Raw genomic sequence first — 132,408 nt, 5'->3', positions numbered from 1 at the left:
GGGGGACACGCGTGGCCCGCCGTGCGCCATGGTGGCTCTCCGGCGTGGCAGTGACAGGCGGGGAGGTGGCGGGCAGGGAGACACCGCCGCGGAGGGCGGGGGCGGGGGAGGGTTGTAACCGGAGCGGGGCTCGCGCGGCAGCGGCGTGCGCGGGGCTGCGCGCCCAGCCGGGGCGGCGCCGCCATCTGCTGGCCCGCGCCGAAACGCCGCGCGGCGGGGATTCTCGGAGCGGGGCGCCGCGGCACCGGGACGCGGCGGGTCGGACCGCGGGTCGCCGTCCGGCGTACGGCGGGTTGTACGGGGGATCGCGCGCTGCGTTGTACGGCGGGGCGCGCAGCGGATCGGGCGCTGGGACGCACGCCGGGACACACGCGCCGTCCCCGCAGTGAGCCACGCGTTGTGCTGTACAGCAGGTCGCACGCCGTGACGCTGGCCGTATTATGCGCCGAGTCACACATCGTGTTGCACATCGCGTTATAAATTGGGTTACAGACGGGGGGACGCGCTGTCACACATCGGGTCACACCGCAGGTCACGCATCAGACCACACCGTGTCTGGTACTGCTGGGACCTCACCTGGAGCACTGCGTCATGATGTGGAGTCCTCGGTGCAGAAGAGACGTGGAGCTGTTGGAGAGCATCCAGTGGAGGAACACAAGAATGATCGACAGGATGGAACATCTCTCCAACAAGGACAGACTGAGAGAACTGGGGCAGTTCAGTCCGGAGAAGGCTCCAAGGTGACCTGAGAGCGGCCTTTCAATGTCTAAATGGGGGCTGTAAGAAAGAAGAGGACAGACTCTTTAGTGGGGTTTGTGGTGACAAAGGGGACATGGTTTCAAACTAAAAGAGGAGAGATTTAGACTGGATATAATGGGGAAAAAAAATCATAATGGTGGTGAGGCACTGGCACAGGTTGCCCAGGAAGGTGGATGCCCCATCCCTGGAGACAGTCAAGGTCAGGCTGGACAGGGCTATGAGCAATCTGATCAAGCTGTAGGTGTCCCTTTTCATTGCCAGGAGAGCTGGACTAAATGGCATTTAAGGATCCCTTCCAAATCAAATGATTCTGAGTCTATGGTTCTGTGTCACCCACCATGTTGCACACCAGGCTACACATGGTGTCACACACCAGGTCACAGGCAGGGGCACACATGGGGCTGCACACCAAGCTACAGCCATGCTGCCCACACCCTGTATTCCAGCTGCCAATGTGCAGGCATCATCAGCCCACATGTGAACACTCCCACTGGGCAGGTCTGCAGCACTTCCAGCCATCCCCACTACCTGCCTGTCACTGTAGGCCATCTGGCAAGCAGGCATGCCCAGCCAGGGCGGAGTTTGGCTGTGAGTCCTGAGAAGGTGCAGCAGGAGAGTCAGGAGGGAGCTGTGTTAGGGGCCAGAAAAGAAAACAAAACCTGTATCTACTCTTTTACCCATACCATTTACAGGCCTGGGATGCCTAGCATCACCTGGCCCCACTCACCAAAAGCTGCCACTGGGGCTCCTTAGGGGGCTGCACGCTAAACTCATTTCTGAAATATTTTATGTCTTATATATGAAGCAAGTATATTGTATATATACTATATATAAATATATGTCTTGATTTCTGGAGACAATATTGAAAGCTTAAAGGGCCTATATTGCTGTACAAAGCCACCTAACGGAATTTAAACACAAGCGTGAGGTGAGAATGATCCTGGCATGCAGATTCCTCACAGCATGTTATCCCTCTAAAGCACTACTCTTGCAGTGAAACACCTGGCTCCAGAGGGCAGAAAGGGAGTTTTCCAGACACAACCCCTTGACTGGCAAACTGGTATCAGCAAGAGATGCTGATAAAACACTCGTTTGAGTCGTAAGTGTTCAGATATCTTCTTCAGGGGTGCAGAAGTCAGGAAGTGACTCAACAACTCACAGAACAGAAAGCCATTCCTGCCGGGGTAGCATCTGCACATGGAGTGTGCCACCTTCCATCTTTTGCACCTCTGCACAGAGGGAATAAGGGAAAAATGCAGTGCTGAGTTTCAGAAAGCCTGGACTAACCACAGTCATACCAACCGATAGAAGGGTGATCTGTACATTACTAGGAAGTGAGCAATTTGGGTTCTGGCATCATCTCCCACGAAACCGTGAAGATTACTCAACATTTGTATAATAATCTCAAAATGCTCAGAATAGAAGGAAATCCCTACAGATTTAAACTGGCATACCACAGCTAATACGTCATCTGACAGTCAGATGGTCCTATGCTTATCAATTTTGCGTTCACACCACCGTGTTCAACAGGTGGGGAGAGCAGAGATGATAACATCCAGGTTGCCAAGGGTCGAGTTCCTTGCACCTGTCAATTACTGACATTTCCTCCAATGAAACTGAAAAACAAAACCAAGAAGCAATCAGTCAATCTAGAGCTAATTGAACTCAATTTCTTACAGCCTTGCATCCTATGGATGCAAGGCCTGCTTGAGTATTTTCAGAATGTCTTTCCCATATATCTCAGTAGACCTAACAAATCCACTTGTCTGTCACCAGCTTGTGCAACCACAACACTTCCTATTTTTTCTGTGGCCTCCTCATTTGCCAGTTTAGCTGAAATTGTCTTACAGGTTGAGAAGATGTTGACCGAGGTGAAGGGAGAGAGACATTGATTGCCCACTGACAAAGAGAAACTAGGCAGGCCTTTTTCTTGCCGAATAAATTAAAAATCTCACCCGAAGGATGCTGAATCAGGGACAAATGGATGTAACTCCTATCTCTCTGCATGAACTGTGAGATTTGAGTACATGGGCATGAACCATTCAACTTACCACAGTGCTTGTCACTAACTGAATCCCTCTGTACCATGCTCTTCAGAGGTCAAGGAATAAATGGAAATGAAGGTAACCTCCCTTTTCTGTGCTTTAGAGAATCATATATATGACCAATGTATGGGCAATGTTAAGAAAATATTTACACCATCTGTGTTTATGCAGCAGAGATTCTTAGGACACAGAGAACTGCAGCAACTAGTTAATGAGCTCTTACCTGGCTGCCTGCTCAATGGTTTTTTGAGCTGTTTTGACATCAGACAGATCAATCCAATAAATAATGCATATTTAGTATACCAGTAATTCACAATGATAAAGTGTTGTAACTCTAGACTAGGGACATGGCACCAACAGCACCTGTTGCCCTGTATCACTACTGTGTAGCTTATTAAGTACAGCTCAAAGTACCAGAATGGAGCCTGTTGGAAGAGAAGGCTGAGGTCTGCAAAACTGAAAAGGGAATTTCATGGTATAAATCCCATTCCTTTCATTCCAAGTCCAGTAGGTAAATCCCCTCTTAACATTTATTTGTTTTGTTCAAGTTTAAGGATTCCTAAAACAAAAATCTTTCCAACATTTCTGCCACCTTTTATCTCTCCTATAAACCCTGACCCAGCAAATAGGCTCAGACAAACAGAAAGACAAATAGCCTTGTATCAGACACCTCTGAGCTCTTCTAATCCCAGAATGGAAATAGAAAAAGCTTGAAAAAGAATTAGTGCCTTGTAAATCTAAGACAAATTTCTTCCTGTTAATGGCAGAATTATTAGTGCTATGCTAATAAAGTCTGCTCAAATTTTTATTGACTGTCAGATTAGATTAAGATTAAGAGGACTTCATTTAACCGCTTTATTTTTGCCAAGTTCATTTGTGATCAAACACTGAAAAGTATTACAAAAAGTCACAAGTCTTCTTGAGCAGAAACCAAGACACCATGCTAATCTTCCTGTCATTACTGGATGTAGGAAGTACTCGTGCAAATAAAAATATCAATAAATTTGTTGTATGTTTAAGGCAGCCTTTTAAACACAGTAGAGCAAGATGGCCTTGTAGGAACAACACAGTAGGAAATCACAGAATTACTCATGCAATCATGAGTATCATACATCAGATAGAAAATGACTGCCTGTTACAGTGACCTGCAGGGTTTTCAACAAAATGCTCATGCACAAAAAGAACTTTGTCTCACGTCTTATCAAAATGCCTGACTCCAGCACAGCCTTTTGGCTCAGTCTGACCATGTTTTAAGCTATTAAATTAATAAATGGCAAAACTTTACTGCAGTATTACCCAACTATCAAAAAACCAAAAGCTTTCCTCTCTGTTAAATGGATATTAATATGTATGATGCCATACCCTCACTTCCTTTATGCCAAACAGCAAACTTTTTATTTAGCAAGGCCTCTCAAGGTCCAAAATGATTTCTGTTTGTATTACTAAAATTACAGAAAAAAAAAATCTTTCTATTGTAAAAAATACATATATATAAATACAGAAAAAATCCAGGTGTCTCTTTTAACACCTTCCTAAGCAACCGTTCCATTTGACAGAATGAAAAAATCAAGCCAGTAACAGACTGATTTTTTTCTCATTAATTCATTGCTTTGTCACTATCAGCTGCTATCTCAGATGCCCTCAGAAGAAAACCACCTTAGTAGCAATAAATGTTTGTTGATAGAAGGACAAAACTTTATGGGTATTTCTGAAGTTGAAAAAAAAAAATTAAAAATAAGAAACAAAAAAGTGAGTAGATGTGTTTGTTCTATGAAAGCCTGCCTGAGCTATAAAGTACACTTTCAATTATCCTATTCAAATTTGAACAATATAAGCAAGGATTTCAATAATAATCAGAGATAATGCAATATACTGAGTGCTGTGTTCAAGTGTGAGTACACTGACACACACATATGAGGAAAAAAAATGGAAGAACTGTAAGTGATTTGGGAGAAAGCTAAAGAGCTTATTATTTTAGCATTATTAAACTATCAAGCAGCACATATGCAGAAAACTAACACAGCCAGCTGTCTTTAGATAGGCCAGTAGCCCTAAACAAGAAGTTGCTAGGGTAGGCCACAAACCTGATCTTTTGAGCATCTTCAGCTCTCCATTAACTCAGTGAAAGTGCTGGTGCTTATTACAAACCTCAGCACCTTGCAGGATTTTTCCTGGGAAGCAGGTAAATGTATACTACAATTTTCTCAAGCTCCAGCTTATAAACTGAAAGAAAAATGTTGTGGCTCACAAAACAGGTTGACAATTATTACAGGCTGTTTGAACCTCTAACATTTTATCTTCTGTTGGTTAAAAAACCTGACCTGAATAAATCTGCTCTGTATCTGGATCCTGAAATGGTGGTTTAATCTGAAATTAAAGCATATGGTGAAAAATGTTTTATGGTAGCTACCACAAGTCTGCAGCCTTCATAATTTCTCACTGACAATTAATGAGGTCTGAAAACATGAGAGAGTTGGATTAACTGTCTTCACCTTAAGAGCTCACAACAGAACAAGTAGAGCTTTTCCTTTCATGTGGCTAGCTAGACTGTGGGAATTGTTTTCATGGGATAGCTTTGCAATCATTGTGCTCCTTCAATCTCAAAATTTCATGAAGCTAACTTGAGAAAATATTGAAAGCTACAAAAGATTTGAGCATTTAGGTAAATAAGATATGGTGCTGAAGGAGGTAACTTTCAGGTTTACATTCAGCTTTGTGTATGTATGGGCATGCAGTTCCTTTCATCTTGGAAATACTGTTGATGTCTTACCAAACATTTACTTTCTTGTCTAATCTACAGTACTTTTACCTGTGTCATTAATCAGTTCCCTAATATGGTTGCATTTTCGAGAAAATGACATCAGAAATAAACAGGAAAAGAAATATTAAACTCAACTAAAGCCATTCTAAATCAGTCTCATAGTCTTTTGGAAAGGATCCTGGAAGACATCATTTTTCTTATAGGAGATCTTCTCATCTGGTAAATGCTCAGTGGAAAGTCAGGGAGACTTTCCCTGTATATACAGGCTATGTATGTGTGCACTGTATGTACAGTACATACAGGCTGTGTACTGGGGCTACAGTACAATCCACTCAAACTCCTCATGGAAGGGGCTTAACTAAGAGTGCAAATAAGAGTAGGATCCAATTAATAGGGTTTGATCACCAGAGCCAATCCGTCATACTGCAAGCAATCAAGCTGTACTTGGTGCAGGACTGGCTGCTGCCCGTGTGCCTGTTTGAAGGGATGAGAAAGGGTTTCACTGTGCATTTTCAAGAAGTATGCTAAATTTTGTCTCCTGTCTGAGGTCTCCCAGTTATAGTAGAGGTTGGTTCAAAGCCAAACCATCAAAAAATGAGAGGTTTTTGTGTAAGACATTTTCTGAAATCATAGAAGATCCCACTACTTTCAGTCTGCAAAACAGATTCACCTGTAGTAGTACCAAGCTTCAGGAGCAGCTGGTTTAAATAATTAACAGATCAGCACATTAATTTTGCTTAGGTGATACTTTTTTTTCTATGCTGGCTTATTCCACTTTGTATCTTTTTTCTTCCCCCTTTTTTCTGATCTAGATTTGTGTGGTTTAGAGGAATGCATAAAGATGAATCTTTCTCCTCCATGAAAAGCAAGTTACTGGCAGCATTGCAACACTGTGAAAATGTGTATTATTAGATGCCAGAGACCCTGAGGATCACACATTATAGAGTAGACCATTTTCCAAAAAAGCCATATGGGTAACAGTAAAAATTAAAGTAATAGAAACATAAAAGACAACTGGCGTCTCTCCTACAGGCTGTTTTTCCTGAAAAATGGAACAGCTGAAGGCAGATGTTTTGGATAAGTAAAAGGTTTTAGAATCAAAAGATGAAGAAATACAAAGAACTTCATGCTTTCCAAGACTCCCCTTATCAATTACATTTCTACATTTAAACATTGCTTTCCTTTAAATCGCTCTTGTTCTGCTTTTGAGTTGGGAAAACAACAATAACAAAAAATATTTCACAGCGTCTTAAAATCTCATTTTCTGCACCAAGTGAGATAGCTTATATGAAGACAGCATACTTGTTTTCCCAAAGAATAGGTACCTTTTAGTATCATTCTATTAATATAAGATTACCTATCCTGACAAAAACAAATTAGTGCATAAATATCATGCTGTTTTGAATAGCACTATAGAAATTACACTATCAGTATCCCTTATAATCACACAAAATGAAAAAATATCCATTAAAATATTTATCTGTCTTTTTTCTTCCCAGTGCAGTTATTTCCCCCCACCCCAAACAATTGCAGCCTACCCTGAAGTTCCCATTGACGTAGAATTTTGAAACAGCTGACGTCTATGAAGATGCAGGTAGGCGTTTTCAATGCACTTGGCTCCTAACTTCCACAAACACCAATGGGCAGCTAAGAGCCCAAATGTTTAAAAAAAAATGAATTTGCCTTTAGAAATCTAGCATAAGATGCTGTTTTATTTTTGTTTATCAAAGAGCAAGGAAGTTTGGGAAACACGTGTTTCCCAATGATATTCTTGCTGTATCATTCACCTAAAAACTGTGAATAAGTACCATATGAGAGGTAAATAAGAGCAAACGTCTATCTATAGGAAGCAGTAAAGCTTTCTGCTTACAGAACAGCTGGAAGAGCTGTAAGATGTTTGCTAGTCTTCATGCTTCTAAAGAAAGACAGAAAACAAAGAATAAATAAGTAAAGAAAAAAATCCTCTGGCATCAAGAAAGAAGAATACAAAGAAGGTGAAGTCAAGAATTTCACTTCAGTGTTAGAATCTTTAAGGCAATCTCATGACCTTTTTCCTTCAGTTTCTCTCTGGCGGTGCTACAGCAGAAAGGTCTTGCACAGTTTTCTCATCGTCTTCTTCCTTCTCCTGTCTGACTGAGCTTCTGAGAGCTTTTGGTGGTTATTGCACTACAGGATCTGAGCTGACTTCCAGATTTGAAATTATATTGTGGAAATATATTTAAGAATGAAAAGAGACCTTAACTAGAATATTTGTTCTTCCATCCTTATTTGGCAACACAGTAACCTAATCTATAGAATGTTGGACCACAAGTGTGGGGAATATGGGCATTAAAACTAACAAAACAAATCTGCTTTGAGGTCACAAGAAACCATTCTAAAACTGAATTTGTATCCCCAGAACTGTAACATCTGACAAAAAAAAAAAACCCAAAAAAACGAAAACCAACTACTTCAATCTATATTTTAATGAGGAATCTACTTCTAAATTACCGTTTTTCAATCCTATTTCATGTATGATTCTGAGTCCAACCCCATAAAAGCAGTACATTTATTTACCTACTAACATACATAAAACAAACAAAATAATAATAATAAATAAATCTAAGCAAATAGAATTTTCTCCCAGAAAAACTTTCTTAAGAAAAATACAGCAAGGCCACAGATTTCCTTCTGCTATTGTAAAGATTCTGCAGTTTTAGTCTGCTGTAATTACATAAATTCATCCATCAATACACATAACTATGCTAAGTCTTACTCAAGAAAAGCCATTAAAAATACCTGAATGGCACAGCAAAGATAGCACTCCCTGACAAACAAACATTCCTTCCATAGCTATTTTTATAAGCACTAAAACACCTATACCATACTGTCAAAAATTACTTTTTCCCATGAATTTTAAAACAGTTTCATGTGGCAAAAATAATCACCCTTTGTGCCTATAGTGCAGTGTTTATGTGTTTTCCCTTGTTCAGCTTTCAACCCAGGAATAAATCACTGCTTCTGCAATTTTCCAGCAGTGCTCTTGTAGCTCTAGCCTGCGTGGAACTGCATTACAGGACACAAATCTTCTGTTTTGGGGAGAAAAAAAAATAAAAGACTTCTCATGGGGTCTCTGTTGTCAACAGAAAAAATAGGAGTGAAGACACGCAGTTGTAGTTGGCTTGATGCAACATTTTTCTCATCCTTACGTTATTCCTATTAGTCTATCCTCAAGGCACCTTCATTTCCTAGGTTCTCCACTTTAGCTGTATTAGTAGCTCTTCCTAAGGATGCGAGTATTGTTATGAATGGGGTGCATACCTCATCTTTTTTTATACTGGTTAACTGAGTCACCTTCCATCTCCAAAATGCTAATTCTTTGTGAATCTCTGCAATATTGCACATGGCCCCTGGACTTCATTAGTTCAATCAGTCAGTAGTCAGCAGAGCAGCATTCGATACAGTGCTTATCTCTGCGGGGTTATAAATTATGGAAAATATGTTGAATACATTACTGACTTCACAGTGACAAAGAAGAGCAACATAGGAGGGTCCTCGGCCATGGCTCACAAATCAGCAGAGCCCGCATGCAGACATTTAATTTAAATCATGACGATGGAGTCCCTGACTCCACGGGGAATCTTCTGTATCCCTTGAAACAAAATATTTTGGCAAATTTTTAAAAAGAGTTAAGATAGAAAACATCCTGACTTCACGTCCATCGCATTCACTAAGCATTAGCATTTCAAAAGAGAATGATTAACTGTAGTATTATTTCCCACATGAATGATATTCCAATACAGGCTGTCATATTTGTCATTTGGGATGTATATTTCCAGCTTACTCTAAAGGCTTATCCATGCTCTCACTGCTAACCTAGGTTGGAAACCAATTTCCAGCGCAGTTAAATCAAACGGCTACTTAGTAATCTGAGGGCTGGAACTTTTTGGTCTTTAGGTTTTGCAGGGCTGGAGCCTTGGAAAGACCTGGATTCCAGGAATGTCATCAGGCCAACAGACCAACTAAATTAAAAGGCATTGCTGCAGAGGCTATACAGAGTATGCTGATCTATGGCATGTCATGCAACGTCACAGAGCTAAAGCTGCTCCTTCTGGTCACCAAACAGTCACCAGAGAATAAAAGTAGCCTGTGGCCATTCAGAATTTAACTACAAGTTAAGTACCTTTGACATACACCAAATTTAATGATGTCTTAACAGCAGCTGCCATTCACTTATTTCTCCTCTACTATAAATATTTGTTTCCGAACCCACGATGTTCTTATAACAAAGCTGAGGAAGTGTGGGATAGATGAGTGGACAGTGAGGTGGGTTGAAAACTGGCTGACTGGCAGAGCGCAGAGGGTCGTTGTTGGCGGTGCAGAGTCCGGTTGGAGGCCTGTAACTAGCGGTGTTCCTCAGGGGTCGGTGTTGGGTCTGGTCTTGTTCAACATCTTCATCAATGACCTTGATGAGGGGATAATGGCCACCCTCAGCAAGTTTGCTGATGATACGAAGTTGGGAGGATTGGCTGACATGCCTGAAGGCCGTGCTGCCATTCAGCGAGACCTGGACAGGCTGGAGAGCTGGGCAGAAAAAAACCGGATGAGGTTTAACAAAAGCAAGTGTAGAGTCTTGCATCTGGGGAGGAATAATTGCATGCACCGGTACAGGATGGGGGATGAGCTGCTGGAGGGGAGCTCTGCAGAGAGGGACCTGGGTGTCCTGGTGGACAACAGGTTGGCCGTGAGCCAGCAGTGTGCCCTTGTTGCCAAGAGGGCCAATGGCATCCTGGGGTGCATTAAAAAGAACGTGGCCAGCAGGTCGAGGGAGGTGATCCTCCCCCTCTACTCTGCCCTGGTGAGGCCTCATCTGGAGTACTGCGTCCAGTTCTGGGCTCCCCAGTACAAAAAAGACAGGGATCTCTTGGAAAGAGTCCAGCGGAGGGCCACAAAGATGGTGAAGGGCCTGGAGCATCTCTCCTATGAAGAAAGGCTGAGTGAACTGGGTCTGTTCAGCCTTGAGAAAAGGAGACTGAGAGGGGACCTGATCCAGGTCTATAAATATCTAAGGTGTGGGGGGCAGAATGGCGAGGACAGACTCTTTTCAGTGGTGAGTGGAGACAGGACAAGGGGAAACGGCCGGAAACTGCAGCATAGGAAGTTCTGCACAAACATGCGCAAGAACTTCTTTACAGTGAGGTGACGGAGCACTGGAACAGGCTGCCCAGGGAGGTGGTGGAGTCTCCTTCTCTGGAGATGTTCAAGACCTGCCTGGATGCCGACCTGTGCGACCTGGTGTAGGGAACCTGCTTTGGCAGGGGGGTTGGACTCGATGATCTCTGGAGGTCCCTTCCAACCCCTACAATTCTGTCATTCTGTGTAATCTTCAATACACTTACTACCATTTAGACAAGCCATGACAACAGTGTTCTTTTTAGGTGGATGTATGCCTTAAATGAGCTTAAGTCTTAGAAAATGGGACCCAGTTAGAGTCATACTGCAAGTTGCATTTCCTAATTGAGTTTTAGTTTGGTTCCATTATTTCCAGATCCAAATAGACTACAAATAGGTTCATTCTTTCTCTCCATTATGTTCATTACATTACATATCTGCCCATGTTCCTCCTCATCATCTTGTAGCTGTGATTTCTCCAGAATTTACACATTAAGCCAGACTCACTGCTACTGTTAAAACAGATAACCAAATCAACTTTGAAAAATTTCAGCCCTGCCTTCCCCAGATATGTCTCTGCAGTGCTGGGATCACAGCATTGTCTCCTTCCTGAATCCCTTGTCTTTGAATCCCTGACTTTTCTTCACACAGGATTTATCAGTTATGAATGTTCTGGACCACTTCTGATCTCTTTGACCTCTGGAAGTCACGTATTAAGTATCTGTGTATCATCATACGTTATAAGAAGACCCTGCTGCTTGGCAAAGAGCTATTTTATTCTTGACTATTATATTCAAAAATGCAGTGCAGCAATCAGTGTTCCAAGGTTTTCCTACAAAAAGTGAGATTATTGCATCTAGATTTTTCATCTGAAGAAACAAAGCCATGCAGATTATAAATGATGCATCTATAACAACACTGGAATCAGTAGAGTAACACCACCTGTTCTTCTGAGTGCTAAGCAAAAATTCTGAACCTACTACACTATAAAAACAGTGCAGAAGGAAAGCAGGTGGAAATATTTAAATCTTTCTCTTAAACAAGAATGGAGATATTTGCAAAGATTTTAAATGGAAGTTAATGTCTGTGAAAAACAATATAATGAAATATTGCCAACAGACAACCATTAAGAATGAGATAAGAACATCATCATTAACTCCATACCAGTCTACTGAGACAAGACCAAAATTTGCAGGTAGTCAAATGCCTCCTACAAGCTAATGTTCTGATGAGCATGAGAAAATCACATCAACTCCTGCACAGTACATATGCTTTAAACTTTTTGGAATAGCATCTGCTTCTTTTATGTATGTATGCATGTCTCAGCAGTGTTTGGGCAGGGAGTACTTTGACAATAATAGTACTATAGAAAAGCTTTTGTTGGCTATATTTATTTGCCAAATATGTGCAGGTGTGAGAAGCAGAAAAGTTTGGCTCTTAATATCAAAACATTTCTCATTTGCACACCTGCACTTCTGGCTGCAGACCAGAATGCTGAGAGCCTGGAAGTGGCATTGCTGCACAATTAATATTAATGTTTTAACATTTACTAGCACTGTGCATTGACTGAGCTAATCATAACCAAATAATGTGTAGCACTGTCCAACCAGCTAAAAATATAGCCAATTCCATCAATTTTTTATCCCTTTGAAGTCAACAGAGTTAGCTGTTCCAAATACCACATGTGTTGAGAAGCTTAGGCTTTGGTCACAGACCAAGCACAGCTGTAGCGCTGACCAGGACAGAAAAGGCATTCATCTGCCGTGCTGTCTGAACATCCTTCCTTCCAAATCCTCAAGGAACCACATTGGAAGAGATTCTTAAAAACAGTCTTCTCCTCAATCATCATTTCAACAGAGCATCTGCTGTTTCATTGTATTCAACGGCAGCCAGATCATCCACACACAAAACCTATAATCCCCCCAAGGATTCCCTTGTGGTGCACACATGATGTACGGATTCAGTCGGGATGCTTTGTCGTATGGATCAACCGTTGTAGCAGGCTTTCTTTTTGAGCATTTGTGTTATCAGTAAAGAAACCTGTGAGCACACATCTACTTCTAGGAAAGCACTGCAAACAGCATACTTGCTGAGCGTTCCATACAAGAACTGAAATTGCCTCTCTGCTACCTTATAAAGAATTTCTCAAAGAACTGTCATTAGGTGTGCCATTTTAAGAACTCTTTAAACACAGACTAGAATTCAACAGCTAAAAATTAAATATTCTCCTCCAAGTTGTATTTTCATTAATTTTGATAGGATGTGCTATCTTTTTCAAGATAGGATTTCCTTCCATGCTTATTATGGAGGATTCACACATTTGTGAATGGCTCCTAGATAACCAGGACACCAGCCAAAATAGTCCCTACTAGTAGCTGTCAGACCAATATGCAATTTTTTTTTTTTAAAGTAAACAACCATAGACAGAAGAATGGCAGCTACACCATTTTGCCACTGACCCAAGTTCCCTGATCACAGAGGCGAGTAGGTCACCACAGGCTGCAGCCCAAGCGTGACACACAAATATTAGGGATGGCTGTGGGAACGGGGAAAGGAACCTCAAAATGGAAGCTAATACAGCAGCAAGATCTCATTTTCACCAACTGAGAATGTGGCTAGAAGTAGAAGGTCCAAGTGCAGAAAGAAATACAAGGGTGAGGTACCATGGTAACTTCCCTAAGCTGAAGTGATGACACATAGAAAGAACACCTCTGGTGACTGCAAATACTTGTGCAAGTTTTAAGGATAAGCAGAACAACACTCTGTTGAGAATGGTTTAGGAGCAGTTGCTTGTGGTTTGAAGCCACGAGGTTCACCAGATGACTGTTACCAGACAGACCTTGTGTGATCTTATCTCATATCAAAACTGCACAAATGGGAATTCAGCCCTCGGCTGCATAGATTCCATGCATCCAGAGCAACAACACTTAGTAAAATCTTAGTTCTCTTCCTGGATCCCTTTTAACCAGGCATTCATTTTATCCCTTTCAAGTTACAACCCTTTATGTATACATTAGTTTTCTGGTCAATTTACATAGAATTTTTTTTCCAAAGGTCTTCTATGGGGTAAGCTTATGTTATCACTTAGTTTTCCAGTCACTCTGCTTGCCAGCTTCTTTACCCTCCATTACCTTGTCTGATAGAATTTAGATTGCTGTTACAGTATCTACTTCACTGAACCATTTAAAATTCATTCTTAAGCACTCCTGTAGTATTTCTATAGCAATTTTCATTTATTATTCTCCAAAACCCTCATGTGTTGTACTTACAGGTCTAAGATAAAACTTCATCTTAAGATGCTAAAATAATAATAATGATGATAATAATTAAAGAAAAAATGGATAAAAGAATATCTCAGGTAGAAGTTTGTTAGCAGTAGAATATCTTGTACCTTTCTTTTAATGCAATTCATTGATCTATCCATAATAACTTTCTCTCATGTCATAGGTACAGAAGACTTCCTCTGCATAAAACCATGAATACAACACAGTGACCAAGAGCACTTGTTATTAACCTTACAGCATATTTAGTTTTCTTATTGGTATTTGTATTTAAAAAAAAAAGAATTGCAACTACAGTAAAGTCTTTACATAAACGTGGGGTTGAAACACAAGAACATCACTTCTATATTCTTGCTCATATGGCATATCACAGGTTTGGTTCTGCCTAATACAAACACAAGGACTACTCTTCCCACACCAGATTTCAGTAGTGCAGATCTCAGGAACAGACTCAGATCTATGTCTACTTTTAGCGCCATTGTGACTGCCTCCAGGTTTCACAGCTCACTGCTCTGCTCCATTTCCCTTGTCAGAGTCCCTTATTACTTTTAACTGATACAGTAATCTCTTGGGAACTGAGATTACCTTTTCTGCCATGTTTGTATGCCACTTGACAAAATGAGCACCCATCACATTGCACACTTTAATGATGATTTCTAGAAAAAAAAGAATTCTAGAAAAATAATAAAAGTGAAAATAATGTATAAGTGGAAGATCCGGAATGAGGAGCAGGGACTGAAAGAAGAATATTGTGCTCTAGGAATGCAAAAGGAGTTGGAGAAGCTAGATAAAAGCGTGGAGAAGGAGAGCCTATATAAGCTGGGAATGGCCTATATGAGCTGGGAGCATCTCTGCATATGAAACATGGGGAGCAGTAGTTTCATCATGCAAGCCAACTGTTCGTGAGACAAGGAAGTGAAAGGACTAAAAGAAGTACTGATTAAAGAGTTTATCTGCTCCAGAGCCTATCACCCACTGGAGAGAATTTGGCCCTTTAGGAGCACTGAAACACATTAAGATCAAGAAAGGGTGATAACAACAAAGTGGTAAGGTCTCATGTTCCTGGACAAATTGCACCATTGATTAAAGCCATTGCAGCAGAGGCTTTTGGTCTTGCAAATGGCATGTAAAGGTACTCAAACATTCTCTTTCCCCCAGAATCTCATTTACAAAAATTGGAAACAGATGCAAAGACAGTTTTCATTATTGCATAAAATGAAGGTGTCTTGAGATTTTGAGATTACCATTCAGAGTACTGATCTTCCCAGCTCAGAAAAGATGTGAGAGACTCAGAAGGAAATTAGCAACAGTAATGATTGGACATATGACGATACCTGCATGAGAAGAAGCTAGTCAGATACTTGGGCTTGAGATGACTGAAGAGTATTACAGTATATTTAAATTGGTAGGGACAAAGTAGCTCATGAATTCAGGATGCAGATGATCTAAAACTTAGAAACTGAAACACTTCTTCGCATGATTAAATTCCATGTGAGATGCTGTGGAAATCAGAACTGTAAAGAGACACTAGAGAGAGGTAATGGTGCATCAAGGCTTTTAAGCATTGTGGCACGAATGAAATATCCAGGTCTGAAGTCCCTAAGTTCCCATTTATAGAAAGGTTGGATGGTACCAGGGAAAGATTATTCTGTACTTTCTCTGTTTCTTTTACTTTTCCCTAAACATCTGCCACCGGATATCAAGACTACTCATTTCTATCTCCTTGCTCTGTTTGTAACACCATTTTAACATCTTTAAGACAAAGTAGTTCAATTATAAAAGGAGACAGCAACTATAAAAGGCAGCAAGAACACTCTTCTATTTCTACAAACCTACACTCAGATAGGGAGCAACATTGACAGTACAGCAACACAGGCATGTGATATTCAATTATTTACTACTATTGCCACTTTCCACTGCTTTCAGATGGCATTCTCAAACTAGCTGGAGAAGTAACAGAACTATGCCCTATTCCCATTAATTTCATGAAACAGAATTTGCTTGCATTAAGCAAGTCAGCCACATAAATATATGGGCCTCAAAAATTCAATGCAAAAGCATTAAGCTTAGTTTAAACCTCCCCCCTAGTGAATATGTTATGTCAGTGAAGGAAATGATGCAAGATTACTGAGTTGAAAGAATTCATCATGTACTCCAGATTTAAGGAAATGAAATGATTTAGAGTCTCATAAATTGCAAGAATAGATTCAAGTATGTATTTTGAATAAATAGAATTACAGACTTGATGGCATAAACAGAACTGCTGAAGAAAGCAGCTATCTCTGTTGGATACATTATTGTTAGTTACTCAATATTTTCAGCAACGATTTCGGCTAAAATGTATTAAATAATAAAGCAAATCATGCTTCTTCTTTTTTTTTTTTTTTTTTTTTTTCTTTTAAAGAAAGAGATGAAGAGGATGCGCAGTCAAGTTTCATGAATTCTTGTTCTGGTGATCTGAAGTTTAGTCAGGTCATTAAGCAGAAATAGAAGGAAAAGTCCCAAACCCACCCAGGACAGCTTTCAAATTTCAGTCAGACAAAGACTGAAGTTGTAAAGATTAAGAACACAGGATCAATATGGCTCTATCTCCTGGAAGGAGACTGTATTAAATATTTACAGTCTGAAAGCATCCTGATGTACCTGATTTCTGAAAAATGGATCAAACATTGGACCTTAGTGTTCTTGGAGTACATGAGAGGTGATAAGCACATGACTCCTAGGGAGTCTGAAAAACCTGTCTTGAGCTCCTGCAATAGAAACATATATATAAGTACATACGTTACTTAGAATTTTCAACTACTGTTTAGTGAGTCCCTCTATTTAAAAGCAAGTTCTTCTATGACTACTAGAATTAAATAAACCCCATATTCAGTATGGATTGACACTGATGCAAAACTGTTCCAAAACCAGCAGCTTACACTCCTGTCACTAACCAACTTGTTCTTGCAAAACTGCCGTTCAAGTAATGTAAACACGACTACTGTATGTGTTTAAATCTGGCTGTGTTGTTTCCATAGGAGAGCATGTTGTTATTATTCACTGTTATTACATTGTCACTCCAACAAAATTCTTCATGTTGCTCTGAGATCAAAGAAAGCTTAAAGCTCATTGGTACACATACCTGCATAAACACATCATTGTTTGGATAAACAGAATAGATAACAGCTGCAGAAAGATTGAATGAGAGGAAGAAAAAGGTGTTCCTAACAGCTCAGTGTCTGACTCTAAAGGAAGGAGCTCCTTGTCACTGACAGACTGGTTGTGGTAGGGCAGAGTACAGCACGTGCCTCTTTTCTTTCTCCTTACACTTCACAAAGGCAGATAGATCCATTACTGTGGGTGTGGGAGAGCAGTGAGTCCACTAGGAGTAGCACTGACAACTGTCAGATGATACAGAAGCAGTCATTCATTAACACCTCTTCTTGCATTTCAAGACTGAATCTGGTACTGACTTTCTTTTTATGTCTGTAGCATTCCCTTGTCCTTTCACATCACAGAATAAAATCTAATTATTTTCAGCAGTTTTAAAATCAAAAAGGCAATTTTTGTCTCAAGGGTAGCTACCGAAATCAAAAGCAATGTTATTGGAGGTACACTAGATCCATGTAGGAAAGAGAGTGGAAATAAAGCTCTGTTAACACCTTAGGAACAAAAGGATAATCTTTGCCTCACATTCCAAGATATAGAGAAGAAAAAAGTAATAAATAACATACACAACAGGAAAACTGCTAATCCACTGAAACGGAAGAAAACATTTAGAAGTTTTTCTATAAAGTTCAGAAGGACATTATTTTAAAATCCTTGTTCTTCAACTAAAGGAAGAGTAAATTCTTTATTTTATAATCACAATAGAAGACTTAGTAGACAAAAATAATTTCCTCATGTGATTCTGTTTTGTGCTTGTAAAAATACTGATAAATCCTGAGTTCCAAGCACAATATATAAGCAGAGGCAAGTAGTCTGAAAAGATGAAAGCTACTCAAGTGCTGCAACTTGTTGGTCTTGCACAGAAATCCATAGAGCAATGAGAACACTATGATCAGTTAGACAGGATGAGGACATATTGAACAGTAACAAGACTGAATTAGGATTTTTAAGTCTACTGCTGGAAACTCTGGCTGCTTCATGTACAGGACAGCGAGCCAATCTAAAGATGAACTTGTAGCTATCAAGTCAAACAAAGCCATAATAGCTGGCTGATATTACACCAGCTGCATAAACCATGCAAGGAATAAGAAACGTTGAAAAAGGGCTGCATTTTGCTTATTTAGTATTTTTGGGCACTTAGCTTTGCATAATTAAGATGAACGGAATACATGAAGTTAAGAAAAATCAAGGACCAGATCTCAGTCTGCATGAGGGCTGCCAACAAAGCCAGGTTCCTCTATACATTCAAAGCAGAAGACTGGGACAAAAGAATGAAACCAGCACTTCCAGAATTGAACTCCAGCCACATTGGAGCAGAAGCAACTGCTTCATCTATTTTATTTATTTATTTATTTATTTATTATCACTACCCACCTGTGCCACAATATCTAGAAGAACAGAGCTAACCTTTAACTGGTAGATTTCTATACCTACGCTGGCAAAAAACACGCTCTGATATATGCATGTGCATATTCTACAGATATGATGGACATACAATATGATGGACATTATTTTGGAAATGTAAATGCTTCTCCAATTCTTCCTTGTCAACTTCAGCCTTAGGCTGTCTAGGCCTTCCTGTCTGTGTTATGCAGCATTAAACTCAAAATTCCTGGTTTTTCTTCAGGTGCTCTGAACAAGAAAGCTGTTGTTAATAACAGTGATCAGTGACAAGTTTTACACAGCTCCAGGACCAAGACAGAGTAATGTCCATGTAGTGTCATAAGCCTACAGTGAGTCTTGCATGGACCTTAAGGATTAATGCTGAGCTTGTAATATCTGATGATCCCTAGCAAGAACTGTCACAATAGGTTGACTCTGCCATAGGTGAAGATTTTTTTTTATTTTTATTTTTTTATTAATTACATAAAATAAGTAGAAAACTCACAAATCTGTCACTGCTCTGCTCTTGATATTTCTGGAGGAATAAATACTTTTTCCACTACGCAAAGTGCTGTTTAGATAAAAATCTGTGCAATTAATAGGATTTCAGATATATTCTAGGCAAATACATTTTTGTCTTGTTCCAGCATCTAATACAAATGCACATATACTAGATAAATCAATCTACCATGCCTGCAATTAATATAATTTAAAATTATAGGTACAATCTATTACTTTACCGCTTCATGTTTAATTTCAGCTTGTATATTCATGCTAATTGCAGTTGATGAAGCTATAACCCTCGGGCATAGGTGCCTCCTAATTAGGATGCATTATTAATGTTGGATGCTTTGGCCGCGGCACAAGACACCAGCACATCTTTTGACCGAGCTTGGTTAGGTGATTGAAGGAATACTATAACATGGTTGAGTCCCTGACCTAAGGAGCAAATGACGCTTTGGAGAATGCTGCTGACTGGTGTAAAACAAAATTATTTCCCTGCCTTTCCCCAGCACTTATTTAGAATGGATAACACAGAACGAGCAGCAGCAGCAGCAGCAGCTTTTTTACTCTGCCCCACTCAGAGATACCAGCACAGGTGTCTCTTCATGCCAGTCTTCACCTTTTGGTGAAGATTTCCTACGAACACACCAACTGTGAAAAAAATGTCTTTTCACATAAGAGCCGAGATGCTCCATAAACTCCATTCAGTGAAGAGACACTTTTTGGTCCCCACTGTATCAAATAACTGTCCTGGAACAGAAAGACACTGCATGCTTTCACCGGTCCTCTCTGCAGTCTCAACACATAAGGATTTTAATCCAAACAGAGCTCATTTTACATTAATCCAGTCTGAATTGCTCAGTCACTGATAAATTCTAAATTAATTTGTGAAAGAGACAGGAGCACTGGTGTAAACAGATGAAATACAAAAGCTTTGGATCAACACACAACTGCAAATAAAGAGGCAAACAATACATTAGGATTACAAGAAAAGGAGGGAAAAAGATATCTTGAGATGCTCAGCCTTTTTTTCTGTAAAGGCATGATACAGAAAAGAATAAAAATGATGTTAGTATGCCATTTTATTACAACTGTTAGTATGTCTTCAGCTGAAATAGTGCATTTAGTTCTGCACATCCTGCTGTGAGTACTAATGGAGGAAAGTAAGTGCCTCAGTAAGATGCCAACAAGGAGACATGGGATAGAGGTATGTATAAAATTTTCAGTGCTATAGCTGCAAATGGTCATGGTTCTGGTATACTTAATGAAGTAGGGAAGGTGACAGAAATATGTGAAGTAATCAAATTGTCACATTAACATCTGAAATGTGCCACTATAAGGCATTAAAAACAGGACTTAAAAGTTTACGTAAACAGGAAGAACAATCAAGTTATATAGCAGGAATACAAACATTTCTTCCAGGTGAGACACTAAATGTCGTATTAGGGTGGGTTACTCACAGACAGCCATTACAAAAATGCCAGCCCCAGAGAAAGGCCACTGTGTGACGATCCAGCAAAAAAAAAAATGATCTTAAACCTTACTTTGCAACAGGACATTGTCAAACCCAGCATTCAGGGCCAGATATGCAGTGTTTTGACCTAACTCACAATTCTCATGTTCATTTGCTGCATTGTTCACTAATCAGATACTTCATTTTACTTCACTTAGCTCAGGGCATTATTCATCTTCAGTTATGTGGCAGAAGATAACATGCAGTATCAGCAATTTTATCTTTTTCTACCCACTGTTAAGCAGTAGGAGGTACAGAATTGCATCGTTCTCTTAAAGGGATTATATGATTAAACCACCTGCAAGGGCAGGGGATGAGATTTGCTGGTGAACTAGGAACCTTCTGGCCCTAAATTACTGAATACATATGAATACATATCGTACTGCAAAAGGAAAGTATGTCTAGACTTTTACATTAGAACTAGAATTGCAATTCAAGCAAATTAACATCAGTTCTGCCTGAATACCAATCAATTTGATTCTGCATGCAAAGCATCAGTACAGAGGGAACTCTCTACCTTCGTGTCTGAGCCCAGAAAAAACGATGCAGTGATGCTTGACAGAGTCTGAGCCACTGGCAAGACATCTGTGCTTATTAAAAGCAACAAAATATGAAATTCATATTAATTTTTTGTTTGATCAGAATTTGAATTTCATATTAGTTATGTTTGTTCAGATTTAGAAGCATCTGTCATCTGAAACCACCAATCAATATTTTATTCATCACAAACTATTCAAATCTATGGGGAAACAACCTGAGGAAACAACACAGAATTTAAAAGAGTTACAGATACAAACAGAGCTCAGCCTTTTCAGCCTCAATTAACGGGCTTCTGAGGGGTTTTGTTGTTTCTGCATTAAGTTCATATCCAAAGGTAAACTGCTTTTGTTGGCTCAATTTCCTCATGGCGGTCATTTTGCTGTTATTCACTCATAGCTACAAATACAGAGAACAGCATTACCCACTGTCAGAATGAAGAACCTGAAAGTACCAACGACATTCCTAGCCAGAGACGCCGCACTGCTGAACAAGGCATTGAAATAAAAGTGAGCTGCAGAGTAAGCCAGCATTTCAACTGCTGAATAAGTGTCAGCACTGAGCAATTAAAGAAAACATCATCAGTTTCCTTCTACAGAATATTCCTATTTCCCAACTTATCACAGAAATTTTTATTTTGAATATTGAGACTGTAAAAAAAAAAAAAAAGTACATAATGTTAAGCCATGGGATTAAATCACTGATAACCCATTTTCAGCTTCTGGAAACTCCAAAGATTTTAGTGATAATATGAGTTACCAAGAAAAGAACTTTAAGCAATGATTAACTTTGTTTTGTAATTGATTAATTCATAAATTTTCATTAGTTGTGTACACTGTCATTTTCTCTTTTCTAACCAAAGTAAATTTAATTTTTTTTTTTAATTTGAGTTATTTCTCTCAAATTAGGCTTAAAATCCTAATTAACCTCAAATACATAACGAAGCATTTGAAGCTATTTCATAAGTTAAATAAAAACCCTCAATCTGCTCCACACAAGGGGAAAAACATTTGTCACCTCAAATTCTCTGATCAAAAATATGTATTTCATAAAGAAGGCTACACTCAGCCACTTAGCAAACAAATCTGATCATCTCTTTTAGCTGTTGGCTCCAAGTTTTTAATTACTAGATCTGTTCCTTCTATTCTACCAACAATTAGAGAGAGAAAAGCAAGATTTTCTGCCTTTTCAGTACAGGTCAGTTTCTCAGCTTGTAATCAAATAAATACTGAGCTGAACTGTTTGAAAAGGCCCAGGTAAGGGAGCATGTTTTCTGACTACAGAGAAAGACTCATCCTAGATTAGAGCCTCAGCAACCTATCATTTCAAACAAAGTTAATGCAGTGGTTTGACCCATGAAAATACTGACAACAAATTAATGAACTCTCAGTGTATAAAAATGACTAAAAGTATTTTTTTTTTTTTACTAAGGGTTTAGGATATACTCATATTCTAAAGTATTTTGAAAATACACATTTTTATAAGAGTAAAGAATGGTTAATTTCAATTTTTAAAATAATTTTTAATCACCTGCTTTTTACTCTACTTTAACATTACAATTAATTTTAATAAATACATCATCAGAATTATTTGTTCATTTTCACAGGGGCCAAGAAAGAGGAAGAAACAAATACAAAAACCCCAAGTCTTAGTTATGAGTAGTCACATAAAATCCACACAAAGGTTTATGTACTGACATTAAGATCAATACTGATCTCATCATTTTAACTTCATTCCAATGAAGTCAATTTAAGCGTGAAGACCTAACGGAGACAGAAAGCTTTGTATTTTTCAAATGTATCAGCAGCTCCTGATAAACCCTTGGTCTGATTTTCAAAATACCAGCTTTTTCTCATCCGTATTGCTTCTAGGGGGTGGAGGTGGGCTCCTTAGTACTGCTGTGCAAATGTATTCTTATCTAGTATGAAAACACTAACTCAAAAAAAGTGTTCCTTGATGTTTTTTTTTGCAGGAGTGATCTTAGTGAATTATCCAGATGCCCCAGGGCCCAGAGTGCACAGATCCAGGTGGATGGCAGCCTCAGAAATGTATTTCCCCTGAAAAGCAGTACAGATTTAATTCACCAGAGGGTGGTTTGGCACTGAAAAGGGCTCCCCAGGAAAGTGGTCACGGCACTGAGCCTTCTAGTTCAAGAAGCATCTGTACAATGCTCAGACATAAGGTCTGATTTTTGGATGGTTCTGTGTGGAGCCAGGAGCTGGACTCGATGATCCTCATGGGTCCCTTTGTCCTTAGGACTTTCTATGATTCTGTGATGAACAAGTGTGCATCCATTGTGCCTTCCCAAAATGCAGCTGTTATCAAGAGAACCTTCCTCTTCCTGCACTTTGTGCAACGCTGACTTGCACTAAGAAGCACCAGCCCTCTGGCACTTAGAAGCAATCCTGACATCAGCAAGCTCCTGGGATAGCCACTGGGTTATTCTGCCATCTGAGGAGCTTTCACCTTTCTCACAGCACACGATAATAAACATAAATTTAGGTTGGATGTTAGGGGGAAGTTCTTTACTAGGAGAGTGGTTAGGCCCTGGAACGGGCTGCCCAGGGAGGTTGTGGATGCCCCGTCCTTGGACGTGTTTAAGGCCAGGTTGGACGGGGTCCTGGGCAACCTGATCTGAATGTGTATGTTTGGTGGCCCTGCTAGGCAGGGGGGTTGGAACTACATGATCCTTGGGGTCCCTTCCAACCCGGGTGATTCTGTGATTCTGTGATTCTGTGATTCTGTGAAATACATTTCTGGGGCTGCACAATGTCCACTGTTGGATCTTCTGGGAGGCAGAAACAGAAGATACTCCATTCAGAAAGAAAGCAATGAGCTGTGTGTAAATTAGTAAGAGGAGAAAAAAAAAAAAAAAGAGAGAACTGTCTGAACCAGGTTCAGCAAACAGAGATTGCACCACATTCAGCACTGATAAATACAGAGTTCTGAGGTGTGAGCTGTCCCAGAAAAGAAGAAAGGAACAAGTTTCAAGGAGTTGAGGAGTGGTCAGCAACAGGAAATGTCACACATAAATGCCCTGTAGGCCTTTGTATAGCACTAGGAACACTTTCTGCGTGCTTCACAAACTGTCAGAAGTTTATAAGCCTTTTCTTGGCACCTGATTCATGCATGGGAACTTCATGGTGCTGAGGGTAATTTATGGTTTCAGTCCTCAGGATTACAGACTAGGGCAAGTTTGGTACATACTTGCAGTGGATCTCCTGGTTTAGCTACCTCTTAAAGCAATTGTAGCTCATCCAAACTGCAAGTGCTTGGTGCAAATAAATATGCAGCAAGTGGTACTAGCTGAGAGATCTGCCTCAGAAAGAGTAACCGGCTTCAAAATGGGCCACCGCTGTATCCACCAAATGACACATCTCTGGGCCTTCCTCCACCCACACTACCAGGTGGGAGGATGTCACAGCACAGGAGGAAGAGGATGAGCACTGCTTTATGTGTGACATCACACAGTCTCAATTTCACAAGCTGAGAGATGGGAGCCCCAAACATTGGGGTACACGTGCCTCATTCAGGGCAGGTAACATCCATTCTGGCACTTCCCAAACAGATTTTTTCTGGAAGGCATTAGTAGTGTTTGTGTGCAACAGAATGCATTTTCATATTTCCACAGTAGCATGAGCATAGTAATCTAAGGAAAATTCTCTTTTCTTAGATATATAGGCAGATGGGGGAGTACAAGGAAGCAGTAAGACAATATTGATTGGCACAGTAAGGTGAATGCTGCAGAGCGTAAACCAAAAACACAAAATATAGGCTACACTTGCAGTAAAGTTCCATTTATAAATATTTTATAAAGGTTAAATGACAACATATTAGAAAGATTGTATAAGATTTATGTATTACAGTTGACAGTATCATTAGGTTTAATGGACAGTTAAAAGCAGTGATTATAAGCAACCTATTGGACTGTAATTGCTGATCTGCCTTCTAATCAAATATCTATTAAGACTTTTATTAACCCTCTGTATGACCCTCGCTATAAATTCCCATCATGGTAAATATTCCTGGATTTTGGTCTATCCACTTGATAATTTCCCTAGATTAGAAAACTCATTTTAGTCAGTGTTTGTAATTAAGAGTAGTCAATACACTATGTTATGCCACCAGAGGAAAACTTCAGTTTACCACAGTTCTCTGCAATAGTTAAGCTCTTGGCCACGTGGGAAGACAGCACTGCTTAAAGAAAGCATGTTTCAAAGCAGTTCAAAATTAATTCCTTCTTTCTGCTATTATGGGTTATAATGGCCTCTTCCTTTTGGTTTGTTCCTCATGGGATAAACGGAGTCAGTACCAGCAAATGAAATGCTACAATTAAACTAAATGCAGTAAGCTTCAGCAGGCACAACTCCTGATCCTGCAAGATGCCAAGTACTCTCAAGTCAAGATCAAGTACTTAGAGCTCTACTACAAAAGAAACAAGCATAAAAAACAGAGTACTAAACTCATTATACACAACAGGCATCTCTTCCCTTACCTACACGATACTACCAAATCACTTAAATGGTCAATTACCCAGGACATCACTGCAATATCAATTTCCATCTTTGACTCCCATTGTCCTACAAAAATCAATGACTATGCCATCGGTGCGTATTGGCTTTCCTATAAGTACTTTGGCACTCCCATTTCCCAAAACCGCTGAAGCCAGTAATTGATATTACAGTCTGTTCTTTATAGGATGCTTAATAACAAAATATGTTTTTAACAAGCCTAGTCATACTCCATTGTTTTAGTTATTTTTTCATAAAATCTAGTAATAAGGGAACTACTGAAGATAACTCCATGGTTCGCATTCAAAGCAATGTCTGTTTTACCTGGCATTGCCAAAGAACAGCTTTTCACTTTTATGACACATGGATTTCAAAGCATTTTACAAACACCAATAAAATCCTGTTGGAGTGTGCCCAGACGAGGACCACAAAAATGATCCAAGGCATGGAACACCCCTGTGAACACTGTGAACACCCCTGCTATGAAGACGGGCTGAAAGAGCTGGGGCTGTTCAGCCTGGAGAAGAGAAAGGTCTGAGGTGATCTGAGGGTGGCCTTTAAATGTCTACAGTGGAGCTACAGGAAAGAAGGAGACAAACACCTTAGCCAAGGTCAGTTGTGACAGAACAAGGGGAAATGGTTTCAAGCTTAAAGAGGATAGACGTAGGTTAGATATAAAGAAAAAGTCCTTTACAGTGAAGGTGTTGAGGCACTGGCACATCACATGGGCTGCCCAGAGATATGGTGAACACCTCATCCCTGGAAACTTTCAAGGTGAGGATGGATCAGACCCTGAGCAACCTGATGGAGCTGCATGTGTTGCTGTTCATTGCAGGGGAGTTGGACTAGAAGATCTTTAAAGATCCCTTCCAACTCTAAGGATTCTATGATTCTGTCATCCCCTATTTGTTAATCTAATGCTGGAGATACAGAAATCTCAAGTTAAAATATGGAATGAGATACTGGTTAACAGAATCAATCTAAAAGCCCCTGAACCCACAAAGTGTTTAGCCTTGTGATAAGTCCTATTGAAATTAGACCATTTGTAAGAACCAGGAGTAGGGAGTTATCCTTGTACAGTGTGCGTACACCAAGGACACTAAGGTTAGTGTCTGTTCTCAAATCCAATCTTCATCATTGTAAACATCACTGAACTAGAAAGATAGAGATGTAAAGTACCAGAATTATAATTTTATGGGGAAAAAATTACTCAGCCTTTTCTGTGCTACAAGGCAATTAATTAGTCCTATACCCTCCCAGGAAAACTACAGAATCCTTAAGGACACAGAAATGTTAAAGTCTTATACAGCTTGAAATCACTGTACATTGAGGAATCTTTCTGGCTTTTAACATTTTCATAGAATTTCATCATTCTGGATCACTGTTGTTGTTCTGAACTTATAAAAAAGGACAGAATATTGCACAGAATTCTCTTCCAAATTTACTTCATCATGTTTCACTGTAATGTGCTTTCTGTGGGAAAAAAAAAAAAACCCAGAGGAAGGATACAACTGTGACCTCTCTTCTATCACATAATAACACCACTCACAAAAGTCCAAAAAAATGTTCCAGAATTACGTGCATAGGTATTTCTTTTTCAGCTAACATCATATTTAGCTATGTTATTGTAACATAACACATATATGTGCTCCAAAAAAGGAAGAAAAAAAAAGAAAAGAAAAATGATAATTACATTTCACAGTCATCTTTTTACTTAATTATTTCCCAGGTGTCACCTGTATAGCAGTTATGTTCTGTAACGGACACCAAACCAACCAAAACAATCATTCAACATATAAATGTTGGCTTTGATAAAGAAGTCAAGTTATTCTGTCCATTCTGTGCATAGCATCAAGCTGTAGATCAGTTTTTCTGGGATTGTCATAGGTCGGAATTTTCAGTCACAAATTTTGGTGTTGCAACAGACTTCTTCTTAACTACTTAGTCAGGGCTAAATTATATGCCTTTAATTTCTAAAGTATTTTAAGTTCTTCTGAAGCTAGGTTGTAATACTGACCATTGCAAAACCAGCTACTGTTACGATAGGTAGCAACTTTGTCATAGCATTAAGTCAGGAGCTGCAATACTCTGTTTTCATAGACTTGAAGCAGCCTTGCTGTTTTCCACTCTCGCGTGCACTCTAGTTTTAGAAGAACAGAACTAAAGGCAGCAGTGATGTTTTTAACAGAAATACGCTACATGGGTGATCTCAGCTTGTGACTCACAGAATCGTATCATTAACTTTTACACAATAGTCCATTAAAAGTTCTCACATACACAGAAATGCTTACTCCCTGCTGCATTTTTCAGGGTTTTTGAGCCCTCTTAAGATAGGCACCCTGAGACCCCAAAACCTAGCAACTTGCTGGAAATCACAAAGGTAATGAAGCAGAAAGAACCTACTCCTACTGCCATCAAGCCCTATGATTTATCTTCAAGACCAATGCTACCTTTCTAGGTGCATATAATTACAACTTACACCTAGATCACATCTTGGAACATCATTATCAGATAAGCAGGGGCAGAAATACAATTCAAAGCCTTCTGAGTCATCTAAAATATGTTCATAGTTAGCTCTACCAGAGCCAAGGTGAGCAAATGACAAGTTAATATAAACTTACAACCAGCATTTACTTTATAAGTATTGTTTCCAGAATAACTGAAATCATGGCTCTACACCCTCAGTAGGTGAGAATCTTTTCTGTCCAAAAAAGAAAAATATAAAGATTGTGACACACACTTGTATTTCTAAAAGCTTCAGCCCCATCCTGATCCGACTCAAATCTGTGGGCTCTACGCACTCTATGAAAGACAAGGAAATCACAGTTCCTTCAGCCAACCACCAGAATTAGCTCAGCAGCCACTGTGTGTAGGAGCACAGTGGGATTATTCCAGCCCCTAATGCTGCTGAAGCACCCACATCACATCTCAGGCATACCCACAGTTACAACACTCAGGAGAAAGGAATAACAAAGTCACCCATGGGAGATTCTCTTCCAGAAGAGAGTGAATATGCCCTAGTGGCGGACTGGAAAGAAATCAAGTTGCAATAGTTTGCCAGAAGTAATTTTAGTGGCAGTACATTTGGCTAAAAGAGAATCTCCCAAGCTGTGGCAACAGTCCACATTGGTATTTTTCTTAATTCTAGCTCATAAATCCTGTAAGCACTTTACATCAATGTTAATTGGAAGTCGAGTTCACACTACCCTGCAGGAATTAACACCACAGAATGAACGCAAAGCCTTCCACCAAGCTGCATAAGGATTTTAGCCCCATGTAAAGTCTCGAAGCTTTGTTTTTATTTGGTGACAAGCAGAATCTTATGAGCAAATACAGATCTTTTCCCTCATCTTGCTCCATTAACTGTAACAAGGCTCTTCAGCTTCTCTCCTCGCAGATTACTCTAATTCAATCCCAGCTCCAGTCACTACTGCTAACATTTCAACACACAGTGTAAGTTTATTTAAGCCTCTTACAGGGCGCAGTACAGCATGGAAGACTTTAATTTTCTCTCAGTATTGCACAACAAACGTAGTCTGAGGGAAATTCCAGCTATAATACCTTGTATTTTGTGCACTGTTAATCTCAGATGGCATTTTCAAAATAAATAAATAAAATAAAAAACTGTTTACAGCCATACTCAATATGAGGCCAGGGCATGCTGTATGTAAAACAACTAGTGACAAACAGTTTGCAGTCTAAATACAGAAGGAACGGGAGGGCGAAACAAACCACAGAGACCTATAGAGCAGCAGAACAACAGCATGGTCAAGTCAGGAATCCAACTCAGAGAGTCAGTTTGTGTCTGGTATGCTGGGCCCTTGCTGCTGCATTAACAGAGCTCTGTGACACTCGTAAAGGACCAGTACACCCCTGCAAACCTGGAGATCTAACTCAGGAACTAATCAAGATCTAAAGAATCTTCCACAAAAGCCCGCAGATCAACTTCCAAACCTCATGCTTCTTCCCTATTTCCTCTTTACCTCTTTCCTCCATCTCAGAAGGATGCCGTGTCTGCAGGTGAAGGCTTATTATAGAATGGGTTAATTAGATAATAGTTTGGCTTGAGAGAGACCTCTGGAGGTCATCAAGCCCAACCTTCTCCACAAAAAGGGGCAAGTTTCAAGTGTCTAACTTAGCAACAGTACCTGCAAGGATGGAGACTCGACAGCCTCTTTGAGCAACCTGTTACAGTTTTTAAGCACCCTCACAGTAAAATAAAATTACATAACGTCTAAGAAATTTTCCTAATACCTCTGGATTTCCATACAGCAACTTGTGTTCATTGCATTTTGTCCTTTTGCTCTGAAGTTCTTGTTCCATCTTCCATATATCCTTCCTTGAGGTAGTGGAAGACCACCTCTGAGATCCTCCCTTAGCTTTCATTTGTCCAGGATAAACAAGCACAGATCTCTCAACTTTTCCTTATGTTTCCTTAACTTTCCAATGCCACAGCTCCCTAACCATGTTACTCACTCCCTGTTGGATTTCCTCCAGCTTCTTCATTCCTCTCTTGCACAGAAGGTCAAAAATGGATACACTGCTCCACATGAGGTCTTGTAAGTAATGGATAGAGGAGAATAACCACTTGATCTGTTGACTACAGTCTTGATAAGGCAGACTGGTAAACAATTTGCCTTCGCTGCTCTAAGCATGTTCCTGCTGACCCACCATCTTGTTGTCCACCAGGACTCTCAAGTCTTTCTGCAGAGCTGTTTTCTAGTCAGTTGGCTTGCAGCCTGTGCTAATTTGTCTTGGCAGAATCACAGTTCTGCCTTGTGAACATTTGCCTCATAAACACCGTGAGGCTCATGCCAGCCCACTCCTCCTGAAGATGTTTAGCAGTATCAGTCCCAGCACTGACCACTTGCTGCTACCTGCCAGTTTTATTCCAAATCATTCATCGCTCCTATTTGAACAAATGGCCAAGTTTTTCAATCACTGTCCAATTCATGTCTCCCCCATGTGTAAGCAGCAATTCATTAGTTACAAGACCCCATGTAGAGCATTGTGTCCAGTTTTGACCTCTCGTGCAAGAGAGAAGTGAAGCAGCTTTGAACATAGCATAGGAGGCTGTGTCAGAAGCTGTTTCAACATAAACAACATCCACTGCTATTAATTCATCCTCAGAGAAGTGATTTCTTTCTAGACAGTGACTAATTAGTCAGAATTACTGGTGCTGTTCTAAGTTACCTTCTTGCTCTCTGTATACCTAGAAAGATTTCCAGCAGGACTTGCTCCATGAGGTTTCCAGGGACTGAGGTGATGCTGCTCTACATGTAGCACCCCGAGTCCTTCTCCTCACCTTTTTGTAGACCATCATTCACTCAAGAAACTTGTGCAAGGCTATGTGGGAAGGAAATTATGAGTAACAAGAACAAAAAGCCCAGTGGAACATGAAACCACAAAATCCTTACAAGGTTTCCTTTGCTTTATTTGGTAGCAGGAGGAGGAAGCATTCTAAGTATCCTGAGCTGACACCTGCTGTGCCAATTTTCCACCTGGAATGTTATCTACAGCCAAAGTACACAGCATTGGAAACAGACTTATTAACTGTCAGATCTTTTCAATGGCATTATTCAGGAGAACTCTATAATCAAGCAGCTATCTGGTTAGAATTGAAGCAAGAAAAAATATTTCAACTTCTGTTGTAGACTGAAAGATGTTTCTCTGTAAAATATCTCTTATATTCACAAAGAAAATTAGGAAAAATACTTGAAATTCAAGAAAGGAAACTGAACACTGGATTCTGATCTCAGGTAACTATTTTTATTTTTTATTTTTTGAGAAGTACAGATTTTGTTAGTTAATAGAGTCTGACCTAGTGCTTTCAGTATGTTAGGCTGAGTACAAGACTAACGTGAAAGAAGAGTCAAGACAACAGCAGATAAAATTATCACCACAATCTGATGCTGTTGGTTCTGACTGAACCAGAAAACCAACTTTCATGAAGAAAACATCCTGAAACTCAAAGTTAACAACTAAATATTTGACCAACAAAACCATCTGCATTACTTCAGAAACACTTACGCAGAGTCTGGAGAGAGAAAAACTGGAAAACACTATAAGCATTCTGCCCCTCAACATGAAACAATGTTTATTTTAACATAAATACAACTTCAGTGGAATATTTCTTGGAAAATCCTAAGTACTTCTCAGCTGAACTACATTTAAGAGCCATGGAGGTATCTGCCTCTATGTAACATTCCCTTCTCAGAGTCAAACAGCATCTGACAACCCCATTTTCTTTGACATGTACCTTTACTAGGTCACCTTTAGTTTACCAGCTGTTTTGTCTTTTAGACCCCTTCCTGGGATGCCAATATTTAAAGCATAATAATAATAAAAAAACTCCAGACATTGATGGCTTGGGAGTAGCTTCTACTTTCACAGACATTAGCTTAAACCTCTATCATTTCCCAGGAAGATTCAGTAACATGTACAAGATGAGTCACTTTTTTGTACAGAGCATGACATTTAAAATAACATGAGTTACCCAGGAGCCAAGCCTTATTGACTTTCCATGACATTTATTCTTCCTAATACCTCAGTTGATTTAGAAAGCAGAACTTGGTAATTTCTGTAATGTAGAGTGCTTTCTTCTCTTCCGATCTCTGTGCCTTGCGTGGACTTAAGAAATGATATATTGAAATACTGTGCATTAATATTCAGGCAGTTTTGCATTACTTTAATCTGGCTTTGACCTATGTGGTCTGCATCTGCATCCTTAAGTCTATGAGATTTTACATGTATATAGTGTACAAAAGTTAAAAATACAAATTTGCTTTTTAGCAGCTTTTTGAAGCAGTTAAAGGCGTTACTCCCCTAAAAGCTGCTTCATGCCATCAACTGGATGAAAGATGTCCCCTTCCATCACAGCCATCAGGCCAGAAAGTTTGAGTCCTCCTCATTTACTTTACTTCAGTATAGGAGCAAGGCTCACCTTGAACCACGCCAGCTGTGGCTGGAGATAAACAAGCTGATTTTGCACTGCACTGCACCAGTCTGACACCTGGCAGCATGTGTGCTAGCTTCCTGCTGAAGAGTGTATTCATCACTTTACCCACCCCATGGATAGATGGCTGTCCACGTTTCCTCAGCATCTATACAGATTCTAGCACTGATTTAAATACACCGGTTTAGCGGTACCTTTTCAAGACAAACCAAAATTGGTGAAGCAGGCAGACCAGTTCCTGTGCAGAAGCTGGCATCTCAGAAAGAGCTATGATAATTACTTGTAAGTGCTGCCTTAAAAACAAACAAAAGGATGAATATAATAGAAAAAACAGACTGTGTACACCACATATAACCATTAGGCTGTTATATGATAGTTATGACACGGCTAGCATTAATCCCTTCACCTCCTCAGAAAGACTCCAAAGGCTCTAACACATAGCCCTGCAATTCAGCAATTTAAAATAAGGCAGCAGTCTCACTATTAGCTCACTATTAATAACTCATGACAAAAATCTTTCACATTCACACCACATTGTGGGCAATGTGCACCACAACCCAGATCTCAAAGGTAAAAAAAAAGAAAAAGAAAAAAAAAGAAAAAGAGCATATTCTTAACGTTAGAAGTTGTTTTTCTATTACAAAGTAAGATTCAAGCATCCTTGAACAAGTGAAATACAAGTTCAGGCCATGATTCACATTCATGGTGCAAGAAAGTGTGCTAACATCACTATTATTAATTTACAGTGGCTTGTCACCAACCCTTGCCACAGACTGCTGCTCCCAAAACTTTGCAAAGAGAGGAAACAAGTCAATGTTTCTGCTTTCCTTGGATGTAAACCGAGCTGCCTCTGTTGACTCTGATAAGATGACGTTCAAGAGCACCTATACAATGCAGACTATTTTATGAAGGAAAGCCATGAAGCCAAGTCACATAAGGAGGCATAAGTCATTATGCAGGAAAAAAAAAAAAAAAAAAAGAATGTTGTGGATTCTTATCAAATGCATCCTATAGAAACAGAAGGAAATTCCTGGGTTTTTTTTGTTTGTTTTAAATCAACCAGCATCAAATAACCAAAATGAACTTCACTTCTAGATACACAGTTAGTGAAAACACACAAAAAGTGAGTCTGCAATATTGACTATGTCCATTTGGAAGGTACAGAACAACAGAAGGGCCTGGGCTTTCAGGAGCCACTACAAATGCACAGGACACTAATGGAAGACGTTGCACTTCAGAAGATTGCAAATCAGCAAAATCTAAGTAGATGTTCATGAGAGCAACAGAGATAAGAAGCCTTCAGAATCACTTCTGAAATGCTTCAAGGAGAAAAGCATTCAGCACAGTGAAAGAAGCATGGAGGGGTGACAGGCACCCAAATACAGATGTCCTAACTCTTCTTGTGAATGGATTACAAGAGTTGAGTCTATACTAAGAATCTGAGAGGACTTTATAAAGGATCAGCTGAAAGATCCAGAGACACTGAACTACTTGAAGTATTTCTCTGTATTCATAAAAGAAAAATAAAACAACACAGCAACATGACCTAAACCAAGGAATTAGCAATCTGAAAGTGCCAAAACTAGTGCTGCCATCAGTAAGGTGTTCTCTATGGCAAGGTTTGCAGCACTTCTGGAGTCAATAGTGTTTGAGGTCCTAATGAGTTGAGGGTGCTTTTATTTCCACAATATAAAGCAATTCCAAAGTTTTATTTCCTTTTAATATATTGGACTTTGGTCCTTTAAACAGAAGGGATCAAAAAGCTCTCCTTGAAAGTATGATGCTTTCGTAGCCTCTCGTCATTCTTCCAGCAGCACTGTTCTAGCAAAGGGTGAATAGAGCTGTTAAATCAGTGCATGTACACGTGACCTTCAGTATGGAGTGGTTTTTCCAGCAACCATGAAGTGTCTACTGTGGTGACAAGTTATTTTCTGAGTAATCTTGGGTGTATATATATCACAAGATGATAAAAGATTTCGTGTAGTAATCTTACTCTGCTCAGTGGAGTTAGTGTGACATATGCTGCTTTGTGATATAGAACGGAGTAAAATTGAGTTTTATAATGTAAGCCCTGACAAAAATTGTAAGTGAAATACCAGCAACACAATGAATACAGGGCAAACACAGCCACCATTATGGGCTCAGTAATATTTCATACACAGTCCTTGATTTTCAGAATTAATTTCACTGTGAAATGGAATGTTTGACAAGACACAGAGGTGATTTTTAAGAGGGCCATTGGCAGAAGTGACCTCAATTTAATGTATCAGCTGAAGGATGGTACTTCTTATCATGCAGAATCTTCTAAAATCACTCTTCAGTGACAGCACCAAAAAAAAAAAAAGGCCATCCTGGGGCAGGACTACAACCAATCTCTTAACCTCCTGCTACAAAACTGACTGCAGAGTGACAATTAACAAACTGTCAAAAGCAGTGACTTGACAGATGAATAAAAATACACCAAGAATGGCAAGTTATGCAGAGAAATTTATTCCACTGGGCAGAACTACCTCCTCCCCAACAATACTTCTGTGTAGGTCTTTTCCAGCCTACATGGTTCTATGATTCTTCATCTCCCGAGAAAGAAAGAGGCTATTAGTCTTTGTTCCACAATCTAAATATCCTATATTTCTACGTCCTATCTCTGCTATATTATCATTACAGCACACGACAGAATCATAGAATGGCCTGGGTTGAAAAGGACCATAATGATCATCCAGTTTCAACCCCTCTGCTACAGGCAGGGTCACCAAGCACTAAATCAGGCTGCCCAGAGCCACATCCAGCCTGGCCTTGAATGCATTCAGGGACGGGGCATCCACGTCCTCCCCACAGCACATCGCTGTTCATGTTCTTAACCCCATACGTAATTTTTATCACCTCTGAAGCAGGAAGACCTCCAAAGCTGCATTAACATCTCAGTCATTGGCTTCTCATATTTTAAGTTAATATTTACAATGTTCATAAAAAATTCATACTTCCTACAGCAATCCATATCATTCACGTGCTACTGATGAGAGTAAGACAATTTGTTAAATAAAAATAAATAAACAGAAAAAAGGAATCTCATACATTTCTAGACAGGAGCAAAAAGTGAAGCAGCTTTACTAAAAAGTCAGATTTTCATATCAATACAAGGAAGATTTGAACAAGAAGCATTGGGAGTGAAATTTTCAGTTAATAGAAATTGTTCAATTGCAGTTTGTTAGGCCTAATAGGTCGAAATGTGATAATTTCAAAATAAAGACTGGGTATTAAAGCACAATGCAGTCCTAACTCCTACATAAATCTTATTCTCCACTATTTCTTTCCGACACACGTTTCATGAAATCAGAACTGCTGGAAAAATTCCCGTCATCCTATTTTCTTTCTTTCTTTCTTTCTTTCTTTTTTTTAAGTAGCCACAACATATGCTGATACAACAATAAAAAAAATTGATTCCTTAAAGAAGTCAAAGCCTCTCCCCCGCCCTCTTCACTGTGATTTCCAGATACTGCATAGATGATATCAAACTTGAACATCTCCTAGGTTCTAATCCTGATTTGTTTCTATAGAAGGCTTCTGCCTAATCAGGGATGCAATAATGAATTTCAAACTAAGCTACAGGATGTAGAACAGCATCCTCCTCTGAGGCAAAAAAAAAACCAAAAACAACTCATCTCATCCAACTGAAAGCCAGAAAATTAAGTTGCTGTGCTCCCCTGTCTGTGCTGCCTCTAATCATATAAAAGACTGCAGAAGTAAACAATTTTTACCTGTATGTTTGCATTCAACTGAAAGGAAGAAACCTGCTGGAGTGCAGCATGTCCTGGAACAGCAGGTCCATTGGAGCAGGTCACTCTCACACCTAGCAGAAGAATACCACTGATTTCAGAAAAATTACAGCAAGGATAATTTTAGCTCTGCGTAATGAAAATGAGAAAATGTACTGCAGCTGAAAAATTGTCTGTACCCAATCTTCTCTAAGTTGGAATAAAATATAAGAGGATGAATTCTCAGTACGGCTTATGTTTATTTATTTTTGTTCTTGATATCAGCCAATTTTCTCATTAAACCTAATGAATTTTATTTTCAATATGGTCCAAGTAGCAGATAAACACTTATGGTTAAATCATATGAATCAACCTTATCTTCTTTTTAATAAACAGGGAGAAATACACCAAGTTTGACATGACTAAAAGGAGATAAAAACTCGGACACGGGGATCTTTGTAATTCATTACTAGCACTGCATGTTTCCGAACATGAAATACATTTCAAGTGTTCCATTCAGTCTGAGACACACATCAGTACATTTGTCAGGCATGCTAATATCAGGGCACCGAGTTAGCCTGACCACTATACATTTGTACATGTATTATACTTATGCTTTGTCCTTGATACCACCAAGCAGTTTTTCATGATGAATGTGACTTAACACTGGGGCAGGCTGCCCCAAGAGTCTGCACAGCCTCTCTTCTTGGAGATATTCAGAGCCACCTGGACATGCTCTTGGACAACCAGCTTCAGGTGGCCTGCCTCAGAATGGATGGTGGACAAGAAGACCTTCAGAAGTCCAATATAAATCCATCTGTGGCCTTTGGCTCCAGCCTCTCAAGGAGCACCCCAAGCTTTCTTAGGCCACTGTTCTAAGATCTGTGTCCTGAGGTTGTCTTAGGGTTCAAAGCAAGAAGAACGTCCTGGTCCACTGTTAAGAATTCAACAGTAGACACAGGAATGCACTCAGATAACTCAAATTGAGGTCATCTCATCCACACTTCTGGCCAGCTCAGCAAACAAAGCCCAGAACAAGGCAGGACATCTCCTGAAAGAGGAGTCTAAACTAACAGACAAGAATCACAGTCATGAGTGAGGCAGATGAGAGCACGGCCATTGAGAACAGACTGAACACCAGCCAAGAAAAGGCTTAAGGATCAGTCTGGAAGGCAGATGGAAAGGGTATAAATAACTTCACCAAGAGCCAAGCATCGCTGATGGAACAAAATGAAGCCTGACACTTCACTTACACCTTGATCCTTTGTAGGTCAGAACATTGCTAGGTTTAATAAAGGTATTACTATTTCCAGGCTAACATATTGCATGTCATCTCAACTCTTCTCTTCCAAGCGATCTCCTCTTCCAGAAAGAAATGTAATAAATTTCACAGAAATACAGGAGTTCAAATAAAGGGCACTTACAGGGCAAATGGAGGAATGCTAGAAATGATAATCCAGAAAGTCCCTAAGCAGAATAAGATTTCACCATAAAGCACAAAATTTTCTGGAAGAAAATTCAAATGGTTCTACAGGAGCAAGTTTCTCTGAAACAGAGATTGTATTTATGTAGGGTACAAATTTCACTAATCCAGAACTTCACATAAACAGACAAATGAAAATACATCATGAATAGCAAGCAAAATATGATGACATGCAACTCCTGCAAAATGCCATCTTAGACTGCTACAAATTTTCTGGAACTGCAAGTGAAAAACATATGTAAGGCCTAAAATATGTATGTGCACACATAGTGATCAGAGGCAGAACTTCAGTCAGTTTTTTGTTGTTCATAAGTCACATAAAATTTATTTGGAACTGAGTACAGGAAGATGCAGATGCAGTCAGAGTGAATTTACAGCTTGCACAGTGATTACCCCACCCTAGGGCCAAACCCATCTATTAAGGCATGCACTCTGTCCAGCCAGGATGGAGTTATTTTTTTAACAGCAATCTGCATGCTGCCGTGTTTTAGATTTATAACTAAAACAGCACTGCTAACACACCAGTGCTTTAGCTGTCACTGAACAGTACTTGCACAGCATCAAAACCATCTCCATTTTTCACTCTGCTCCCCAGGCTGGTAGGCTGAAGATAAGGAGGGGAATGGGAAAAAGACTTGACTGGAACAGTCTACCTGGCGTGCCATGTAATTCTATGTTTAGGAATAAAATGAGGAGGGGCTCTTCCCACAGTAGTCTCTTGTCAGAAATCAACTCGGCACCAGTCTGCTCACGAGAGCTGGTGATTGCCCTTCCATCACTTGTGGTTTTATTTTTTCCTTCACTTTACCTGTCTTTTTCTCCACCATGAGCTTTGCTTGCTTCCTGCCCTTCTGATTCTCTGCCCCATCCCACTGCAGGAGGGAAGCGAGCAGGCTGGTGGTGGCCGCTCAGGTGCTTGCCAGGGTCAACCCACCCACAACACTGTGCAAACAGAGGAAGACAAACATATGCTGTCTCCCCTGTTTAGTGACTCTGTCTGGAAAGGTGATACTGCCTTAAGTCATCACCTAACCTCTATCAGCACTCTGCACTTAGTGATCTGCAGAGCCCTTAACAAAAGCAAGCAAAGTCTGAAAAGCATAAAGCTGGGTAAACCTGTTTGCTGCTTTAGAATTGCTCCCAATTGGAAATGTATTTCTTACAGAACAGGAGCAGTAATAAGGATATTGCCATTAATGCCTAACTATTTCCTGTGCTATGCTCTTGCTTGACCTTGCTTGGAGCTGTGCTGGCCAATTGCTTGCGTGATCTACATATTATAGCTGTAGTTTATGGAAATGTTGGCACTTACACAATTATTTGCAATGCAGACAAGTAGAACAGAGCCTCTGAGTCTGTCGCACAGTCTTCTGTCAGAAGAGTACAGCATCAACTTCACAGCTCTGCTATCTATCTCAGAAGCCTCAAGCTGTTGTTTGTACACATTTACTCACTTGGTATTGCAGCAAGGTATTAACAATTGTTATTGAAAGACAACAACCAACACTTCAAAACATCTTCTGTTGAAAACAAAAAGAAAAGCTGTTGAGTCAACGTGCAGACAGTCACTAACGTGCCTGCAGAGCAGTGTACAGCTCCATGAGACACAAAGCCTCATACTAGTTGCTTTCCAGCACAACCAGCTCAGTCATTAGCATGACTTACTGGATCACGGCTTGCAGGCAGGTTTTCTAGTAATATGGAATTGTTTGGTACTTCCAGGCTAGTGTCAGGGCTCAACTCTCACAAAGTTAGTCAGTGGATATGTTCTACACTGCACACATCACTGCAATATTGTACAGATACACACTTTGGTTCATTTGCACAGTGAAGAACGAGGAAGTTTAATACATCAACAGTTTGTAACTGCAACGGAATTCTACAAACATTTTTCCTAAGTATTTATCCCATTTTACTTCAAATAATTCCACTCCTGCACTCCTTCAAACTTGTCTGCTTCATTCCAGGGAAGGAATGAATTTTTATAGCTATAACATGACAGCAATTTTATTCATCAAGACTTTGCCAGCCAATACACTTGGGAGTCACAGAAGAGTAATAAACACATATTTTAAAAGACACAATAGAAATATCATTTTAAAAATAGACTAAAACCACAAATTAAGCAAGCAGAAAAGTACAAGATAAGTCAGAGAAAAGTCATAAGCTCTTTGAAATGGAGGAGTCTGTTTCATCCAGTAATAAAGATGAATTAAAAGAGAAGTCACAGGGGTCCTCCACCTTAATGCTTTTTCTGCAGCACAAGCATAATTATCAGCCAGCACTACTATCATAAACATAAGAATCTCTAGAAATGGACACAATGTAGATGAAGCAGGGTTTAATGTCAGAAAGGTGAAGGTGTCCTCAATCACAAGTAACAGAAAACATTAAGTAATTAGCAAAACCTGAGAACGAGTGAGCGGAGATGGAAGTGGTGTGGTAAGGAGGCTTCTCCACTCCAAATTGAGCAGATGTGGTGATGGCAAGTATACAGCAGGAGGGAGAGAGGAAGGAAAAAGGAGAGAAAAATCTGAAAATGAAAGGACCAGCAACAGGTTTTATGTAAATGAGAAGTAGCATCTCCACTCAGGTCAGAGAATGACAGCTCTGAGACCAGCAGCAGGAGCTGGTGATGGAGTAAGAGGGAAAGACCTCGTGGTTTAAGTGACAGCAGCAGAACTCCTATTTAACTCCTAGCATAGAAGCACAGACTCTCTTCTTTATATTTTATTTTACAAACATCTAACAGGAGCTGAACCAATAATTTTCAGCTGGTCTCTGACTGATTAATAACACATTAACCTGCAGTGATTCATGAATCCGAGGTGACCTTTAAAGCAGTGGTGAAAGTCCTTCGTGTGATGATTATCACAGAACTTAAAGTAGCCACACGAGCTTCAAGTACTGCGGATGTAAAACAAGGACTTTCATTCAGTTCTACCTGCACAGCACAGCTTTTATATCTACGTAAATTCCAATCTACTGTAGATTCCACAGTTAGAGAGGCATGCCACAGATATCAGTGACACAACTCAAGAGATTCTGAGAAAAATCTAATGCCACTCCCCATGAATGTCACCAGTCTAACGTTAATGATGATGAGAGCTCTTCTAACAAGGTTGAAGTTGTATGTTCACAGATGCCTGTGGGAAGGAAGCAAAGAGTAAAGCCCTCATCTGGAGACAGATTTAAATCCAAGTTCAGAAATTGTGGCCTCTACCAAAATAAATAAATAAATAAATAAAATAATTTAAAAAAAGCAAGTGGGTATTCGGTAGATTTCATTTACATGGAAAATCTGGGGGGTTTGGAAGCCTCTTATTCTTTCCCCCTCCAGGTATTTTTAGCTGGACTCTTTCTCTCCTGTCTGGCCAGACCTGCCCTGCTAGGTTAGTTAGAATGGAGAATAATAATTGTTCAACAGGAACATTCATGCACTCATTAATTACTCATAGAAACACAATCAAAAATTCTTGCTCGCTTTCTAAAGGAGCTGGAGAAAAGCAGGAGACAACCTCTTTAAATTTTGCTTTGTGCTTCTTGTCTTCTCAGCTCTCCAACACACTTGCACAGCATCAGCAGAATGAGCATTCCCCTTTTGATGCAGGAAGAACAGCCCGCCAACGAGACTGAATAACAGCACTGAAACACCGTGTCTAAACAGAGCTCCATCCACAGGCATGCACCACGCAGCTTAACCTCTCGTCAGTTATCTGAAAAAATACGTAAAAAGCAAGGGAGAAACATTTGCACAAGTCCAACTCGAGCAACAAGCAGCCAGGCCTCGGGCTCTTACAGCACTGCTGGCAGCCTGTGTGCTGAGCACCTGGCTTGGCAGCCCTTCCCCACACCACACTCCCTTTGACTAATACAAATCACTTGCACGCTGCACAGCAGAAACAGGCCCACAGGATCTAATTCATCAAACCTCAAAGAAAAATTAAGAAAGAAAGAAAGAAAAACGTAGGCCTGAATGTCCAAATACTGTTTCAGTATTTCCACTGTTAAACTTTATGCAGAAATGGACACCAACAACTTCTGTCCTCTTGGCAAAACCTGAACGTAACAGAAGAGAGAGGACAGACCACGCTAACACAGCTGACCTCTTCTGTCAGCTTGGCCCGTTAAGCTGAAAGGCAACAATTTATTCTTAAGAAAAATATTAAGAAAATCAATGGCACCACGCTAAGAGTTTATGAGAACAATTGATTGAAAACCCTTCTCCCAGAGCTCGATAATTTTGTCTCAAGGTGTAAAGCCACATCAGCATGATAAAAGATTGCTTTTGTGCATTAGAACCAGCTAGCTGCTTTCTTAAGAGGACAGGTGAAGCACTTCCTATTGCCAGGAGTGTTCCAAGGCCTGTACCTGTGCCCTGATAACGAGAGCTGAAAGAACAAACCATAATAGATAGCCAAATTTGCAAATCCTTGGGATACCAAATGACTTATGCAGGAATATCACAATAAATTTGCTCTGAAATTGCTGCATGCTGCTTTGGGCTAGGATCTCTTCAGTGTCCTCCTAGGAACAGAACTTCTGTTATTCTAAATTGCTCTAATTAGCTCTTTCAGAGCCCTGCGGCTGTCGCTATTAGATTTTCAGCACAGCAACAACCTTCTCCAGGCAACAAGATAGTTACAAAATGTACCTTTCAAATTAGTTAGCAAAAAGCTATGGGAACTCAAAGGGTATTCTATAACCAGAATAAGATGTGTGATTCTATACTTGCAGCCCACAGAGAAACTAGGCAGAGAGTAGGTGTTACACGTTCTCTCTTGGGAGAGATTTCTTTAAAATGTTTGCATTAAAAGTTATGAATTTGGGACACATTAACTATCTTAGTAAGGCTCTCACTAAAAGGAAGGAAGGCTCTTCTCCCCTACAGACACATCTGCATCATGCTACATGATATTTAAAGTCTCTGGATGCAAGTAACAGTCTAATCTTCATAGGCTTCTTCTGTCTGAGAAGTTTCCAGGGTGTTACTGATACTCAGACTCAATAATCCCTATTTATAGGGATCAATATATATATGTGTGTGTGTGTATATGCATATATATTTCTGAATTAACATTCTGTATGAAAGAATATGCCCCCCAACATTATACTGGAACAACAGATAAGACCTCTTTTGTGAAATCTTTCCTAAAGGGCTCAGGTTTGAAAAACAAGTTTAATTTCACCACTGAAAAGTTCAGTAACAGTCTTATAGCTAAATTAACATATTTTAATTTGATTTTGTTATTTCCTGATAACTGACTTGAAAGGTCACTGCTAGACTATTTACAATGATTTTTTTTTTTTTTCTTTTCTCATTCCACTTCCTCCCACCACAGTTCAATGTTTGGTTCTGATCAGGCTGACACATAACATATTTGATCAGGGAAGATATGGTACCCTTTCATTTTTAGCCTGAAAACATTAATAACACAGCTCATATTTGAAACACAAATGTAATGGCATTCTGCCTGCTGGTTGAATATCAACAGATTATATCTTGGCATTCAGAGAAAGGACCAGTATTTCTTCATAGACACAGAAATGCCTTAATTTTTCATTTAACGTTTCAAGCACAAATCTTGCATTTATACCATTTTTCACCTCAAAAGATTACAAGCTTTTTTATTATATATTTAACGCTAATAATAATAAAAAAGAGCCTTATCATTCCTTTGGCATTCTCAAAATATCACAGAAATTCCCTTGTGCACTCTGAACAACTTTAGTGTTCTGAGAGATTACTACCCTTAATTCGTAGTTGTGTGGAAACAGGGTCGAATAACTGCATGAGGCTGAATGGCTGCACGAGGCCACAGAGTGAATCACGAGATGAATCAGGAATTAAGTCCACACCACCCGAGTCAATCACTGGACTGCACTGATTAGAGATTAGAACCACTTCTAACCACATCAGCTTGAGAGGTAGCAACTGCTTAACTTAATGTTTTAGAATTCAGAATAAGCATTGCCTATCAGCAAACAATATTCAAACCCTGACTTTATGTGAAAAAGAAAAGTCTGCTTGATGTGAAGCGGACTACTCAGGAACATGTTTGTGATTGCACATCTGTGGTTGCCTGCCAGCCCAAGCAGCAGGTGCTGACTACTCCTCGGCTGAGTATTAACAAAAATAACAACAAACACAAAGCAGACCACTAGGTGGCACTACAATTAGAACAGACTGCTAAGATGTAAATCAGAACAAAGCTTGGAAAAGTAACTTCTTCAAAGTGCCTTCCAAAGTGGGACAGTACGTACGGCCAGCGTCAGTCACAGTGCAAATAAGCTCTGGCTAACCTACATGCTTATCTGTAGCACTGTGTGTGCTGTTCAGTCCTGCACTCATCAATATCTGCACCACCTGTGGGCTTTTCTTAACAGCTCTTCAAACTGAGGAAATCACAACACAATTCACTTTCATTGAGGATCATTCTGAATTTTTGCTTGGAAAAAGCCTGTGAATTATCATTTTGGGTGAATGGGCCTTAATACAGGAATTTGCTTGTTTCAAAGGTCTTGAACAGAACATAGTTTATTAAATGATTAATAAGATATACTAGCAATAGGCTGTTCTCAATTTTCTGTTATTAATTTTCTAATCAATCACTAATTGAACACAGCTTCCACAGGTGGTAGGCAGCAGAGAATGAAGACAAGGTAAATAGGAAGCAGCTTGCTAGGGATTTCAGCCCAACAGACAGGGGAAATGAGACAGGCAGAGTGGTTGTTCAGTGCTAAAAGGAGCCAGTTATTTTTTCAGGCAAAATTTTAGAAGCCTCTGATCGAAAGACCTACTTACCTTTTCTGTCTCATTTCTTCACAGCTTTCTGTGGATAACCTCCTTTACAGCTATTCCCACTTTTCTCCTTGTTCTCTCAGATCCAGATGCTTTACTGGCATCTTTACCAGGTCTCCTCAATTGCATCTTTAAGAATTACAAGGATGAAGCTTGGGACCTGTGGCTTATTTACTTGCCAGAAAGCAGCAGGCAGCCACTGACCAGACTAGAGCCACGTGCAACCTCAGTCTTTGCTTTGTTCTGTGTAGGCAAGCTGCTGTACTGTATCAGTGTCACAGTATAAACTAATGATCACCAGAATGCAAAACCATTTGCTTGGTTCTCATTGCAGAGATGCTGTCACCCAAGGGTGTTACTGGCACACTTCTTGCTCTTCCAAGTTGTTCCTCAAGAGGAGAAATGCACATCTGTGTGCACTTGTGTGACTGCCAGAGACAACAGCACTCCTTGGAATATAACAGTTGTCACGAGAGCAGAGGACCAGGATGTCCCACATCCTTTCTGCAAAGGCCCTGAAGCAGCACCACAGACAAGCAAACCCTGCTACACGGAGGCTGTGCAAAAGCTTGAGTTAACCGAGCAAGCTCCAAACTTCTGCAGGATTCCTGCATGGCAAGTTGCTCTTCTGAGGCTTCTTTTTAGTAACACTGTAATTACACCCCTGAACACAGCTGGATATATAATTCACTGACTTTGCATTACAGCATGTGCAGCTTCTTCATCCTCAGGACATACTTTGGAAATGCAAGCAGAAATCAGGCTTACAGCTGGGGCATACGCATCTGTGAAAAATCTAGCAAAGTGCTGGGACCATGTAATAAATGTGACCTTTTTCTTGCTTTTAAAGTGATAATCGCATGCTAACTGATAGCACCGATGAAGTTAACTCGTGTATCACCGTGTAGAATTTGTGTGTCCCAGTTATTCTAGCCAGGCGCCAGACCCCCCGAGGGCCGACAAGGACAGCCCCAGCGCCCCACAGCGCACAAAATGGCCCCCAGGGCGCCCTCAGGCGGCACCTCCCGCCACAGGGGGGCAGAGTACAACTCCCTGCACGGAGCTCCCCTCCGCGGCCCGGAAGGGCCGTGCATCCCACCCACCACTCTCGCTCATCCTCCTCTCTGATTGGCTGTTGTCCGCCTCACTCCTGGAGCGCCCTCTCTCTGATTGGTAAGTGCGCAGGTGGGCGGGCAGACGCGGTGCTGGGTAGGAAGGTGCTATGGCGGCGGTAGCGCAGTGCGTGTTGGGCACGCTCCGCTCGCGCTCTCCGCTGCTGAGCCTGGCGCTGAGGTGAGCGCGGTGCTGCCGGGCCGGGCGCGTCGGTCGGGGCCGCGCTCGGGGCCTTTGGGAGCGAGGCCCGGCCCTTCACCTCCCCATTCTGTTAGGACAGGGCCCGGCGTGCAGCCCTGTGAGCCGGCTCGGCCTCGAAGCGCCTCAGGGAGCCTCTTAGAGGCCTGCGCTCGGTGTAAGGGCCGAGGTGCGGTGCGGCCGCTGCTGTCTTGCCGGGCCTCGGGCTGCTCTTGCGGGCTGTTGCATCAGGCAGACCGCGTGCTGCCGTGAAGACGAGCTCCTGTGCCCTATGGCATAGGCTGGACCGAACAGGCGGTCACAAGCTGCTGCCCCATGGTCGGTGCCTTGCAGCCGAGTTGTTGTTTGCAGCAGTTCAGATAAACTAAACTCGGTTCCTTTGATGGAATCTTCTGCAGACAGATTCCACAGTTCTGGAATCATTGATTTGTGCTCTAATGTGCATTTGTTGTGCTTGTTGATTTGTCAGATTAAGTGTCCAGTATGTCCAGGAAGCACTACTGTCTGACAAGGTAAGTGGTAGATTAATACTCTCTGTGTTTTTTTTTCCTCATAGGACCTCTCCACGACTGCTTTGTGTGGCAACACAGCAGAAGAGCACCGGCCAGAACTTGGAAGAGGATCAGGGTCAGAGCCACAATGAGCAGAAGGCAGAACATAGTGCTGCTGAAAGAATGTTAACTGAGGAAAAGGCCAAACTGGAAGAGCAGCTCAAGGAAGTTACTGTGAGTGGCCTCTGCTCAGTCTATGTGCATTTCTTGCGGGCTGTGTACCTAAGAGTCTTGATTATAGCTTCTCAGCGCATAGTCTGAACGCAGAAATCCAACTGATGTTTAGTTAATGGATAATAACCTGTAATTAAATAATTTCTCAAAACTGAAGAGAGCGGATTTACTGTAAGACCTGAAATGTATCCCATCCTACTCTAAAACAAAAACTTTAGATGGTTTCATTCTGATTTCTGGATGGAATCTTGCTTGACCTGTGTTGGTCCTTGGAAACAGGGAAGTTGCTTCTGAGAAGTTCTTTGTTGATGCTAGGCAAAACAGCATTAGGAATGGCAGTAAGCATATACAGGAAAAAGCTGACTCACCTGACTGGTGATAGGGCCTCTGGCTATAGAACACTCCTTCTCAGGAAGTAGCCTTCATCCAAAAGATGCTCTCCCTTTGGAAGCTGGCCCTTAAATGAGCCCTTCCTGTCACATGGGAAGTACAGGTGAATTGCTTGCAGCTGTACTTCCTAGGCCAGCCACCCCCTTCACCAGGTGCTCAGTCATCAGTTCAGGCTGTGACATGACACTTCCCCTACAACCTGGAAATTGGTTCCTTAGTTTCACTGACTTTAGGCCGCCTAGATTTTTGCTCAGTGGAGAAATAATTCTTTGAAGTTCATGTAAGGATTGGAATGCATCTTGTATGTATGTGAGCTTAGAGTAGGTATTCTGAAAACAGCCACTGACTTTTCCAAAGGTAGGGGTTAACAATTCTTAGCTTGTGTATAATACTGTACTTATTACATGCTTACACAGTGGGAGTTTGAACCCATCTCTGTTAGAGATGTCTTTAAATGGGAGACTAATGTGTCCATGTTGCATTCTGGCCTAATAAATCTTGCATTCTCTCATGCATGACTTAACAGAGAGTGAACAGTGCCCTAGGAGGTGAGAGGTGTGGATTAAACAAAGTCATAGCTTTTCTGGATGAGTGCTTTATGGAAAATGTCTTTCTAGAGCATTTGGGACTTTGAGAGGTAGCCCAGAACCTTCTGTAGTAGCAGTGCCTATGAATTGTAAGTGGATTGAGATTCCTTTCTGCTGCCCTTAGGAAAGAACTGAAAGACAAATCATGGAGATTAACAGCTTAGTTGACAGCATATGTTCCTGGCTACAGAAGGCATCAAGGTCAACTTGATGTGAAAGTCAACCTTACAGGGTGTGCAGGCCCAGCAGAATTCTGGGTCAGGTGGTGCAGCACTGACGCGCCAACGTTTGTTGAATCGAGTTCTTAATGCATCTCGTGCTACAGGACATCTTGCTAGGAACATACCTAAACTTAGCCTGATGAACAGAGGAATCAGACTTTGTAGTTTGTAAGGTCTGAAAAACTTGGAGGACACTTTGGTGGAGAGGGAAGAGGCAGACTGAATGGTTGGGTTGGATCTTGTTTGCTGGTGTCAGAATACATAATACCTTATGAAGACTTCCTGCAAACACTTGCCAGAAAAAGCAGACAACTTTGGAAAAATTGGTGTATCTGTAGTGTTAAAAATTACTGACAGCAAATATTGAGTCTAGAGGCCAATCCTTATTTCCTTTCTCTAACTTATTTCTGCGCTTAAATGAAGCAAACAATTTTCTTTGCAACAAGGATGCAGTGATAATTGTCGTGTGTTCAGTTTGCCTAAATCCACTATCTAATAAATAATGTAAGAGTAAAAAAGAAATGCTGTTCTGTACTTGCTTTAGAATTTTCAATGCTTCAACCACTTGGATTGAAATCTCTTCTGTGACTTGTTTTTCTGCAGGATAAGTACAAGAGGGCCTTGGCAGATGCAGAAAATGTGAGGCAAAGAAGCCAGAAACTCGTGGAAGAGGCGAAGTTATATGGTCAGTGAAAACTCTTTGTTTTTAATCATAAGACCCAGGAACACTAACTTGAAAAGCAGAGAGAGCCTGGAAAATGGAGCTAACTAGCCTCCAGTTTTGACAAGTTGTACTTATAGTTATTCTGGCTACTTAGTTTAAAATACGTCTATAGGGGAAAGAGGTTTAAAAATGGTTCCTCACTTGGTAATAGAAGTACAATAGTCTCCCTTAAGATAGGGCAAGACTTAACCAATTTAAGTCAACAACTTTGAATTTTGTTTGAATTTGGCACCTGGTTTTCTAAAGGTACAGGATTAGGAGATGTTTCTAATAAGGTTGCAGCCTCAAGTTTGCCTTTTTATATGCTCGGTCCCATGGCAGACTTCAAAAACCAAGGGTGAGGATGGAATACTGGCATGCTTGCTGTGTTGCTTGTTTTGTTGTTATTGATGCATGGTTTCTGAGGTGGTTCATTTTGTGGAGGTTTTCATTTGTTTTACCTTTCATATTTGAATAACGTTCCTCTTCTGGTGAAAGCCATAGCTTTCAAACAGAGGCATAGCTTTCAAACAGAGGCAGTACAGTGGTAGGGAACATACAGCTGTAGGCTTTAAGGAATGCTAGCAACATCAGCCTCCAGCAGCTCACTGACATCTGACACAGCGTTCTGACATTGAGACAGAGCTCTTTGTTTGTGTGTGAACGCTGTAGCAGAAGAGCTTCCTTTTAGTACTTGACTGCCACTTTGGTTTGAAATATTAGCTATCCTCTCTTGCTGCACTGCAGAGCTGTGTAGTTTTATTCTGAATGCAGACATTTTAATTTCTACATGCAGAATCTGCAGTTAATGTGTGTGGTTAAAAAAAGCATCTCTTTGTTTCATAATTCTGTACCTGAAAATGGTACATGAAAATCATGGATATTTGAATGCTTCATCCTGAAGTTCATTTGCAAAAAACATTGTTTGATTGCTGTGCTGTGTAGTGCAGAAAGGCTTGGAGTTACCTCTAAGCCCAGAGATGTATGATAGAAATAAATATTCAAATAAAGTTTCTCATTTAAACATTATCATAGTTAATGTGTGACTGTAAGTTTCATCGTTCAGTGGGGATTGCTTTTTTTTTTTTTTTTTCCTTAAGGGAAATTCATTCTTAAACTTGTCCATAGGGGACTAAGTCCAGAGAGATGCAGTGACAGCTGTCTATAGAAATAACTTATGCTAAAAAATAATAGAAAAAATAAAAAATCCCTTTCTGAACAAATTGCTGTCTGGTTTGATCCAGAGCAATTGACAGCTGATGTTTGGGACAATTCAGCCCCAGCCATAGTTGTAGGCTGAATTTAAAGTTTTGATTGTTATCATAATGTTTTGGGAACTCACTGGACACTTTCAGACACAGTTCCGTAAAAAGCTCAAGTCTTTAAATAGAGTTGTGCAGTTGTTAAAGTGACCTTTTCCTGAGAACTAGTTCATCCTTATAGATCCTGCAAGATGCTTCTGTAGTTCATTGTCTTCAGGTACTGCGCTCTTCCTGGTGAGGAGAAAATAATGGATAGAGTTATAAAGCCTAACCCTGCCTAAAAGAAGAAATGAGCAATGCTACCACAGCTCAGTGCACTTTGTCATCATCATACCTCTGCAAAGAAATGCGTTGTTCCACTGAGTTGTCTTGGTCTTTTGCGATTGCTTGAGACAGTGTACCTGAAGTGAGATGAGTCCAGATTCTTCTAGGGCGAGCTGGAGATCAGCTTCAAAACTGCTGCTGGCCCAGGAATCACTCAGCATGAGGCACAGCCTCTGGCTCACTCTGTAAGAGCAGTTTGTAGTGGGAGGGGGGGTTATGAGTGTTCTGTTCATTCAAGGAGGAATCACTGCTCACCTCTTAAGATTCCTTATCAGCCTGATTACAAACTTTTTCTTCTGCAAAAACTCTTTGTATCTCAGATTAAAGAGTAGAAATAGAGCAATATAATGCTTTGGTCTTCAGGTGAATCCCACCATGTGAGAGACAGAAGATCCATTCCTTAATAGAAGGAAATGACGTGAGGCCATCTGAAGGTTTTGGTAACTTGTGAGAGTTAACTGTCGATGTCATCTCACCAGCATAGCTTTCATTTTGTTTGGTAGTGGTGGTTTTTAATACTTGCTTTCCTCCCTCCCCTTTCCTCTCTTTTTTAGGTATTCAGAGCTTCTGTAAGGACTTGCTAGAAGTCGCAGACATTCTGGAGAAAGCAACAGAAAGTGTTCCAAAAGAAGAAATTAAGGATGAAAATCCTCACCTGAAGAGCTTGTACGAAGGTCTTGTCATGACAGAAGTGCAGATCCAGAAGGTGTTCAAAAAACACGGGCTGCTCAGACTGAACCCCGTCGGAGCCAAGTTCGATCCCTACGAACACGAAGCGTTGTTCCACGCTCCCATGGAAGGGAAGGAGCCTGGCACCATTGCATTAGTATCCAAGATTGGCTACAAGCTGCATGGGCGCACGCTGCGGCCTGCCCTCGTGGGCGTTGTGAAAGACGCTTAGCCGCTGAATCAGATCACTTAATGCCATTCCATTATTAAACAGCTGGATGGTTTTTCTCTTACACCGTGCTTTCCTTACCCCTCTGTCCCCCAAGAGGTTTCAGTGAACCAGTTGAGGTCTCCCAGCGAAAATGAAGCAGACAGTGACATTCTGTTGCTTAGTGGCCTTCAACGGTGTTCCTTCAGCTCTCTTCTGTCAGTAATATTTGTTACAACCATGGCTACTGAAGGTACATTAAAATGAAATGAACAAAATGCTCACAATTCTGCAATCTTGTGTTTATCACTGTGTAAACTGAAGATCCAGTCGGTGGTTCAAATGGTTCCTTTTGCTTTGTAACACTAAACTGCAAAAGTGGGTGAAGTTGTACAGATAACCAATCCTCTGCTGTTTTTTTGGCTGATGTAAGCACCCATTTTTGTAGAATGCCTATTCAGAAACAACCCCTCTCAACAACTGAAGTAGAAACATTTGTGAATTCTGACCTGAAAATAAAGGGCAAGGGAGAGCGGACATCCTTTGTAATTGTTCAGCCCTTTTAGATCAGTAGTCAAGTTGACTCAAGAAAACCATCTAATACTTGTATGGCATTGAAGAACCAATACAACTTATGCTATCTCTGGATTTTGAATTTAATATTGTATAAATTGGTTTAAAGGATTTTGATAGACTTGTAACTTTCAAGCCACGCAATCAGTTTGTTATGCAAACTGTAGTTAAAACCCCACTGAAAGTCAGAATACCTTTAAGAAGCGAGTATCTCAGAGTTTGGTATCTGCTACATTTAGAACTGCACAAGTAATTGCATTGTAAGTGGCTCAAACAAAAACGTGAACTCTGCTTTATTTCTTGTGTTTACTCACCTTGGATCTTAGGCTGCAACAGAGCTTTCCCATACACAGCTCTTGTCACGTGTAACTTCACCTGCTGCTGGTCATGTTGATAGGAGTGGCTGGGACCTGCCAAACTACACATCTGACAGAGTGTCTTCCCTCAGATCCTCAAAGCCCATTCACTTAACACACCAGACTGAAACATCAGAGTTACACATATTTAGGATCTGGTAATGTGACAGGAAGGACTTCTGTATTTTCCATCCTCACTGCTGGTTGTTTGGATTAAGGAGCTTCTTCAGTTCACGTGTCGGTTGAGACTGAGGTTTCTGTAATTAATTTACCAGCTCCTTAGAGTGTCTTTTTTGCACTACGTTACTTCATTTAAGGTGTTGCTACACACAACTTACTGTTGAGCGTTTGGCACAGGACTCAAGCTCACTTCCTTAAAACTAAGTGAATTCTGAACATCTGAATGAAATAATTCCTTTTCCTTGGTCTGCCCCTTCAGAGGAGGTAGTGTACAGGAAAGTCTTTACTGAGCTCTCCAAGCACCTCTGCTGACAGATGACAGCAGAATGCACTGAAGAAATAAAAAAAGTGGATGACTCTGAAGTTCAAGCATGACAGCAGCTAATAAAGCTGCCACTGCTAGCTCTGCCCTAGCTAGTTTGTTACAAGCACTTCTCCACACATCATCATGGAGCTAAAATGCATCTCCAGTCACTGCTGCCAGGGCTTTAGCTGGTCAATGAGGAAAAAGGGCTATGTTACAGTGCAATTAATAATGGAAAGAAACTTTAATACAAGTTTATTTACCAACATACAATGCAAAAACCTAGTAAAATGCTGAGTGTGCACAACATCAGTTAGGTTTTACATGATTTCAGCACAGACGTTTGTGTGTCTGGCACAGCTACACCAGTACACGACGCAAATGAGTGCAACGTTCCCTTCAAGGAAGAAGCTGATGAGCCGGGGTGCTCACCAGGTACCCTCCTTCACACTATTTAATTCATCATCTCTTTAAGAGCACCTGGGGCACGCGCAAAAACACCTTGCAAGAAAGAGCAGTAAACCAAAAGGCCGATGCAGTCGGTTACAATTGCAAAGAAACCTGGTGCAGCCACCACGCAAGAGAAGAACAGCAGAGTGCTTTCATTCACAAGGCCATTTATGGGCAGAGGCTCCAATGCAAACCTAATGCCGTTCTTAACCCTCACTGGGCTGCAGCAGAAGGTAGGGCAGGAGGGGCTGTAAGCAGAATGCTGTAATGAGCCCACCTGATCTGGGCTGTATGCACAGAATGAAGGCTAACGCTCCTTTGCTACTTGGTGAGTTGTACTGTAACACAAGGCTGGGACTGATGGAAGCACCGTACAGCATTACAGCAGGCTGACTGCTGCCCCTACCGGGAGCAGATGAGTGCACAGCTGACGGGTTAGTGCTTTGCCACAGGCTTACATCAATGCTGTTAGGGCAGAAACTACCATTAGCGTTATTTTTCGTTAGAAAATAAGTCCAGAGCAGTAAGCATTTAAAAAAAAAAAAAAAAAAACCAAGCACCTTTTCATTAGCGACATGAAGCCCAGGATATCTGTACAGTACAGGAAGCACTTCCTGACAAACACAAGACACAAAGTTGAAGAGCTTTTGCCACGCTTTTTGTCAGCCCTTCACCACACGAGAAGCAGCACAGCTCTACTAAGTTGCCAGATTAAGACAACTGCACCTCAGCTTGAGAAAACAAAACAGCAGCTTGTAACAAAGGAATGCTTAGACTAAATGGGTTCCATCTGAAAATACAGGACAGCAGCATCCTCTAGTGCAAGTCACCTTTAAAATTAAAAGCATAGCTGACAATGAGACACTGCTTCTAGGGAAGCCCTTTCCAAGGGATCAGCATTTGCTACAGCAAACATTTACCACCTTGAATTTGCTTGCAAGTATAAAATAAATATCGATATCCATATTTCATACATTAAAAATACTTTATTTTACATTCATCTTGATGTTCAATAAGTTACGTCTAGCACCAAAGAAACATTTTGGAAGGGCTGAGGAATTCAGGAACTACAAAGAGTAAACGCAGAATTCATTTCTACAACATTTAAATGAGTCATTGGTGCCTAGATAATTTTATTTTTAAATTACTGTTCAGATGGGTTTTAGGCTATTGCTTCAGTTAGGCTTAGGTGTGCTAAAGCACTTCAGAAATATAAAATTTAGATCTGAGGAAGATAGTAATAAATCAGAAAACCCACATCTGTGTTAACCTCCCAGCTGCAGGCAGAGCTGAGGCTCCAGCACAGCACCAGTGCGATGCAGCAGCCAGAACCGCTCAGAGGAAGAACCAAATTGCATAACTCCAAGGCTGGAAAGGCTGAGCTTCCTTTCCACAGGAGAAGGACAGAGGAAATCATCAATGGTTTACACCTTCTCAACTTGTCTCGCGTGCTCTCTATACGTGCATATAGTGTGGAAGAGGTTCTTAAAGCTACTGGCACACTGCAGTGAGTTGCACTGCTTTGTCTCAGGTGCCCGAGAAGCCGCTTCCAGGTAAGCCAAAGCATCCCATCAGAGAGCACACAGCCCTTTCCTTTTTTGGAGGGACGTAACACCACAAGCTCAAAACAAAAAGGCACTAGAGTTTTTGTGTGTGTTGTGTTATTGGTTTTTTTTCCTTCTCCTTAGAAATGCTGGCTTTATAACTGTACCCTTTGTATGCTAAACTCAGCGGTAACACTATTCTGATAATGCTGGAGATACTGACTCAAAACCAGTTCTGGTTAGCATACCTCTGCCAAGCTGCAGAATTAATACTGTTCTTAAGATGTCATGGACTCCTCATGGCCCAAGGCATCAGAACCAGAGCACACCTTCTGCATTCACATCTGTTCTCAACTCGGTCAGCTCCATCTCCTGGCACATCCACACAGTGGAGCTGTTGCCCAGCTGGCTGCCACCCACTGCCCAGCACAGGGCTCAGGTGCAATAACACTGATGTCTGTCATGCAGAATCAACCTGGGTTTTTTTAGGTTTTTTTTTGGTGTGTTTTTTTTTTTTTTTTTTTTTTTTTTTATTTAAATTCAGATGGTTAGATGCCAGCACAGGAATCTAAGAATGAAATGAAGATTAAAAAAAAAAAAACACCTTTTCCAGTCCTCCTTGAACACCTTTCCCTTAATTGGTATATATTACTAAAACAACGGTGTGGATCAAGTGTTTCTGCTGTGCTCTGCTCCACTGTAACTCCAGCCCTGCCTGGCAGGGAGCACAGCCCTCAGAGAACAATGACAACATCAGTTATGCCCAAGTGACCCCTGTGGCAAACTGAGATGCATTTTGCCAACCACAGCAATGACCACAGCACATTCAGTCCAGCAGGTTTCAAGGTACGCGCAGCCAGAAACCTGCAATGGCTGCATCCACCACTCTGCACTCCAGGAGCACAGCAGCTGGGCATTTTCATCTATATAAATTAATTTTTCTTTTTCAATAAACCAACCTCAGTGACCGCTGTGAGCTTCAGAATGGAGCTCCCTGTCCCTGTCCATCCCAGCTGCACTCAGGAGGCAGCTGCAGGTGCTCAGGCTGCCTCCTGTACCAGATACAGGAGGAGGGGCAGGTTCCCCCTGCAACTGGAAGCAGTGATTTCACCAGGGCAGAACTCTGTGCGTTCTAAGCCACAGCTGGCCAGAAGCAGCCACTTCACAGCAGTGCTGAGCCCAGCACAGAGCACACAGCTGCCCGGCCAAGCACACACTGAGGTCAGGCAGCCGAACGCAGCTCTCCAAGAAGCCTGCCCACACAGCACAAACACCTGCAGGCAACTCATCTGCCAATCCCTGTCACGGCTCAGCCCTGCTGCACCTCAGAAAAGCTCCCACCCCATGTCCTGACACCTGGGCTGTGCTACTAAGGGCAGGGCTCCAAAAGCTCTGCAACACCACGCCAATCCCTGCACCCTGTGCCTGACAGCTCAGGATTTCTGCAAGCTTTGCTTGGCTGCCAGCACTGTGACAAAAACAACATCAGGGAGAAGAACTCGTCTGCTGAAAACCATCTCCCACCTTCAAAAAAAAAAAAAAAAAAAGAGAAAAAAAAAGGCAAGGATTATGGATGACATTGACCCTCACTTATCCAACAGCAGGAAGTGAAGTGACCACCCCAGAACTATTGGACTTGAGGAGTTGGTTCACATGAAAGAAATCTCTTTGAGTAACGTAACCAAAACAGTGTACTCTAATGAGCAATGAAGTTGAATGGAGAAGTTTCACAATTCAGTATTTTTCATGACACGAAGCAAAAGTCTACTCGAAGCACGGACCACGAACACTGTGGGCTTTTTTGTTTTTGCTTTTGTTGTTTTGTTTGTCTGTTTTGAATAAGATAATTTCTGTATCTCCAGAAAGGGCAGGAAAAAGAAGGGAGCCCGTCAGGCCTCTGGCGTGGTGCTCAGATGCGGTGGGTTTCATGATGCATCTCTGGATATCCAGCCACTCTCTGTTAGAAAGTTTAAAATCCTTTTCTTCAGTACCTTATCCAAGTAGCTGGGAAGGCGACTCTTGGAAGGAATCCCTTGTCTTTTCTGAAGATGGTCTTTAATGATGATGGTTTTTACAGTCACGTATCGCGCAGGACTCAAATTCAGAGAGCTGCAAAGCACTTTTTCCCTGTCCGACAAGAGTTCAAAACCAGGCAGGTTTTCAATGGCAGCAAATTCCCCTTCTTTGCCGTCCTCCTTCCCCCTCTTGGAGCTGGCTATGTTTTTGTTCTCCTTCCTCTTCTCCCGTTTATGTCTGGCTGCCTCATATTCTGCCGACTCCTCCATTTTGGTGATTCCATTTCTGCGATACCGCTGCAGTTCCCGGATCTTCGCTCGAAGTACTCTTTCCTTGTGCATGTTCTCAAAGAAGTCTTCAAACTCCTTACAGGACATGAACTGGTACAGAGGCCTCAGCTTCAGCCTCAACTCCTTCTCTTCTTTCGTGATCTTTCGCTTGGGAGTTTTCTCCTTGTCCTTCTTATCCTTCCCCAGGAAGGCAGGCACCAAGTTATAATCTCGCGCAATGTTCTTCCGCCGTTGTCTCTCCTTGAGTTTTCTTACATACATGTCTACGTGAGCTCTTTTCAATTCTATCTCCACGTCATCGTCGTCGTAGTTCACAGACAGGCCGCTGATCAGAGTCTCAGCATCCTGATCGTACTCGATCTCGTAGTCGTCCCGGAGCGGCATATAGCCCAGCTGCTGCTGCTCAGCCACCGATATGTCCAAGGGCGGGAGCGGCGTGGTCAGGCTGGGAGAGAGAGGGCCGCCGCTGGGACACGTGTGGTCCGTCACCCTGTTGGGAATGGTGTCGGGGATGCAGGCCTTCCCCAGGTTGCCATGGATGTACATGCTCACGTAGTGCTCCATCACCTCCTGGGGTGTCCGGGATGCTCCCACGTGAGCGGCCATATCTTCCTAAATGGAAAACAAGGAGGGGCAAGAAGATGGTTCCCATTACACCTTCATTGGAGCACGCACTCCTCCTTCCCTCAAAAACCAACTCACAAGACCTGTACTCTTCCAACAATAGCTCTGCCACACCATGAACACCAGCTCAGTATTTACAAGTGCGAAAGGGACAAGAAAGAAAGAAAGAAAGAAAAAAGCATCGGTGCAGCAAACTGCCTCTGAGCTGCCCGTGGGGAGAGCAGCCCTGTCTGCTCACCATGCACACGATCAGCACCCTTTGCTACCTCAACAACCCAGCTCAGCACTGCGACGGTTCCCGAGCTCACTGCGTCACCCGCCAGGGTTCTGCTCACTTACAGCTTCGTTTTTAGAGCAACAGAGAAAAAGGAAAGTTAATATTTACAGCCTACAGCGGTAAGGAAAAGAGAACAGCTTTAAGTTGAAACAAGGGATACTGAAGCTGCAGACGTAAAGAAGAAATGCTTCACTTCGAGGGCGGTGAGCAGGAACAGGTGCACGGAGAGCAGCGGCCGCCCCGGGCAGCCCGACCCCACAGCAGGGCGAGAACCGGGAGGGCTTTGGGTTCCCCCCGCCCGGAGCCGCGCCACGACACCGCCCCAGGAGGTGACGGAGCCGCCCCGCAGCCCCCGCCCCGCAGCCCGGCGCGGCCCGACCCTTACCCAGTTGCCGAAGCCGAACTGCTCGATGGCGTCCAGCAGCAGCTGCTCCTCCCGGCTGCTCCAGCCGCCCTCCGCCTCGGCGCCCCACAGCGTGAAGCGGCCGCCGTCCACCAGCTGGTAGCCGTGCCATCGGCGGTGCGGGCCGATCTCGGCGCCGGCCGAGAAGCAGTCGGGGCAGAGCTCGATGTCGGCGCACTCGGTGCAGCGGAAGCGCAGGGAGCTCACCTCGGCCAGGCAGTACACGCAGTACTTCTTCCCCAGTTCCGCCATCTTACCCCGCCCGCCGCCGCCCCGCACGCACGCGCGGCCCCGCCCCCGCTCGGACGCGGCCAATGGCAGCCCTCCCGCCGGGAGGAGCCTCGCGCCGGGCGGCCAATGGGTGAGGAGGGCTCGGGCAGCCCCTCCGGATCGCGGCCAATGGAGACGAAACGCCCGGGCGCGGAGGGGATTAAAAGGAACGAGCGGCCGCGATTGGCCGAGCGGAATCCTGCTTCCTTCCCGGTGGCCAATCGCAGAGGCGACCCCGGGCGACCCCGCCGCTGAGCGGCGGCCGGGAAGAGAGGGCGGGACCTCGGGGCGGAGGGAGAGGCGGGGCCGGCAGAGCCGAGTCCCGTCGCCCGGACAACGGGGGAAGCCGACGGGCGGCAGCATGGAGGCGGCGGAGGAACCCGGGGCGGAGGAGCGAGAGGTGAGCGGGGATAACGAGGTCCCCGAGAGCGACGCGCTGAGCGCGGGGAGCGGGGAGTCCGAGGGCCCGGCGGAGCCTCCGGAGCCCGAAGGAACCGCGCCGGGCACGGGGGAGGAGGAGAGCGGCGCGGAGGAATCCAACGCCGGCGGGGAGCCGGAACCCACAGCCGGCGGCGAAGCCCAGGAGGCGGAGGAGACGGAGCGCGCGGCGCTGCTGGCCGAGTACCGGGCGCTGGAGGCCGAGCGGCAGCGCCTGCACCAGGCGGACGGCCGCCTGCAGCTCCTGCTGGGAGACGCGCTGCGGCCGCAGCGGGGCGAGCGGCGTGCGGACGAGGCGGGCGGGCAGGAGCTGTTCGCCCGGCGGCTACTGGAGCTGCAAGAGCTGTGGCGGCGGCGGGAGCGGGAGGCCGAGAGCTGGCAGAGGCGGGTGGACGCCCGGCGGAGGGACCGCGCGGAGAGCGAGGCCGCGGCCAGTGCCGCTTGGGCCGCCTTCCAGGCGCGGAAGAAGGCCGTGGCCGTGCAGACCCTCTCGCGGCGGCGGGGCGGCAGGGAGGCGGCGCTCAGGGCGGTGGGCGACATCCAGGCCCGGGAGCAGGACAAGGAGATCTCCGTGCGAGAGGTGAGCGCGGAACGCCCGGCTCCGTCCGCTCTCCCGGAGGGCGGAGGATTTCCCGGCTGCGCGGCGAGCGCCGTGCCACGATCCTCGGTGCCGCGCCGGACACGAGAGGCGCGGAACCAGCCCTCCTTGTACTTCTGCCCCTCCAGGCCCGGCTGGAAAACATCAAGGTGAAGCTTGAGGTCCGAAACCTGGAGAGCGTCCTGAGAGCCCACGGAGAAACGCTGAAAGGCCGCCATTTCGCTGAGATCAGTCACATGAAGAAAGAGAACCAGAAGCTCAACGAAAAGCTGGACGGCCTCAATGACGAGGTCCTGAAGCTGAAAAAGAAGGTCGCTAATGCAGAACGGATCCTCGGCCACGTCAGGGAGAAACTGCAGTTTGTGGAAGCTGAGAACCGAGGCCGGAAGGCTGAGCTGAGAGACGTCACGAGCGTCCTGCTGCAGAAGAGGGACGCCCTGAGCAAGAGCAAGCAGGTCAGAGACAGGCTGAGGGCACGCAACGTGAAACTGCAGCAGCAACGCGGGCTGCTTGGAGAGGAGATGCTGCTGCGGGACTTTGAGGAGAAGGTGAATGCCGTGGAGTTGTTACAACAGCAGCTGCAAGTGCTGAAACGTCACCACGCCGAACTGATCCTCAAACAGAGGGAAATTCAGGAAAAGATGAGGGAAGCCAATTCATTTCTACCTTGAGGATGAAAATAAAGCATTGAAAAGATACAAACCACAGAGTTGTCCGTACTGCTCATTTCTTAACATGCTTCTTTTTGAGGAAGGTATTACATGTGTGCTCCTGGAAAAGACTTCTGTATGATGTATCAGTGTGATGCATTAGGAGATCACTGTACCCATTTCTGAATGAAGCCACCTATATGTACCTCCTATTTAAAACAGTGCACAAGAGCACAGCCAAAAGCCTACACTTCTGGAAAACCATCTCAAACGCTGAGTCCTGCGAGGCCATGGCAGTGTGGTTTAAGCAGAGCACCCAGAGCTCTAATTCATACCTTGACCCTGGCAACCTCCTTCCTGGTTCTTACAATTCAGTAACAACTTCATCTGTACAACCACCACCTGTGCCTTCCAGACAGGTCCTAGGAGCTGAAGAATTAACTCTAGGGGTTAAGGTTCATAGATGTGGCTGAGGGGGAACATGAGGTATTCATAGCAAACCCGACTTGCATACAGCCAACTTACTACAGAAGCTCAATCCCTCACTCATTCTGTCAACAGAACTGGCTGCAAAATCTGTTTTGTTAGTGTACAAGATGAAAGGTTTACTACTTCAAATACATATGTTAAACTTCTCATCCCAATCTAGAGCTTTAATACTTTTGTCTTTCAGCAGGCTCTACGTGGTGTGTGATGAGGTACAGAGTAGCATCAGCCCCTTTGCACTGTTCAAGGACAGTGTGTGAGAATTCTAGAACACAGAAAAAAGGGGGGAGGGAGAGAGGAATTGTTACAAGGGATAATCATACAGCTCAGCTTCACCAGACAGGAAGCAGCTTCCACTTTCAAAACAACGTATTCTTCAAATTCCCACACAGCTCACGGAAAAAGAGGCAATGTGACAGATCTACACCCACAGCTCTCACTGCTGCTAGAGTAGCATCATTGCTGACGAAGGCATGGGATGCTGATGTCATGATACAGAAACAATTGTGTCCTACTAAGTGCAACGTATCTCCAGTAGCTCACAACCTCTATTCATGAAAACAGACTGCACAAGCAATAACTTCACAACATACCAGTAAATGTACCTCTGGCTGCTGCTGGACTGTGAAAACAGACAAGTGCCAACCACTTATGCTTATCATGGACCAAGACATTGTCAGTCAGGACTTCCACCACGACCCATGTAATCAGATGTGAGACTTTCTCTCGATCCAAGAGTGGTTTCTGCACAGTCGAGAGAGAGGCCTTCTGGTGTTCCACAGAACTGTTTTAAATAAATAGCAGTGGATGATGAGCAGCAGAGAGGCTGCCAGGCAAAAACGATGCGTGCATGAAGCAAACGTGTCACTGAATTTCTCCACGTGGAAAATAATGGCACCCACTGACATTCATCCACACTCGCTGAACATTTCTGGAGACCAAACAGCGGAAGAAGATACTTGAACTTTCAGTTTCTCAATTGCACTGACAGCAGGTGAGTAAGGTAACTTTACATGACTTTATTTAATAAAACCATATATTTACAGTTGAAAAAGTTCCAGTTTGATACACGTATCTAAACAAAACCAACAGATAACTACATAAAAACAATTTAAACATGATGTACAGAGGATGTATCAACAGTTCTCTACGTGTCTAGTTTTTAAAACATTCAAAAATGAGCTGTTAGAAGGTACCTTTCTGAAAGAAACTGAATTTCTGAATGAAACACGTTGATGACTGATTGCTGACGGCAGTTGCAAAACAGCTTTGCAATAAAGTGCGGGTTGTACAAAATTCCAAACCTGGTGGCAATGTTCTGGTTTCTCTGGTCTGCTGTATGTACTGAGACAGTGGCAAACCTGTGGTGTACTGCAGCTTTTTTTTTTCCTTAAGCCCGTGGAAAAAAAAAAGTCTGCTGAGATGGGGACACTGCAATGAGAGAACACCTCATGCACGATGTTACAGATACCCTTGAGCACCTGAACAGTAACGTTATCAGAATTTGTTATGCAATCCCTGAATTGATTACAGAAACCTTCCTTAATAATGAAGAGATTTGGTACGCCGCAAGAAACTTACGAAGCTTGGTGGCAAGTTATTCTAAACCACTACGACTCATCTCTGTTCATATCAAAATTCAAGTGTTATCTTCAAATCAAGTTACTGAGAAGTTGGAACAATTGCATCTTTAGGCAGGTCATTGTTTTTCCAAATGCATTTTGTTTGAAAATAAACTGTGCAAAGCTCCTCCTTATTGCATTGCTTTTCTTCATTAAAGAACATACCTTATATACACAAAGAAATCATCTAGAAAATATATACATCTCCTAAGAACAGAAAGATTGAATCACAGACCAAAATAATTACATTTGCAAGTTACAAACAGTGCACAAGTGTTGCAGCAGGCCTTTTCTCACAACTATGCCTATTTTCACTGTTACATTCAACATGTTTTTGAGAAGAAAACAGGCTGCAGATGGCTGAGACAAACACCCAGTGGCTCAAGAACGCATTCCAACCAGACAGATGAGCCACACTGACAACTTGCTTTGAACAGAAATATGCACCCAGTTACAACGCAGACTAAACTCACAAAGCCAGTTATGGTACCACCCACAAAGTATAGCAGGGAGAGTTGTCTGTGTGTTTAACAAATCATTTAAAAGCTTAGTGCAAATGTTGCAGATGTTAGGCCTCTCATGCCCGTCATGAAAAGGCAGATTTGCTATTGTACTAGAAAAAGTACTTACTGACCTTCCAGCTTTCTATTGCACTTCAAAGCAACGTGGCATACAAGTACCAGTCTATACAGATACACAAATCCTGGGAGAATTAATATGTTCTCAATGTCAGCATCCTGATGTCTGTTTTCAGTAAGCGATGACCTAAAGAAGTCTTCTGGAGAAATTCAGGTGGGCAACCAAAAAAACCACATCTATTATGCCAGGTACACAAAGTGGACAGGAAAAAAGGCCAATGAGGTAACAGACTTCTAAGCTGCATCTGCATTACATATATTCCAAAGTGATTATGAGTCTCAAAAGACTTACCAAGAAATCTTCCTTTCCCTCTTTTTAAAATTACAATCAAAGTATCACTTGTAGAAACAATGTCTGTAATAAATTGATTGTGTCCCACAGCCCTTACACTGTATGCTGAGTTGAGCAGTGTGCAACTATTATTATTATTATTTTTTTTACATCAGTCAGTGCCAAAAACTGAGCACAAAACAGAACAAAAAACTCTGGGAAGCTTATGGCCATATAGCTAAAGGATTTAGTAATTCCTGCTTAGAGTTAACAAATATTGTTTCAGTTAGTTTCCCTTTTCAATGGTAATAATTATTTATAAACAGATTTTACACTCTACAATCACCATTCTTGTAAATCAGAGGCACCTGTGCTTTACAGTTCAGCATTCATCTGAATGCAGAGGGAATCTAACCTGTATAACAACTGAGCAATGGCCATCTGCTCTCTGTAACTTGCTCACATGTATTAGAGGCTGGATAAAATGCCAGGAAATGACAGCCTGAACTCGTCCTGATAGTATTTCTCTGGCCTATTTCCCAGTAAACTTCTTTCCCTCATTACTTAATCAAATTCAACTCCACATGCTTTTTCACTGTGGCAGCAGCAGCTTCAAGAGCTCCCCACAGGCTTTTCTTTTCAGGCTTATGTAACTTCTACCCTACCCCCTTCCTCCTCAGTTTTGCCAGTGAGCAGAGCTGGGTTTAAAACAGCTGCACAAATTCCTTTTAACCATTTCTCAATTCTTCTGCTCAGCCCAGTTTTATGAGCACAACTGGACAGATGGCACAGAAGTCAGTAGCTGGGAGTGCCCTGAAATGGCACTGCCCCAGAAGAGACACAGAAGCATCCATTTAGTACTATGTGACCCTGGGTTTAAATGGGGGAAAGAGTACAGCTGGGAAATACTGCCAGCTTAATACTATACCCACTCCTGCTGAGTTTGCCATCCAGCCAAATTAATGGAACTTTTGCTGTATATACTCAGACAGGAACGTGGATTTCCAAGGCATCTTAAAGAATAATTGGTTTTACACTGCTAGTGCGATTTCTCTTCCAAGTGTACTTCCTTGACTCTTTTTTTTCTTAAAGGATGGAATGTAGTTCTACATCTACATGATTTCTTTGGTACATGGGACCCACAGCCTATAAAACAAAAAGCATTTCTAAAGGAATGGTCCTTACATCATTTAAATTCCAGCACCAGTTATTTAAAATCCAGATCCAGCTAGTGGGCATGGGAAGCGTATATCCTGCCTAAGAACAGAACTAGGGAATGGCTTTCAAAGCAACTGACATTGCTGAATGCCCAGTATTATAAAACATCAGTGAAAAATAATAAAGAAACCTTAATATAGTTTGGTTTAATTGCCCTCATCAAACATACAAATGTGTACTGCTGTCCACAGCAAGCACTTGCTCCACGACAAGTTTAAGGCTAGGCCTCGGTTTCACTTATAAAGGTTTTACCTCCCAGTTTCCTTCCCTTTTATTTTTTTTTCTTTCCTCCCCTCTCTCCCCTTTAAGGCTATCTTACTACTGAACAGAATCTGAAGTAACACTTTGATTTGCAGGCTCATACATATCAAATACTTTTGCCACTTCACGTCTTTTCCTGTGTGTCACCGGAGGCAGCCAGAGCTAATGTTTAAGTGAAGGACTTCCTTTCTCCATTTCCCGGTTATCCTTTTGCAGAGCAGCCAGTATCTGGGCATGTACAGAAATGACAGAGAAAAAGATATTAGATTTTAAAAGTGATTCAATAAACCGCTGTCTGAAGACCTTGCTATTTGAGTACCTTTGAGCAATACTTTTTAAACTATTAAATGTAGTTACTTTATCCAAATTGAGGACCTTTCCCAGTGCATGAGACTTCTTCCTTAAGCCCTCATGGCACAGTAAATACAAATTGATTTAATGAAGGTTTAAGCTCAGTTAACCTCCACACATGAGATTTTTACCCATAAAGACATATCTGGTACAATTAAAAGCAGCTTCCCGAGGGGATGTCATCATTCTCAGGATAAATAAACTGCCTAAAACCATTGCAAGTGAGCAGCCTGCTCAGAATTATTACCATGGCACTGACTGGGATTTGCCTAGCACTGCTGCTGCCCTAGATTTGTTTACACCAGCATTACATCAAAATCAGCATCCACTCTCAGATGGAAAACTTTCATTCTCTATGGCTAATGGACAATTTTGTTTGGTAGAGGGCACACTGATACCTACTTTCTCATGCTGCTGAAGCAGTATGTACTCTCTGCCTTCTGGTTACACTCCACTGAAGTACAGCAGCATCCCCAAGAAGTGTCCAGGAACTGAATGACCTTAGGGACATTTCTTTTCAAAGAACTGCAACTTTGACAGATTTTAAACAAGCTTCTGCCCAACGGAATTAACAAGAAATGAGTCTGAATCGCTCATATGGCAATCACATGACACTGCCTGCTCTTCAACGCAAAATCACCCGTATTATCACAACAAGGATGTTCAATCCAGGTATGAAAGGAGCTGCTGCTGGCTGGCTGTTCAAAAAGTCCTAGAATTTGAGAGACTACAGCTAGCTCCTGCTCAAAGGCATGCAGCATAAATCCTAAGTTATTCAATCAAATAAGTTTATGAGAATTTGTTGTGCCACAGTAACAGTATCCTTCATGGAAAAATGTCAGCCTTTTTAATGAACCTGAGAATGACACCGAAATCTGGCCTGGAAGAGCATTTCACAAAGACCTCAAGGCAGCTAAGAGAGCTAGGATTCCTTAGCTATTAAGTTGAGGGAGCTGTGACCTAAGGCATAAGAGTTGCAGAAATGCTAGGACAACAGCTAAATCTGTTCTACTATCTCTTTTTCTCTGCTGCTGATGACAAAGCAGTGACAGAATCACAGAATCAGAGAATCATAGGGGTTGGAAAGGACCTCCAGAGATCATCGAGTCCAACCCCCCTGCCAAAGCAGGTTCCCTACAGCAGGTCACACAGGTAGGCATCCAGGCAGGTCTTGAACATCTCCAGAGAAGGAGACTCCACCACCTCCCTGGGCAGCCTGTTCCAGTGCTCCGTCACCTCACTGTAAAGAAGTTCTTGCGCACATTTGTGCGGAACTTCCTATGCTGCAGTTTCCAGCCGTTTCCCCTTGTCCTGTCTCCACTCACCACTGAAAAGAGTCCGGCCTCGCCATTCTGCCCCCCACACCTTAGATATTTATAGACCTGGATCAGGTCCCCTCTCAGTCTTCTTTTCTCGAGGCTGAACAGACCCAGTTCACTCAGCCTTTCTTCATAGGAGAGATGCTCCAGGCCCTTCACCATCTTCGTGGCCCTCCGCTGGACTCTTTCCAAGAGATCCCTGTCTTTTTTGTACTGGGGAGCCCAGAACTGGACGCAGTACTCCAGATGAGGCCTCACCAGGGCAGAGTAGAGGGGGAGGATCACCTCCCTCGACCTGCTGGCCACGCTCTTTTTAATGCACCCCAGGATGCCATTGGCCTTTTTGGCCACAAGGGCACACTGCTGGTTCATGGCCAACCTGTCGTCCACCAGGACACCCAGGTCCCTCTCCGCAGAGCTCCCCTCCAGCAGCTCATCCCCCATCCTGTACCGGTGCATGCAATTATTCCTCCCCAGATGCAAGACTCTACACTTGCTTTTGTTGAACCTCATCCGGTTTCTTACTGCCCAGCTCTCCAGCCTGTCCAGGTCTCGCTGACAGTAACAACTGTCACTCAAATTTCAAGCTAAGGATGTACTGGCACAAAAACCTGGTGTTTTTTGTGGGTAATTCCAGATATAAAAAAAAGAACTTATGGACATTCTGGAGGTTGATGGTCCTGCTTGCGGCAGAGGGTTTTGAATTTGATGATCCTTAGGGTCGTTTCCAACTCAAACCATTCTATGATTTGTGACATTCTGTTAACTACGCTTCCTGGTATCAGAAGTGCCGTAATTTAGTTACGCATCGTTCAGTCTTTAGGTTCTTGATCGCACTGTCAGAGTGACCTAGAGAACCTAGAGAAAAGGGAGTAAGATGGAAAATACCACCAACCTGACTGATGAGGGAACCAGGACTATGGGAACCAGGCTAATGAGCAACTTGGAACGTTTTAGATGTGGTCCCACATACATGATCCCTAGACAGCATCATTCCAGAATGTGACCCAGAGGATATCAACCCCATAATTACCACAGTACAGCAAGGCGAAAGGTTCTGTGTGTTTTTCTGATTATATCTACTGCTGCAAGGTGAATTTGACTTCTTACACAGCTGTATATAGTCCTGCAAAGCAATAGCAGCTCAAAGTATGCTGCTTACTTATGCAATACAGTTACTGCAACCAAACAAGTCAATGCTAAAGATGAGACAAAATTAACTTTTTTTCTAAGCTGAAGAGCATTTGGCATTCTCTGGAAAGTAGAGCCATTGCTCAGTCCACCTTACAGTTTACCCCAAGTGGTGCATCCATCACCCTTAGCATTTCTCTTGCTAATTTAAAACGGCATCTCTCTACAAAACACAAATACTACAGCAAAGTATCTAATTTCTACTGTAATCGTCTCAGTCAGAAAGAATTATCTTGCTAAGGAGTACTGCAACTACTGAAGATTTTTTCAACATACTGTGCCTTTTCACATTACCTGTGCACTACCAAAAGCCTGCTCCTCAAAAAAGCAAAATTCAGGACTTTGAGTCCAAACTCATCTCGTGAACTTTGTACAGACTGAACAAAGGTAGAGACCAATGCAGTCAGCATCTTAGAAAAAGGAAACAAAATCCCATACACTGTTTTCTCTCGGTACTGATTCTATGTCTGTTCCGACAGTGGCACCTCAATAGTTCTTAGTATGTATGGGATGCAAGTAAACTCATAGCCTCTACCCACTACTGATTTGGAAAAAGATGACAGGCTGGAGAGGGAAGAGGCCTTCTTTATGGAAACTTACTCGGTAACACAGATACGTAGTGAAGAAAGGCAGCTGGTGCAGAAGACAACGAGGGAGGTAAGACATCAGCCACTACTGACCCTACAGTGAGCTAAACCTGAGATGTATTTGCTCCACAGTTCAGCAACAAAGTCTGTTGTTTGGGGCACTTCTACACTAAACACACAAAGCGAGCTAAGTCGCCCTACCTTTCCTGCGTCTGCTAAAGTATTCTCCTGGATGTTACCAAACACCATCCTTCACGGGTACAGCACAGTCACCTGTTAACCAAAGATCAACACTCTCTTTACCTGAGCCCACTTTTTGTTTCTACTTTGCATCTGAATGGCAGCAATAGATGTAAAGAATTCTTCTGAAGGTAAGTCTTCTGGTAGCTTTGTTAAAAACTGGGCTATATGAATGAAATCCATTTTGGTCAAAATATCTTCAAAAAGTTTTAATATTCCCAGGGCTGTACGAAATAAGAACTCTTCTCCATCACGGCAGAACACATCCCAGATACGACACGCCAAGTCTAGTGGCAAAGACTTGCTGTACAATGTGAATATCCTGAAAAACAGAGTAACATTTTCTGAGTTACTGCACAAGGAAAATGTATGGATCCTCAGAGAAGTACACAGACTGCTCATTATTGAGGTTTCTCAAATGTGTTTATTTGAATAGCCCCTTTGTATTTCCGAAGTATTCCTACTATTTGCAGCATAGCAAATCTGAAATAATACAAAACTGTGCTATGCTGGTATAACAGTTATAGCATTTTCCAGGTTCTTTTTTTTTTTTTTTTAAATCACACCATCAGAAAAACATAGATGATTTTTTGACAGGCATGCCCTGGCCACAAGTATAATTAACGAAAAATCATCATCGCTTTAGAACTGAAGATTCATGCAGTTTTAGCTGCGAGGACACAAAAGTCTAAATCTTAAGACAAACTAAAAAAGGGATTCTGTGATTTAGATGAAGGAGAAGATGACGATTACTTCAGTGTCCACGACTGGATTCGCTGGCAAAGCAATAATAGAGTGACTTTTGGAGGATCAGCTTGGTCTGTGGTGAGTTGAGCAAGACAGGCAAGATTTCCAGAAAGAACGAGCAGGTGGCTGTGATAACACTCTTAAGACAGATGTGATCTCCAAAGAGCAAAGGCAACAGCAGTGGCTAATTGTGCCTAAAACCACATTTTGGTAACTGCCAAGAGAACAATTCCTCCTTCATCAAACCACTGATGCCTTTGCAGCAAGGAAGGCAAAGGTACTCTTTTCCTTCCCTGACCCTGAAAAAGACATAACAGTACAACATCATAACCTCAGAAAGTGCCAACGGTTACACTTACTGGAATCAAGTGACAGTATGCAAGGGAAAAGTCACAGTAATCTTTCCCTTTGAAAATTTAAAAAGACAGTATTACTCCAGAGATGCATCACATCTTGTGTCACGGTAAAACTGCAAATAATTCCTTCTCCAGCAGAGGTCAGCAAAATCTCAGACGTAAATCAAACCTTCCTACATTAACACAACATCTATATTTAAGGATGCTGAATCTAACAGTAGCTCTCCACTCCCCACCCTCTCCAATTTTCTATTCAAGATATTCCAGTTTTCCTTAAAAAAAAAAATGATGCTGAATAGATACACAGAGAGACATAAAATACTAATTAACATATTTTGCCAGTAAATTCTAATAATAAAGGCTTTCTGAAGTATCTTTTTTACTTAAGGTTATTGGACTGATGTGTCATAATTAGCAAGCTTTTCTCAGCACACATTGGGAAAACTGAGCAATATCCCACTTTACAAGGTGCAAGACCAGATTGCACTTGCACAAATTCAGATGATGATTTTTTTTTTTTTAAATAAAAAGTAGGAAAATATTAAAATTCTGTTCACCAAAAAGTTAGCATATTATATAATAACGTGGTAGAGTCTGGAATGAAAAAAATACTACTGGTCATATTACACAATATATTATTATATATTTTTAAAAATAGCAGCAACCCTTATTTGGGTTACTGACTGACATGTTCAACTGCACAACTTGTATATTCTTTCAACACAGTGTACAGTCACAATGCCACGTCACAACATCTCATTACAGAATGCTTACACAGCAGAATTAGGACTTGTATGCACACATACACGTGTACAGGAAACAGCAATGGGTTTTCCATTTAAAAAGAGCAGTGCAATAGGAAGCAATTCAGCAGAGTGCCTTCCTGGTCACCACACAGCAGGCAAACTCCCAGCCACTAATTGGCACTGGTTAAAGATAAGCAACAATGCCTAATTTTGCTCCATTTTATTCCCAGAAGCTATTATTCTGTCATGAATCAGACCTAACCTGAATCACCCACGTGTGTTAAATCTGCAACTATGCAGAAAATTAACTGTCAGAAAAAACAGTCACACCTATTTATGAGAACACCGCTTTCTTAGGAAAAGATTTAGTTGGATAAAAAAGCTGTCACTTCAAACAAGGGATTTGACACTGATCTCCTCATAATTCATAAGGAAATGCAATTTGCAAGAATTTCACTAGTCAATTAACTTTCATTAACACCAGCATGAAATCAAATGCATCAAGCCCTACGAAACGGAATCGGGCCTCCCAGAACAAGCAGTGGTACAACAGGAGGAGTCATTTCTAAGAACTGATACAGCATTTGCTCTCTGAAAACATTTTCTACTGGAAGACATTTTTATTACACACCTGAGCTACTGCTCTGAAACCCAGCAGAAATTTATGACAGCCATAAAGCAGCTGCAGCAGCTCTCAGCAATGCCAGCACACGACTTGGATGTGATCTGTTTGCACTGGAGAGCAGGATGAGTCTCCGCCTGCAGCTCTTTCAGCTCACTACAAGTCCCAGCCAGGTGCAGACAGCAGCTCACAGAGAAACAGAAACACAGGTTTCTGGCTGCTCTCTGAAAGAAATACCAGATACACGCTCCTGCTCCTTCCAGACCCACCTAGGACACACATACTTTGAAGGAGATGCATAAAATCCTGACCTGTTTGAGACAGGAAAAGCATATGACCAGAGTCTTGCTTACAAAGAAAGCACCGTTACCATGCTTTGATTATCATGGCTCTGTTTTGTTTTCCTCCTCTTTTATTTTTATAAATTGTCTTCATAAAAACATTGTTAGCAACAGTGCTGAGGGCAGGTATGCCAGATTTTGGATTGACAACTCCTGCACAGCGATGATGACACCACTCAGATTTTATATATTCTTTTACCACACACATTTTTTTGCCACGTCTCTTTTACGCATGAATCCCTCTGCAACCTCTCAGTTGCAGTGGGGAAATTGCTGAATTAATTCAGTTTTTGAACTTACTCTAAGATCCTTTCTCTTTATCCTGGTACTCCTTTATCACTGCTACATTTTGTAACAATTCCTCTATATCTGCTTTGAGACAAAACCTGCACCCTTCTTCGTGTCTGCTGCATTACTTCTTGCATACTCCTGCATAGCGAAATCTCTATTCTCATTGGTATCTTTAGAGTTATTGCAGTAAGACTGCTGCTAACAGCTAATTTGGCACAATTTTTTAATCATCACAGCTGAAGAAAGTAGAAGCATTTATTTAGTTTCTAATAAGGGGAAAAAAATACATAGAATACAATGCTGATTGCAACACAGCAACTTAGCAAAATTGACTGCATTCTAAAATGTGCTGATACAAATACTGGGGTGGCTTCCAAGCAATTTCATTGGGTCAGAAGCACCCAACAAGCCATGTTCTCTCACTCAGGAGTACTACATGGCAACGCAGTATTTCACCTTACCCTGCAGAGACTGATTTTTTGGAGTCTGGTAACAACTACCCCAAATTTAGGAAAAACAGAATGTCACGAGTGACCTTTGGACTGAATTGCTGTCTGAGTTTCTGATCTATTTTTTCTCTGAAATGGAGGCATGCATTTAAAGCATAATATCGAACTTCAGTTTTGGGAAGTGAGGTGTTAATGGCACGGCATGGGCTGTGCTTTTCCTGATGTCACAGACATTTCACTGGAAGTGCCCACAACAAACATTTGCACAAACTGTCCTGGCCCTCTGTCATAACAAGCAAACAGCATCAAGAGAAAGTTACTGCTCACAGAGCACGATCACAGTCAATGCAGTATTAAAGAACCACTGATCAATCCATCAGCACAAACAAAGCCCCGGGCTGTAATTATTGCCAAAATCATTTTTCTTAGTAGGGATGAAGAGGTACTTGTACAGCAACAGCAGGCCATAAATAGACAGCATGCATCCTTTGTAAATCCACATTCTGCTCTGCTCAGAAGAGCCTGCAGTACATCAGCTGACAGCACTGAGTGGCCAAAACTGGGCTACTGAGGCACACAATTTTCCCTCTGCTCCCTGTGAACCTGACTGCACGCTGCTCTTTACAGCCTTTGCACACTTGATTTCCTCTGCATTCTTGAACCTGATTGTGCATTGCTCTTTACAGCCTTTGCACTTTTGATTCCCTTTGCATTCTTCAAAAAACTAAAAGCCTGCCTAGCTTCTGAAATTTATACTAGAACCAAATTTGAGCTTGAAATTCCACGTTCTTTGTAAAGGGAAGCCTTACTTGGGGCAGGCAGCCATTGCACCTTGTGATTAAAATTTTTAAGTCCTCAGTGCCTGCCTGTGACAGACAGCATGGAGTTCTGCTCCCTAAATCCTCTACCAGCCCCAAGAAAACCCAAAGCAATATTACACTGCTTGTACAGCTGCTGCCACCTTTATGCACAGAACTGCTTTTTCTTGGAACGTACGCCCACAAACAAATGATGAAGCCTAACAATTGTATTGCCACTTCCTGCAGCACTGGTAGCATGAAGCAGCACAAAGAAGACACGTTGATTCCACTGTAATTGCAGCAGGAGCACGAAGGCTTCCCAGCAACTGGTCTGCACAGCACTGGCTACTGGAGTCCTCCTGGAGCTGGCACCAACTGAGATTTACTGCATACATGCCTGCACAGTAACCATGCCAGCCACCAGAATAGCGGCAGGCATCCCTCTGGAGCTCAGAACAAATGTGCATTTAAATAAAAGTAATGTTCATAGGGCAAGGCTGTTCCACAGAGATTTCTACCCACAACCAAAAGGTCTGCCTAGTCAGAGAATTCATGGGGTTCAGAACTGTAGAAGCACCCCTTCACCATATTCTTCTCAGACTTGAAACGTAATTGAAACCTCATCCTTGTTTTTCCAGAAATACTTTTGTTTTTCCCAGTGCTATCAGTACTACAGCAAATTCACTCTCAAACTGGCAGTCACCCAGGAGCCACAGGCAACATTCTAAACAGAATTTTCAGAAGTCCTCATTGCAAGAACACAGACCCACCTAACTTTCCTTCCTATCTTTTCTGTAGTACTTTCTGCCTAGTTCTCTACTAATTTCTATGGAAGGACAGCAGATATAAACTTAAACTTAAAGAGAATTAAATTTAAAGTGGACACACACAAAAAAATCTAAATCTGCTTCCCATGGCATCGAAGGAAATATATATGCACACATATATGCATAAACACATATACGAACACACATATACATATATATACACACATGTACACATGTATTTAAGTAATTGTCATGGTTTTCCATGGTACTCCATATCATGACATCATGCAGTGATTTGTCAAAGCTGGGGAGGGGGCAGCACTCCAGCTCTTGGTTCCCAGAGTGTTTCAGTACTCTCCCACATGGTTACCACTTCTAGGAGGACAACATTATACCAAAATCCCACACAGCCAAGTACCAACCCTACTGTCTAACAAAACTAAAGCTGTAGTGGGACAAGCTGTCTAGCTGAAGACAAATGTGAGGAAATTTAATATAGGATTTCTTAGGACTACGCAAGTAGTCCCCATTCCTGAGGTTTAATATAATTTCAGCATCTTTCCTCTTGTCACTGGATGTGCCAGCCCTTGTTCTCTTCCTTTTCTTCTTTCCTATTCCAATGTTATTCTGGCATTTTCCTGCTGTGCATTTAAAGAGATCCAGCGTTCAGTCATAAAGAATTGACAGCATCTACAAATATAGGGAGAAATGAGTCTAGCCATCACACTTCTCATTTCTCTACACAACTTGCATTAAAATTTAATGCCAGTGTAACTGCAAAATCAAACAAAACCCACGTAACAGCATTCTCTGTGCAAGAGGCACATGCAAATCAAGGAACTTGTGAGTGCTGATGGAACTGCCCGGTATCACTGTGAGGCCACTCACAATCACCTCCCACAGTGATCGGGAGAAAGAATGTCTGAAGGCAAAGTAATGTCTGAACAACCTGATAGCCTCTTATGATGACATGGCTGACTTGGTGGATGAGCGAAAAGCAGTGGATACTGTTTACACTGATTTCAGCAAGGTTTTCACCACTGTCTCTCATAAAATCCTCAATATCTCAGCAATCCGATGATCCGGTGAAAGTTCACTATTGAAACTTCTAGCTGTTAGACTGAACAGAACAACCTGAAATGGATTTCTGGTCCAACAGATCAGCGGCATGCTCAGCACTAACAGTAAGCTTTGAAAGATCATCAGGTACCGAGAGCTTGGTTCAGACAGAACTGGATTAAGATACAGGCTGTTTTCTGAAATAACAGCTTATGAATCTTGGAAAAAAAAATAGAACCCACAAAGCTGCTGCTGGGAGTTTCATCTTTAACTAAAGCTATTCAGTCAAATACCTGAGAACAGAAGAAGATTCTAACAATTTAAAGGCAAGCCAATTTTCATGAAAAAGATTTCATATCATTCCAAAATTGACAATGAAGCCTTGCTGGCCGAGGAGAGATATTTCAGCTGCCCTCAAACCAAAGCCTGATAGGCACAAATGCAAACACTCAATTTGGAATACTTCATACACTGAAATTCGACAGGTCTGCAAATAAGATTCATGCCTTTTTTCTCCCTCAAAGGAAAAAGGCTAAAATTACACAGAGCTAAAAAGAAAGGTAATCTCACAAAATAAAAGGATTGTAACTAACTGTCTGCTGAGGGCTGGAGTAATTAGAAACACATTAAAGCCTTTATGCTACTGAAGTTTTTAAACAACCTGTGCTAGGATCCTCTACACAGGATCTGAAACCACGTAACATAGGAATAATGCACTGCTCACATCTTCACTGCATCCTTCCTTATTTTCTCAGAATTCAGGTATGTCCTAAATATGCATAAACACTGTTATCCAGCTTTATGCAAAAGAAGCTTCAAACTCCAAAGCACTACAGTAATAAAGGCTAAGCAAATATTAAGCTTATCAGAGAAGTCTGTAAAAATATTTGGATTGATAAATTCAATTATTGAACACAAGATAAAACTTCTACCTTAAAAAAATATTAAAACAACTAAGAGAGCTTACATTAAGAATACAGACATGCAGCTATAAGCTAGTATGCGAAGTAGTAATTATGCTTTCAATGTCTTACCAATCAATAAGATAGATATCTGGAGTTAAGTTATTTTTTTTGAAGTGAGCAAATAGCTTTGGCAGATTTTCTTCAAAGAATACCTCAAATGCAGCAAAGTAAGTCAACATCTGGGAAAACAATAGGGAGAAAAATCAGTTAGTTTTATTATTAATAGGCTTAAATATACTATCTGTTGTTGGATTAACATTCGTCAAAGAGGATCATATAAATTACACGATACAGTAGAACTAATCATTCACATAAAAGACAGCACTTGCAAGTTAAAGACCTGTTCTATATATTGATCTCATATTAAACAATATAATTATTGTTTTGGGTCTTGGCTAGCTTCCTTTGGAAAGAAAAATACCAGCAGGAGAGAAGTTATTTGCTGATTACTCAAAATAATTACGATAATGGAATGGTGCTTTATGTCTGTGGCAATAAGCTAATATTACACTGAGTAAAATCCAAGACCCAATGATTAAAAAATGAATTATCAAACTAAAACAATTTAACAGCCCACAGCAAGAGTGAAGAGTTCGTTTGGCTCCAATCATAAATAATATTATAATGTCAAAGCTTCTGCTGTGTAACATTTTAAAACAAGATAAGTCATTTCCATTGCAAAGAGGGAGAGAGAAAGGTCACACAGAAGAGTTGAAGATCAGGACAAAACATCCATGGTAAGAAAAACAGATTCCAGCCCCCAACTGATATCTTATCTGCCCTGCTTTTAATGTGAAGACTTCTGTGGTATTTTAAAAATTGAATGTTTAATGCAAATTTCATAACAGAGAAGTGTTGGAAAATCTTCATATCCAACTAAAAGTTAAAAAGAAAAGGCTTTTTAGCTTTTCTACCTCAATTCTCTTAATATTGCATGAAGAGACGTTCAACAAAAGTCCTTGAATGACTCAGTATTTTTAATGCAATATCCCCATTAAAGCAGTAAAGGGTAGCTATGATTTCTTTGAAGCGTGAGTTGTATCTGCACACTTCTCCCCCAGAACATCATGATAGTAAAGGAGGAGTCCTATGTGTGAAATCCCGACAGGGATGACAGGCAATTCCCCATTTTTACCATGTCCTTCAAGAATTTTTCTTCCTATTTCATCTGACTATAGTGACAGACAGACTACCCTCATTAATAACAGCAGAAGAGAAACTGAGTTAGTAAGAGTTTTAAGGCTTACAAGCCGATATGAGATGAGCATACTGAAGAAAAACCACACAAAGTTATGTAAAATCTCTGACCTACTAGTTACTGAGAAAGAGCTTCATGATAAGCATGAAGCCAAAAACCTAGAAACCCACATTAGTGAACTGTACAGCTAAAACAACTTCCCAATATGTATTTTTAAATACAAGAAACCCAAGCATCATGTGAGATCTCCAATCATGAAGAGAAAGCAGGTAATGCAACTGACAGTCATACTTTCAAAATGACAGAATCACAGAATGTCAGGGATTGGAAGGGATCTGTTTACATGCCAGCACCGCAGTAAGAGTTTACTCCATTTCTGAAGACTTTACAGCAGGAATTTTACACAACTACTATACCACATCTGCTGATGGTAATGCAGGCAGCTGTTAGAAATGCAGCATCAGTCCAGGTGTTTATCTCGACCAAATCAACATACAAGAAGGTACCTCACTTAGTTAAAAAATTGAGCGTAATAAAACTGTAACCAATAAAAGAAATCAAAAGCAAGCAGGATAGATTATATTACTATAATTTCCACAAGTAACTCTTTCATTGGTTTTATTATTTTTTTAATTAATTTTAGACAAAGCAGCATTTCATTATTGAGCTATAGAACTTAAACACAAAGTTCAGGGTAGACATCAGATCAGTATATAAACCCCAAAAAACCAAAACTGCCTTACTTTGTCTCTAAACTACAAAGTTTTCTTTGTAGTGTGAATCATGGCTTTATTATTGGACAAAACACTAATATTATTGCTAATATTCTTTCACATAGCAGCACTTTATGGGCACTATCCAAGAAACTCCCAAGAAACATTATTTCAGCTAGTAAGTATCCAATTCCAGCAAATTTAACTGTGACACCATCTTCAGAACAACTGAATTTACATGCAACAGTATTTACATGCTGAATGTGTAAGCACATCCTCCTTTTTCAAGTAATAGAGATGACTGACACTGCTGGTAGCAATGCTGTTGTTAAAAGATTCCCCCAAGGGCATTTACAAGTGATGAGATTCAGAAGCTTCAACAAGAAATTACACATTGGTTTTCCCAATAGAAAATGCTGATAGGATTCCTAGTGTCTTACTGTTGAAGAAACACAAGTGGTCACTGTTGATGTAAGCCACTTCCATGATTTATTTTCCCCATTTCAACTCTTGAGAAGCAAGATCCTATTTTTATAGTATCAGATGGTAACTAAGTGAGAAGGAAATGCAGAATGCCACTTATTTTTTGAAAATTGGATAAATAAAAAGGAGACGAGTCTGATTTTGTTATGGTACACAAGTAGCCCTCTGTACATACTAACAAGGAATGTCAGACAATTCAGAGATTTAGCCACCCAACTTTCACTGAACATAAGGGGCAGATGGGGGGACTGTCTGCTCATCTGATTCCCCAGTGCTATCTTTAAAGAAACTGTCAGAGAATAAGGGATGGGAAACAGCTTTTCCTGCAACAGACAATTTTTAGCAACATATCAGCTTGGGATGAGAAGTACCTTCAAACCACGTCTGAATGCTGTTTTCATCTTTCAGCTCAAATTGAAACACACTTAAAATAATATTCTCATGATTATTCCCTGAGAATCATAGGACACTCATCAGCAGAACAACTTCACTTGTACCTTCAAACTTCCAGTGTGGTATTCGGTTTTGTTTGCTGGTTGTTTTTTGAGGGGATGTGTCTGTGCTAGTTTTCGATTCTTTTTAAACAAGTACGTAGCATTGAAGTTAATTCTGACATTTTCCAGGCTACCGAGGTTATAATTTTATTTTAAAACTTTACCTTCAACACGTAGACTAGAGTTTCAGTGCATACTTACAAGGCCATGGTCCACACGGAAAAACGCCATTTGACAGGGCTTATTTAAAAGGTTAGAAAAAGCAATGAAGGCATCTGCAGTGTCCAAGTTTAAGATCAGTACTGCTGCTATGAAAGACATGCCCTGCACCTGAAGAAAGGAGAAGCATTACATTCAGCAAGAACTGCATTCCCTCAAGAACACTGCCACATTTTGCCCTTACAATCACTAGTGTTCAATGCACTCACTGCACTGTTGAATTTGCAGAACTTTCCGAAAGGGAGGATTTTTTAAACCATGCAACCATTTGGTATTGAATGCAGAGAGTGTGGAAGCCAACAATCCCCATGTTGCCTCACAGAATCAAAGAATGGCTTGGGCTGGAAGGGACCTCAAGGATCACGAAGTTCCAACCCCCCTGCCACATGCAGGGCCACCAACCTCCACATTTAATACTAGACCAGGCTGCCCAGGGCCCCATCCAATCTGGCCTTGAACACCTCCAGGGACGGGGCATCCACAACCTCTCTGGGCAGCCTGTTCCAGCACCTCACCACTCTCTCTGTAAAGAATTTCCCCCTGACATCAAACCTAAATCTTCCCCCCTCCAACTTAAAATTATCTGTCCTGTCCTGCCACTATCTACCTGTCCAAAGAGTTGATTCCCCTCCTTTCAAAGATTCCAAGCACAATCCTAAGGAAGGCCAAGATGACTGCCATTTCAAACACACAGAATAAAGATTTTTTTCTGAAGAACAGAATGAAGATTTGTTCTGATCCCTCTTATAATGATGAGATCAATGTATTCTGATTTGTGGAAATCCAGACTAGACTAGGACTCCAGAGACTAAAGCCATTCCTTTTTCAATCATTAGCCGGTCAGTTATGGAGAGATGCCATTACACACATTTCATTCAGCATCAGCTCATGATACTGGCATTTTCCACACAGCATATTATGGAGCTGACACCGACCCTAGCCAAAGACTGCTCACTCAAAGGGTGCAGTGCTGCCATCACTGTGTCACACGGATCAAGATGTGACAGTCCTTCCTGCAAACCAGAGGAACAAGCTCCCTCTCCTCACACAACAGCTTCCATGCCAAATGAAGCACACCATCTGATCTCCCCTTTTTCTAGCACCCTAACAATCATGTTCAGAAGTTTTGTGCCAAGTAGCCATTGCTGCTCAGAGAACAGGAATGGCATCTGTGTACATCAGCCTTCTGTAAAACAACTGCTGCCAAATAAAGAACAAGCTCCTATCTACATCTTTGCTCTGCTTTTGCTATTGGTTTTTGTTGTTCTTATGCCTTTTTTTTTTTTTCTTTCTTTCCTCAGACTAAATAAAGGATGTGGAATCCACTCTGTCCTTTCATAATCACTCCCAATACTTTTAGGGAGCTCATACTGCCTGGATTGATGTTGCTTTATAGGCTGTTACACAGCTGTTACAGACTGTAAATAGCTCACTATGCTAAGGTGCAGAAATGTATATAAAGAGGAGTAACAAACACTACAACAGAATGATCTCAGTAACACTGCCAGTAAGAACAGCATGTACTTCAAAGGATCCATTAACTACATCTTCTCTTTCAACTCCAATTTTCAAGTACTAAAAATATGTACTTTTGACTTTTCCAATGACTTAAAATGTTAAAAAGCTTAAATTTAGCAACAGAACAATTACATGAGACACACTTCTCAAGCGTGTGTTGGAATTCAAGCATACAGAAACCCCACAATTAGTCACAAAATAACTTAACACTGGTCTATGAAGGCCTGTTGAAGAACTTTCCCTCCCCCTCACTCTCCCTCCCCATCCCAGATGAAAAGTTCACTTACGTATCCTACGTCAGGTCTGTAACAAGTATAGGCTCCTAAAATACTGTGCAGTGTGTCATGGTAAGGACCACCCTATAATTTAACATAAGCAAGACAACATATCTAAGCACACTGCAAACACATTAAAAACTCTTCAATGTTACTGACAGTTTGCATTACTTCTGATAACTCATTATTACTCACATCATTTTATTCATGTTCCCCAAAGCAGCTCTGAACATCCCCAAATCTTTTAAAAAATCTTTTAACCTTAGAAGCTTGTAACAACTGCATATACAAGCATTACAGATGCACAATTGTATCAGTTACATATGAAATCCTTATACAAGACAAATGTAAGCCTAAGAGATTCATTACAGCTTAGCAGCATTTTGGTAATTGTGTCAAGAAAGCAGAACATTAATGAGAACTACTTAATTGTCTATTAGACTAGAGGCAGAATGCAATAATGAAGAGAATAGTTAGAACAGCAATATGCTGTAACACGCACGCACAGCATATCAAGCATATCAGTGACTCTATAGCTGGAAAGAATTTCATGCTGTTGCCTATTAACAGCTGCCATAGCTTACACCAATGATAACTGGATGAGAATTTCTAAAGGAAGACACTTTTTACCCAAAAATGTTGGTTCATCACAGTCCAAACTTTTTTTTACAGGGACGTCAAAAATTTTTACAGGACAAAATATTTGCTTAAAACAAGTCACTAAAGCATACCAAAAGCATGCAAGTTACACTGGTCTTTTATGGACTCAAAAAAAAAAAAAAAAAAAAAAAGGAAAAAGAAAAACAATCCAATCTTTCCTGCCTGAGGTTTGCTTTCTCACTTCCTATGCATTTGCAATGCAGCTGTGCTGATTCATTGACTTGGAAACATTAACCTGTACCACTTGGACAGAAACCAGCGTGAACTGGGCTCTATGAACCCAAACACACTGGTTAACTAACAGATTGTTTCTTTTGTCTCTTCAAAACATACAGTATCTTAAGGTTAGTCTTTTTTGAATTTCCCAAATCTGTAAGAACTTTTTCTCTCAAGATGTCTACTCCTTTTTTGTAGCAGACTGCCTCAACCAGGGGACAGACAAGATCACATAAACTTATTTTCTCAAGAAAAGACAAGTTGAACGTTAACACTGCTTACCTGTTGGAATATACAGAGGTTAGGAAACGTTCTTGAGATATCCAGTTTTATTAACTCCAAACTTGCTTCTCTGTCAGCTGTAGAAAATCCAGCATCTACAAAAGCCAAAGTTACTGCCCTTATTACATGCATCAGTGTACACCTTTTCCCCTCACAACTGTTATGGAGTCAATAGGGTAGAAATTAAGAGAGGGAGGCAAGGTGAAACATGGCAGAAATTTCACTGGCATTCTTTGACAAACAAATAGACACACGAGTCCGATGGCTTTCAAAGAAGACTTCCAATATTCATTGCACAGTCATTTCTGTGGAGAGCTTCTGGTGAGAGAAGATCTAAAGAACTATAGAACAGATGTCACCTATCTCTTCTACTGTTGGCTCACATTCCAAAATCTTATTTACTCTTTGTATGTGTTGTTACAGATCATAGTCCAAAACTGAAACAGACCTCACCAAAAGTAAGTTTCTAAAGCACCTGAGAACCAAAAACTTCAGTTCTATTTCATTCATCCTGGTTAAATATAGTTGGGAACTACCTATTGTCACTTCTGGAGTAGTGAAAAAATAAGACTTGCAAATAGCAGTAATTTATAATAACCGTATGAAGATGCACATTCCAGAAAATAAAACGCAAGAGAAAGCTGGAAATGTACCCAATGTCATCATAATTAAGATGCAGGAAATTGCTTCTTAAGAAAACAAAGTTGGGGGTTTCCAACTAACCATGCTTTTCTGTGGATAAACACCAGCAGTACGTATGTTCTCCTTTTTCTGCTCAGTATAATTATTTACCAAAGACAAATTTCAAACAGTAGTGTAATAATTTCAAAAATACAACTCCTCTCATCAATTAGTAAATCTCAAACCACTTCATGTGCAAAAATAAATTGCTTCTCTCTGAAACATGCCCAGGAGATGGACCAAAGCTGCACTGAGGAACTGAAATTTAACTTTCTGCTATGATTTGAGTTTCAATTACAAAACTGCAGAGGCAACAAAATATTTGTGTTTCAGTTCAAATTAGAATCTCCTAAATGTTCTTAGTTTTCCTACAAATTAGGTATCAATTCATAACTGTACCTAGAGAAAGATTGTGAAGAAAAACTGAACAAGCATGGCACGCAAGAGACAAGATTCATTAAGAATGCAGCTATTTTTTCCAAAAATAAGTTTGTTTTTTTAAAATCAAATTCATCTTCATAGGTTTGTGTTTGTTTTTTTTTTTTTAAATCTTAACTTAAGGAACAATTTAACCAAATCTTTTATTCTGTAGCACAATACAGGTTATTCACCAGAAGAAAACGTACCTTCACATTCTACCTCAGCCCCTGCCGTGCTACGTGATCGCCATTTCTCTTTGGCACGAGCCAGACAAATATCATACAGTTCTGGAAGAAGAAGAGTAGAGAAAATCAAAGCTGTTATTTGAATACACAAGTGCTTACTGTCAAGTACCAACCATGCACCATATGAGCAATGCTGCTCCAGCATACTAACAGCAGTACATGTGACATACTAATTGAATTTTTGATGATGGTTCTGAAAGACCCGTTCTACTGACCTGTAATTTAAGATCGAGAAAGAGGGAAAGGCAATCAAGGCAGAAATTGCATTCTATGTTCAAGCAATCATTTTTTCCTTACAGAGCACTGACATTCAAAGTTACAGTCTGAACAGGTAGCTAGGATAAGACTCCCAAATTCAAGGCAAGAACTAAACCGGAGGTGAATGAACCAAACACAGAAAAGCAGCACAATACTAGCAAGAATACAGGCAGTCTACTGTCCTTCCATACTGGAATTAATTGCTCTTTCAAAACTGGTCTGCTGTTGTGTGAAGCAGCACACTACTTCTGTTTTCAGAAACATACATATAAGCAGATGGACTAATTTTCCTGGAAGTCTTTCAATCTCATAAGCCCTAACTTCTTGCTCTAAATCGAGAGACTGCATACTCACAGGCATTACAACCAGTAGCAATTCTAACATGAAAAAAAAAAGAAAGTAAAAAATCTTGAGTAGTTCTGACCATTTCTGTGTAACATTAAAGCAAGACACAGTGGTGGCAATAATCAGAAACAATTCATGGCAACAGTCCTAGAAGAGCTACAGGATTAAAAGATACAGCATTTTTGAACAAAGCATGTAAAAGCACCAGAAATAAAACCTAAGCAGATAAATACTTCATGCCCACAAATCAGATTCTGATCCAACTCAGTAATACAAGACTCATTTCTCTTCATATCACAACGCAGACAAGATGACAGTCTCACCATGGGTGATGTTTAACTCGTTGCCAATTGCCAAGCTCCAGACTTTGCCTCTCACGCTCGGTGGAATGCCCTGCCACCACAACTCTCGAACTTTGCGGGAACAACACCTGTCCAAAATAAAATGCATTCTAAGAAAGACTTCATTGACAGCTGAACTGTAAATGTGTCTTCTTACCATAGCTAAAGGGATACAGACCAGAATGAACATCAGTGAGCCAAGAAGTCAAACCAGATTGGCATATATCAATTCTTTAGTACTACTTTGTCTTGAACTGCAAAAGGAAAGCTTCCTTCCTTCTGAAGTTAATGGTTTATTTTGACAGAAGCAGTGCAGTCACAGTAACTGTAACATTCCACCATAGATGATCAGCAAGAGTTGTAAGGAACAGTAATAGAGAAGTGAAAAATAGACCCATATCTAAGCCACTGCATATGCTAAAGTCTGGACAGACTTAAAATTCCATGTAGAATTAAATACATAAACAAGTTACAAGCTCCTCTCTCGGTCATCACTTCCTTGTGCAAATGACACATGCAGTTACCCACTCAGCTTTGCCACTCCAGCTCTCCAGCATGAAGCAGCAATTTTCAGGTAGAAGCACAAAAGACATTCTAACAAAACACAGGCATAGAAATTGCTACAGCTTCCAGGAATGACAAAGAACCCAGCAATGCAATGACCTAAAAGTGGATTCTCAATTAAATGTAAAATATGGAACACACTGAGGAACTTTTGGCTTTGTAAGCCACAAAAAGTAAAATGCATACAGATTTACAGCAGACACGACACCTTCAACTACTGAAGACAGACATTTAATCTACAGTTTATTTATGCTTTATTTCACACTTGGTTCTCTAATTCAGTTGCATTTTCTAGCACTTCACATCAGTATTTCTAATACTGAGCAACTGAATACCATTAAGCAAGCTGCATTTATAAGAGCTGTGGTGGCTTTTGTTATAGCTGTATTGTTTTTCTGCTCTCCAGATTAGAAGGGGCTGCTTTTTGTTGTTGTAAAGTCCATGAAAAACTGGAGAGCGGAGGCAGCTCACCAACTGCATGCGCTGTGTTTTGTAGAAAATTTTGTACTATTTCAGCTTTTTTTAAACAACTTTCTCCCTACTTTTCTTTTCCATCATCTGATTATCTCAGCAGGTCTACCACTAATTAAAGAGGCTTAATAGTACCATGCACTTACTTCATGTTTGATACTGAAACATCAAGCTCAAGATGTAGTCGAGAAAAAAGCTCATTTTTGATAAATGCAATTAAGCTTTTTGCTTTTACATTTTCTTTCATGGATCACTTCTCACTCTTTTACAGCTTCCAAATATCTCCAATTCCCACTGAAGACCAAGCAATGAGAATTAGAATTGCATTACTTTTTATCACCTTATCAAACTAATGAAGCTTATGTTACTCACTGTCTTTGCCACTGTGTGAAGATGACTTTCAAACAAAAGTTACCAACACCATTTAAAATTACACTTGCTAAATATGTAACTTCTCTTCAGGATATAGAAGAGTTTTAATTAAAACTCAATGTAACATACTGTCTTACATAGTTTCCCAGTTGGGCAAGATTTCATTGTTCCAAGTTAAAACAGCATTGCCAATGCTATCTTCCAGCTTGCAACGTTCCTCCAGTTGCTTCTTTCTCTTCTGGGCTTCTTTAAGCTCTGCAGGAAAGCAATTTTTTTATTTTATTTTTTTTAGTTTAATAAAACCAGGAAAAAAAAATAAAGTTGTCTATGCATGACTACATAGCCATGTAAAATCACCTTACATACATCCACATTTCCAGCAGACTATTCCAATTCTAAAATTTTAATGCATGGTTATTCTAAATGTTCTACATCACAAATCTACAAACTGAAAACTCCCAGAATAAAATCCTACATTTTTCACATTCAGTTTAAATGTATTTTACATCTTTGCATTACCATGCAGTGCTTCTTTTATTGCATCATCAACTACTGTTTGTTCCACAGACAAATTTGTTAAATGTGATTTAACAGACATCAGCAGACACTTAGAGATTCACAGTGGAAATACAGAACCTGTGTGTGTGTGAGCACACACAGTCTACAATATGGGCAAGTGCTGATTGGCAAGGAAAACTAATTGCAGGATGCCACACACCACACTGTTTGGAACGAACACACACCACTTGTTGGGTTCACTTTAAAGCACAACAGAAGATAGGGCTGAACCACACCAACTGCCTCCACGAACCTCTGGCTTTGATATGACTTCTCTCTAAGTCTGTTTTAAACACAGACGCATTTTTCTCTAAACCAAAACAGCGCTTACACACTTTGATTTCCTGACCTGTACACAACGCATTACTCTGCCAAGTTGTTCACCTGCAGAGGTTGCAGGCAAAATGTTTTTTGTTTTTCTGGAGGTACTTATCTGATAGAATCACATACTCTCATCTAGTGAAGACAGCACAAAGGCTTGGCCCACTGCCTAACCTGAGCATCACTCCATTTCTCCCAAACCACCTACTGTATGTGCACAGCAGGAGAGAGTCTTCTCTGGACCACTACCTGCTACATGAACATAGTGACACGGAGGTCACGAGAAAGGGTAGGAAGAACTTTCCCACCAAAACTACAATGGAATATTTTAATTAAAATGACAACTGTAGAAAGCAAGGAAAAGTCCTGAGTTCATGCCACTTTCCCACTGCTTCATATAGCTTAGACCAGCTGGAAAAACAGTATTTCCAGAAGCTCTCCTCCTACACACAACTTCCATGCGTCCAGATTTCCTATCACTGCAATGACTGGTTTTATTAGAAGGCTGAGACAGTACAAAATAATCTGCAAGAAACCACTGCAATCAGCTCCACCTGATGTGAGCAGTATAGTGCTACTGAGACACTGCTGTGAAGCCAGACAAGAAATGAGAAGCAAAACCTGAGGAAAGATGTAAATTTTAAGTGAGAGACTGATTATCAAATAAAATTACTGCACTTCCTGCATTGAAACTACACGTACTTATGTACCACAGCCTCAATAAATTGTTCCTGGAATAAAACTCCAACATATTTTTACTTATTTAAAACTAAACTCTTGGGGCTTTTTAATGAAACTACTTTTGTCTTTCTCTCTTTTCTGGATTGATTCTTCTTTGAAGGGAAGTACAAATCCCTCATGACACAGAAAAACTGAATGACATAAGTATATTTCAAGTTTAGAAACAGCCATTAACTTTACTGCTTTCTTCTGAAGAAAAGAAATTCCATCACCTCTTTTTTTTGCTTGAACCACCATTTCTTCGTACTGCTGCCTGTGTTTCTGAGCTTCTTCTGCTGGTTTTGCTGGGAGGTTCCTTAAATTAAAAGAAGCAGTATTTCAAGTTGTCACATCCATCTAACAACAATTCTAGGCACTTCTAAAAGAAAAGCATAATGCTGCCCGACACCAAAATATTTGATTAAGGAGTAGTCCAACAGATTCTTGGAAAGATTTTTTTTGCCAGAGTCAGCGGAAGAGAAGGAAAGAACACTTGAACAGCTATGAGTACTTTTATACACAAAAAATGCTGAGCAATTTCCTTCTGTTTGGCAATTTCAGCATTTTTATTATTAAACCAACTGAAGCCACAGACTAATCTTCATAAATAAAGGGGATATAGTGGTACATAACTAGCTGGTAGTTTTACTTTAAACTGAGCACTACAGATAAAGACCTTATTCACTCACTGCATACCTCACTTAAGGACTACATCCACAGCTTTCTTCACTCATGCAGTAATGGCTCGCTGCACCAGCTTCCTCTTTCTGTTCTCAGAGACCCCATTTCTCTTTCAGAAAGCTTAACTCCCTCCCCTCATTTCTACAGCAACAAGCAGTAGCCATTCTGTGCATTTTCCACTCACTGAGATCAATGCAGCCATTTTCTATTAGTGATTAAAGTAAAATCTCTACCATACAATACACATGCTCCTGTATCAGATCACACTAACTTTAGCTAATTATGTTAATAATTAACATAATCACTGTGTATCTCGTGCAACTATAGGATCACCAAAACATCAAAACAGAAAATAAGTATTTTGTTCATCATTGTATCGTATTTCTAGGGCAGTTAATAACTTTAGTTAATAAAAAAGAAACACAAAAATTAATGTGTGTACTCCCACACAGTCTCAGATATAAGGCAGCTTCTAGCTGTCAATGCAGACATCATCAATAGCAGCATGTTTTACTATTTACATAATCACATTACCTGTAAAGCATGCAGAGCCATATGCTACACACCTACAAATGTTTTTAAGAATCAAGACTGTAACAAGAATACAAGAAATTGATTTGCACATCAATGTAATTGTTACCCATAAAGAATGATTTTTTCCAGTTTCACTTAAGTAAGTTGACTGGCTCCTTTTCATAAATCCAAAATCCTTATAAAGGGTGTGAGTGCAGGGAATTTTGGAACAGAAAACCAGAAGAAATGATTCAAATTCTACCAATTTGAACTTCGCAACTGAAATTATTTGTTCCCTCTCTTAATGACATCATCATATAAGTGAGAAGATGTATCTACTGAGATTCAACACTGTCCAGTTAAAGCTACAGAAACTACAAAATATTAACTGATTTTTTCCTTAGAGCTTTACCTAAACCCTACAAGTGAGACCAAAACCAAGAATGGCTCTTTTGGAAATAAAATCTCACTGCATTTCTTGGAAGTCTTTATTTATTTATGTATTTATTTTTGCAGACAATCAACAAGAAATTACTTGAAGCCTAATAGGTAGGGGAAAAAAAGCCAACTAAAAAAAACCAACAAAAAAGGCTCTTGACAGAGATTCATTAGAGGTTGGCACTGTTGCTCAGTTTCCTCTATTAGAGGGAAGAAATCATGATTCAACTGTCTACAATTTAAAAAAAAAAAAACAACCTTTTTTTCTAGAAGTTCCTCAATTTATCAACCTTAGTAAAAAAGTAAAATCTGAATGTTATCCGGTAATGTCCCATAATTGAATCAAGCCGAGTACTGTGTCTCAGAATATGCCACATAAAGAATGATTTTAAGAGACAAGTTTTATTTAAAACAAATAAGCCAGTATGCACTGTTTCCAGCTGTACACAAGAAAGCTTACTATTACAAATAATTCCTCACTGGTTGTTTTGGGGTACCGAGAAATCTTGCAGTCTACCAGCCAACCAAAAAGTGTCTTAAATGACCTTACAACTTAACTAGTTTGATAGGAGGATTTTTGGTGTACATTTATTCATGAAAACATATACCACGTTATGCCAGTTCTTTGTATCAATGCACTGCTCTATTAAAAATGCAGACAACATGTCTGCAAGACTTGATACTGTCCATAAATTGACTAAATGCAACTGGATTTGTGAAATTCGGGGGTAAAAAACTATGAGAACAGCTACAAATAAATCTTTTAGAGTTAGTCTGCACATGCAATAATCTCATTACTGAAACACAAGCACCAAATAACTTGAGTTCCTGACAACCTTTATCACGTGATGCTGATTCCACTGCAGAACAATCATTATATCATTTCATTATTTATATGGGTTTGGTCTTTCTCCATGCAAACAAAGATACTTTATCCTTGCTTCTCAATTTCTCTAGCTTATACCAGCTTCATTCTTATCTTTATGCTCTCAAAGGGAAAATAAAAATTCCTTGTGTTTAGAATTATTCAAAACTAAAGCTCAAAAAATGTTTCTACTATAAAATTACTTCTTTAAAGTAAGTTTGAATAATTTTCCTCATAACCATCACACCTGCATATTCATTAACCTGAAACAAAAGTATTTAGATTTAAAATCATCTGTCTGAACTGGAGCAATCAAATCCATGCAGTAAGAGAAGCTGTGCTAGCCCCATTTTGAAGGGGCTGTGATGTTTCCCAAAACTTACGCTGGTCTGTCCTCTAAAATAAGTGCAGTAGTGGAGAGTGGCTCAAAATCAAGATTCTTCCTCACATTCTGCTTAGGAGAGAGAGGTCTGTGAGCTCGTCCAGTTTTTTCTTCATATTCCTAGAGAAGACAAAGGACAAGTTACAAAAGTGGAGAACACCAAAATGATGCTCAGGAGAATTAAACAGGGTCAATAAAAGACACCAAGATAATGCTCTTGAATCTCTGCCCAACTGCAATCTCTTTTAAGCTTTTCAGCTTGAGTCAACTCAGAACTGAAAACAACGTCAAAATTTAAGTTCAAAAGTGAGTTCCCATATCTACCTTCATTACTTCTAATTTTAAGTTCCTCTGGCTGGAAGCTCTTATAAAATACCGCTAAGAACAAGCTTTGAAGCAGCACACGCTACCTGAGGTGTGAAAAAGATCTATTACAATATTTTTATCGACATTGTTTTCAAATCAAAGCCAAAAGCTACCACAGGCTTCTTGTCTTAAAATCTCATTGTGAGATTTCTCCTTCTCAGCTTATTTTCAGTGGCTCACCAGAGGCTGGGGAGGAGTGTTTTGGGGGTTAAAATCACAGTTCCTATAATGCCTTGAAGTACAACAATCCTAAATCATAACAAAGCGTAATGTCACATTGTGTTTGGGATATCAATGACATTTTAAATAAAACTTCACCAATTTTGCCATTTCCAAAAGACACTTTCTTTCTAATATAGCTTATTTATACCATTTCTATTTAAAAAATAAAAATTGCACATAGCACTTTAAAAATGAAGCGTTATAACTGAGCACTGTGAAAGGTGTTCCAACCAGCCTTTCTTTCCCCCTTTCTCCTGCCAGCACAAACAGCTCCTTCACATGGTACTGATTTCTGTCAACCTAACCTGCCAGTTATGTAAAAAAAAATTCCTTGGGCAAAAGATCCAACCCCTCAAATACAACCAAACTGTCTGGCTCATTCAGAAACCAGAATGGAGTGTCAACTACTAACAGAAAGCCCTTCTCTTCCTCCTTAAATACAGAAACACACAGTTGAAAGCAGAACCATATTAACTCTTCTATTTTATGCTGTCCAACTCAATTCTAGTTCAAGTTAGTTCTGTGGGACTCACAGACTGAGTCCTGTGAAGCCCTTGGGATGCAGAAGAACTCCCTCCTTGTTTATGAACAGGGCAGTGTCTCAGCGTGCAATCCTGTGATGCCTGCATTGCTGTGACGGGAAATACTGTCATGAATTTGGAATGTCTGCCTCATTAATACCAGTTAATGCTGCTATGCAAGGCAGCAGTTTGAAAACAAGGAAAAGAACAACAACAAAACAGAAGCATTTAAACTACTGAACAGGATGTAGCTTTGACTATTAGAGTGAGCAGTCATACTGACAAAGATCTTGGTTAAAAAAAGTCTATTGAGAAAATAAGCAAACAAATGTAGTTGAAAAGGTATTGAGACAGACACTTAGAATGCTAAGACACTGTTCTTACATGAATAACTCCTCGCAGGCTGCACCTTAGCGCCCATCAGTGGGTGGTGGGCTGCTCCACTGACAGAGGAGCACACCCACTACACTTAAGGGATGAAAGAGAGGCTTATTCTTTTTTTTTGTTATTCTATTAGGAGAGGACCTAGCTATTTTCCACAAATTAACATGGCCAAATAATAACCTACATGACTGCTTCCCCAAACAATGTAAACCTTGTCCCTAAACCTGATGTTTTTACCACTTTCCTGATAGTGAAACCAGCTGACATCCGCAAGAGCCTGCAACAAGGCAGAAATCATCACATATCGATCTCCCTAACGCATCACACAACTTGACATGAAAACACAAGCACTCAGTGCTTATTATGTGAGAAATTCCAAAAAAGCAGTCTGATTTTTGCGTAAGAAAATTATTTTCAAGGTCTCCTTTCATTGAAAGACAGTTACAGAGGAAAACTGCTTTAAGAAGGTGCAAAAAACCTCTACAGATTGGGTTACAACAGGGATTTTATTCCCATTATTTGGAAATCAAAATCAGCTAAGCACAAACTTCTCCAGACCAGTGCTCTGAACAGCATCTTTCAGGAATTTCTTGATTAACGATGCTTTGTTTTAGAATATTTTGGAGTACAGGTAGCTAGCTGCAGCACTGCCATGTTAGCATAGTTATTCACAGCTCTGAAAGGATAAAGCAAAAGCCAATCCCACATTTCAGCAAGCATTCACCCATGTGTTTTACTCAGCATGACTACAGCAAAGAAGCCCTAGCAGCACACAGAATGGGAGTGGCCCATTTCATCAGATTAGCAGTGTAAGTCCTTTGTAGTATTTCCAGTATCAGCCAAAAATAATAAAAACGTCCACTGCATACAAATGATAAGACCGTGCAGGAATTAGGCAAGGTTAAAAAAGACTCACAAGCACTCTTTACAACGACCTTCTACTTCAGTAGGAAGAGAAGGCAATTTTGAGGAGAGCATTCTGTAGGACACAGCAATGAAACAGACTGAAGCCTCCACAGACTCATACTAAGAGTATTTGCTGACGGGGCAAGCAGAAGCATTTGTAGATACCGGCATACTGCAATAGGCTGAACGCACAATGGCTCACTTGAAGCATTTTTCTTTAAACCAGACTCAAATCTCCTGGAGTGACAAACTGTATTTAAACCCCGTATTGAAACTAGGGCTGCCTTACCTAATAGGGATGCAAATTAACTTCATTCAGGATCGATTCAGGATGACCTGATCGCTTATGATTTCGAATACATCCCTAACACCGCGACCGCTCAGGCTTTCCGCCACGTTTGCCGCAGCCAGAGGAGCAGCGCTGAGGTCTGAAGGTGCTCGTAGATGGATACACACAGGGCCGAGGCACAGCGCTCAGGGCTCGGTGCACGCCGCAGCCCTGCCCGGCAGGAGCAGCACGGGCTGCGGGACGCGGAGCTCTCCGCCAAGGTCACCCGACTTCGCGTGCTCTTTGTTTAAAGGGAGCGGAACACGAAATGCGAACGCCGGGCAACGGGGCAGCGAGAACCACGCGCCGCTCCACCGCCGTGCTGCTTCGCTGGGCTGCGCTGGGGGTGGGAGGGCACTCGCCTCCAGCCGGCAGCCTTCACGCCAAACAAAGCCAAGCGCCAGGGCTCGGCCGGAGAGCCCGAAACGCCCGACCCGCGTCACCGCGTCACCTCCGCAGGCTCTCCCCGCCGGCCGCTCCGGACCCCCCTCGCGAGCTCCAAAGGACGACCTCTGCCCGCGCCGCCGCCCCTTCGCTTCGCTTCGCTTCCCTTCCCTTCTTCTTCCCCGAGCGGCCGCCCGGCCGCGCTCACCATGAACGCCACGGAGCCTCACCGGCCGCGCCGCCCCAGCCCCATGCCCGTGCCGCTCCGGGACCTGGCTCCCCGCCGCGGCGCCGCCCGGGCCCGCACGGCCTCGCGGGCCGCCCGCCCCGCCCCGCCAGCCCCGCTAATCAGCTGCGGAGCCGCCGCGGCCGATCGCTTCTCTCTCTCTCGCCCAGCGCTGCCTGAGCACGCGTGGCGGCGGGGCGGGCCCGGCCGAGTTCGTCGCTTCCACCCCCGCTTCCCTGGCCGGCGGGCTCCCGCCTCAGCGGGACGCGCACACTTAGCAGTGGGCCTAAGGAAACTGCGGGCGGCCTCGCTGCTGCTGTCCGCCCTCTTTGGGCAGCTCCACAAGGTCCACAGACACGGACCGTGCTGTTATCCCCGCGTCTGCAGCCGGTCCTCGCCCCGGTGCTCAGGACCTCACGCTGCTCGTGGCCTTCACCGAGGCCCGACCCTGAGTCAGAATGAGCAGCACGGATACCCTGAATACAACAGAAGTTGCTTAAGCATCCTGCTTCTGAGAATTTCTACTAATTCTCCTTATTTTCTCTTAAATTGGTCCACAAAAACAGTGAAAGGGTTGGAATACCTCAGTGTGAGGACAGGCTGAGAGCTGGGGCTGTCCAGGCTGGAGAAAAGACAGATCAGAGGTGACCTGAGAGCACCCTTTCAGTGTCTGAAAAGGGGGCTGTAAGAAAGGCCAGAGCCAGCAGCAGGGGCTGCTGTGACAGGACAACTGGGCTCCACAGTTTAAAATGACAAGGCTCTTCTTGAAGGAGTCCAGTGAAGAGCGACAAAGATGACTAAGGGCCTGGAGCATCTCCCATATGAGGAGTGACTGAGTAACCTGGGTCTGCTCAGCCTGGGGAAGATTGAGGGAATACCTGATTAAAGTTTACAAGGGAGGTGGGAAAGAAATGCATGAGGTCAGGCTCTTCTCAGTGGTGTACAGCAATGGGACAAAGAGCAATTTGAACATAGGAAGAACTTTACGGTAAGGGCAATGGAGCAGTGGAACAGGCTGCCCAGAGAAGCTGTGCAATCTCCTTCTTTGGAGATGTCTGGACGCTTACCCTGCAACCTGCTGTAGGGTACCTGTTTTAGCTAGAGCTTGGACTCAATCTCTTGAGGTCCCTCCCAACCCCTGCAATCCTGTGTGATTCTATAATTCTGTGGAACAGTTTCAAACTAAATATTGTTGCAAATATCGACTCTTAAGGGTTCCTAAACTCAAACAATTTTATGATGTTTGGAATTGCTGTATGTTTATCAGCTTAATGTTTTCAACCTGCAGCTTGCCATCAAATCCTGAGGCAGCAATAATACACCAAATGAGGGACAGCTCATTTGTGTTAAAAGTATCTCCGCCTCACTCCTACCACCACCAATTAACAGAATCACAGAATGTCAGGAATTGGAAGGGACCTCAAAAGATCATCTAGTTCAATTCCCCTGCTGGAGCAGGAACACCTAGATTAGGTCACACAGGAACACATCCAGGTAGCTGCTGAATGTCTCCAAAGAAGGAGATCCCACAACCTCTTTGGGCAGCCCATTCCAGTATTCTGTTACCCTTGCCGTGGAGAAGTTTTTCCTCTTATTTATGTGGGACCTCCTATGTTCCAGCTTGCACACATTGCCCTTTGTCCTATCATTGGACGTCCTGAGAAGAGCTTGCCTTCATCCTCCTCACACTCACTCTTCACATATTAATAAACATTAATGAGGTCACCCCTCAGTCTCCTCCAAGCTAAAGAGACCCAGCTTCCTCAGCCTTTTCTCACAAGGGAGATGCTCCACTCAACAGGGCAGAGTAGAGGGGAAAGAACCTCTCAACCTACTATCCATACTCTTTCTCATACATCCCAGGATGCCTCCTTGGTCACAGGAGCACAGTGCTGGCTCATGGTCCAGATGGTAACAGATGTCTGGTGTCAGAGCATGGACAATCATCACAACGCTGTCAACTGAGCTCACGTAAAGCACCACAGCCCCAAATGCTGTTTCTCCTCATAAGCTGTCCAAAGCAGTCAATTATCACACATCAAAAAACATTTACGTAAAAGTACAACTATTAATAGAGAAACAACTTCAGACTGTGAGGTGGACAATATATCCGTTGTAAACCCTTCTAGTTTCATATACTGAAAGTGGAACAATGCTGCAAATCTCCAAGGAAACAGCCATCAGCTGTCTCCACAAAAAAATAAAAATAAAAATAAAAAAAAATACAGAAAGTGCAGCCTGGTGGAACTGGGAGATGCTTCTGTGGGGTGAAACTAAGTACGCTCCATAACTCACTTCATTACCACTGATTACATAGAGGTATGGTAGCTCTATTTTTAGGCTGCCACGATTCTAAGATTACCTGAGGCTACTCAGGCAAGTTATGCAGAAGCTGGAATTGCACGATAATTTTCCCACTGGAATTCCTGCCTCTTCCAGCTTACAAGATAGGAATCACACCAGAATTGCAGAAGCCAAATAGTTTTTTTTTTCTTGGTTTTTGAGTCTGACTGCTACCAAAATACTGCTTCAGCATTCCCCTTTTGTTGCTTCATAGCTTCCTGCTACATCCATCTGCAGTCTCTCTCCTTTTATTATGAAGTACTTTAGCAGATGGATCTAAGCTGGTGTACACCCAGAACATCACTGCCCTCCACCCTTTCCAGCACCTCACACCAATTCTCCATTGCCTCTGATAAGAATTTGTGTTTCCACACAGCACATTAATTTGGGGAATTGACTCTGCTACAAATGGATCTTTTGTTTTATTGCATCAGTCTGGTTACTCTACTTAGACTTCTGGATCTGCTTTGCTACAGGGCAATGTAACCGCCTGCATACAAACAACTGTCACACAGGAAAAGGAACGAGCAGCAGGGCTTTCAGAAGATGAACTGAAACCAGCAGACCAATAAACTATTACAGTAATCAAAGGGAACTTCAGAAGACTAATACCTCAGGCAAAGATCAGATTATGAGAACATCCTTCAAATTTAACAGAATACAAATAGGAATACAAAGAATTGTTTGGAAGTTTAGTATTAATAGGATTAGAGAGCTTTTTATGTAAGCCCAAAAAAGAGTACCAGAACTGTTCTGAAATGTAATTAGTTTATCAGAGATCTGATCTGATAACCTGAGAAATGTCAACTGCACACCAAACCCGCAGACTTCGACAGAGTGATTTGGCTACTCTGTGACTCAGCCATGGTTCAAGAACCACCAGCTCCACTTGCTTTTCTACCCACTTATACACATTTTTAAGTCCCTTAGGTTATAAGAAGAATTCCACAGCAGAAGACAGCCATTTGATGAGAGAACTTGTCTGCACATCACATTATGTGCATTTTTTACCACATTATCCTTTTCATCTTCAGTACTGCCATATTTTTCTCTTCCATACTTAACAAATCAGCAAATTAAGGGTAAGAGATACGGCCAATGCACACAAGGAAATCCTCACACCACCAACTTAGAGGCATAATTTTAAGTGCTGTGAAATTACGTCCACTATTTCCTGAAAAGCTTCTCCCTTCTGATTACAGACTATAGGGGGATTTGGTCCCACACATCACACTGAATTTGTACGAATACAATAGTACACATCTATTCTAAAAGGTAATGAGAGAACTACATAGATTGCTCCAAAAGTAATACCTCCTATCTATTTTCATGGAAACTACAACAGATACAAAGAACACAATAACACTTCGATATTCTCAGCTACCAAACACTGTTTTTCAACATAGTCACCACCATTAGCTGTGTATTTTTGCCAGCAATAAACAAGAGTTTGCACGCCATACACATAAAGACCTGCACGGCTGTCTGAAACATGGCTTGTCTTTCATGCAGCTGTTGCTGTTGCCATCACTGAAACATACCACTCCATGTCTCACTATGCTCATATTCACTCTTTGGTTCTCCATCAGTGTTCACCAAGCATCACTTGACATTCACTGGAATGTCAAGCAATTTTTCCTCGTGAAGGAATGACACACCTTTGCTTCAAATGTGCTTGTGTCACATGCCACTGTCTGATTGCCACTCTGCAGCCATCTGTCACACAGCAACAAAATGTAACAGAATATTGGCAGGAAGGTTTGACCTCTACTGGTATACCACCAACATCTGCCTCTGATGTCATGGGCTGACATCATAAAGAAGGAGGCACTACCTTCAGAGCAACCCTCATAGAAGCTACACTGCAGACCTGTTCTCTTTCCACTGGACCATGTTAGCCATTTTTACAAATATTAACTTCTCTGGCATTGTATTTTGAGGAACATTGAGTTAAAGAAAATTTAAAATCCAAGTCTATATACAGTCAATTTAGGTCTCCCAAGAAAGAGTGAGTTTGCTCTTAAGAGCCTCTCAGGCAATATGCTACATATCAGATGGCTTTTGCCCTTGGGGTTCATGTTTCATTTCTGCTATATCTGAATTATGTAAGTGCTTTTTGAATCATACAGTTACATGCTTAAAAGAAAAAAAAAAAAAGGAAGGAAGGAAAAAATCCAGACCACTCCCCTATATTTGAAGGACTATTTAAAAAAGACAAAACACACCTATGCACTATGTGGTTTAATAACAGCTCTTCATTGTTGTCTGGCATCTGTAGCCAGATTGTGAAGCAAACTCTTGTAAGTGACTCCAGTATGAGTCACTGTAACCAAAAGAACTCATACTACTTCAGAACACTGAAAAGGATGTAATTTAATCTGCATATACAAACGTGCAGTTTCCCTATATACTGATACCATCTGATACACTGCAGTATCAACCGAGCGGAAACATCTGCTAGAACAGCTTCCAGCAGGGCAAGCATCAAACAAGTGCCTGAACAAGAGAATACATGCTAAATGGTTATTTGATTATTTTGTTAATGAACAGCTACAAAATAAAACACCATCAATGCCTCTTCTCAGTATGTACCTGAAATGTTACTGCTAGGGATTGGGAGTACACTGGATACAGAGCTTAAAAAATGAAAATAATAAACAAACAACCTGTCCACTCACTCATCTCTCCAACTCAACTTACTGTAAAGCCTTAGCACCGCGCCCTTCCAAAGCTACTTTCGACAACGTTTTCTCTGAGATTTCACATTAGTGCTGAAGTGTTGGTGCTGCAGAAGAAAACTAATCTTTCCTATCTTGTTTTGAATTACATGCTCTTCAGTCCGACTCCTAGCAAGAACAGTTCCCTCATTCTGAGCAAGACATGGAAAAAAAGAAAGTATTCTTAAGTCACATCAGCTTCAAGGTGACAGTGAAATGGCCAAAGCACCAGGTTAACTTTAGGATATAGAAAAGCAGTCACAGGAATTTGATATTTTATCTTTCAAGTTGTCTATTCAGTTGCAAATAAGACCTCAAATACTTCCACTTTTCAAGACAACATAAAAATGAGCCAGGAATGCATACAAACGCATATTATTATGATGTTGAGACACTCAGGTGAGCATAAATCAGCTCTTCTTTTAAAGTTTGCAAGCAGCTGTCTGTGTAGGTAAGTATGTGCAGGCTTGTGTTTCTGTGTATGCTCTCAGCACATGCACCAAATCGGCATGAGAAAATATATATATATATTAAAAAAAAAAAACAAAAAAAAAACCAAACGCTATATCAACATATAAATTTTTGTGAATATCATCTTTGTAACTTAAAGATTTGGTTTTGATGAGAAGAGATTGTGACTTTTTAAAAATCATTCACTAGTATAAATAAAACACATAAAGGAAGGTAACATAGCTGCATAGTCTAGCTTAAACTGGTGGCTATTTCCAAGCTTCAGCATTCATGACACTATTTGCACTGACTTGCTAGAGAGACAGCTTCACAACACAATAAAAAAAAATTACTACCTAAAAATGTGTAATAGAATCATGTGGATAAATAAGGTCAAGTATCCAGAAAAGAGGGGGGGAGAATGAGACTACAAAGCTTGAAATATTCTCCTAAATTTTCTTCAGAAAGACACCTAAGAAAAGTACCAGTTTGGTGTGGTGTTTTTGTTTTTCTACATTCGTACATCTGTACCCTCCAGGTTTCCAAGAACACACACAGGAATTCCTTTCACTCCGCAAAGCCAAAGAACATCAGCTTTGTTTGTTATTGCTAGTGAGCATGGAACGAGATGGCCTTTCACAACCCTCATTCTTTTCCCCCTGCCCCCATTCTTTAATTTAAGATGAAGCTTGAAATGTATAAACTGGAGAAGAAACAAAGAGAACCTCTGGATTAGGTTTCTTGGGAGCTCAGTTCTGTTTAATAAAAAAATAACATACTGAAGTCTAGCAAAGCCTTCTCAATTAGTTTCACATTCTAGCAACACAAGTTCCAGTCTCCTGTTAAGATATTTGTTTATAATACTCAGAGGCTAACATATCTGCTTTCAAGGATTTATCTCCAGCTTCAATATGCAGTCATGTTTCGCCAGGTGTTTCTCTGATGCAGCATTCAGAAGTACACACCAGTATTTCTATACCCTTTCTCTACATAATTCTATTTTCACTCTAAGGTTACTACATTGAAAAAAAAAGACAAGCAAACAACTTCCTGGCTACACGAAGATGCCGGTGTTTAAGCACTATGAGACACTATGAGACAAATGCCAGCTATGTGCTGGATTCTTATTTAATAATAAATGAGAATGAGCTTCCACATATATACCAGGTCTTTTGAAAAGCTGTTCTCCCTGGCCTTGAACTTGTGAGGGTAAGAAGAGCTATCAATGTACTTCACCTATGTACTTCACAAGCATTTTCCTATGCTTTGTGGCCTCCTGCACTTAAAACTAATGTTGCATTCTGTGAGTGTACATTCCACCTAACATTAAGTATCAGAGTAGGCTACAAAAGAACTATTTCAATTAACACAAACTTTATGATTCCACTAGACAATTTTAAACTTACCAATTTCGCCTAAAACTCAGCACTGGCATTAAAATGGACATTTTAATAAAGAATAGCAAATTGACATTTTAACAGCCATAACCAACAAAGCTTACACTGTTACCCACCCAGTGTCTTTATTCCAGGAAGCCAAACACTTATCCTCAAACATCATGTTAGATTTATTTTAGATCCCTCAAGCCTCCAAGTGTTGTGACTAAGATAGCATATGAGGAATTTCTGAGTGCTGAAACTAAAACAAAGGCCTTAAAACTAAAGAGGAGGAAAAAAAAGAAAATCTACCAAACCCCATTTCCTTTCAATAAAACACTTTTTAGTTTGCTGTAACTGATACTCAAAGCCTGTTCTTTTCTATTAGCTTCTTGCCCCTAATATGTACTTCCATAACACAAGGAAAGAGGTTTCAGGAGCATTAGAAAGAAGCACTGAGGCAGCTGGACAGTTTGCTGGATTATGATACCTGGGTGGGTCACATTACATTCTTTTATTATTAAAATACTCAGGAACAATCCTTCTGCTGTAGGATTAAATTACCCTTTCATTTACTATGGATGGAGCTATTACCCTTACTTTATCAGTTTAAATATAATATTAGATTTGTTTGAGGCAGGTAATTTTCAAGTCAGGACAAGAGCAACACTGTACAGTAACACAGCCCACTGGAACAGCAGAACAATCTCTTCAGTACATTTCTCTAGATTCTCTGTCCAAAAAAATATTTTAGGTTTTCTAAGTGACAAAACCGGTACCTCTTGTTATTTAATTTCATATAATGCCACAAAAATTTATAAATCAATAAAATAAAAATGTTTTGAGTTGGATTAGAAAGAAAGGAAAACAGCAGTGCATTAAGGCAGCTTGCAAGTTTTGCAGGTATAATTCTCAAGTGGAAAATCTGGATTTACACTTTTATTTCTAAAGACAGCAACAAGAGTATGCACAGAATCATAAGGGATTGGGCTGGAAGGGGCCTCAAAAATCATCTAGCTCCAGCCTCCCAAACAGCTAACAGAAGTTAGCTTCAAATCAATGAGGCAGCACTGCAGTTGTGCTTTCTTCTTTTTAAGGAACGAACTCAGCCACACCACAACAGATCTAAATCCTGCCTTCCAGGGTGACATGCAGAAATGAGCCCAGAGGAAGACACGACAGGAAATGACTCACTTACACCCTCCGACTTGTACTGTGTAACAGAAAAAATATACTAGACAGTTCATAGCTTAGAACACTTTACAGTGTGAATAAAATGCTAACAGCATCCTCTGCACTTTTAGCAGCTTTAGCCATCAGTCACAACGATGCATCCAGTGATCCATGTGTAGACAACCTCTATGAGCAGTGTATGGGAACTGCTGAGTCACGGCCTGAACCTCTGATTAATCACCTGAGGTGAGCCTTGAGTCAGCCAGAGGAGCACAGGTGAAGGCAATTCACCTGTGCTGCCGGAAGGGGTGGAGCCAGGCTGCACCCCTCCTGGACCTATTTAAGAGCTGGCTACCAGAGGGGAAGGATCTCTTCTGGAGATCCTCCTCTTTTGGTATCTTCTAGTGAGCTCAACCCAAGGGTAAGCTCTTCTACTTATTCTCTTTTGTGATCCTTGTTTGCTTTTGCCTTACTCTTTTGATTATATTGCGATTACAACATCTTGGTTATACAAGCAGTTACCCAAAGCAGCAGATCAAGCTCCTGCAGAAGTTGGTTTGAACCATCCACTTCCTGTTCAGAAGGCTCTGAACAAACTATCTGAGCACAGAGAAAACGGGTAAGATAAGCATTTAGAAAAGCCATGTATTTTTAGACAACTGTCACCCATCAGCAGAGGCCAAGAGGAAGCGGGACATGCGGTGGCAGCCCTGCATGTGGCACACAGCACACATCTGGAATGCTCCTGCACCTGGAGCTGCACAGAACTTCCACGCAGCACAAGTCAGTGCTCTCAGCACACTTCTTTTTTTTTTCCTGGTGCCTGGATAAAATACACTGCCCTCAGCACCAGCTCTCATCACTGTCTGGCTAAGGCACGACTTGGAGTAATTTCTTCCAGTAACTCCTGCAAAGTGCTGTTATTCTTTTTCACTTAACAGATCAAAGCCAGAAAACTGATTTTGAGAAAAGTGACTTCATAAATCAGTTTAAAAAAGTAAAATTGAGATTAACTTGAATGGTACCTCACCCGCATCAGCTTATACAAGTTTTCCTTCCAGTGCTGTTAGGAGCTTAACAACTCACTCCACAAAAAAGAGCATCACCTACACCCCAAGCACTCCACACAGTCTGTTTCAAGAGCTCACTTGCACTTCATCTTACCCTGCCCAGTGATCTGCTTAAGTGTAACTGATTTTGATTAACAGGAAGATTGATTCCTCTTGCAGTCACAGCTCGATTATAGGAAACCACATCTGGTAAATCCTGCTGATTTGTTTTGTTTTGGTACACTCCTAAAAGAAACTCCATTATGTCTCCAACTGAATATATCCCAGTCAGAAAATTGTGCTATTGGTGCCAAAAAAGAACAGATTTGTAATCTTTTTTTTTTTTTCCTCTCAGAAACAAAAATAATAAACACACAAACAACTGAAAAAAACTGAACAGTTTGGATATGGAACACAGTGCTGCCAGACCATGGAATAGAAACAGTGCTGTATTAACGTGATCATCATGGCCAAGCAAGCTGCCTCAAATGACTCTTGGAGCTATAAGGACAAAATAAATGAGATGCAGGCTGCCTGCAAAGCCCCAGTGCTGCCACTCTGCTTACTGCACAGCTGCAGTCTGCTCCCAGAGCCCTGCACTGACAAACTTGTTCTCCACAGTTACACATAAACTACTGTAGTTTTCCATTACATCTGAGGCAGGCACACTGTTTCCATCATTGATGGCCTCACTTACTCCTCAGAAATTTTGAACCCTTACCCATACGGGGAAAGAAAAAGAGTCTCCTCTTCCCATGAAAGAGCTTCCAAAATAGAAACCCTTCTAAGTTTGGAAAGATGACAATATCGAAGTTAAAAAGTATAGCTACTTCTTATACTTGTGGAACTGCCATTAAAACCTCAAACATGGAATGCTTCTGGGCAGCAAACGAGTTCATAAAATATTTAAATGTGAATGCACGAGTAAAGACTGTTTACTTGAAAGGCTTCATATCCTGGATTTTACTGGTGCTGATACTCAAAATACCAAAATTCCATTGAGCTCTTAGTGGAATTTCCATGGTTAAAATTAAATTGAACTGTTTACACAGGGGCACAGAAAGTTTGGAGAGGGAAATATTATGCACTGATTACAAAATGGATTTTCATATTACACAATGAGATACGCTACACTTCATTTATACTGCTCTGTTGGGTAGGACAGCTGCAATGTCTTCAGCTGAGGACACAGCTACAAAGTCACTTTCCTGAAGACTGACCACATGCAGAGACAACGTGTGGAGATTGAACAATCTCATTTTTAAGAGTTTGTTAGTGAATCTCTCAACAAAGAAAACTATTTCAAAAAAAAAAAAAAAAAAAAGAGAAAAAAAAAAAGCAAACATACAATATTAACATCTCTTAATTTCACCAGCTCTGAAAAGCACTCCGGAAAGAAGTAATGGCCACACAGTTCAGCCCTGTAGTCTATTCAGAAGGGAAGATAATTTTACTTCTTTTATTATTCACAGTGAAGAACTGTCATCTGACTTTCAGTGCATTTTGACACAGCAATTACAAAAGCAACAGGCTTAACCAGTTCTGCTCAAGCAGGATTCCGAAAGAGAATAGATACAAAAAATTAATTATGTAAACCTCCGTTGTAAATGCACTTACAATTTCACAGATGAGATTACTCATCCTTGCACCTTTTAAGCTTTAAAATACTTACTTGGATAAAATCTATACAAAACTTCACAGTGGTGATAAAAGCAACCCAAGCTTGGTCTATGACAATGCTGTACCAAAACAGTAACATTCACATTTATAGTCAGCCTTCACAGGTAGGCCAAACACCAACTTAAGTGGAGCGATTTTAATTCCCACATCATTAAAATGGAGCACAGCCCCATGTCTTCCATTCAGTAGTCAAATAAATGAGTGCATTCACAGGAGAATCTGTAAGACTTGAGAAGAAGCTTACGTGCACAAAATCTGTTTGATCGTTGTTTTGGTCGAAGTCAGAGGAAAACAAAAGGCTGCTTCCTACAAACAGTTCCTAGATCAGTTGTGTACGTTCAGCCACCTTCAGCTGAAGTCCTAACAACATTCAGGTTGTGCACTGCAACTTGAGAGTATGGCATTTTCATCATTTATTTACTTCAAAAGTGGAAGGCAGTGAGAGCTGGTAGATCTAGAAATGATGTTTAAGTACCTCACAGTTCAATTATTCTTTCTTTTTCCCCTGTACTTTACACACACACACCCCTTACAACTTCTTTCTTACGCATTTCTTTCAAACTCACATGAAATTGCTATGGCTAAAGGATGAGAACAATGTGCAGTAAGAATGGTTGTAAAGGCTGTTGTTCCCTTTAAACAAGTCTAAAAACTGTATGCACAAACACAATCCCTACCTTTTAAAAGAACACCTAAGTTTGCAGTTAACTTTGTTCATCCCATTCTGGGAAAAGAAAAAAAAAAAATCATCCTTCATCCATATAATGAAGTTATCAAAAGATGGAACCACGAACATACCAACGAAGTCACAAGGTTCTAATTAGCTGACCTGGCACAAAGGATTCCTTTGATGTCTGTCCAGAAGCAAAAGAAGCTGACTTGAGAAACTGCAGCCCCATGACTCAGTTACCACAGATCCTGCACACAAAGAGCTTCCTACCAAGCAAGTAGGATCAGATTGATCTCCCTAGATATGCTAAACCAGAGGACTGATAACCATAGTTACTATTACAGTTAGTGATTCTGTGGCATCTTAGATAATCCAGAGGACTTTCAATAGTCTCAACAAGCTACACACCACTTAGTTTTCATTTTTGTGTTTGTTGGCTTTTTTTTTTTGTGGGTGGTTTCAGTTTTGTTCTGGTTTTGTTTTGTTTTTTTTTTTTTTTTGTTTGGTTGGTTGTTGTTTTTCTTTTTTATTTTTTTTTTTTTCCCATCAAATGGGAAATCAAGTTAAAAAAAATTTAAAAAAACATAATGAAAATTTTTTCATCTTTCCTGTATGTTACCTTTAACTCAAACCAACATTTTGCAAACAGGAACACTACTCTCTGTAGCCATACAGACTGAGTCCTAAGCCTATGGGCTTCTGAGTACTTCACAACATAGACAACACTGAACAAACAATTTCAAGGACAAGGACTCCATGGTATAAATATATTTTGTTTTTTTTTTTTTTCTTGAAAAGAATCAGAAAGTCAAGTCTGAGCAGCCAAAGACTGGAATGGCTTTTACTTAACAAACAAGTATTTCAGGTACTCAGTTAATGTCCAGACCAGCACAGGAGAGAACTGGAACAGCAAGAACAGGGTCAGGCTGGAGAGGAAGGCACGTTCTTCCCTTCCACCCTTTCCCAAACTTGAGGAACCTCGAGTTACAGAACCTCAGAATCCTGTCAGTTTTCTGCCACTAGTAAATTGGCATGAGACCCTTTAACAGAGCACTGAGCATCTCTCCAGTATAAATCCAGATGAATACCCAAGAGGCAAAGCAACGAGAAGCTGGCTACAAGTGCATGCCAACACACCGTTCTTTTGTACATCATCTCAGCAGTGCTTTAAGAAGCAAGTCTGCCAGAGCACTGAGAATGAAATCAGGTAATCCTGCACGCACAGAAGTCAGACAGAATAAGGTTTATCATGAGTAGAAAGCCATACCAATGTTAACTTGAGGCCACGACCGCATTAGCAACATCTATTTCACATCAAGTTTGTATACGTCCAATTATGTCACGCAATCAGAAACTCCATAACACAGAGTGACAGAAAATTGTAGCTACAAATCACTACGTTAGCTCAAGAGATCAACAGACTACAGACCTCAACCATTTTGATTTCCCATAATGCCAGAAACACTGGTACTCCCTTTCCTCCCTCCTGTTTGGTTTTATCCAAAACTTGTGTATTGGAACGTACAAACAAGCTCACATTAATAGAATACTTAAGTTTTGTCCCTACTGCCTAGGTGGTACTTTGCACATGGGCTCAGTATTCTACATGCATCACTCAATATGCAGAACTGACATGATTCAATGAAAAACTACTCCTACCTTCCATGGCTCAGGGCATTACAACTCCCAGCACAGCACTAATGAAAGGTTTGTTTAAGAATCTTCCACAATGTTTCCCACAACAGCACTCTGCATACATGGGCAACATGGTTGCCACAAAATAAAGGTGATGAAGATACTTAGTGTTAAGCTCCAACACACAGCGAAATGGGCGGAGGACTGGATTCTCAGACACGCAGCATTTACAGAGAATTTCACACGCTGTAACTCCTCCCATTCCACTGAGCTTCAAGAAAGGCACCAGCACTTCCAGAGGAAAAAGAAATAAGTCCGATTTCAAGTAAAGCAAACAGAGTGCAGACAATTAGCACCTACCGGTAAAAATATTGTCTTGGCACCTGTAAAAATACAGTCTTGGCACCTTGTTTCCTACCCCATAGGAAAAAAGTGCAGACACCACAATCTTTTACTAGGACACTAACCGTTTACCTTGATCACAGTCACCTTCTTCCCCTAATTCTCCATTCCATCACATTTATCCGAATACTTCAATATAGGTGATTGAAAGATCTACTCTTCCAGCCTTTGAAATAAAATACATGGCTCAAGGCAGAAACAGAGACAAAAGCATCTGTTCTTCTGGCCTAGAACCCTTCTATTCACAAAGGAGAAAGAATGGCTGTAGGCCAGCAGGCATTTCTCCAATGGCCTTTCTGTCACCTCCCACCTTTACACATCTTCATGTTCTTTGGGCACAATTCACGCTGCCAAAAACATGCCTGCAAGTGGGCTAAAACCTCTGCAACAAAGGCGCTACTTTGACACATCAAATAAATCTGCCAGGTAACCTACACGGTGTTGTGCTTTTGGGTGCTGGTGAGGCTGGATCAATTACAGCAGTACCCAAATCTCAGAAGTTGAACGTTTCAAGAATAGCTTCAGGAAAGCTGTAAGTAAATCAGGAAAGGTGAGTTACTGTCATCCAAGGGACAATTCTTTCAGTACTGCAGTCTTGCCAGAAACTCACTAATGGTTGTTTGCCATATCGTGCACGTCTTTAACAGCTTTAAAAAACAAAACAAAACAAAACAAAAAAACCAACCACATTTAACATAACCAAAACTGTTTTCGGTATTCCTAGAATACTGCAATGTAAGATAGTTTGGAGCTACTGGAAAAATCATTTACTCAGTATTCAAAGAAAAGGTGATTACCACAATTAATACATGGTTAGGTGTCAGAGTGCTGCAGTTAGAATCTGAGTCCAAATGTGTTGTCAGAAATGTCTGATGAATACGTGAAAACTGGACTGCAGACAAGCTGTAGATGAGGTCACAATGGCTGATCATAGCCATGACTTCAAAAAGGTGCTACAGCTTCACCTGAACTGACAGCCTAACTACAGGTAACAAGAGTCACTTCAGACACTGGAATTCCAGAACACTTCACCCTGAATAAAGCAGCAGAGTCCTTCAAAGAAATACTCTCACTTCACACGCAGCAGCTGATTTTGAAGTTCTAGCTCTGCAATCTCTTTCTATATACACCTTTTTATCCCCAAGGTGGTCTGAACAAGGAAGTGAGAACATGAAGCTTCCAATACTGAAATACAAAAACCTCAAGCATCAGCCAATATGCAATGCAAAAATCCCAGAACAAATGAGAAAGATAGGAATAAGGTATTTCTTCTTGAAAAGCAAGCAGCTCAGGAATTATCAGCCACACAGATGAATTTCAGCAGATTTTTCCTAACCAGCAAGGCATTACTAGCTATGCAGACAGACTCATCTGTTGTCAAACCAATCCTCACATATGTTGTTCATTTTCAGAAATGCTAGAACACCACAGCTTAGATGTGATACACAAAAGAGAATTTTACTATTTTTCATTCCCTTACGACAAGCTAGGGATGACCTGAAAGGCTGTCTTTTTTTTTTTTCCCTCTCTCTTTTTTTTTGTTTGTTTGTTTTTATAACCTCTTCACTTCCCACCACAATTCTATATCCAAAACCAGCTACCTAAAATTTGACAAATCACAGACCTAAAAAGCTTACTACATAGAGGTTTGTGAAGCTTTGACAGATTTTTCTGTTCAGGGAACCACTTCAGTAAACGATGTCAATACACATTCCCCTCTGAACTATCCTGGGCTAGGAAAGAAAGAAAAATTACATTTCATTTGCCTATCCTGAACGGCATTATATTTTACCAACATTTCCAGTCAGTAACTGAATTTTCAGCAAGACCCATACACAGACAATTTCAACCCCCAATAGCAAGCACTTGAGAAAACAAGGAATGGGTGAAACCAGAATTCCAGTGGGACTTTCAGGTACTCCACCACGTTGACGGTACCCCGAGTTCATACATTTTTAATTGCTTTTTAAGCACAAATAACCCAAGGCCCCAAAAGAATGCAGTTTCCCCTCAAACACCAGTGAAAGCTGGAAAATGCCAATGAAAACTGAAAGTTCCTCAAAATACCTACCAAGTTTGATTAAAAGAAAAAAAAAAAAACACCAAAATGCATTCTTGTACTTCAAATGCTCTCATTATATGCTTCATACCAAAATGATATTATTTTCATAGAATACTCAATTTTGTAACAATGTAAAACACACTCTTCTGAATCATATTCTGTTACCATCTCCAATATTGCACAAGAAATTGGGTGCAACTCCTCATACAAACAGGTTTCACAGTCATGTACACAGACCCTAAACTGAACTGGATTCTACACTCACTGCTACTCCTAATACAGAGTTAAAGCAAATACCTTTTGTATTTTTTTTGCATCTTTCTGTGAGTTTTCTCTGAGGGGTACTTTTCCAAACAACTTCCAGCCCACATCATTTTGTTTTTCAAATCTTGCATTTTGCCTCCTGGTAAACAAATTCCTACAAAAAAAAAAAAAAAAAAAGAAAAAGAAAAAGTTTGATTAATAAAAAAGAGGTAACTAATTACAACAGATAGGATAGATAATTTGTCAATTATTCACCCTCAACCACACATCCTAGTTGCTGTTGTGGTGGCAGGGACTGATTCTCACCCTCAGGAGATATGTTATGCAGTACTGCCACCATACTAGGCAATGGACTTGGCTAAGGAAGCACTTTAATAGATAAAGAAGGCTTTTTATGACTTTCTGAAAGTTGTCTACTTTTTCAGCCTCCCTCCACAACTCTCATTATGAGACTTGTAAAGTGAGACTAAGAAACAAATCTCTTGCTATGTGAACGTTCTCTACCCACCTGTTACAGCAGACTGCTGGCATGAAAATCACAAAAAGGTTGCAGACCCAGTAGCCTTTTACTGTATTCGATCTGCTTTTACAAGAGATTGTTTTCCTGAATAACCTTAAAAGCAGCTATGAAAACACATTAACTCTACTCCACCAAAACAAAGGTTTTTTCATTTCTTCAACAAGCACACAGCTGTAGCACCTTCCTATCACAGCTGCTTCCAGTCTAGCACTACTGTTTTTCCTCACTTACAATCGCTGCTTTAACACCCAACAGGCCAACCCTAGCAAGGACAGACTGTTTCTTACTCATTATGTCTGGCAGGTTGGGAAATGAGCGTTCCAAATGTGCTGAATACAAGTCCGCAATAGGAAAGGCACTCACAAAAACAAGTTATTTTTTCAGGTCACCTTGGCTCAGCTAACACAAACAGTACTGTAAGGACACCAACAGAGATCAAACTGCTGGGAATAGAGGAAAAATGTTTAATAGGAGGCAAATAATTGAGACACAAGCATAGGGTACATGGCAATGTATTTTAAAGTTAATAATGTGCTCCGCTATCCTTAAATGTGTCTATATTTACACTAATGATCACATGCTTCTGTATCACAAGGGTACAGTCACCTTGAAATCCAAAGCAGGAACAGATTATCATATTGAAAGATAAAAGCAAGGTGGCTAGGTACAGAAATCACACAATTCAGTAACAGCTGATGTCTAAGCTAAGTATCAAGAGTAAGTACACTTCTACAAGCATACAGCTTCCCCTCTAGCCCCTGTGAGAAAATAAGAAATAGGATGTCTCTCTACAACTAACGTGCTTCATTTCAGTTACAGAGCTCTCCAGCAGTTCATCATTAAAGTTATAATGCTACTTAACAATGTATGAGCTAATTAGAGCATTAATCAGCAAGTTCAGCTATAGTGCTGCCACTATAACTGCTAGTGCTGGGAAAAGAGACCATCATAAAAACAACTTCAAGGAAAGATATTTCAGTTGGATTTGCTTTCTTTTCTTCAGCAATTCCTTGACCTTGACAACGTAAGAATTTGTTTTCTTTGAGTTTAGTACCTCAAAGAGCTTAGGTGTGCATCTTTTTAACCCAGCCCAAGTTCAAATGCAAAAGACAGACAGAGATTATGAATTTACAGGATTGTTTGAGACAACTACGAGGGAAATAAAACCTACAAGGGACAGATTTGAGCTTTTGGGGGAGATTTGTGCTTTTACTTGTTAATTTTAAAAGAAAAAAGTTCAGTAAGTTCTAAAATCTATCTAAAAAAGGGAAGGAGGAAAACTTGACAGCAATAACATCCCCCAAATCACTCCAGAAAAATATGATTCACAGTGCAAGGGAGGTTGGTTGTTCTTGCTGTAAGGTTACTTAGGAAGCAAGAAACTCAATTCATGACTACAAGCCAGCTGCAGAGCAAAGCAGAACACCAGGCACAGCTGAGAGCCACCCAGGGAGGCACACCTGCATGGCATTTCCCTGCACATTCAAATCCTCTTTTGCAAAAACAAGCTTTCAGCTCAGCTTGTCAGGATGGCAGTAACACAAAAAGATTGTGAAGGATTTTAAGAAGGGCAGCAGGCTGCAATACATCTTCACAGCAAAATAAAGACAAATTGGGATGATGAAGTGTAATAGCTCTCAGCTGGAAGTGCTGCTGTAACACTAAGAATGAAAAGTCCATCTCAAGCAGTTGCTTTGAATTCAGTTCAGCAGTCCTAACTGCTTCCTTTTAGAGGCAGCACCACAGTAAGTAATCTGTCCTATGTCTTATCTAGCAGATGGCACTGTGCTGTTCAGCTCACTGTTTTTTTCCATCTGTGTGACTTCTGTTGCAAGTTCTAGGGCACGAGGCAACTCTTTCTCTCTGCACCATCAGTGATTTCCACTTGAGTCTCTTCATTTAGTAAAAAATGAAACAAAAGGACCTGGTGTGATCAACATACAACTCCCACCCTGTACAGAGCAACTCACTTCGCCTTTTCTTCTTTTTCTCCACCCCCTTCCTAGATTCTGCTACTTTGCTGGTATCAGCGCTCTTCTCACACTCCAAGAAGTATCCAAACTTTCAAAAGACACAGGGCTATCAGAAGCCAAAAACTGGCACAGTCAGCTGTAGAACTGTGAACTACAGCCAGTTCTTTTATAACAAATCAGAACATCCACCAAAAGGTCCTGACGAAGCCACTGCTTGAGCAGAAGGAAATAATGTCTCCATTTTTATGCATATGTACATGTATACATACATATACAAATATAAAAGCAAGTAGTTCACAGCAAAAGCTTTTATTTGTCTGCTACCATAACACTAAAAGGTTTTTTTCCTCCCATACTTAGCTCCATCAGATTAAGGATGAACAAAACGGAAAAAGAAACAAACCAATAAACTGCTGAGCAGCTTCACTCCTGAGTAAATACAATTTACCAAATAACTGAGCTCTGGAGGTGACATGTTTAAGGAGATGACATTTAATGGAAAACATAATAAGGAGCAAAAATTCTTTATTTGCAAAAATAGAACTTTTCACTCAGAAAACTCAGAACTCTTTTAGTAAAAGATCCTAAAATTTAATTACAAGTGCTTTAAGACCAAAGCTCATCTGAGATCTTAAATGTAAAACGGGTTGGCATGCCTGGAAAGAAAAGATCACGTGCTGATGATTATCTCAGTCTCACTGCCTTCTTCACAATCATTAGAGCACATCATGCTGATTTACAGCTGGGATATTAACAGGAATCACTGACACAATACATTATGTCTGCTGTATCATTACTGTAGAACCATTAAAGTGTCATGGGTTTCATTTGCATTCCATCAAACACACGAACTATTTCACACTAAATGTCTGCAGCTGCTTATTTTAGCACAGAAGTTAAGTACTACAAATACAAAGTGACTTTTTGCACCATGCCTCAAAAACACGATTTGGCACCAAATAAACGTTTAACCTACTAGTTTTAATTGAGCTGTGGAGATAAGAAAAAGTTACCTGACTGGAGAGAACTGAATTACAGAGCCAGAGTGCTTACATACATGCACGTAATGCCGTGTGATAAAAGAGGCTCAAAATTCTTCCCATGAACACGCACAGCCTGCACCACTACTGCACACTGAGCTGCCCAACTGCTTGTTTTGAGGGGAGCAGTGGAAGGTAAAACTAATAGCCGTATTCAGCAGTGTCAGGAAAAGCTTATTTCTGAGTAAAACCTGAGAACCACTTCACTCTGGTTCTATAAGCACTGCTGAGGTAAGGTTGCTGAATAACTGCCACGCAGACAGATTACACATTCATATATTGCCATTATTTTTGTCACCTTCCGTGATGTCATGGTCACACTGAAGCCCCAAACAAATAAAAGTAATTCAAAAAAATATTAGAATCACACCAACCAGCAGGCAAGCCAAACCTATCCATATAGCATACGTCACAGCTTCAAGTTTGTATTTCTAAATGAATTTCAGCATCACAACCAAAGCAGAAAGTCCAATCTTTATCTAAAAAAGCACAGTCATGGCTTAAAAAGTTGGTTACTTTTAAAAAGACAGTTGCTGTAAAGAAACATGCTTGACAGATCTAACCAGAGGCAGATGCTGACCCAACCCACACATAAGACTGATGGAACATGTTCACCCAAAATTCATTTGTAACAGCATGTACATTTTTGTTATGAGGATTAAAAACACACACAACATTTGCTGCTCTCAAGATGCATGTTCCATTCACATTTTAATTAGTCTTCCAGTTAAGATGGTTATCTTAAGAAGGCAAAATAATTAGAATTGTCATATGAATTAACAACTGGAAGACTTACAAAGCCTTACCAACTTACCAGCCTTACGAAGAGAACAGATGAAAGATAAGGGCTGTGAAGACAGTTCAGAAGGTTCAGATTTTGTATGACAGAATTATCTTCAGAAGTAATTTCAAGTGAGTATCAAACTTGTGTGTACTCTTAAGAGGCAAATCACATTTCCTTCAGCTGCTTCTGGAGGACGACCCTGAAATTTCCTGTATCTCCAAATTAAGTGTGAAGAGATCACTCGGGTCTTGAGCTCCTCAGCCTACATAAAGGCAGTGAAACTAGAAGCAAAACCAACTTTCTGAAGCATAAGGAGATACTGCTCTTATGAGCAGGTAAAACCCCTATGTTTTGCACACAAGCACCGTGTAGAAGAGATGTCCACATAAATGTTACTCCACAAGGCACCCACAAACTTACACTGAAACAAGGAATTTTAAGCAATGTACAGCATCTAAGAAGCAAGAAGTATATGAAAAAAATTGTACTAAATATTTGTTGCAGAGTGAGCAAAAGTGTCCAGCCATCTTTCCTGGTACAGTACAAACTCAACTAAATGCTATTTGGGAATCACACCCAGCCCAGATCACCTCTCAGTCAACCTACACTTCACAAATACACACACATGTATCAGAACAGAGCATAATCAAGAAATGTCCAAGTATTTTGGCCATGGAAAAGCACCTTTGACAACTATTAAAAGCCCAGCTTTGAATAAGAGTCCAAACTCAGATCTAAAAGCAGTGTTTGCAGAATTCTATCTCACAGATCACCACAGAGCAAGGCAAAGGACAAACAATGCTTGGTTTACGGATTAAAAAATCCAACAGAATTAGAATCAGACAGTCTAGAAGTAGATTCCCCTGATGACAAATCATCTTTCAAATCCATATCAAATTTTATGATTAAATTTCCAACTACAGACACACCAGCGCACTCTTCAGTATATTCCAGAAAAAAAAATAAATTAGAAAATCAAGGTTTAATAAACTAAAAATCAAGAGAACTACTGTGTTTACCTTTTTTTCTTAGAGGACACCCCTCATTTCAGAAGAGCACGAAGCAGAGCTGCTTGTACTGAAGTGGAAAGACATGAAAAGATAAGCAAGACTAATCCCACATGTTTGGCAGTAAAGACTGGTTGTAGTAAAATAAGAAATACTGTGTGTGTGGATGATGTGCACTGCTAATCTAGAATGCAAACTCTGTGGACTTCTCAGAAACAGGAGCTTCTGCCAGTTAGGACTCCCATACAGAAGCAACTTTTGGTTCTAAGCTCATTATATTAGATTCAAGCAACTATAAATAATGGTTCTTTACTAGCTGGCAAAACTCCCAGTTATTCTAACGTTATCAGAATAACCCAAACTTCTGTTCCCAGAGAGTGACAGAGGATGCCATCACTGATCTAAAGCATCACTGCTCCACAAATCATATGCCAGATGAATATATGAAATGCCATTCCAAGCAAAAAGCTGAACCTGAGTCAGCAGTAAAACCCTCCAGCAGTAAAGTCTGACTGTAGACTGGGATCTGTTATCAGATCAAGAGAGAAATGATTAAAAGCTCTACTTAACTGTAAGACTACCTGTGTCTGGGGCCCCTGGAATAAAATAAAGATCAAAATCTGGAGGAATTCCATCAGATGATCCCTGTAACAGCTGGGTGCTGAAGCATATACAAGTGGAGATGCTGAGAGAGGTGGCTCTGTTAGGGCTGGATGATCACCCCAGAGATGCACACAGCCACTGAAGCAAGTTGCTGCAAGATAAATTCCAACTGGATAAAAGGAAAAGTTGGAGTGTCAGCAGCTCAATCACAGATCACAACATCTCATAGAGGTTTTGGTATCTCTACGCTTGGATATGCCCACAGCTGACTAGACAAGGCCCCGAGCAACGCGGGCTAGAGCTGAAGTCAGCCCTGCACTGAACTGGAGGTCACACCAGATGGCTCCAGAAGCCCCTTCTGACCTGATCCGCTCTGTGATTCCGTGTTCTCAAAACGCTACAGCTCAGGATGGGAAGCTCAAGCACTAAGTACATAGATGCAGTCTTACTCATGGTTGCTACCAAGTTCTTGCATTTGTTTTGTCCAGTGTCAGGGTAAGACACGAGTGACTCCTCATCAGCTGGGCCATTTTAAAATTATTTTTCTTAACAGTATGGCTTGAAAACTTATGAAGTAGTTACCTTAATGACTACAAAGCCATGCTCACCATAGATACCTGCTTAAAACAACAATGTAGCTAATGACTACACAACAGTATAGGAATAAGAACTCTTTTTTTTTTTTCTTTCTTTCTTTCTTTTTGTTTGCCATGCAGCAAATTCAACTTAAATTTACTTAACAGAACATACATTAACCAGAGCAAGACCTAAAAACACCCACCCCTGCCCCACCCCTGCTCCAGGAAGCCTGCAGTCTCTGCACACTAGTTCTACCATACACAGAATTCTGTTGAAAGACCATTTCTTCTTGGAGCCTTTTAGCATCTGCTTTTAAACATCTTATGTGGAATCCAATTTCCCACAGATTATATTGCACTGGTAATGGTAGCCAAAAATCAAGGAGAGAGAAGACAATAACTGTTTATTTTGAGGGAATTTCTTAAGGTCCAAGCAACCGCAGAAACTTGCTATGTTGTTTTTGTGGTTTGTTTGTTTTTATGATTTCTGAACTAAAGATAACTTTGAACAGTTTACATTACGGATAAGGAAGTGAGGAAACAGTCAGCTGAACATTCACTGTTCCATTGATTAGATAGTACCACACAGCAACAACTGCACTGATGGTCTTCCTCCTTCCCAAAGCTCCTCAATGCCACCACTCACAGCTCCTTCTGGAACACGAAACACGAGAAAACTTCATGCAGATTAACCTAAGATACAAAGGCCATCTAACTCACCAACCTCTTGCAAAGACAATCAAAACGAAAGCAGAGTTCAGATTCACTCACCTGACATTTTTACATACAACTATCAAAATGTAAATAATTCTTTCTATTCAAAAGCAAACATACAGAATAGAACAAGGGCAAGCTTTCAGAAAGGCAGCCTCACATGGGGAAGAACAAGGAATGGATTAAAAACAAAACCATCGTAGCTGGATGTTACAAGCAACACATAGTGCTCCCCACACTAACAAAGCATGATCGCTAGTTAGGGTCAGACTTTGGTCACTCTTCCCATCAGCCACTAAAAAAATTTCTTTATTGTAAATAGTAACTGGATCACATTAAGTCCTTGCTTACTGCACCACAGCTGGGAAAACAGAAAACAATCACCACGGAGCTGCAGGGCAGATTTTCACCTAACTTCCATAATGAAGTAGTTTCAACAAGCCTCTCCAGTTTTGCTGCTGAATAACTGAAAAGTTTTTCGCAAACAGGAATTTAAATAAAGAAGATTTTATCTCCAATAGCAACTTCCATTTATTCTGAAGAGCAGCACCTCGAATCAGGTTTAAAACACAATTAAAGGAAGAAACAATACAGCAGAAATTCTGAAGTTACGTTATTGTACACAGAAGAGGAAAAAAAATGGATTAAAATTTACAAGGACAGTTTAAGTTCAACACCTAGTGGAGAACAGGCCACATGACAAAGTTCCTAGTTTCATACAGGGAAACAGAGGACAGGAATTCTGAAACCTGCATCACATCATTTTAAACTTTATCAAATGAAAAGGTTATTATCAACACAGAGCTCCAACTCTGCATCCCTGAAAGATTTGCTTCTAAAAGAAGTGTTAATTTCAGGAAAAACCTCTTCTGTTCTCCAGAGAGATTACAGTAAATACAGATTAGGGAAGTTTCAAGCAAGGTGGTTTTCAAGGAAGGGCCATCCAAAACCACACTGTGAACCCTGAGGCACCTGTTTGCCTTCTTCCTTCCCAAAAATCTCCTCCCTGCCCTTTCAGACAACAGTTAGTACGCCCCAACAAAGCTGTGGGGCAGGAACGAAGCTGCCACTGAATTCCCCTGCTCCCTCCAGCAGATGAGTGAGTCTCAGAAGATCTAGTCTACAGCCTGTCGTCTCTTTAATAATCTTTTATTTAACATAAAACATGTTGAGGAGTTTCTGAAGTTTAAAATTTCAGATTATTCACTTATAATTATTTTCATACTTTCTCTTATCTTCTGTGGCCAGGGAATTCCCTTTTTGGAAAGATGAAAAGTGGTCAATCAATACTATAAAGATCCTTGTTATTTTACCTTCCCCATCTGGAGTACTGTGTCCAAGTCTAGAGCCCCCCGTACAGGGAGCTGTTGGAGAGGGTCCAGAGGAGAGCCACAAAGATGATCAGGGGACTGGAGCACCTCCCCTGTGAGGACAGGCTGAGGGAGCTGGGCTTGTTCAGCCTGGAGAAAAGAAGGCTGCGGGGTGACCTCATTGCAGCCTTTCAGTACCTAAAGGGAGCCTACAAAAAGGAGGGGAATCAACTCTTTGAAAGAGTAGGTAACAGCAAGACAAGGGGAAATGGTTGGAAGTTGAGGGAGGGGAGATTTAGGTTGGATGTCAGGGAGAAATTCTTTACAGAGAGAGTGGTGAGGTGCTGGAACAGGCTGCCCAGAGAGGTTGTGGATGCCCCATCTCTGGAGGTGTTCAAGGCCAGTTGGATGGGGCCCTGGGCAGCCTGGTCTAGTATTGAACGGGGACGTTGGTGGCCCTGCCTGTGGCAGGGGGGTTGGAGCTTCATGATCCTTGAAGCCCCTTCCAACCTGGGCCATTCTGTGATACCTTTCTTTTAACATCAAGTTATGTAAGTACAGAATGCTGTGCTCTCATTAAAAACAAGAAATGGAATTATGAAGAGATCACACTCAACAACACAGAGGACTTATCTATGGCATCACTGGACAAAGCTCCTTGGGTTCAGAAATCTCCCAATTACATGACCAGTCACACACGTGTGTATGAGAGACATAGAAGTTACATGGTTTTAGGTTAATACTGAAACCACTAGTTATAGCTCTGAAATGTAAGCTTTTTTTCATCTTCTACTACAAATAAGGCCACAGGTTTGTCCTTCTATATATGGGGATGTGATGTCAATCCACCCCCAGATTTTCTCTCAGAAATAAAGGTTCTTTGGAAGCATTGAAACCTAATATTCCTCTTTAAGCCCTTACTGTTATGTGTAGTCTCTGTTCTCTACAAAAGCTTCTTGAGATCTTGCTACTTAGAAAATTGGGATCAAAAACTTCTATGTACAGCCTGAAAAAAATAGGATCCAGATTCCAGGAACAAAAGAGAATATTCACGGTAATGGATTAAGTGAAGAGTGAGGATTCCTATATGCCCTTAAAAAGGATGGGAACCTCATGGCTTATTACTTAACTAAGCGCAGTCCCAGCAAAACCTCTGCGTGTAACCATGAAGAGCCTCATCCTCACTCTCTGAAGTGAACAATAAAAAGCATAACTGGAACAGTAAAATCACAATGGTTCTGAGCAAAGCCGGTTTAAAAATGAGCCTTTTAAAAGCCTGTTTCAGCAATACAGTACAGAAGCAAAGTACAGAGGTGGAATTCATTAACCAACACTACAGCAGGTCAGCAGGGCAAAGGCACAGCCAAGGCACCGAACCTTCAGTCTCAGCCAATTATTTCTTCACTCCATTTCTCAAATCAAATACCTACATATATTCAAACTAAGGAAATGAATTCAAACTTAAACTTTATGCAAAGAATCCCAGCCCTATAGAGTTGATCCATCTACACATCCATAACATTCATAGCACAACTCCTGAAAACAACCTGATGCCAGGTTTCTTCTGCAGTAGTCAGCATTACAGCTGCTTTCCAAAGCAATAATCCCTTCTCGTGCACTAACCTGGAGCCTAATGACAGCTACTGGCACACACAGCTGGTCCACGTGATGCCTTAAGCTCTTTCAAGAAGAAAGCTGCGTAGCAAAGCTGAAAGCCACCTCTTTTTCTCTTTGGATCTTCCTGTCACACCCAAGGAGGCATGTAACAGCCTAAGGAAACCACTGGACTTTTCAAAACCTGTTACTGCAGAAGAGACAGTAACTGAGTCCCAGCAGAAGCCCAGGAGATTTCTTCACCCTCTGTTCTTACAACAGTAGAGCAGAAGCACTCCATTCCCAAGTGCCTTGAAGGTGCCAGGTCCAACAGGCAACCAGCCAGCCAGGTTCTCCTGTCTTCCATCTCTGCTATGATTTAACTTTGACAGCAGCCTGAAGCAAACACCGACAATTCATAAGAGGATAAGTACTGCCACAACTAATAGGGAGCACCACCCCCTATGCATTGCACATGCATGCACATCATCTCATCACTGGGAAGAATAAATCTTCAGAATGCTAAGAAATCAGTTTGCGTTCCAAAAGAGCTGCTTCTCTAAGCATTTTCTTTATAGAAAATTTAACCTTCACTGATACCTAAGCTTTCAATGTATATGACCAAGCACCAGAGGCATCTAATTTTGGCCACTTTAATATCTACAGGCAGCAATAAATTTTAACTGACATACCCAGTACAAATTCAGTCTTAACAACCTCAGAAACTAACACATTTTCAGATGACAGGGTCCAATACAAGTACTGCTGCTGCTTCAAGCAGTGAGATCCCTCCTTTTACCAAATGTCAACAACTTGAGCAAAAGCTCACTACAGTTCAGACGTGCACCTCATCACCCAGAAGATCCTCACTGACCTAAACCAGCAGAGGAAGGCTGGAACTCCTCTTCCATCGTGCCTCACCATCTGGCTGCTGAAAGCAGAAGGGCCATACCCAAACCTCCTGTGCCAGCTCTTTCACATTACATGTATGTGTATGGTGACCAAACAGTCTGGTTTTCTCCTACCACCCTTTTGAAAGGGAAGCTTTATATATTTGACCTGCATGAATCACAAGGGAAAATCCTTTCATCATAAAGTGCTAAAAACATGGGACTTTACACCTGTGACTGCAGCATTTTTTTACCAAGTGCTCTCAGCAGCCCCTTTCTCAGCAAACTGCTCTCTAACGATATTACTCCAAACGCCTCCTCCTCTTCCAGCACTGCACAAAGCCTGGCATGCAGCTCAGGGTCAGCTGTGGGAGGCCTGCTGGTGGCCAGCTACTTTCAGACAAAACACTGTGGGGCTGAGTTCATTTACCAAAGTGTTTGTTCGGCCCAGGAATGTGAGGAGTATAATCAAGGCCACGGGAACTCCAGGGAAACAGCCACTGCATGGGATCATTAGAGGATGCAAGCACAACCACAGGGACAGCAGCACATACCAGCAATCTTCTAATCCTCAACAAGGTCAACAGTGTAAGTTGTGTAGTATCCTTTGTGGGACAGAAGGATGTTCAGAAGCTCCATGCTGCTTAGATACCAGTGAAATGCTGCCAGTCTGCATGGCGTAAGAGAGTGCATGCACAGAATACAGGTACATGGAGTGCAAGCACAGCCAGCCAGCAGCTCTTTTTGTTTTCAAAACAGAGCAGAATGCAGGTGTTAGGGGGAAGGATATTAAAGGTCAGGTTACAAACAGCAGCTGGAACTTCACGGCTGCTAACCTAGTTCTAACTAGATCCTCATATTCTCCTGGTGACATCACCTGGTGGCCAAGCCGACCTGCTCCCCATTTGAAAGGCAATAAAGGCTGTCCCTTGCACTCTGAAATTCGATGTACCTGAAAACATTCAGGTTAAAAGGCTCAGTCTAGCACCACCGCTTCAGTAACACAGGCAAAACCGTGAGAGACTACAACAGAACAGAATCGAACAGACGGTTTTCTTTTGTTAGATGGGAAAAGTTGAGAAGTGGTAAAACATCCTCCTCCTCCTCCCAGCAGCGCCTAAATGGGGCCGCTCCCTGTGCTCCCTCCGGGCTCAGGCACACCATTCGTTTGAGCCAGCAGCTGTGCGACAGAAGAGTAACACAAGTTCAGGCTCTGAAGTGCTGAAGCCCTCTTGCTTCAGAACTGAGTCTGGCTCCATGGCAACAAATAGGGATCCACAAAAGCTTTAGCACCTCAAACAGAAGCGATAAGGAGAGTTCAACGCTTGGTACTCTACCGTCACTTTAACCTAAGAATAAAAACCCATGACAGCTTCAGCGCGTTGAGTGAATCTAAAGGAACTGCTTCTCTTGAGCTCTGCAATTAACACAGCCTTCTAAGGAACGACGTTTGCCAAGTCTTTAAGCGCTTTATTGCCTATTCATCTCTTGAAGAAAAAAGTTTATGTGAAGAAAACAAGATAAACTGAAGTAACAGTTCTCAAAATAGGCTAGACTCAGCAAACACTGCTTAAAGTCTGAAGCTTGCTTCCAGAACCATTCTTTCAAAATACAACACACCTCAGACATTATGTTCTAAAAATAAGAGGCATTAGCGAGGCCTTAAATGAAAAAAAAATTGAATAACCCTGTCCCTTATTCACCACTTTCATTTACCAAATGAAAATCTACATTTAGAACACTTTATCATTCGTTTGAAAGCCACGGTCAGAAGAGGTGTAGAAGATGTAAATGCACTGAGAGACAAATGATTTTATTTCAACAACTGAATGCCAAATTTCCACATCAGGGATCCCCACTCCACAGCAAACTGAAAGGAACAAAGCATTAACACAGTATCACTGAGGGAACATATCACTGGGAAACATCACCGCAGTCATGCTAGTGTTTGTTTAAACCCCATATGCTCATAGCCATCAATAAAAATGCTCCATGACTACTTGACCACCCAGCTGCCAAAACCCTTCCATATAGGTACACATCCCACCAATACACATCTGTTATGAGCCACGAGATTATGGATCTTGGCCAAAATACAAGAAGTACCACTGGAGAAGCCTAGAAGCAAAGCTGTGCTCATAGGAAGGAAACCTTAGCTCAGAACTCCTTCTTCTGTAATGCAGAAGGAACCTTCTAGAGAAACGTAAGACACTTTCATACATCCTAAAGATAATAAAGGACTCAAAGCCTTAGCAAGCAATATTGGCTTACTTATTCACAAGAGACCAATTATGTTCACAACACAAACTTAAAACAGCAAGCTATTATCACTTTTGAAGTAAAATCCTGAGCAGTGTACCAGAAAGCTCTCCTATGGTCTCATTTACTCTCACTGTTAAAAATTTATGTAACACAAATGTTACCTGGCAAGGAAGTTGGTAAAAGGTCCCAATATTTTTCGTTTACTGTCCACGTCAGCCTCTTGACAACAGTCCTGCTGACTTTGATCACCGCTCTCCTTAGTAGAACTCAGGGTGACATCTGAGAAGTGTGCTTCATCAGTCTCCAGAGTCACAATTGCACTTGAACTGCTTGTGACCACAAAGTCCAAAATGTCCTCGTTGCTGACTGATAAAGTTGTTGACAGTTCTGTGCTGAGACTAGAAACACTACAGACAGAGATATCATCACTTCGATTCAGAGTTTTTGAAGTCGGACTGTAAAGCTTGACAGTGTCATACCCAGTTCTTGGAAAAGTAGAGGATTTTCGCACTGCGTGGTCGTGCTCAGAAGCCAGAGGGCGTGCAGGCACGCAGGACGGCAGTGCGCACGCGCTCTGGAAAGTTCTGTCAGGCACAATCTCAGGTTCTGACTGCTTCCTCTTCACAGTTAGCACATTGCAGTGAACGGGCTCTGGGTTTCCTACTTCTAGGATTGGGATGCCAGAATCCACTGATTTAAGGCTATGACAATCTTCTATAGCACCTGAGTGCTGACCCGGCCCATACTCAGGCAATGAGAGAGATCTCGGGGACTTCAAGTTCTGAAGACCCTGGATGCTGCCGCTGGCTCTTGTGTTCAGAACACCCATCAAGCTCAAACCATTCAAGGAGTTGGACACGTTTCCATCAGGTGTATTGGGCCATGTGGTAACTGCTTAAAAAGAAAGAAAAGATTATGAGTTTGCAGGGAGGAATATATATATATTTATTTTAATTACACTCTGTACTGTCATCAATTAAGCTCTGTAATTAAGAAGTGATTTGTCTTCCCTCGCAGATAACTAATGCCCCTTCCCCCCTGCTTGAACGAGCAGGACAAAGGCAATGTAATTCAGGCTTCCAGAAATGTCTAGCATGAGAAGCTTTTCCTAAGCAGTGTACCAGTGGTTGCCTCGTGCCCACCTCCTGAGAGTTACATGCTACAAAAACTGCAGCAGTGTAATATTCCACATCAATAGTAATGCAAAGATTTGAGATTGAGATTTCTATATAGTCATATATGCGTATTTACTGATGTAAAGGAGCTATAAAGATTGTTTCCACATACTTTACAACTCACATCAAAATTACAGTGTCAGTTTAAATAGAATTTCTTGGCTTTCTTCTGGCAACCACAGAACTTACAATAAATTTGTCACTCAAATGCAATCCATAATATATGAGCACTGCATTAAGCAAGAGATGCAGAACCTGAATAGCTAAGAAGATATTCCTATCACCAACATTTTGATGATACACCTCATCAGTGCACGTACAGCAAGACCAATACTGTCATGCAATATATTTACTGTGCACAGGGACCACCAGCCCTCCTGTTTGCAATACACATCACCCAGGGGCTGCCAGCAGGGCAGCGAACCAGCCAGTGCTTCATTTGCAATGTAATTACAGCAGCTGGCAGAAGAAATATGCACATATTGCTTCAGTTTCTTCACTCTATAACACTTTCCGTGCTAAGTGTGAAGCAGCGAAGAATTCTCCTCCCATGGTGCAAATGGTTCTTTCTAAATAGATTCTCTCCAGCTCCTAAAGCCAGGTCTCCTGCTCTCTCTGCAGCACAGCACTTAAGGAAAGGTGCCAGTTGTCTACCAGGAGGCTCTCCTCCATTCAACAGTCAACTCTTTAGCAGTGGTTCCTCCAAGCAGTTCCAAACCCGTGGCTGGGGGCGCTCCTGCCCAACACCAGGGTTTGATGTGTGGCTGTTGTTAGATCTGAGCCCATCCACTTCCTTTGGAACTGAGACACAGGCGGGCAGTAAGCAATAGAAAACATTTCAAACATATTCAGTTTCCCCAAACTGTAAAGATTTTTTTTTCCATAATCTTCTAGACATGTGAACAGCTCCTGAATCCAAATATAATTCATAGGTTACACCAACTCCTTAATTCAACTACAAAAATGCTATTTGCTGTTTGATCCATCATTCCAACCTAATTCCACACGTAAGAAAAAGTCAAGTATAAGTATGTAGAACTTCTCCAGTTATCCCACCCCTTTCTTTTGTATTACCCCTTCAAAGCAATCAATGCATCAATTACTGAATCCTTCGGAGAGGTAAATTTCAAATTTTCTGTTGGGATTAAAAAGCTTGTGAAGATGTGCACTTTTCTTATGGAGTTGCTATAGCAACATTTTTTTCTCCTCATTACCATGGTTTGAAAAGTTTACATCCTCTCCAGTTTTAAGAAGCCATGCCCTCAGATAGCTAGCATATAAATTGCATAATTATGAACATCTCTGTTCAGAGAATTAAAACTGCAAAGAGCAACAAACAAAAATAAAAACACTAAATAACATTTCCTGAATACAGACAAATTATTCTACCTCTTGAAGTCAACTGTGATAGTCAAAGTGCACAAATACGACAGTTGAGGTATTACGTATAATTATAATTGTATACATCTGAATCTCCTGCTTAGATCTTTTTGCTTGGTTTCACTTATTTTTCTAAATTAAGTTTGTTTTCTCTTCCCCATTCTCACCCACCCCTTCATACACATTATGCTGCTCTTGATATCAAGAGCTTATCCAGTCCCAACATTTCTCAAAGTTGTGTACACAAGCTATGGAATACAGTCTCAGATTCCATACACAGATTTTGTCCGAGTTAGAAGGGACTCTTAAAGGCAATCTAGTTCAGCTCCTTTCCTCCCTTTCCAGCCTGACCTTGACTGTCTTCAAGGACGGGGCATCCACCACTTCTCTCAGAAGGATGTGCCAGTGCCCTGATGCTGACTGCAAAGAACATCTTCATTATATCTAATCTAAATCTCCCCTCTTTTAGTCTGAAACCCTTTCCTCTTGTTCTATCACCACAGTCTGTTAAAGAGTCTGCTAAAGAGTCTGTCCCCTTCTCTTTTATACCCCCCCTCCCTCCCCCCTTCAGATACTGAAAGGCTGCTATCAGGTCTCCCCAGGTCTCCCTCTCTTCTCAAGGATGAGCAATCCAAGCTCTCAGACTGTCCTTATAGGGGAGGTGTTCCATCCCTTGGATCATTAAAAGCAAAGGTACAGGTATTTGCTTTATTGCAATTATTAATTGGTCCAGAAAATAAGGTTCAGAAATACAATCAGCCATGGTGTTTCCATAATCAATTCCCCCACTGCCTTCACTTCTGCTCAGTGACTGCTAAGTGCAGATAGCTCCTGCCTTATCTGCACAGCTCTTCTCAACTGAGCTCACAAACAGCAAGCATTCCAGCAGCCTTGGGAAGAGCCCAAGAGGCAGAACAATTCTGTAAAAGAGAGTTCAGAGTGAAGGGAAAATGAATTTCCATGCAGGGTAGCGAAGCTATATCGATTTGAGTAGATAAGATTTTAAGGAGGAAATTTTACAGGAAGAGACCCTTTAAAGGGACAAATAGCAAACGCAGAAGTATGTAACAGCCACAGCTCACTGGAGCAAATTGTGCAATAACAAACTACAAAGGTTTCACACAGTTCAGCGAAACTGTGGGGAGCTCTGAAGTACACCATCAAGGGCTCTGAGTGAGAGCTTGAGATATGATCGGTTGTCAAATACATACATGAGGACTCCTCAATTCCCTCTGCACCAGGCTGAGGGAGGATTCCTGTTAAGGTTACACAGATATTTATATTCTTTATTTCAGCTGCTTTGCAGCTAAGTGCAAAAACTGACAACTGATGTCAAACATCCACTGCGTCATTTCTGCAACACAAACTTCTTTCCATAAATTACTTATGAATGTAATATTATCACCATAATAAACATGGCAATAAAGTCTTATTAGCTTAATAAACTACTGAAGAAGAAAAAGCACTTTTGTCTGCACAACATCCATAAGCCCCATGATTTGGTAATACGTTCACGTAAAATTGACATTTGTGAAGTCTTTAAAATCTCACGCCTTACAGGAATGGTGATCTCATCAACATTAATATCCCAGAAGAGAGATAACCAGAGAAAGAGAGACAGAAGACAACAACAGAGGTCACACGGAGCAAGCAGGAGGAAGGCAGGGATCACTTACTCATTAACTTAGCCAACAAAAGCGCAATGGGGCACCAAATAAAGACAGAGTTGTAGCCAGGCTCAAAAGCAGCATAAGGACACATGCAGTGGATACTGCAGAACTCCTCACACAGCAACTGATGGGCACCAGAGGTTTACATGCAAGTTCAAGGAAGACAAAAAAAAAATCATTAAAGATCGACAAAGGAACTCGGGAAACTGCAAGTACCACAACTTCAGGGAAATACCAACAACCATCAGCCCTGCCTACAGGCTTCCCCTAAGTAAATTCTTCTGTCTGATGGGTGGGGTTTGGGACTGGCCCAGCACGGCTGTCCATAGGGTCATGCATTCTGAAGTTCTGGTTACGGCAAGTCAGAAGGCGTGTTCTGGCAGTACCTGAGCTTTAAAGTACATTCTGACTTAGCACATCATCGAACCTTGCTGAGGGAAGAAGTCAAACCTGATGTAATTTCCAAAAAATGCAGAATAAAATGCCTTTTTTAAGCCACTTTATTGGGAATTTAAAGGAAAAAAAAAATGTTAAAAATCAAAGTCTTAGAATAAAACAAAGATCAGAAAGAAGTCAAGTCACGTTCTTCTAAATTCGCACTGCTTTGCAAAGCAACACTGGCAAGGAACTTGTTTAGAAGGCACGACAGCAGCCTAACAGCAGGCTGTGCATTATCTCTGACACAGGACTTGGATTTCAGGGGCCAGTGGTTGGATCCCCGCGGGTCCTTCCAACTCGGGACGTGCCGTGATTCTGTGTCTATTGCTCACTTATCGCTGGGATAACATCGACATTTTTATGTCCTTGTTTCTTCAAGGCTCACGATTATTTTTGGAGTTAAGATCCCCCCCCAATAACAGAAATTTGCAAATGCTTTTTTCTCCTTAAAGAAAAACTTTTTTTTTTTTAAAAAAAAAAGTGATTAGTGTGAACTCTTCAGGCAACATCACTACCGAACGGACCACGAAACACGCTGTGCGCTACCACCACCAAGCACGGGCGTCCTCAGGAGCACGAAAACCATTTCATTTACCACAGCACGCCTCGGATCAGACGCTCACAAGCTCACACGCACCGCGCTGCCAACAGCGGAGCGCCCCCGAGGCCGCACAGCTTTCAGCAAAAAGCGATGCGCAGCGCTGGCCGCACACGCAGCCGCGCCGAGCCCGGCTCCCGCCCGCCCCTCCGCCCACGGGCAGCGCCGCGAGCCCGGCTCCCCGCGCAGCGCCGGCGGGGCGATCGCAGGCGAAGCGCTGACGGCTCTGCAGCTTTCCGGCCACATCGGGGGGCAGCGTCAACAAGCCGCAGCGCTCCACTAAAGCTTCTGTTCCAGAGGCAGTTTACGGAGTTGGTTTTGTTTTATAAACCCTCCCCAACGTCGCTTAAAAAGGTTGAGCCCATCGCTACGCCGGCAGCAGAGCCCTAACAACTTCAGCTGGCGTTCTAGGCGGCTTTATTCAGCCCGCAGCGCCTCCAAGACTTCGCTTACAGAGCCCAAGAGAACTGAAAGTTGCTTCCTCCCCACAGCCGAACGCCTGACTCGGCACCGCCAAGGCTTGCGAGCCGTCGGCCCCGATCGAAGAGCAAAAGCAGAGCCACCATCCCGCCTTCCCCTACGGGGACAGCACTCCCTCCGCGTCCTTTAACCCCGGAGGCTCCCCGCCGCTTCTCCGGTTGCCCCCCGGCAGCCGCTCCCCGCCTCGCCCCGCCGGCTCCGGCCCCGCCGCCCAGGGACGAGGAAGAGCCGCGCACAAACTTTGACGCCTCACCGGGGCAGCGCCGCGCTCCGTCGCTCCGCTCACGCCAGGCCATGCCCAGCCCTCCCCGCCGCCGGGACTAGGAGGCTGCAGACGGCTGCGGCGGGGGGTCCATGTCGCTCTCCGGTCCCCGAGGAGGCGCGGAGGGTTCAGCGGAGGTGCGGCGGCGCGGCCCCCGCCCGCCGGGCTCCCTCCCAGCGCAGCGCAGGGCCTCCCATGGCGCCCGCCCCCGCGGCGAGCACGGCGCGGCTCTGCCCGTCGCGCACCTGGTGGTGGGACAGGTGCCGCGCTCCTCCCGCGACCCGCCGCGGCCGGCCCCTCCCGCCGCTCCCGCCCCGCAGCCGCACCCCCTGCCCGGCCCGCTGGGCCGAGCGCCGCCCGCCGGGGAGGGAACGCCTGCGCGCTGGGGGGAGGGGTGGCTCGCGGGAGAGGCGGCCGTTGGGCCACAGGGCCGCGCGCCGGCCGCCATTTTGAATCGCCTCAGCGCGCCCGCGGGGCTGCCCGCTCAGCGCCGAGCGGAGCCGGGCCGGGCTGAGTTGAGGGAGAAGATGTGATGTTTTACGGAAGTTTGTCGGCCAGGAGCATCAAATGAGGCTGTACCTGAGCTGTACCTGCTTGTGTTCTCTGTGCTGAGTGCGCCATCGGCACACCTTGCCTTACCCTTCTGCTCCCACACAGTCTGAAGCCACAGGCCATGGGAACATGCAGTATGGTTCAGGACCAGAGATCTTGTTTCCTTTCTTTATGGTCCTTGGAACTCATGCTTGCTTTTTTTTCTTCTTTTTTTTCCCTGCAAAAAAGTTCTGGGTAGCACCAAACACCCAAACTGATGTTTATGCAACATGTTACAGTAGCAAAATACAGTTGTCAGCTGCTTCAGGGCATCTAAACACCAACCTCTCAGGCTCCCAGTCATGCCTCTAGGTCTGCCGGAAGCTGGAAGCTTGAGTGCAGCAAATGAGGCACATCAGAACCTGCGCTGATGCCAGGAGTTTGATGTCGAGAAGAGCAAAACCCTGATTATTCCAGCCTTGATGTGGGCAAATCTGGGTAAATTGTCAGTCTGAGGTAAACACATACTGAAGTATTTGCCACCATAGCCCCACTAACAGCAGTTCTATGCTATTGAGATGAGAATTAGCTCATTATCAAGATGAGTACTTATCATCATCAACCAAAAATTATACCTCTGCAGATATGTCTGATTCAGAGAGAGAGAGAAAATTAAACATTTGTTCTGCTGGATTTGTGAGGTTTCAAAAAGAATGCAAAACAGTTAAAATGTCACTTATTTCTCCATGTCTTCGCAAATCACTTCTGTAAGACACCTTCCATATTACTGCTAACATGGCAAATTAAAAACAAAACAAAACAAAACAACAGATTTGAAACACTTGTTTATATGCAAAAGAGAGTATTTTGAAACATGCTGCCACTAATTCCTTTTTCAATATTAACAGTTCTGTTTTTGAGAATCCCCTGTTGGAGCAACTGAAAGGCTGTACTGTCACCATGGTGTCATTTATCTTAGGCCAAAGTTGTTAGGTTCCCAGGGTAAATAAGCAAATGGAAATACACAGTCATGGATTCTGTGTCTGCAGAGTTATCTCCAAAGGAACTAATTACACTTCTTTGTAATTTTATTTTGAATGAAGAAACAATTAGAAAAATCTGCCACGGATCTCTTTCAGCAATAGCTGAGCTTAGATTACAGCTAAAAGTTTCAAATCAACCAAGGCAGTCAGGCACTTAAAGGCTTTCTTAGTAAATACTTAAGAACAGCGTTATGCCTAACTACCATAATGCCTTTAAGGTCCCATTCTAAAGTGATGTAGTGGATGTTTCTATTTCCAACTCACAGATTACCCTTCCTCTTCAATTGATGTGCTTTTTGATACTACTCGCAACAAAATTTGTATGCTCATGGTACTGAAAAAATACATAAGAACAACCAGGATCTGCAATGCTAGGCAGCATAAAAATACCAAGGTCACCCTTAAAATGTTTACAGAACATCACATCATAGTTAGTATAAAACATATGTACTCTTTTCTACATCTGAATCACCATATAATTTGTTGTAATGAGTGGTTGTTCGTTTTCAGTCACTGACTTTTCCAGCAACATTTAACAGAACTAATGCTAAAGCTGCCTCTGTCAGTTAGCACAATTTCTGACTTCAAGTGTTGTGCATTATTATTCCTCTATTGGTGAAGGGCCAAAATTTTGCAGCTAAATACAGCTTCACATCATTAGTCCTGGGGAAGTGTGGAATGCCCTAATTACTAAGAGGAAAATGAGCAGGTACAGGAAAATGGGCAGGTTCAGGAATAATGACTGTGTAACTAAGTGCAAAAGGGTCCCTTACATTCTTTGTTTTTCAGGTGTGCCACATCTAAATGACTTCATCCAGAAGGGCACGCTGAGAAATGTTCCTGTTTGAATAGCTGGGCCATAAGTAAATCCTCAGAAGCATAATAAAAAGCCAAATTCAGGGCTATAGTTTTCGCTAACATGTGACAAACTTGTTTGTGGTTTTGATGTTTAAACCTGCTTGACTGTTTAACTGGTTTGAGGAAGAAAACTTAGCATGTAGCATAATGCCCTCAGGGTATTTACAGGAAGAAAAAAAAACTTGCTTTTTTTTTTTTTAAATGAAGCAGTATGTATATCCTTCTGACTTATTTGGAACCTGCTGAATGCTCCTTGAAACAGTGAAACATTAAATGAAAAGTAAACCCTAATAAACACATTCAGCCTTTGCCATAATCGGGCAGCTTAGCAAAACACAATGGACAAAAAAAAAACCATTCTCCAAGATTTACACTAGCTACCCAAGGTGGTTAGCATTAGTGTTCTCCTACTGATTTAGAATCAAGTAGACTTGTATAATAAATACTTACGTTTGTAAAAACCCTGACAAAATCCTGATGTTTTGCATGGACGTCTTGCCAGCATCTGCTGAGTAAAATGAAGCGCTGCACGGAGCAGCCTGGAATTGGCAACTGTGTTCACCTTAGAGGCCAAAAACAAGTAAGCAGTCTAACAATAGATCAGGGCTAGAGAATTTAATTTCTAGAAAACATTTGTGTCAAAAGTCGTGTCATGCAAACTCATATTCATGCCACCAGAATTAGATAAACCGGTTTCATGACTATTCTTCAGGAAAACACAAAGGGATTTGCGTGCAGTGTTCAGTCTCACTGATTTTTCCCAAGTATACATGCCTACTAAAGAAGTATGCAAAGCAATAGTTCTTTCAAACAAGGCAGAATTCCACAGTACAAAAACAGAAACACAAACTCCTCTCACGTTTCTTATGCCTACAGATATGGGAAAAGCGTTCCCTGTTTTGAAGCTTCAACTATTTTGCAACAGAGACATTTGTTTCAATAACTAAATGGAAATATCTAGATTGAATTTTCATTTATCAGTTGCCAGGTAACTCGCTGAGTATGATGCAAGCTGGCTCCAGACAGCTAAACTGAGCTTCACTTCAATCCGCACAGTTCCCTATTGATCTGGACTTTAGTGGTTCTGCCAGAAACCACTAGAAATCTCAAAGTAGTTTTTTTTTCTCCAGTGAACAAACGGTTTGCGTGCTGTGAGTGTCCCACAGTCAGACATCACTGTATGTTAGCTGATCAGCTCCTGCCTGGATTTCCCTTCACTGCCATTTAAGGTTGTGTTAGCCCACGTAAGCAAGAGTACTTGTATGCTGAATATAAGCAAATGACAGATCATCTGTTAGAATCCAGGGTGCTGGGGGACAGAGTTCAGTCAGAACAGAGAGCAGACACTGATCTTTTCCTCCTTGCTTCACAGAATCACTTGTATGTATGGATAATGCCTGCTTTGTGGCACAGGAAAATGGAACGGTGATTAAATTCAGCTTTTTACTACTAACTTGCAATATTATAATATTATATATCATATATTATTATGATATTATAATACTTCTGATATTTTTTTATTATCTTGTCACAGTATTAAAAAGTGATGGCTTTGACAAAGTAAGAGAATAATTATCCCTTCTACTTCAAAGTAATTGTAAATTAATTTTGTTCTTGCAAAACTATATATTTGTCTGTCTTGTACCAATCTGTGATGGACAGCAGTCCATTTCTAGCCTAGCCACCATCTATACTGCCTTTCCTACTGCATCTACTAAACAGTTTCAGTAGGTTTGAGGTGAATCAGGAACAGCTAGAGAAATTGCCATTTCACTGGCCCCAAAAATGCTTCCTTCTTAATCTAATGCTAGCAAATGTAAAAAAAGATGAGGGAAGTGAAACCAGGTCTCTAACTACTGTTAACCACTAGGTAAAAATAGACTTCTATGGTTGAAAGCTTTGCTGCATGGAGGGAAAGGTAGGAGAAGATCCTATGACACTTTCCAGCACATCTGAATTGGTACTACTGTAACTAAATGCATGCAACTGGGCTATTTTTTATCACTGTCTACAAGCTGTTT

At 41.4% G+C, this 132,408-nt stretch overlaps 4 protein-coding genes and 1 long non-coding RNA gene across 9 annotated transcripts; 2 read left to right on the top strand and 3 right to left on the bottom strand.

The window, feature by feature from the left end:
* Positions 1 to 39,325: 39,325 nt before the first annotated feature.
* Positions 39,326 to 47,044, bottom strand: LOC122180070. Its single transcript, XR_006178907.1, has 3 exons — positions 46,992 to 47,044; positions 41,304 to 41,501; positions 39,326 to 40,931 (listed from the first exon to the last, which is right to left on the bottom strand). It is a non-coding gene; the product is annotated as an uncharacterized LOC122180070 (long non-coding RNA).
* GRPEL1 (GrpE like 1, mitochondrial) lies at positions 45,782 to 51,274 on the top strand. 2 transcript variants are annotated; one of them, XM_042871493.1, is made up of 5 exons: positions 45,782 to 45,880; positions 46,368 to 46,379; positions 46,455 to 46,623; positions 48,425 to 48,506; positions 50,665 to 51,274. In XM_042871493.1, exons 1-5 carry the CDS (start codon positions 45,810 to 45,812, stop codon positions 51,009 to 51,011), a joined length of 681 nt encoding a protein of 226 aa, XP_042727427.1. In that variant the 5' UTR covers positions 45,782 to 45,809; the 3' UTR covers positions 51,012 to 51,274. The 2 variants fall into 2 exon arrangements, with proteins under 2 accessions (XP_042727427.1, XP_042727428.1); XM_042871494.1 differs by lacking the exon at positions 46,368 to 46,379.
* Positions 51,275 to 52,625: 1,351 nt separating this feature from the next.
* TADA2B (transcriptional adaptor 2B) lies at positions 52,626 to 58,256 on the bottom strand. Its single transcript, XM_042871492.1, has 2 exons — positions 57,987 to 58,256; positions 52,626 to 57,312 (listed from the first exon to the last, which is right to left on the bottom strand). Exons 1-2 carry the CDS (start codon positions 58,254 to 58,256, stop codon positions 56,320 to 56,322), a joined length of 1,263 nt encoding a protein of 420 aa, XP_042727426.1. The 3' UTR covers positions 52,626 to 56,319.
* A 379-nt stretch (positions 58,257 to 58,635) lies between these two features.
* CCDC96 (coiled-coil domain containing 96) lies at positions 58,636 to 60,028 on the top strand. The gene is made up of 2 exons (XM_042872024.1): positions 58,636 to 59,292; positions 59,439 to 60,028. Exons 1-2 carry the CDS (start codon positions 58,636 to 58,638, stop codon positions 59,979 to 59,981), a joined length of 1,200 nt encoding a protein of 399 aa, XP_042727958.1. The 3' UTR covers positions 59,982 to 60,028.
* A 1,417-nt stretch (positions 60,029 to 61,445) lies between these two features.
* Positions 61,446 to 128,048, bottom strand: TBC1D14 (TBC1 domain family member 14). Of its 4 annotated transcripts, none has more exons than XM_042870926.1 (14): positions 127,947 to 128,048; positions 122,114 to 122,846; positions 108,712 to 108,832; positions 89,522 to 89,640; positions 86,875 to 86,957; positions 85,180 to 85,297; positions 83,618 to 83,724; positions 82,653 to 82,733; positions 81,346 to 81,440; positions 80,200 to 80,271; positions 78,377 to 78,505; positions 75,357 to 75,466; positions 68,208 to 68,466; positions 61,446 to 64,684 (listed from the first exon to the last, which is right to left on the bottom strand). In XM_042870926.1, the coding sequence occupies exons 1-14, from the start codon at positions 127,987 to 127,989 to the stop codon at positions 64,619 to 64,621; spliced, it is 2,136 nt and encodes a 711-aa protein (XP_042726860.1). In that variant the 5' UTR covers positions 127,990 to 128,048; the 3' UTR covers positions 61,446 to 64,618. The 4 variants fall into 4 exon arrangements, with proteins under 4 accessions (XP_042726860.1, XP_042726861.1, XP_042726863.1 ...); XM_042870927.1 differs by having other exon boundaries at positions 122,114 to 122,843; positions 127,947 to 128,045; XM_042870929.1 differs by lacking the exons at positions 108,712 to 108,832; positions 127,947 to 128,048 and having other exon boundaries at positions 122,114 to 122,175.
* Positions 128,049 to 132,408: the final 4,360 nt, after the last annotated feature.

This window comes from Lagopus leucura, unplaced genomic scaffold (assembly GCF_019238085.1).
Source record: "Lagopus leucura isolate 7727_CA_CO unplaced genomic scaffold, USGS_WTPT01 Super-Scaffold_100004, whole genome shotgun sequence".
Classification (NCBI taxonomy): domain Eukaryota; kingdom Metazoa; phylum Chordata; class Aves; order Galliformes; family Phasianidae; genus Lagopus; species Lagopus leucura.
The sequence above is the reverse complement of the archived record's forward strand: the minus strand, read 5'-3'. Positions and strand labels throughout refer to the sequence as shown.

Bases quoted from the DNA above. Each gene is read 5' to 3' on its own strand.
- GRPEL1 (XM_042871493.1), top strand. From the start codon at position 45,810: ATGGCGGCGGTAGCGCAGTGCGTGTTGGGCACGCTCCGCTCGCGCTCT. The intron at 46,624-48,424 runs GTGAGTGGCCTC...GTTTTTCTGCAG, and splicing joins AGCAGCTCAAGGAAGTTACT to GATAAGTACAAGAGGGCCTT. The intron at 48,507-50,664 runs GTCAGTGAAAAC...TCTCTTTTTTAG, and splicing joins GGAAGAGGCGAAGTTATATG to GTATTCAGAGCTTCTGTAAG.
- TADA2B (XM_042871492.1), bottom strand. From the start codon at position 58,256: ATGGCGGAACTGGGGAAGAAGTACTGCGTGTACTGCCTGGCCGAGGTG. The intron at 57,313-57,986 runs GTAAGGGTCGGG...TTTTCCATTTAG, and splicing joins AGTTCGGCTTCGGCAACTGG to GAAGATATGGCCGCTCACGT.
- CCDC96 (XM_042872024.1), top strand. From the start codon at position 58,636: ATGGAGGCGGCGGAGGAACCCGGGGCGGAGGAGCGAGAGGTGAGCGGG. The intron at 59,293-59,438 runs GTGAGCGCGGAA...CTGCCCCTCCAG, and splicing joins AGGAGATCTCCGTGCGAGAG to GCCCGGCTGGAAAACATCAA.
- TBC1D14 (XM_042870926.1), bottom strand. From the start codon at position 127,989: ATGGCCTGGCGTGAGCGGAGCGACGGAGCGCGGCGCTGCCCCG. The intron at 80,272-81,345 runs GTAAGCAGTGTT...GTTAAATTATAG, and splicing joins ACCTCTGTATATTCCAACAG to GGTGGTCCTTACCATGACAC. The intron at 78,506-80,199 runs GTAAGTGAACTT...TCCTTTCTTCAG, and splicing joins ACAGACCTGACGTAGGATAC to GTGCAGGGCATGTCTTTCAT.